At 40.3% G+C, this 144179-nt stretch overlaps 3 protein-coding genes across 6 annotated transcripts; all 3 read left to right on the top strand.

Moving 5' to 3' along the window:
* The first annotated feature begins 26426 nt into the window (after positions 1 to 26426).
* On the top strand, positions 26427 to 41637 carry LOC137277609 (putative amine oxidase [copper-containing]). The gene is made up of 3 exons (XM_067809419.1): positions 26427 to 26621; positions 30222 to 32331; positions 41263 to 41637. The coding sequence occupies exons 1-3, from the start codon at positions 26524 to 26526 to the stop codon at positions 41557 to 41559; spliced, it is 2505 nt and encodes an 834-aa protein (XP_067665520.1). The 5' UTR covers positions 26427 to 26523; the 3' UTR covers positions 41560 to 41637.
* Positions 41638 to 73597: 31960 nt separating this feature from the next.
* LOC137277608 (putative amine oxidase [copper-containing]) lies at positions 73598 to 90691 on the top strand. Its single transcript, XM_067809418.1, has 3 exons — positions 73598 to 73785; positions 85586 to 87769; positions 90258 to 90691. Exons 1-3 carry the CDS (start codon positions 73684 to 73686, stop codon positions 90540 to 90542), a joined length of 2571 nt encoding a protein of 856 aa, XP_067665519.1. The 5' UTR covers positions 73598 to 73683; the 3' UTR covers positions 90543 to 90691.
* A 26449-nt stretch (positions 90692 to 117140) lies between these two features.
* LOC137277615 (3-hydroxy-3-methylglutaryl-coenzyme A reductase-like) lies at positions 117141 to 143353 on the top strand. 4 transcript variants are annotated; one of them, XM_067809428.1, is made up of 21 exons: positions 117141 to 117145; positions 118231 to 118431; positions 118945 to 119092; positions 122581 to 122668; positions 124790 to 124980; positions 125466 to 125572; positions 126348 to 126470; positions 126639 to 126796; positions 127974 to 128155; positions 129665 to 129879; positions 130424 to 130539; positions 131010 to 131088; positions 131443 to 131601; positions 132232 to 132317; positions 132435 to 132506; positions 133076 to 133181; positions 133304 to 133410; positions 137533 to 137737; positions 137992 to 138150; positions 139189 to 139340; positions 140158 to 143353. In XM_067809428.1, exons 2-21 carry the CDS (start codon positions 118270 to 118272, stop codon positions 140252 to 140254), a joined length of 2712 nt encoding a protein of 903 aa, XP_067665529.1. In that variant the 5' UTR covers positions 117141 to 117145; positions 118231 to 118269; the 3' UTR covers positions 140255 to 143353. The 4 variants fall into 4 exon arrangements, with proteins under 4 accessions (XP_067665529.1, XP_067665528.1, XP_067665531.1 ...); XM_067809427.1 differs by lacking the exon at positions 117141 to 117145 and adding an exon at positions 117233 to 117295; XM_067809430.1 differs by lacking the exon at positions 117141 to 117145 and adding an exon at positions 117520 to 117720 and having other exon boundaries at positions 118945 to 119056.
* The last annotated feature ends 826 nt before the right edge of the window (positions 143354 to 144179 follow it).

The raw sequence follows: 144179 nt of genomic DNA, 5'->3' as shown, positions 1-144179 counted from the left end.
AACGTCGGAGCTGAGCTTTGTCCCCCTGAGCGGGTGAGGTACCGTTCTGTTAAGCGTCACTTACTGGTCTGGAGACAGACTGTGCTAATCCCACAGGAGCGGTTTCAGTGGGGTTTTTTTAATTGGGGGAAGGGGTACACGCCTCCTCTCACGCTCACCACCACCCCCCCACCCCCCGAACTTCCAATCACCACAAACCTCGCCCCACCGACTACACAGACGCACACTTACACACCCCACCCTCTCTGAGTACGCCTATGGTGTTGGTGTACCAACCACGTATGACTGTAGTGTTGATTGTGAGCACACATGGCAAATGTTTCCATATCCAGAGAGCTATAAATTGCGATTCGATGGACTCGATGGAAATGTATGAAACTTCATTTTGCGGCATTCCAGCGAATTCAAGCCGTATAATGCTGAGCAACATACATGAAAATACATGTGTGAATATCATCGGATAACCTTCACAGTCGAGGAGTTGATGATGCATAAATAGACAAAATATCTAAACATTATTTTATCCGAACAATATACTGAGTATGATTACAAAACCAAAGACACAATGTTTTTGATATTTGTGCAGATATGTCACCTCAGCATTTACCTGGCTTCAATTATATTCTTTTCATCCACGGATGTACACAATGGCATTGAGACCGTAAACTATGATGGAAGGTAAGGTTATATCAGCAGCCTCTGTGGGGTCATCAAGGAACGGTGCATTCTGTGGGGTCCATGCATAGTTTCGTGAGGACGTACAGCTAGAACTGTTCTCTGGTGGTCCTAATTATAACTGAGCGTGAAATCTCACTCGCTCACTCACTCTCACTAACTCGCTCAATGACTATAAAAAAGAAATACATGTATGACAAAGAATATCTGAAACAAAGTTAGGCATGTTCTGTGAAAATAGTTACCCAATTATCATACACACAATGAACTGGTTGCTCGACAAGACGGGTCATTTGCGATGAGGATGTTAATACGTTAAAGATTAGGTAATTACTACATTTTCAGCGCTTACAGACAAAGGCTCGGAAAACGTACCCAGTGACTTTACCCTTGAAATCGTGTGATCAACTCCAGAGCAGGTTTCAGACTTAGAAAATGTTCGCAGTGAGTAAGCCTTTGATGTTGAGAGATCAACTCTCGTGCAGGTTTCAGACTTAGAAAATGTTCGCCGTGAGTAAGCCTTTGAGGTTGGGAGATCAACTCCAGAGCAGGTTTCAGACTTAGAAAATGTTCGCCGTGAGTAAGCCTTTGAGGTTGGGAGATCAACTCCAGAGCAGGTTTCAGACTTAGAAAATGTTCGCAGTGAGTAAGCCTTTGAGGTTGGGAGATCAACTCCCGTGCAGGTTTCAGACTTAGAAAATGTTCGCCGTGAGTAAGCCTTTGAGGTTGGGAGATCAACTCTCGTGCAGGTTTCAGCCTTAGAAAATGTTCACAGTGAGTAAGCCTTTGATGTTGGGAGATCAACTCTCGTGCAGGTTTTAGGTTCAGTCACGGTTCCACGTGACTATAAACCTTTGAGATCATGTGATCAACCCCCGCGCAGGATTCAGCCATAGGAAAGGTCCCCAGTGATTACACCTTTGAGGGTGGGAGATCAACTCCCGTTCCCATGGACTAAACCCTGAGGTTAGGAGATCAACTCTCTTACAGACTCAGAAAGGGTCATAACCAAACCTTTGAGATTTGATGCAGGAAGTCTCATGTAGGTTTCAGACTCAGAAAAGGACCCCAGTGACTAAACCTTTGAGACAGAGGTATCAACTCTCCTGTAGACTTAGAAAAGATTGTGAGTCACTAAATCTCTGAGGTTTGGTGATCACATTTTTGAGTTGATACCATGTGTGCCATTATGTCGCAGGATAGATCATTACAGACACCCGCTATATTACCGAGTGAATGAGTGAGTGAGTGAGTTTAGTTTTACTCCGCGTATTGCCATATTCCATCAATATCACGCGGGGGACACAACAAATGTTCTTCACGCATGGTCGCCATGTGAGGAATCAAACTGAATCTTCAGTGTGACGAGCGGCGAATGCCATAACCACGAAGCTTCCCCACAGCTAAGTTATATCGGGTGTGGCGTAGAACAACGTACGAAAAACAACACGTCAGATTTATACAACCTGACGGATTCTGAAAAGAAATATAATTAAGATGATAGACAATGAAATGTCAAAAGTGTTAATTACATAAACTCCCCTGCGAAATATACTTGGAAGTGTTAACGGAAAATAATCACTGATGCGTTGTAAATATTTTGGAAAATAATATTTATTAGAAAATAAGAAATGTCATAAGAGCAACAAAGATTATGTACACAAGTGTATACTTGTTTACAAGTCCAATTCCAGACCGGAGGAATGTTCTTATCCAAACGCAGCAGGACATCTCGTAAACGTGCCAATGTTTATCTAAACTTTCACAGCGTTTCCAGCTTTGAAAGTCCAGCATGAACATCTCATCTAACGGTTGTTATTTACTTCCGTTATCGGAGAACGTAAATAGTCCTCTAATGTAGTAGAATACTGTTTCATTGACAACCTGAGAGATGGAAAGGAAAGCATTGGTTTAAAATAGACCAAACACAGCGCACGTTGCTATTTTATCATTACATGTCACGTCTACAGCGGATTTTTCGACAGTGTAATCATAACGATAAGCAGGAAAGGTTACCTGATTTCTACTTAGATGAATGCGATTTAGATGGGTTCATCAGTTTAAAGGGAGTCATCGAGCCTTCTGTCTGTATGCTGGATTCACAAAAGAGGGTGGTTTGCACTCAACAGTATTTGAACTGACGACAGTCTATAAGTAATCAAGTCTGGACCAGACAATCCAGTGATCAACAACATGAGCATCGATTTACACATTTGGGAACCGGTGACATGTGTCAACCAAATAAACGAGCCTGATCTCCTCATCCCGTTAGTCGCCACCTACGCCAAGCAAGGGTTGCTGAAGAGCAATTCTAACACAGATCTTCATGGGATGCCAAAGGAAACGTTATGATACAATGTAATATTTATTATCAACCCCATCGCTCTTTAACAGCAATACACTGCAAACTGATTTCAACACATAAACAGGAAAAAGATTCGCATTGATCTGAACATTTTATGAATGTTTTACACACTAGATGCAAAACACAACTGGGGTGATCTGTGTAACACGTGGAGGATTTAAATACATCGTTCGACTTCCATCACAATCTATGCTAATATCGCTAAAATACTGTTCAATGTGGCGTGAAATCCAACTCACTTACTCTTTGGTAAATTTGATCAAAGTGTTAACCTTTGTAATGTCAACACTGTTCCGTAGAACAGATGCGAACGACTCAACACTGCTTTGTTTATATAATGATTCATTTAGATTTGTCATCTGTGAAATCTGAGACAATGCCGTACTCAGGCTGATCTGTAGCCAAGGAAACACCTTAATTACAAACGTCAATAGGCACCGTGTGATATAGTATACCCAATAAGAGAGAATGTTGTTCTGGGGGATGAGGGCGCAAAGCCCTTGTGCGCATCATTCACTATCCACGCAGCACCATAGTGACATACAGAGTAACATTATAGTAGAGGTAATACGAGAAATACACATTTGATGATGTGAGGTGTAATTGGGTTTAATGTTACGTTCAGATTACTGTACTTATATAGATGGTGCGTATGTGTAGGTGGAGGTGTAGGTGCCATGTACTTTGATGTACCTTTCGTCATGTTTGTTTTATTGCGCTTGTCCATAGTATACTATCTCCAAAAAGAAACGCATAGGCAATTAGTATTTATAAAAATCTATTAAACATCTACAGTGTTCAAACAATCGTAAACATATGTAACAAAAGAATTGATAACATAATTTTAACAATTGCACAAGTGAAAATCGATTTTACGTGAAAATGTTGATTTTGATGAGATTGGATGAGTAAGGCATCGTCACAACGCAACATAAATCACCTTCCAGTTGAAATTGTGCAGCAAAGATAGTTTTCAGAAACTGGCATTCGTTTTGCAGGAGTTTCAAGTTCAAATCACTACGTCACGTCTTGACTCTGTGACACGGAACATCGCCATTGAAAGAATGCATGATGGAGATTACGAATCTTCTGTTGCCAGGCGTCTGAACGTTAGTCTGAGCAAAATACCATGGCTTGCAGCTCGTTGCAACCAAACAGGTATAACAAATGACCGTCTTTCTCGTGCTATTTGTACGAACGTGTCTGGTACGTGACACTTGAAACTCTCTGTGAGGCTCTTCAGTGACTGTGTCGAAGTCCACATTGTTAATAGTAATTCTTTAAAGTTCAGGTGGGAGAAAGGATTTCACCAATATTCCAACAGGACATCCATGATCGCGCTTCACCACTCTACCAAAATGAGGAATCGGACACGCATCTTCCGCGTGACGAACCAACGATTTAACCACCAGACTAGCGTACCCGTCAGCGCAAAGCAATCGATGATCAGAAACATTTACGATGATGGAGTTCCATGAAACCTATTGCTGATGAAAATTTTCATGCTCTGATAATAATTATTCAGTAATAATTATAATAGTGTAATCAATAAAATATATTGCTTCTAACTAGACATCCTTACGTATATTTCCAGACCACTGGCATATTACCATGAATGTAATCTCTATCTGAAGACTCAGATAGCTTGTTCCTAAAGTGGAAATGACGCACATAGGGCATTGGCCTTGAGTGTGAGAAAACAGTAACTTGTTTGTAAACACTGCTAAGTCTGACGCTACGATGAAAACACATGTAAGTTGCCGTGAAACACTCAAAGTCAAATATCCAGCACTGAAGCTCCTCTAACTCGAGTTTTCATTCACCCGGTTATCTTGAGCGCCACGGGTATAAACAGCCACTCTTGACACGAGTTGATGGGACAGTCTGATACACGCGTCCATTCGGCAGTTGGACACAATGTTCGGTACCCCGTATAGGTTCAATGCGAGAAATGCAAAAAGAGAATTCTCTAAGGTTAGATTGCTGGAAGAATACCAAAAGGGCAGACTACCATCGCTCCCGAAATAGACCTGCAACGTGACTGTAATGTTGACTCTAGTGGATGGGGTATCTGCCCTTGTTGGAACACCATGGCCGCGTCATACCAAAAGAATTTAAAGATGGTACTTAGGAGATAAACATACTGTGTTGGAAAATCAGAGGGATATAACGAAACTATAATAGCTCTAAATTTGATTTAAAACCGAACGCCTAGAGCTATTATTATTTCGTTATATACGTCTGATTTTCCAACACATTACGTTTATCTCCATTCTACCACAACCGCGTTATTCAGATATTAAACAAATACATAATGTGTTGGAAAATCAGAGGTATATAATGTGATTAAATACCTCTGAATGACTTTGATTAACCAATCACAATCCAGCATTTACTGAAGTCATGGTAGAATTGCTGATATCTTGCCTTGCGCTCCACAGTAACAGGACAGAAGGGCTGTCACCATAGGGTCACTATCATGTAAATATTTGGGCTGCGCAATATAACCGGTTTACCGGTATGTATCGCTAATCGAAAACTGATCTGTATTTTAACATGCATTCCGAATACTTCTTAACTCTCAGAAATCTTCGGGTATTTCCGCTTTGCACACCGGAAGGCATGCGTTTGTTGTAAAATGGCAACCACACTAATGAACAATTTAATGTGATGCTAGTCGATTCTATGGCAAAGGATTTAGTATGGCAGAATTGTGAGTTGAAAACCTCTACGTTTGTGGGGTTTTTTTTATTTTGTCATGATTATGAGGTATTTTTTATTAAAGCTTAACGATTTTGCTTAAGTTTAATCAAGCATTATGGTTTTGTTGCATTTTAGTTTTATAAGTAAAGCACTAATATAATTATGAGTATTTTTTGTTAATATATTTCAATACATATCGCTTTCGCCTCACAATATATCGCCATCTGATAATTCTCTGCAATACCCACCTCATGCAATACCACAAACATGTAGGATATCCGTATCAACCTAATGCGACAGCTGTCTAAAGTTCCATGCGTGCATACATGCGGCAGTAGTCTGTAAATTCAAATTGGACAGGCCACGAAAGACTACTCACATGGAGCGGTGGGGTAGCCTAGTGGTTAAAGCGTTCACGTCGAAAATCTGGGTTCGATTCCCCACATGGCTACAAGGTGTGAGGCCTATTTCTGCTAACGTTGACGTAAAACTCACTCACTATTACCACATCCGTGAAGGTGTAATATTGTTTAAAAACGGTCTTTTGTCTTCCAGAGACGTTTAGAAGCAGATGTAACAAACTGGTTTGGTCCAGGACTCTTGTATATTTTAGACGAAACGCGTATTACATACTACGGTTAAAACCTCGAGGTCCCTGTGACTTCGATATAACCGAAGTTGACTGTCGATGATGTTGACTTGGATATCAATTTCTGTTTTAGTTTTTGGTGATTAAATAGTTATGTCTACAGTGTCATTACAACATTTGTGCAGTGTTGGTTATTGACGTGATGGTGGGACTGACGGGAGGAAGTTGTCATGGTGGTATTCAGAACCATCACCAAATACATCCTGGAATCCTGGAACACTCGGAGATTCAGACTTTGTTCCAAACGCATCCTGACGGCAGTCATCGTAGATGTTCAGACACGTATCCTAAATAAATACATAAATAAATAACAACTCTATTCGTCTCACACAGTGGAGACTGACCTAAAGTTCATATAACACAAATATATGAGGATATCATCATGGAAACGCGTATCAACCTATATATCATTGAAACGCGATGAAAAGCAGAACTTATATCCATTGGGCACTCAACTTCGCCCACTACAAAAAACAGGAATAGACTCTACAACGATCTGTGCTGAAAGGCTATGGTGAGGACGGTTAGTATGTAAGGGTAAATTACTGGAACATTATGTTGTTTTCAGTCAGTAGAACACAATTACAGATTACTGACATAAGTCATTATGTGATAGAACACGTGTTTGGTTATTACTGTTACCAGCTTGTTATTTACAATGCTGTGACAGACCACACACCGAGACGTTTTAATTCATCGGACCGTTGGTTCAGATTCCGCCTATGGGCCGACCACGTGAAACAAACTACCTTGGTCTCTGTTGATGTACGACTTGCACCTTCATCTGTGAATGGCTTCTGTTAAGATCGTGACGGTGCTGTAGTATCAATCATAATGCCTTATTGTAACCTTAAGCTTGTTATGACACGTATCATCGATTGGCTTCATTGCTCGTCGTGATTAGTTACCGATTTGTTGATTTTGTACTGGTAATCAATTTTCTAAACATCCTGTCCAAGTGCTTGTCACGAATGTGTCCTAGACGTAAGCTTAATCTTTAAATATGTAATTTTAATAGAAACCCCGGAAGTACATTAGAGTGGAAATGAGGCTCCCAATCTGCCTCCCATCCCGTTGATATAAAGGGTCCACCTCAAGTGTAGGATGATAGGCAAGTCTCGATAGCCCCCATTTCAAAAAGTAAAATTAGCTTCATTCAGATTTTATTGTGTTGTAGATATATTTTTTATTCATTTAGCTTAATTTTATTTCATGCACTAGTGGAGCCTCTGTGAAATGGGAGGTTCACAACGCCTGTGAAAAATCAGACTTTATATAAGGATATAGCATGACAAGGTCTCCGGGAGGGAAAGTAATCGGTCAGGGACTGTAAACAGACCATTTACCTATCATGATGATATTAGACGTAAACTCTTAATGTCTACGTGAACACTTAGTTTGGTGTCCGTTCAGATGAATGAATGAATGAATGAGCATGGTTTTATACCGCATTTGGCAAAATTTCAGCAATGTCTGAGGAAAAAATACTTCACACATTGAATCAATGTGGGTGATCAAACCCGGGCTTTTGGTGTGACGGGTGAACGCCAGGTGCCCACTGCTAGGCTACCCTACAAATATTATATGATGGAGCTTGGTCGGTTCCGAGTTATGGAAGTAAGGAAATCACCATCGAATGATCATTTCTTGTTCGTTTCTACCATCAAACATGAAGCATCCTTATAATGCCACGTCGCTACCTACTCATGGGAGATGACACTCTCTAAGTGACACACCTTTTGACGCAAAGCTGTCTAATCTGGCGCTACATTGTGACGCACAGTGCATGACGTCACATTCGGATATAGATCTCAAACGCCCTGTTGTCCCTAAATCTTGAAATGCACCCTGCTGAAAAAAACGCCATATCGACTTGCCCTGAGAGGGTAACCGTACACTGCATCGTGTAAAAACGTAAGGGAACCCATTGTGAATGAGCACTCTATGAGTGAACACTCAAAGGCTGAAAACGTTTTCTGGAGACCCGCTGGAGACCGGGGGGTCGTATATATTTTCTAATATCTGTAATTAAAATTGATTGAAAGATATAATAACATCTCTGAAAAGAAGTTAACCCTCATAACGCTGGGATAATGAACACTGTCAACTTTGGTGGGAAAATGTGTTAAGCATTATCACCTGCCTCGAAGCAGATGGAATACAATCATATACAAGTCCTTCTCAAGGACAAACAGAAATGAAATCTAATTGCATGTCAGAATCTGACCTCTCGACTTGAAAGTAGCCCATAGACCGTTCCCTATCGTGTGATAGGCGACATGTGGTTCGAATATCTACTAATGACGTCACGTCATTAAGAAATTGCAGCCATACCGTATTCACTAACAACACGGTAAGTACGTTCAAACAGACAGTGACGTCAACTCAACAGCAAGAAGGCCAGAGCGTATATACAGACTGCTACAGCTGGAGGGCGAGCTTGTTACCCTAAACGTGGAGCAGTTTGAAGCAAAACATGCTGTATTTCGTTCTTTCAGCATTGTGCCTGATTAGACGTTTAAGGTGGTAATGGTTGGTCATTTGAGCGTTCACATGTACAAGTCGCTAGTACTGGATTAGATTATATGAGATTCGCAGTGCTGGAAAGGTGTGGGAGTGCATTTGTAGAGTCAGGGGTAATTGGGTGTGTATGTGTATGTGTATGTGTGTTTGTAAACAGAATGGGATGTGTGATCAGACAGGAACCTACACGTGTAGCACACATACACGACGGCTGTGAATATCTCCTTGGCATAGGGGATCAACTCTGTAGAGAGGTGAGATCTTTGGGGCGTTGTGGTAAAGGATTGGATTGTTATGTTAGAGATACTATTTTGTTTCTCAGGACATACTTTGTCTTAAAAACACACCCATGTTTCAGGACAGTCCAAAATCCGGATTCACAATTCTATTTATTTTATTAATTTTATGTTTATTTTTATTTCATTTATCTTTTTTGTATTAGAAAAATTGAAAATACTAAATACATATACGCTAAATAAATCAATAAATATTTTCATTGAACATAAACATACATGCATAAGCACTTACATCACTTATCTATCGATTTACCTCAAACCTCTTAATATCCTGTTCAAGTAACCTGTAGGCGGTTTTAATGGTAAATAAACACTACAACCACATCCAGTAATTTCGAGGCGGTTAGAACGTCAATGACCGTTGGGTGGTGGTTACCAGTGCAGTTTCCGTGGGGAAGTAGGAATCACATGCAGGTTCTAGGATGCCTATTTGTCTCCGGCACGCGTGGTTCATTTACCTATCACGCCCGCCCCATACCGCTCTCTTCAGTGACCTACTTCACAAGGAGGGCATCGTGGGATTCTTTCTTCCCCATCAGTAGAAAGTAATGCTGCATGACATGAGTGCCTAAAGGTAGCATTATCTGCTGACATGTCATTTCCTTAGACAGTATGCAGACAAAGGTCGAACAATGCAACATGTGCTGGTCAACTGTTTATCATGCTTTACCAAGTCCGCAAGTAAGTACAGTGATGATAAAGCATGCGGTTCCGGACTTTTTACAGTCATTACTATACTACACGTAAGAAAATACTCTGCTGTCACATAAAGAATACTGGATAGTTAGTGAGTGAATCCAGTTTTACGCCGCACTCATAAATATTCTCACCCAGGACTATGCGAATGATACAGAAAGAGGATGGGGAACAGAGCTGGTTGACACAAATGATCAAACAGAGAGGGCAGACGGGAATGTTACATGATAAAGTTGTATGCTTCTCTCGAGGATAACACTGTCTAGTACGCCTCTTTATAGCATCGGTAGGTCTGCCTCTCGATAGCCCCCATTTCAAAAAGTAAAATTAGCTTCATTCAGATTTTATTGTGTTGTAGATATATTTTTTATTCATTTAGCTTAATTTTATTTCATGCACTAGTGGAGCCTCTGTGAAATGGGAGGTTCACAACGCCTGTGAAAAATCAGACTTTATATAAGGATATAGCATGACAAGGTCTCCGGGAGGGAAAGTAATCGGTCAGGGACTGTAAACAGACCATTTACCTATCATGATGATATTAGACGTAAACTCTTAATGTCTACGTGAACACTTAGTTTGGTGTCCGTTCAGATGAATGAATGAATGAATGAGCATGGTTTTATACCGCATTTGGCAAAATTTCAGCAATGTCTGAGGAAAAAATACTTCACACATTGAATCAATGTGGGTGATCAAACCCGGGCTTTTGGTGTGACGGGTGAACGCCAGGTGCCCACTGCTAGGCTACCCTACAAATATTATATGATGGAGCTTGGTCGGTTCCGAGTTATGGAAGTAAGGAAATCACCATCGAATGATCATTTCTTGTTCGTTTCTACCATCAGACATGAAGCATCCTTATAATGCCACGTCGCTACCTACTCATGGGAGATGACACTCTCTAAGTGACACACCTTTTGACGCAAAGCTGTCTAATCTGGCGCTACATTGTGACGCACAGTGCATGACGTCACATTCGGATATAGATCTCAAACGCCCTGTTGTCCCTAAATCTTGAAATGCACCCTGCTGAAAAAAACGCCATATCGACTTGCCCTGAGAGGGTAACCGTACACTGCATCGTGTAAAAACGTAAGGGAACCCATTGTGAATGAGCACTCTATGAGTGAACACTCAAAGGCTGAAAACGTTTTCTGGAGACCCGCTGGAGACCGGGGGGTCGTATATATTTTCTAATATCTGTAATTAAAATTGATTGAAAGATATAATAACATCTCTGAAAAGAAGTTAACCCTCATAACGCTGGGATAATGAACACTGTCAACTTTGGTGGGAAAATGTGTTAAGCATTATCACCTGCCTCGAAGCAGATGGAATACAATCATATACAAGTCCTTCTCAAGGACAAACAGAAATGAAATCTAATTGCATGTCAGAATCTGACCTCTCGACTTGAAAGTAGCCCATAGACCGTTCCCTATCGTGTGATAGGCGACATGTGGTTCGAATATCTACTAATGACGTCACGTCATTAAGAAATTGCAGCCATACCGTATTCACTAACAACACGGTAAGTACGTTCAAACAGACAGTGACGTCAACTCAACAGCAAGAAGGCCAGAGCGTATATACAGACTGCTACAGCTGGAGGGCGAGCTTGTTACCCTAAACGTGGAGCAGTTTGAAGCAAAACATGCTGTATTTCGTTCTTTCAGCATTGTGCCTGATTAGACGTTTAAGGTGGTAATGGTTGGTCATTTGAGCGTTCACATGTACAAGTCGCTAGTACTGGATTAGATTATATGAGATTCGCAGTGCTGGAAAGGTGTGGGAGTGCATTTGTAGAGTCAGGGGTAATTGGGTGTGTATGTGTATGTGTATGTGTGTTTGTAAACAGAATGGGATGTGTGATCAGACAGGAACCTACACGTGTAGCACACATACACGACGGCTGTGAATATCTCCTTGGCATAGGGGATCAACTCTGTAGAGAGGTGAGATCTTTGGGGCGTTGTGGTAAAGGATTGGATTGTTATGTTAGAGATACTATTTTGTTTCTCAGGACATACTTTGTCTTAAAAACACACCCATGTTTCAGGACAGTCCAAAATCCGGATTCACAATTCTATTTATTTTATTAATTTTATGTTTATTTTTATTTCATTTATCTTTTTTGTATTAGAAAAATTGAAAATACTAAATACATATACGCTAAATAAATCAATAAATATTTTCATTGAACATAAACATACATGCATAAGCACTTACATCACTTATCTATCGATTTACCTCAAACCTCTTAATATCCTGTTCAAGTAACCTGTAGGCGGTTTTAATGGTAAATAAACACTACAACCACATCCAGTAATTTCGAGGCGGTTAGAACGTCAATGACCGTTGGGTGGTGGTTACCAGTGCAGTTTCCGTGGGGAAGTAGGAATCACATGCAGGTTCTAGGATGCCTATTTGTCTCCGGCACGCGTGGTTCATTTACCTATCACGCCCGCCCCATACCGCTCTCTTCAGTGACCTACTTCACAAGGAGGGCATCGTGGGATTCTTTCTTCCCCATCAGTAGAAAGTAATGCTGCATGACATGAGTGCCTAAAGGTAGCATTATCTGCTGACATGTCATTTCCTTAGACAGTATGCAGACAAAGGTCGAACAATGCAACATGTGCTGGTCAACTGTTTATCATGCTTTACCAAGTCCGCAAGTAAGTACAGTGATGATAAAGCATGCGGTTCCGGACTTTTTACAGTCATTACTATACTACACGTAAGAAAATACTCTGCTGTCACATAAAGAATACTGGATAGTTAGTGAGTGAATCCAGTTTTACGCCGCACTCATAAATATTCTCACCCAGGACTATGCGAATGATACAGAAAGAGGATGGGGAACAGAGCTGGTTGACACAAATGATCAAACAGAGAGGGCAGACGGGAATGTTACATGATAAAGTTGTATGCTTCTCTCGAGGATAACACTGTCTAGTACGCCTCTTTATAGCATCGGTAGGTCTGCCTCTCGATTGGATCTTTTAAATCACTGAAACATTCTAACAAGCTTACAACTGCAATAAAAATGGTTAATTATGTTTAAATTGAGTGTGCAGGCGACTCAGTGTATAAAATAGTTTAAATAAAGCAGTAAAAGTTGGTAAAATAAATCTGTACAAAGTGAACTCGAAAAAAGCTGATGAAACGGCTTTCGAACTTCGTGAACTGCATGTGTCATATTAAGACGTCATACGATTGTCAAAGATATAGCTTCTCGGAGGGGAGTTTGGCGGCTACCGTGGCAGCGCGTGATATTTCTTGCACTTTCCTGTTTAAGTGTCATTGACCAGTAAAATTCCCATGAAGGTAAGATAAAAGGGTGACTACACTGGAACTGTTTGAGTAGTGAACGGATCAGAAAGGGTAGAACGGTGTAGAGGGGAATGAGAGAAGTAGGAGATAGATGGTATGACAGAGTGAGTGAGTTTAGTTTTACGCCGCACACAGCAATATTAGGGGATGAGAAAAGAGGGGAAACGGGGATGGGAAGAAAGGAGAGTAGACGAAAATGAGAAAGAGAAGGGGGAAGCCTGGAATGAGAAAGAGACAATCGTAAAGGCCCAGTTCAACAGTACAAATACAAATGGAGAGATGGGAAGGGCGTCTGTGTCAAATTTGAATCTTTAGCAGTGCATAAGTCAAGAACAGTGTGACAAAGCATTAATAGGAACTGCTAGAGATTCTTTCATCTGTAGCCAGAAGCGCACATTGACCCTTGTACGTCAAATTAAGGAAGTCATGCTAAGAATCACGCATTGGCCATGCCTGTTTGTTCATCGCCTTACTTCAAAATCATCGAAAATATGACCCGAGGTGGTTTTAAGCCCATTTGGACATTGGTACATCGCATTTAGGCGGCTTAGAATAAGGATGTGGGCAAATGCCTATTTTGGACCAGGCAAGAAACGTATGAAGTCGAGGCAGGATACACTTTTGTCCAAGGTCATAATGAGAATGTCTCGTTGCGAAATGTGATGTCTCTGTGAATCTTTATCTAAATCGAATGTGATACCTCCAGTTTTGTGTTGGCGTTAAAAGTATTTACGACATAGTTTTACGATGCGAATTGAAACCATAAGTAAATATTTAATCACTGACCATTTGCAGATTATTATTAAATATTTTTTCATTGGAAGCCAAATATACTGAACAGCAAAAGAACCGCAATTGTTTTGTTGTCAGATTTGAATATAGAAGACAAAAGCATGAACGCTTACTTTTAAGAGATTTCATGATTTCGAATCTTGCGTTTCTTTTGCTGTTCAGCATACTTAAATATCTCTTTAGCATTGTGCCATAAAATAGTGTTATGCCGCACTAATCAATACAACATCTACACCGTTTGCCCATAAGACGGTGGCGGCATCTAAAGCGACGGGGCAGTCCAGTGATCAATATCATGAGCAATTCAGTTGGTCTTGTTACAGCGCTACACTGTACCATGTCACAAACTTTGACTGTCGGATTCACTGACTGACTGAGTTTAGTTTTACAATGGTTCAGAACTGTCAGCGGGGCTCATCAGAAATGGTGTTGGCATGACGAGCGAACACTTTAACCACGGGGCTACCCCACCCTCCCTACACTGCGTAAAGTGGTGTGCAAAGATGTGCATTGTATGTGACAGCATCGTGCATCCTGTTGACAGGCAACGAGTAGATCAGTGGTCGATAGCTTGAAGAACGTGTTACGATGACAATGACAAGATAGTCATGCAAGGTAACACGCATTTTGATGTTCTTGAAATACCTAGACACCGCATATACGCTTTGACACTGTCTCCTGTGTGGATGATATATCCAGGCGATATTACCGCTTGTATAGGAGTACAGGACCCGTAAGTCTCATGAGGCGCTACTTCCGATACCCGACTTCCTGTAACAAGCGTATATTCAAAAACAGTTCTGGTTCCTTTACTCGCCGGACCAAGCGTACGACCATACTCGACTGTCACTGTTGTTGACAGACGTAATTAGCTAACTGGGGTATAATTAGACCAGAACTTTGTTACTCCTGCAAGGATCATCGATTTGTTACCGTAAACTGACAACCATTCGAAAAGGTGTGAAACGTTGTTTGTCTTCGGAGGTCCTAAGCAACGCAAAGAGTGCCATGATCTGCTTGCGGGCGCTATATATTACTTCGCACAGCCGTAAACCGTTTAGTTTATTCTGACTTCAGATTCAAGATTGGAGGCTAACGTGCTGACACAAACAACTTCAGTGAATAAGGATCATAACTTGGTCAAATCGGAGACACGAACCCGGGTGTTTTTTACATGACTCTACTGCGACAGTGATCTAATCGGGCAGGTCTGACTGGTACAATTTATGAGGCATGAGATCTTGTGTTTCCCCGTCTTGAGTCAGAAATTATAGGGGCATGTGAGTAGGTTAACTGCCCACCGCAACAAACAGAAAGTTTGAAAGACTGTCAATCATTACCACTGTCAGACTTTTGCCAGGCAGTCCAGTTTGATAGCAGTTATCTCAAGATTAATGCAACACGCCGAAAAGTGGATAATGCCAGATGGTGTTTCTGTCGTTAGTCAAGAATATAATCATAGATCACATCTTCATTATAAGTGGTATTATTATTATTATATAGTAATTATTATTATTAGACCACATTAAGACGTATTCGTATCTGACCTTTGATGAATCTTACCAGCCCGGAACATTCATTCGAGCTGACAACTCTCTTCTTCAAAATCATATTTAATAATGCAAAACATTATTGACATTGGTAGATTGTATTTGAGCGAAGAAAAATATATATAATAGTTTTTATTGCCATAAGGCTTTTTTAAAACTCATGTTCGAGCTTGACTGTCCCATTGGAGCATGGCGACTGTCTCGTCAGCTAAATGTGGTTCCACTCAAGACATAGAGTACAACCACGTCCCCAGAGGCACTAGACTAATAAATATATTAATTTATGTAAATGTGCCCAGGGGAAGGTCTTGTCACAATTAATCCCAGGTATGACTTCAACAAGTAGATCATGACATATTTTATCCTCAAGAGGGTCAGTAATACAAGGTTAGCAACACCCAGTGTCCATGAACTAGTGCACCCCAAAACTGCACCCCCAACTGATGCCTGTATATGATGTGAGTGAGTAAGTCTAGATTTAAGCTGCACTCATCAATATTCCAGGTATAAGGCGATGGTCAGTAAATAATCGAGTCTGGACCAGACAATCCAGTGAGCAAAAGCATGGGCATCGATCTGCTCAACTTGGAACCAATTGTGTCAACCAAGTCAGCGAGCCTAAACACCCGAACCCTTTAGTCGCCTCTTACAAGCATGAGTTACTGAAGATCAATTTTAATCTGTATCTTCAATGTGTCTGAATATCCGACTCGACCTGATTTAGTTCCTATAATATAGCTAGAGGACTTCAGTGAAATAGTGGAAATCGGAAACCTGTACTAGTTAGGGTTTTCCTTTCAACTGATACACAAATAATACTCTATTCAAATCGACTTTAATGTATACTGTGAATATATGTCATTGTTATAAATCCCAAAGCTTTTATCAAAATCAATGACGTATGGGTTCAGTGCGTGCGCGATCTGAGCGTGCGTATGCGTATGCATGTGCGTATGTGGTATACTTTATCATACCCATCTGAATGAATCACCTAGTGCCTATACATTGTAGTCAGACGAAACACACCGTGATGCGACGTTGACATAAACGATGTCGACAGCATATTTGTGTAATGTGTATATATAACCTCACATCTTTTGGGATGAATAAGGCGTTAGCGGCTTTTGTCTAATAATACAAAATGAAATGAAACCTATCTAGTTTATGTAAAGGTCAGATTGTCAGCTTCTACCGCCAAGACATTGCTGACGAGAGTCACATTGACGTTGATTGTTGTTTCTTAACACAAACAGTATTCCGTGGAAGTAGGGCTTCAACAGATAGATGTTCCAAATAATTTTGTCGACGTCATTGCTATAGTCCCACGTCTTCCGGTACATAACCGTCACAGGACAAGTATCATCCCTAACGCTCAGTAGCGTATCATGTGGGATACGTTGAGAAACCAAAATGATGGCATGATAAAACGAATATCTCCCGCCTCTGATGTAGAGGTTAGCCACCGGCGAAAGTATCCATGTGTTGTGTGAGATGAACCGAACTCGTGTGGATTGGTTGGCTGGGGAAGCAACTTACATCTGCTATGTTTTTGTTGTTGTAGACCACAGTCTGCGATCACCTTGAGTTCGCAACGTTCTGTTCACAGTTAAGTGTAATTCCTCTAAACGAGTGTATGACAGCATTACCACCGTCATACACCATCGGTATGCGATGACACACCAGGCAGCCTGAATATCATAACAACTTCATATGAAGTAGTGATATTTTGAGTTCCTGGGACTTGTTTGGACCATGTATGATCACTTGTTAGAGGGTTCTCAAAAGTACCTGATCTAAATTACCAGTTGTTAGATTTTCACTATTTGTTGAGTGCCTCACTCAGAATGTGAGTTGGAATCCCAGATGGAACTCAGAAGAAAAGAATAACTGAAATGTGTTTTTTCCAGAGACAATATGAAGATTTTTATCAGATGGTCTAAGACTTGATAAAGTGTAATGCCAAATATAAAAAAATGCTGCACTGTGTTTTCTTCGCCTTTGTCATTATGATGGTTTTTAAGATTACTTATATGATAACCAAATCAAGGCTTCAAGTAAAATGATAGTAAAGTGGTACCCGATCAAGTATCCAAATTTTCATGTATTTGACCGTCCAAACAATCAGAATCCACACATTATGTGTATTCATCGCAAAGGTGCAGAGACACCAAACCAGTCTAGGATTTTGATAAAAGCTTTGGGATTTATAAGTTAAACAATGACATATATTCGCAGTATACATTATATCAGTAACAGTATGTTCAACTGCGACAATGAAATTTCAATCGTGTTATGTTTATTAATAGTTTCCATTGTAGATTTAAAGAAGTGTACTTCCTGTTGATCATATTTTGCAGTCTGTGAAACTATTCATATTTCTAAGCAGATTTAGAAGACAATCAACGAATGACTTACACAATTATAAAATTATTTCGGAGTGCGTTCGTACGTGGGTGAGAGTTTAAAGAAGATTTTTGTCTGTGTATCAGTGGTATTAGCTTCTAATTGAAATGAAAACCCTAAGTAGTACAGGTTTCCGATTTCCACTATTTCACTGAAGTCCTCTAGCTAAATTAAAGGAACTAAATCAGGTCGAGTCGGATATTCAGACACACTGAACATCCAGATTAGAACTGACAAAATTGTTTCCAAGTTGAGCAGATCGATGCCCATGCTTTTGCTCACTGGATTGTCTGGTCCAGACTCGATTATTTACAGATCGCAGCCATATAGCTATAATATTGCTAAACTCATTCACTCACATACATACATACATACATACATACATACATACATACATACATACATACATACATACATACATACATACATACATACATACATACATACATACATACATACATACATACATACATCACCACCAGAACGACCATCAATTGCACACCATTCCATCAAAACACCGCACGCCCTCCCCACACACCGAACGCGCGCACACACATTCGCGCACGTACACACACACGCACACAGACTCACCAGACTCACACTACCACCTCCAAAATCATCAATAGCACACATCACACACACGCGCGCGCACACACCACCACCACCATGATCACAATCATCAATAGTCCACCATTCCCCCAATACACCACACGCCCTCCCCACACACCTACCACACACACAGCTGACGCCAACTGGCGGTACATGGAGTATAGTGATATGTAACTAATGAGGACTTGCGGATAGAATGGTCGGACCAGGAAACTCAAGGCCAGTCCCCCCTGGGGGGACAAAGGTTAATATAGATATTTACGTAGGGGCATAATTGGCATCTGGGTGGGAGTGTTTGCATGTAAGTCGAGAGACTCCGGTTGTATTATGTTCCGACATTAATGTTTTGGATAAACCCAGAGCACTCAAATCGATGTAGGAGAATGGGCCTTTCAGAAACGATCCCCAATGATAAACGTTTCGTCCTTATAAAGTCGACAGGGTGTTATTTAGCATTTAATTTCGGTATAACTGACTTGAAAGAAGCTGTGTGGTTATTGTTACGGTGCATTATCATTTTCAAACTTCTTAAGATGCCCTGACGGCGATGTCGGAAGAATGATATCCCTTTCTTTGTTCGGTATTCAAAGTATATGTCAGTGATGTCTAATGATATACAAACACGCAGAATGAAACGCACCCTTACTGTTACACGCTGTCTTTAGTACTGCCTGAGGAAACCAGCCACCCCAACTCCCCCCGAAAACGCTACTCCTCCCTCTACCTGTCCAACACTATCCTTTCATCTTCCTTAACAATCACATTAGGGTCAGTAGGGATGGAGCATCTCCCGGTCAGTTGCTGGGCCAGAGCCGAGAGGTCGGCTAGAGGTCATTCTTAAGAAGCGAGGATAAAGCCAATATTGTATTTAGCTGACGATACCGAGCTAGACACCACCTCCCAGTCCTTATTTGTAGTTTATAAGATTCTGGGTAATGTTACTTTTGTACCCCGAGGCTATCTCACAATGAGAGTAAAGTGTTTCCCGTTTGACCTCAACAGTCCAACATGCACGTGCCCTACATGCCTTCAGTGCGGTATTAGTGGTTTAGGGAAATATGTGTCTTCTCTGTAATCAGGCATACCTATTCAGGTGCCTTCGTCTTTAATGCACTGTTGTTACAAACGTGAACAGGTTGATGTGAAGAATATCACTGTGAACATTGTCTAGTTAAAGAAAACTATGCAGTAATTGTTTTATGATGGCTAATTGTGAAACTCCATTTGTGAAATCTGGACTTTTGAATGTACTTTCAATAAATGTCCTTGGATGTGTTCGTGGTGAAAGAAAGTGTCATTTTTCAAAAAAATTCAAAACATTGCATAAACTGATACAGGATGTATTTTCTGTTCTCAAACGCGTGTATTATAATAGCTGTATTCACTCTAAGACTTAGAGCAACAGTAGCTAAGGAAATATTCAGCTGTTCGACAAAAACAGTTGTTCCGTCTCATTACATATGCATAGAGTACCAAAAGTGTCAAAATCTTACAAAATTGTTCCCATATTTTTTTAGAAATGAAGTTAATTCACGTCGGACGCGACTGTCACGTGATACCTGAATATATTTAAATAGTTTTATTGGACTCTAGGTCGTGAGGTCACTTATACCGAATGCATTCTGTTTTGTTTTGTTTTGAAATATTCATCTGTTATTCAAACCAACATTCAAACATTAAAATATCTAGGTTTAACACTATCAATAGATGTACACTGAGACTGTCACCTAAGTTGGTATTAGCAAAAGTTACAAAGAAACACTCGATAAACTTATGCTTATATACGTGTGACTTAATGAAATCATTTAATAAGACGAACCCCGACCCTTGGTGGGAAACTTTCAGGTTACAGGGATACAATATGGACTGAGGCACTGGAGAGGAGACACCCACCAAACGTTTAGAGTCACTTAGTGCTCTCACTATATATTATGTATACATGAGGTACAATGAATGTCTCCACTATCTTGGGGGAACCAACTGCAACCTTGTGCAGATGAATTACTCGAGGATTATGTATCAAATTGTTGAAAAGCATGTGCAAATATTATGCATGTGAACAGCTGCGTTTGGGTGTAAAGTTTTGCTTAGAATTCGAGGAGTTTCATTGAGTTTCATCATTTACTGAACTCATGACAATAATCTTTTGAACGCTATGAAATTGTTTACAATACATCAACTCAGACGTAAACACATAACTGAGGTGAACGGTTACATTTACCTTAGTGAGTTCGAGTCAAAACTTTTGATGGACAGTAAAAGTGTCAATAGAACCCGTGTTTTCCTTGTGGCAAGAACTTCAACATTGATTACAAAATTGTTCTGCTGACGTGGCTGTTCAGGTCTGGTTGAACAGGTAAATGAAATCGGAACACACCGGAAGAGGATGTCACTTCCCTTGAGTCAGGTGCAGACTGAGTAATAGTGTTTCCTAATGGCCATATTTCTTATACCAATTATTTACATCCCCCATGAATTCAGATATTTTTATCGTCAGTCGGAGACAACACTTATTGTGCATGCCTTTGTCATTGCCTGTGAACGGGTAACTTAAAACCCCCATCTTATCAATCATGTTGCTCGCACCCGACATAAACGTTTAAAAATGCACTTGAAACGCGAGATAGGAAACATCCTTCAAAAGACTATTACAAACCGGTAGCAGGTTTAAGTAATGTTCTGTCACGTACGCTGGAAACATGATCTGAACAACACCTAGCTCACGCTGGGCATTGGTGATCTGCGTACGCGGGGCGTGACGGCCCCCATGAGACGGTGCACGTCCGGCAAATCTACAGTAAGACTAAGTGCATGAAACGTCATGGTTTTTTTTCATCTCTGTGGGTAGAGAGAGAGGAGTGTTTGGTCATATCCTTGACATTTGTGGGGGTGACGTGTATGTTTCTCAATTTACGAGACAACATCAAACTGTGGGTATCGGGTAGCGAGCCTCGCCTTGCAATATGGTCATTCTGGGTTCAAACCCAGACTGACTCATTGGCTAAAGTCATTCACTGACTGTACACAAATGTCAAGTGCACTTGAAGAACCCCGAGTTTTTAGCTTTTAATAACAACGACGTGTTTATTATGAAGTTAAAACGTAGAACATTTAATCGCATTTTTTTCTCCAGTCGTGTTTAAGTCATCACTCTTTAGACTAAAAAAAAGATTTTCCATTCACAAAATTACGCCATGAAAACAGAATGTGTAACGTTATTGTAAGGAAAATATTTCTGAAATGTAATCAGATACTTAAACGAGAATTCTTCTCAGAACATAAACGTAAAAGTTCACTCGGGTGTTTGAGGCGTTTTCCGCTCTGAAAACCCGGGAGCATTACTCAAAGCCATGCCCGCAAACTTCAGCTGTGAGAGTAACAGTGCTCTCTATAATACACACTGAGCATAATTTATACCTATTGCCCTCGTTCAACACCTTCTAATATAAATAAAAAACAATGATTGTATCAAATTTAAACAGGGCTTATTATGCAGTGCAAGATGTAGATTAAAGGCCATGCAAAAGAAAGTGTACCTCTGTTAGATAGTGGCTAAGGAAGACCAACAGGAAAACGTTATTCCATGCTGATGTATATAATACAGGTTTTATTGGCGTTCTTACATGCATCATATCAACAAGTGTCGTGCAACACGTGACGTATGACGTCGCAAGGAAAATGGACGTCGCATTTTCACACAGTCATGAGAAACAGGTATTTGGAAGTGTATTCTTCTGTTTCTTATCATAATTGTATCATTACATAGGTATGTTAGGTGACGTCAAGTGAAATCGTGTTTTATTGAGTCTATGTCACTGGCACGAGCATGTATATGACATTGAGCCGATTGATGTTTTATATGTTAATATGTATATTCATACACAACTTTAAAAATCTGAATAGTTTTAAAATGTTTTTTTGTATGATATATGGGAACACCATTCCACATTATGCCTATTAACCTGCATGCGAGTGTCCATGATTAGTGAGTCATTGTCCTATCAGAGATTCTCACCTTCCCAAGGCCAGGAAGTATCTCATTGTACACTTGGTAAGCATCCCACCCTGCAGTCTGTGTAATAATATGTTTCGCTAAATACAGGAAGTAACATTTTACTCTGTCGAGATCCACACTTTGATAAATCAACGGATATTGAATAATCCACATTATATTGAGTAAATGATGCTTTCTGACAGACGTTCAGCTATATCACGGCGGGATGTAAAAAATCAATTCTTCATCAAATAAAGCAACGGTTAATATTATGAGCGCTACGGGTGACACCAATCCATTTTTTCCCCTTTCAAGCATGAGGCACTGATCAGTTCTAACCTGTATAATGCCAAGTAGGTGTTCAAGGGAGTGAAAGTTTCTGTAGTGTCCCTCGTTTCTTGATTCTGTGTAGCAGCATGCCCATCAAAGCATAACATGGTACCAAAGACCAGGAATAATTATCAAGTTAATTATTTATTGGACATATTATTGGAAACAGTATTTTCTCCCCTTCATTTGTCACTCATGCCATGCTATGATTTATATTTCCATGTTTTTATTTGTATTTACGAGGCATATGCAATTATTTTAAATATTGCATCATTCATACACATAGGTACTAGTAAGCTATGATGTATTTTTCAAACGGTGACGTCACATCAAGATCATATCCACTTTAATGAACATCACTTTCGTCAAACATCGCAATATCAGGTTCCAAAAGCCCATGGAACAATCTAGAACGTAGAATAATTTAGATTTAAGCAAAGATATTTTGGCGTGAAAGACGGAACTTCTCGAATTTCAAAAACGTGCTTGAGATAACAAAACCAATCCAGCGCTTCAACCAGTGCTAATGTGCACGACTAAGGTATCTCCTCAGAAAAACGTCGAACATTCTTTGACGTCAGTATTAAGATTTGAATGCAGTGGGGTTGTCGAGGACAGTTGGAACAGGCGTTTGAACGGGTACAATGGACCTGTCACTGCACATAGAGATATCCACTGGTCGTCTACACACATGTATTTCATCCACAACTACACCAGTGGGCTTGGAATCTACACTGGTCGATGTTACGCTACAATGTGTACATTTATACATCCTGTATAACGAATTAAATGTATACGTCGTATTTGAGTACATTAGGTTGCCGTTGTGCATGTTACTTTAGACTCGACAGGTTACGTAAATCCGGTTACGATCACCTTACCGCTAAGACTGTCGTAAGTCTCGGTAATATATTGCAGTTACGATCACAAATAGAGCTACGACTGCGGTAAGTGTAATATGTTAAAGTGTGGAAGTTAAGATCACTGCCGTACGTCTAAGTATTGGATTTACGATCAGCTTAGCGGTACGACTGTCGTAAGTCCGTGTTAACGTTTGGATGTTACGATCACCTTAACTCTAAGATCGCTTTATGAAACAACACCCAGACACTCGTTCAAAAGCAAAATGTTTCAGTATTTCTATAACCGTTCGCTACCTTGATGTTTTGGGTAATGTTTGGGAGATTGGGGGGTATATTTCCACATGACTACTTCAAAATGTGACTCCTCACACAGTGTATGACGACTGCTATTTTTTAATCTCAGTGGAAAAAAACACATTTGTGGATGTCAAAACATGGGGTAAGAGGCTTCACGTCGAAATCAGAAATATTCCCCTGGATAAATAACAACTTCCTATAATGCGGCAAATAACTCCATACATGATGCCTCAAATTTCATTCACTACGAGAATACTTATGACTATACATCATCATAAACCTATTAGATTTTCATTCTCAACTCCCTGAGGTTGTTTAACGGCTTATTGTGAAAAATTAAAACTTGACCACAGTAGCCGGTGGTTGAAAACATGACGACATCCATGCAGGGGCGTGATGGCACACAAGTAACACTATCGCTCCCTGTTCCCAACCTCATTCGTGGGGTGCCACAACATACAGCTGCACGGGGAGCCGGGTCTCCAAAGTTGTAAGAATAAACTATGGACCAGGATCCGCTGACATGACTGTAGTGCCCCTAGAGATCAAGCACGACAAGCGGGAAGCCGGTGGGTGTAGCCGAGTGGTTTAATAGAACTCGCGATCCTAATCCCCACTTGGGTACAATTTGTAAAGCTCATTTCTGGTGCACCCTGTACTTATATTACTGGAGTAGGGCTAAAGCGGCGTAAAACTAGACTCACTCACTGACTCGCTCAGATAGCTCAAAGGACATCTATTTCTACTGCGTTCCCTAAGGTCATCACAGTCTGTTCAAATATAATTCGACAGATAGAACTTACCGATTGGACTGTAGTGACAAATATAACATATGGACGCAAACGGTGTATACAACTTAACGCACAGTTGTCACGCTAATGCGACTGATCCAGATACATTATATGAAGATCTCTAATGGTACCTTGGTTGATTTCTTGTATAGGCCTATAGTGACCCGGGTTCGAATCTCCAAATGAGCTCGGTATATATACTTCCATTTGCCGTTTGCAAAGTTTCCACTTAACAATATTGTTTAATTTAACATTTAGCATTTTGGAAAGAGACGTCGTGTCCCAGTGTAATATCAGATTCAGGCATTTTTGTCGGAAAGATTGGAATTATGCAGTACATTCTGTTTATATTCCTGAAAATACTCAATGTGGATATGGTACATTTGAATGTAATCTCCACACGCTAGCGTCATTAAAACATCAATTTAGGTGCGGGCATTTGTCATTCAGCTTCCCGTACCCTGCTGCTTATCTCGTCCCAAACCTTCCTGACATATGTAACGTGCAACGAGGGGTTCAGCCTTTTTTTCTGGTAAGCATAACCGTTACGAACCGTTCTCGTGTTGGAGAGTACACATGCGCATCTCACAGTGTCGATATTATGTGCTCTTTTGGCCCAACGCCAGTATTGCTGACCTGACTTCGATGGGGATGGAGGCGAGAGAGAGAGAAATCGAGATTAGCGTTGGCGTTTTGCCCACTCCCCCTCAACAATGAGAATACAGGGAGACGAGCGTGTGACGGGCGGGGGGAAGGCCTTTGCCTGGCGGGGCCAGGGCGTTGAGGCCGAGGTGATGAAACAGTCTATATGTCTTACTCACGTAGGTTTCTGCGTAATATTCATATATTCTGTGGGAAGGTTGGTTATTGATTTAGTGATAATACACAGCATTAGTCAATCTCCCGCTATGTGATACTAATGTCTGTTACTTTAAACGTATGTCTCTTCTCTCTTTATTACTTTAAATGCATACTGTTTTTTTTCTGCGTTGCTACATTATAATGCATGAATTATAGTGCTTTTAAGTATCATGTGAGTTCAGAATTTGATAGTTTTGATACAAGTATCACTTAATCTGAGTCGTCCAGTTCAGCTTTCAAAAGTATTTTACTGTCCGGTTATTCGAGTTCATTTCAGCCAATGGATGGTCTTGAAGAAAGTAATGCCCACCCGAGAGGGAATGCGTGTCACTGTCACTGGACACTGTCCAGCAAACTAGCCATTCGGGTGAATCGAACCCCAGCGTCCACATACATAACACCTCACAACCTCCTTCAGAATATAAACAGCAACTTGTGGGCAGTGTCTGAGGTGAGCTGCTGATTGGCTGAGAAGGTGGCAGTTCTTGTTCTGATTGGCTGAGAGGAGCCGTACCCCCACAGATTCTGAATGGACCAACGTTTCCTTCGAAGTGCACTAGGGCAGTGAATTCCTATAACAACAAATGAGAACCCTTCGTTTTGACTTGACAAAAACACATGTCATCTATTGGGAATCACATGACCCAGATATAGCAATCATATCCGAGTGTTGGTACAGAAACAGTTAAAGCCAGCAACACGCGCGTAGGAGCAGCAAGGAACTCCGAGTCCTCTGTAGAGTACATTTGTTTACATTTATATAAAAGACGATTGTGCCTCAATTCCTATGTCATTCCCGACGAAGACGCTTGAGTACCTTCATTGTGGACAAAATATGCCCCTTGATAGCGACTCAAACTGCAGCGCAACGACTGCCATGTTAAGGTGAGCTATTCAGTATTAATACTTGCACACTTGTTATATAATACATTTATGATGATCGGTATTGTTTATTTTAATGTATACTATTGTTGACCTACCATATAGTAAGTTTGTTTTAAAACCGATGTATATGAATGTCTGTTCCTGAATCTGATATGCGTCAGTCATCAAGGCAATGAAATATACTGGTATTTCTTTGTCTTCTTTCTATCTACTTGACCATCCGACCGGTTATATGTATCACGTGACCGTATCAATTCCTCACCATTTACACCATCTAACAGTACAACTTCATGTTGTCATCAATAAACATTCACTTCAACTCCCAGTCAAACAAGTCACTCATATAGAATGTGTATCGGCACGTATTGATGTGATACTGTTTGTTTTAAATATGGATGCTGCTTTTAACTGGTGTTTCAGTATCTGTTACCAGCACACACTGCAGACATGCCCAAACAATGCCATTCCACACCCCCACCACACACACACACCACCACCACACACACAACACCACACACACCTTCCCCCCACCCCATCCCACCCCGCTGATGGTAACGCTGTCTCTCGAATCCACCCGACCAGTGTATCCCGAAACATTCTCGTACGTATCTCTTTGTTCGGACAAACAGCTGCCACTCGGAAACACAAGCCTTCCGTAAACCTCAATATACTTTTTACTCCGCTGATCCGTGAGCCGGCTGTTCATCAAATCCACTATCACCATCTCCCATGTACCTCGTCCTTCACAATGAAGTATACTGCATCTTTAACTGATACACGAATCTATCTCAAATCGTGGATGTCTTAAGCGATCTTTCCATTGTCCCACATTGTCAACATTTGCACAGCTACCTTCCGCGTTCATGTTTAAGACTGTTGGAATGCATTTTCAGAAATCCTAACTATATTCCCTGGAAATCACAACGCGTGTAACGTTTCAATATAACACATTCTTTGGTTATAGTTTTCAACGAAGAATGAGTCATTTGACGTGGCTTCGAGAAATGAATGAATCACTTTCGATTTTTTAGTGTTTAGATTCACAACATTCCACATACCAGGTGGACAATCACACGCCTGTCCATAATGTGTGCCGCATTACACGTCTTCATTCTTTAATATGCAGAAACAGGATATACGTCCCTAAGGGACTTTTGGTTAAGACTTAGTAAAAAGTCCTAGACTTTCCTTACGTCTGTACACTTGACGCTACTTTCGTTGTAATTGAGATACCCATGGTGTTTATAGGCAGGAAACGGAGAGCACCAGTGACGTATGAAACATTCATCCGGTCTTGACTTGGAAATTATCATTGTGTCGCAGCCTAGGGAGAGATCCTATTGATACAGGCTACGTAGAAGTACGCTACAATGAAGCAGCTTCTGGAAGCTTTAATCAAACATCCGCCATTGTATGATTTACCCCATTATGGCAATATGTATCATATATTTACAACCATTCACAAAAGCTCACACTCATGTTCTCTCATACGTGAAGTTATTTAAGACAGTGAAACAGGGACTAGATTTTAGAAGCTCTCATAGCACTAATATAGCCGTAGTTAATGCTAATGTATGACACTTGCGACTATCCTATAAAATTTCACTGAGAGCCTCGAACATCTAGGCCCAGAGTTTGCATTATTTGTGATGTTCTCCGGTGTCATGAACGTCATCACATCCGGAGTCTTATCACAACAACACCCACGGCGGATACCGACCGGAGAGGTATCGGGCCTTATTAACAGGTATTGTATACTCTGACACTCCTGATTGAAAAGTTTCGCGTGAAATGTTTTGTCCAATTACTGCCATATAATCAATAATCGTATCCGGACCAAAGTATAGGTTTCACTCGGATCTCTTGTTGTTGATGACAGATACACAACACAATAATGTAATGAGCCTAAATCACATTTCAATTTACGTAAGACATATCTTTGCACGTTTTACGTCAATGGTTGTGACGCCACAATGCTCCGAAGTGCCCGCCCAGTGTGTCTGTTCCGAAGTCTCATCTACTACTGGTGGCATAAAAAGACGATCGTCTTTCTTTCTAGCGGTCGCACCCTACAGCACCAGCGTAAGTCCCTCACACATAGCCAAGAAACGCGCCCATTCATATACCACATGACTTGTACAAATGGACGCTCCATTGATGTGTTCGTCGCTGACGCCCGTGCCAATTTGTTTGGTGTAGCATGGCTACTGCTTCTGAAACCCCTAAACCTGTCTCTCTCCATCAATACACTGATGTTGTTAAGCAGAAGCAAGTGTGGGCGATAATCAGCACAATTTTCCGCTAGCCTGTCGGCATACAAAGATCAATGACCAATGTTAATGGCAACATGGCTATGCTAGAGAAGAATACGGATCATATTCAAAGTGCCGTCCATGTCTAGTAAGGTTCAGCTAAAATGTTTTATTTAACTACTTAATAATAATATAAGGAGGTTTTTGCAGAAACAAACCCCTTTCAACTCTGACAAGAAATATCAAACATAATAACGATTTCAAACATGTGATGTATGAATCGCTAAGAAATGGTGATAACATCAAATAGAGCATAGATTTCTATGTACGCTTAATTCCGCTTAAATGATGAATGTTTTAGTAAACTAATGCAGGATAAAAACTTTTGACATATCTATACCTACAGAAGATGTCCAATAAAAATGCATGAGGTAATCATACACCAACACGATATGTACCCAACCTGAATCGTTACCTGTGATTCACATTTGGCCTTGTCCTCAACAGAAGAGGTCAACAGGTCACACATCACCAATCACAGCTTGTGTTATGGCAATGTTTACCACTTAACAACTCAAGTGTAACGGATAAATGTCGCTTTTACGCCTATTTTATCCCCGGTGCTCGGGACCTTTCTTACGGCGATTCAACTACTTAACAAATATGTGATTTGACTGCAAAATAGTGGAGTGTTTATTGCACGTTATGCTGTGTTAACGCCTGCATGGAAAATCTACAGTACACCAACATATACCAATAGCTGCCCCTACAGATCTCGCGTAAAAATATGCTCTTGTGTACGAACAATAACATTACAGAGAGAACGTTTATGTTATAAGGCAAAATTGGACAATACAGTTAAATACCGTTAGGTGGATCTTCAACGCGTCGAACTTAGATCTGCACATTCCATATTAAGTCACCATAATTCCACTGTGGTGAAGATATGATAGTTCGAAATATTTTCATAGATACCATCAACTTCGAGACAATAGTACATCACTGTATTTGGTATATATAGCGCGGCCCGTCCAGAGAACCTCAAGTCGAAAAGAAACTACAATATCAGGTAAACAGAAGAAGCAAAGCGTGGAGCTAATAAACCAACATAGCTGCGGCGTATCTGGGATTTGAACACATGACAGGGGATGCTCGTTCTGAAACACAGTCATAGCATATTTAACAGGCCAGACCATGGTTCATATTGTGCTGTTGGACACTTTCGAAAGTTTCTTAATTCTTTCTCTTAGAACATGACTACGTAACGGTTCTAGCTGAGGTGTTTCCCGACACTCAGTTGCATGTTTTAGCAACTACGAGGATGCTAATTATATACTTTTGGTTTCAGAATGAGCAAAGATGTGACGATTATCAAACACAAGGTTAAACGACGGGACATCCTTGAATTCATTCTCATTGCTATCATCCTGATGCTCTTGTCAGCCTTAGTGGCAACCTTGGTGGTTCTTGGCCACACCTCTCGAACCATTGAAGACCATGATACCATGCCGTGCCAACTAGAACAACGTAGCTTTGCAAAGGACGAATATATCCGAAGTCCAATCCACGCCTTCACAGAACTGAAAGTGGAGGAAGTGAAAGCAGTCATCGACTACCTCATGAAACAGACATCTCTTGGGCTTTCCACTTTGGAAACAGCCGAAATCAATTCCAACTTCATCCACAGCGTTGAGTTGAAGCTAGCCCCCAAGCAGGACGTGCTTGAGAATCTCGACAACGGAGGACCTCTTCCGGTTCGTCAGGCTAAAGTCTACATCTTCATGGGTAATGCGACTCCACCTATGGTGCAAGAATACATTGTTGGTAATCTGCCGAACATTTCCTTCCACCAGTTGGCTGAAAACCGCGCTAGAAAGACTCAGGTTCCCTACACCATGAGACCATTTTCTCTCTATGAGTTTAAAGGTATCTATAGATATGTTCTTCCTCCAATTGCTCGCAAAGCGAATAAACTGTTAAATGATAGTTATGGTGCAACGCTACTGGACTGCACGGATAAATGTCTACGATTTTCCATGACACCCGTTTCAAGTGCGTTCATTGGGGAAGGCGAGAGGAAGGCATGGTTCTGGGTGGCATACGACAAAGAGTTCTTCACTCTGCTGCCACTGGACTTCCAGTTCCTAGTTGACATGACGGACGCTCATCCAAACAACTGGACAATTCAACAAGTTTGGTACGCTAACACATTATTTCCATCCCTTGAAGATTTGTTGCATAAATACGAACACAACCAAATAAACATTACTAAGGTGCCGTATCCCAGTAGTGATGAAAAAGACTTATACAGTTCGCTATATCTACGGGGGCCAACCTTTCCACGTGAAGACCTGCACATGCCCCGTCACTTCCAACCGAATGGGCCTAGGTATAAGGTCAAGGGCAATCAGCTGGACTACATGATGTGGCGGATGAATTTCAGAATGTCACCGACCGTTGGAATACAGCTATTTGACATACGATACCAAGGCGAGAGAATCCTATACGAACTTAGCATGCAAGAAATTGCTGTGTTATATTCTGGACATAGTCCAGCTTCTAGCATGCTCTATTTTGCAGACAGTGCTGGTTTGTACGGAACAAGATCTCGTGGTTTACTTCCTGGAATTGACTGTCCCGATTACGCTACGTTTCAAGACATTGAGTTGTTCACTTCCAACGAAGGTGGTATGCGGAAATTCGAAAACGCTTTGTGCATTTTTGAACAGAACACACAGCTACCTCTGAGACGTCACCGCGCCTACAGCCGATCAGGCGCCTTCTACAACGGTCTTTTAGACACGGTACTTGTCATTCGCATCGTCATCTCCGTCATTAACTACGACTACGTCTACGACTTTACGTTCCACAACAACGGCGCTGTCCATGTAAGAGTCGTCTCCACTGGCTACCTCACCACTAGTTTCTTTACCCCGGAAGAAGCGCGATATGGAACACGTGTCAACGACAACGTCGTTGCCGGCATGCACCATCATCTATTTAACTTCAAAGCTGACGTGGACGTGAAAGGTGTGAGAAACAGGCATCAAACTTTCAACATCGAGATGGAAAACAAGACGAATGAATGGTCAGACGGTGGCAACAGCAAACACACACAACTATTTTTCAGCAAACAAATAAAACGGACAGAAAAAGACGCTACATTTATATATGACTTTGAAAAGCCCCAGTACCTTCTGTTTACCAATGCCGATAAACCAGATCAGTACGGAAACCTGAACAGTTACCGGATGATGTTGCATGGGATGACGAAACAAAACCTTCCATCGTGGGATGGGTTCGAGAGTTCAGTTACATGGTCACGCTACCAGATGGCGGTTACGAAGCACCACGATGAAGAAGAAACGAGTAGCTCTATTTTTGCCATGTGGGATGCAAGAGATCCTGTCGTCAACTTTCAGAACTACATCGACGACGATGAGAACATCGTGGATGAGGTAAGAATAATACACTTTTGTAACTTATAAAAAATGGTTTAACACGAGATTGAATGTCCACAATGGACATTTTGTCACGTCAAGTTTCGAAACTAAAAGGTCGTTTCTTTCAAGGGGCCATCTGTTGAGTTTGAGGTTTATCAAGTGTCATGAATGTGAAGGTCAAAATATGAGAACGTTCGCCTTTCTGTGCCAGATTATATTTAGTGAACATTTATTTTGAGAACTGATAACGATGCATGCTAGTGGTAGACATCGAAGTTCACCAAAGTGTCCTCGGCTGTCTTCAGTTAAAAATATGCGTCTCAAACTGACAACGCCTTAGTGTGCGTCGTATCACCTGAGCAGTGGTGATCAAAAGTATTGATGCGCGTATTCTTCGAAGGGAGACCTGGAGGGGAGCGGGGCATCAGGCGTGGTTATAACTGGAACAGAATAACAGGAACATCGAAGCATCCAGAGCAGCGCATGCGCAAAACCGTATTGCATCATCCCTCCATGATGTCGAGTCGAAAGACTGATTCACCTAAATTTAGTTCTCACTGACACAGACAACCCTTTCCGTGACAGGTCAAAGGCATCTGTCCAGGAATAAATATTCTAATTATATCTGTCTTATCTAAATAGATTATATATTGGACAGAAGCAGGATAGTCGTCAAGATTACCACTATCTCAGTAAAGCTACCGCAATGTATGGTAGGATTCTTAAACGTCCACGCGATAAACCTAAGCCATGCATGATATCAAATTTTGCCACTGCGATACAGCTCATTTAATATTCGGACAAATATGTCACAGACATTTACAAACTTCCATTAGTCGAGCTCAATCCATAACTTTATCTGCAAATGATTGCATGTAAAGATTCTTCGGCTAAAATGCTTTTCCCCGACTGATATATATCTTGGGGTGTATTGAAAGTATGCCAACACGACCTTACTACGACCGCAAATAACAAGAGACGAAGGCGTCTTCAAAAACATGACGTTTCACGTAAATAGAACGATACAATCATTCAACACTCACCGTATAGGGTGTATAGCATATCCTGTCTCAAACCATGCAGACTTAAAAACAATTAAGGCACACTTGAAACATGGCGGAGCGGGTTATGTATTCCTTTGGACTTTCTTAGCCCAGTGACCTATATTATGGGCAAAGATACGCAGCAGAACATTTGGCTTCCAGCCCAGTAGGGTAAGCTTAAATTCCGGAGGTTTAAATGTCAAAAATACTGTCGAAACTGAGGAAAAACATACATTTCTCACATTCCCATTTCAGCATGTTTTGTTTATATGTACGTTATTCAGATTATATCATAGAATTATCTTACGGGGTTGAATGTAAACATATGTGTATATAATACATGCAATTACCGATGTTTTGCGAATGCAAATCGATGGAAGGGAGGTAACTCTAAATTTCCTTTTCTTGTCTACACAATCACTTGATGGCTACAAAAAAGCATTGTAATTTTGTGCAGTTCGTGTTCAGAATATATAACTTTGTCATTAAAAGTCGCCACTTTACGCTTTTACGATTTACACTTTACATTTACGATTTCGAGCATGTCGGAAGCATTTTTATATTAATTGCTATCAATCAAGCGCAAAATCGCAAGGGGAAGTCAAGATGTGAAAGGTCCTATTTCTGTCTGCTATGAATTTTGTTTAAATCTTCACCAAGGTCTGGAATGGTGAATGTTTTGCTATTTCAAACAATCTTTGTCCAATATTCGTACGACGCTCATCGAAATCGCCGAGGAACGATTTTGTACCAATGGCTGCTGGATGACTGACATAAGAGATACTATGTTGAAATTTAAGATAACGATTTTATATTTCATCATAGCGTAGATGCGAAGCAATTAACTTGATTTCTGAAGTTTAAGATAAGATCTTGAAATTTAAGAATACTAAATGGGCGCAAATAAGCCTCTTTTGGCGTACGTCGCCCGAAAACTATAAAACCAACCAAACAGAATACTAACTTCCAATTTCAGCTTATAATGTTAAAATATCATTGTCACTTATGTCTTGAAGATAAGTAACATTTTGTCATGGTTCATTCCATTGGCTGGAAATTCCAACACAAAGGCCCCTACAGGTTTTCATACATTCCTCCTGTGAGTCAGTTGTATGAGGAGTATGGGGACACATCATACTGAATGGATCTAAATATGGAAGGCAGACGTTTCATTGCGCTGTACAATTACCACTACAAACAATACGAAAACGTTAAAATGGTGTATAGCATGCACCAGCTGCTACACGTAGATTCCTGCCGATGCATCCAGTAGAGTCAGTAGGCAGACATAATCTCACCTTCTGTCAAGTCTAGATTTTGTGCTGTGGAAGGCTTACGAAGGACGAATGGTGTTTATAACGAGGTTTTATCTCTCCCGTAATGGATGCTGTCATCAGCTCTAGCTGAAAGTAATACTTTCGTCTGTGTTGCTAAATAGTCAATGTCTGCTTTGTGTGATGGACTACCAGAAAGGCATGAGTTTGGGCGAAGACTGTCGTAAGTGTTTCTCTAAGAATGACAGTTACGACCGCCTAAATACTACGACTGTCGTAAGTGTATGTTAAATTATGACAGTTGCGACCGTCTTAACGCCACGACTGTCATAAGTTTATGTTAAAATGTTGAAGTTTGTCTTAACCTGGATACTGTCATAGATCATTCGTATGGACGTATGTGTCCTTACATACCACAGCTGGGTGAAAGAATTTCAGCGTGCGGGTGAAAGAAGGTTTAGAAGATGACCCCCGCCCTGGTCAACCCACCATAAGCACAACAAAAGAATATTTTGATGCCGACCACAACCTGGTACTGAACAAACAAGCTCATTACACTCAGTGGGTAAGCGGAGACCACAAGCCTCTCGTATAGGTCACTAGAAACTATCCTACATCAAATCTACATTTATCAAAAGTGTGTGCCCGAAGGGTTTCTTAAATGATGTAGGGTGAAATGATGGCAGCACTGAACACAACCTAAAATGCCCTGCTAACCAGATATAATCAAAAGCCAGAATATTTTCTTTGTACGCTAGTGACAGGTGACGATGCCTGTTGCATACCTATGACCACGATAGCAAAACATGAATGTATGATACGGAAACCCTTCAAGTATCCCTACCCACGAGGTCTACCCAGGCAGACCCAATAACAATTTTTTGCACTTGTCACTGGGACACCAAAGGCATGCTAGACATCGGATATTGACGAGGAAACATTTTGAAGGGACAAAATGTTCATTTATTGAAAAGATTATGTGACATCTGTAGTGGCTAGCTTCAACGGTGTGCTCAGTGCCGTCAATGCTGTAGTCAAGAATGTTAGTACAGATTGGAATGTGGATGATAGCTTTTCTTGCGCTGACCTGATTTGCCCTGCAGCTGCACTTGGACTTCAAATTTTATGAAAACTAATACATTGTCCCAGAGAATGCTAGGATATAGCAAGTATGCTTCAGTCTATAAAAAATTATATAAATTGCTCTCCACAACAGAATGAATCTTTGTAATGTGTTTGTCTTTTCTCAGGAACAAAGTTCATTTGCCCCATCTGTTCAGCGGTAATCGCGGTGTCATATCTGTTAGTGTTCCTTACTGCTTAACATCAGTTATGTAAAAATGGCACACATATCTTACTAACAATCGATGCTAAGCCTAATATATTTAGTCGCTCGAAAACTGGTGATGGCTTACCCACTGTAGGATCGAATCTGAGTGAATGAGTTTAGTTTAATTTTACACAGCTTCCCGAGATACCCCAGTAATATCATGGCGGGAGTAAACAAAAAGCACTTCACAGATTGTATCCATAAGGGAAATTGAACCCGGGTCTTCGACGCTAACCACTAGGCCACCCCACCGCCCCGGACAGAATTTGATGCTTCAGTGCTTTACTCATGAGGCAATCACACCGGGAAGTGTGAAGGAATGAAAGTGTCCGCGAGAAAGGGCGATAAGTCCTATACCACCTGAATACAACTGCAAAATAATGATCCCTTCATTATTCTGTGGGGACACAAAATAACACTGTCGTTTACCCTGGTTTGTCCCTCACTACCCCAAGGAACAACATGGTTATTAAGAATCAAATTATATTTTCGACTAAAGTGAACATACAACCATTGAAATCACCGTGTGTATGTACAAAAATGCATGTTTGGTATTGTATCAAATCATTTCAAAGATCCTTTTGTTATGTAGCCAACAGGATTCAACAATCACGTCATTAACTATCACAGCACTTTGTCTTGGTTATCTTGCCCCGGAGTCTTGTAAGGGATAAATTACAATCCCATTCAGAGACCAATTATTTGCACAAATGCAGCGCCGCACCACGTGGTAATAATTCAAAGCCGACGGAGGACGGAGCTTTACTACACATTACCATTAATATCAACCAGTTGCTGCGTTGTACGTACGTCACAGAGAAGAGTCTTTCAAAACGAATGTCTTATTACGTCACCTGAAACAATGAAGGACAACAGTGGGGGTCATCTCCAAAGCTAATGTTCATCGGTAAGATGGGATCGTCTAAAACATTGTTTGTGGGCTGATATATACTGTTTATTGAGACGATATATTTTATTACGGCTATCTGCATCGGGTAAGAAAGGTCCCACATTAAATAATAATCCTCTATACTTTCTTCATAAGCTTTTAGACGAGAATGTATTTTTGTCAGTGACTCTGAATCTGTCACATTAAGTCGAATCCAGCCCGTGCTTGACTTGACATAACACCTGCATGATTAGTGTTGTTTTACGCCGCTAACGTCAATGCTCAGAGTCTCGTTCAAGGAGCTCCTTTCACAAAGCAACCTTTACTAAGTTTAACCTTTTTAACATTGCACTAAGGTTACCTTAGAGACTGACGATCACCTTAGTGCTTTGTGAAAGTAGGCTCATACAAACTAGTGATAGATAAATTTTATGAACATTTAGAAACTACCTGTCGTGCTACGAATACAGCCAAACCTCCCCACCATTCCAGCTTACCGCCTCAATCATAGGTTGCTGGGGGGCACCTCTAACACGGAACATATAATACAGTGGTCACTGACCTATGCATGCAAACACAGGTAACTGTATACATGTGTCAAGGTCCACCACAGCAAGTCAAGGTCGGTGACCACAACCCTAGGCGGGGTACTTACTTCAAGCCTGACTGACCAGAGGAGGACAATGCGATCCTCCTACCCAAGGCCTCTGTCCTTAACCCTATATTTACTGAGGCCGTTACCAATGAGGCACAACAACGTTATCCCAGTGATAAGCATATCTCACTGATATGAACGTTCTCCAAACGCTCAGTGCGCCGCACTGCGTGAACGTCGGTGATGAATCAACGATCGCGTAGACGTTTACATGCATCATGAAGTTACTGCAAGAGACGACTGATTGACGGGAGACGTTTCCTTGCTGTGAATGCACTCGGGGATTTAACGCGTTTGAACCTGGTATACATCATTTGTACATTCGTAGGAAACATGTACACTCTGGGAGTGACATGAGATTACAACACGCTCTCTTCGCCAGATGAGATCGTCTCTTAGTCACTCAAATTATCATTTTGAGGCAGCGTGCTCTGAGGTGTGGTGAGAATGTCAAGGCCACAGATGAACTTGAGGTCAAGGTCTTACATATTTCCGTGCACTGAATGGTACATGTGTTTGTACTGGAGTTATACTGCAGCACGTGCAGATCATTAATCACGTGAAATGACAAAACGCCATGCGCTGCACGCGTCAGGTTATGTTCAATATCACTAGTCATTGAAACATTTTATCTTGACATGTTTCGATTATACGCAGTCAGTCAAAATATTGTATTGTCTCCATGACTTAACAAGCCCGGATGATGAAGTGGAACGTGAATCACGCCACTTGTAGCGTTAATGTTGCGCACGTGGAATACATGCTTCTCGCCTTGAACTTAAGTCTGGCCTCTTGACTTCTCCACACAGGGTTCTATTAGGGTGCAGCAGGGATATCCGGAGCTCATCACACGCTGCCACGGCGGTCACGTGACCTGAAATGCTTATGGCCCATGATGCGCAAATGTACGTTTTGTGCTACCAAGTACCCATGGTACTTTGGTAACTGGTCCACGGCCAGTTGTCAACGTAGGAGTATACTGTAGTAGTGAGAGTTCCTTGGTTCAGTTTTATCTATTTCAAACTATTCCTTGAGCCGTCCCATAGTTTCACTGTACAATTTTACATCTATCGGCAACGTAAATACGTGTTCTGAACCCGGAACAGAACATGGTCAATTCATGATGACTTGCAATGATACAGGCTACCATACACGTATTCTCTATATTGCGATTTCTAAATCTGACCCACGGATATCCTCGTGGCACTCACAGATACAATACAATGTCGAACCGGATGTCCCGAATGTATCGTGACCTACCACACTCTCTATGTACATCTATGTATGGTTTTTTCAAATATTCCTGAACAGTTATCCGTCTCTACGTGTTCGTCAATCGTCTGTTTCATGCGGCAACTATTTTATGCGTTAATCAAAAGATTGTTCCTTTTTTCAAATGCATAACCTTTCATCAGCAGTCAGGAACTGTGTCCCCCAAAATGTTATGATAAATCAGTGGCTGCATTTTGTTTTAAACGTACCTTAAGTAGTTAATTTATCAATAAAATTGAACATATCGTTCTAATTTACAAACATGTCCGTTGCCTGTCCGTATTGATCAACAGCCTTATTAAAATCAACTGTTTTATGCTTGAGTTTAGCGTTGCCGGATTAGTAAACTATATATTAGTCATGAACTTTATTTGATAAATTCAAGAATGAAATAAATGCAAAATCAAGCGACCTTTTATTCCTTGCATCAGTCAAGAGACAGTGTGTTTCACTGTTATATTAGTTTTGTTGACAATGGGAAAGGTGACCTACACAGATTTTAGAGAGAGTGAATGTGATTTTACGCCACCTGTAGCAAAATTCCATCAATATCATGGTCGGGACACAAGACAAATCGTATCCAAACATTACCCCGTTACATTTGGTGAATTGAACCCCGGTGACGAGCAAACTCTGTACCTCCTCGGATATGCATCCTCCAAAGCTGAATCATTGTATCAGGATGACCTCAGCAGAAATAGATTTGACGCGTCACAAACTGTTCATTGTTGACTTTCTCCCACCGTTAAGTGTTATGTTTAGCCCACTCAACGAGGCAAACTGACAAGTATCATCGGATATTTCATAGCTTTTTTTCTGAAGATACAGATAGCTTATGAAATAGTTGTTTTATCTATGTTGCTGTTGAAACGACAATGGTGTAAAGTAATGTAATGTGCCCATTGTATGGCCAGAAACACAAACGTGGCGCAATCTTCATTTGGCCATGATTTGTAAATTTTCGGAAAACAAATTATCAAAATTACCAACTTAGCTTTCTTATCAAGTATACCTTGTTACCATTAGCAACATTTAGATGAATGTAAGAAACGACACCGGTGCCCGAAACCGGAAGTGTTGCGGGCAAAATGACCACGTTCTGTGTGATTAGTCTAATTGTATAAACTGTATGCACAACTGTCATCTACAATATTCATGACACTACAGTATCCTTGTTTCCGAGTTTAACGGCAAATTAAACTCATCCATGGGTCGCCCACGTGTATTGACATCAGCCCTTCTCCCACGACGTCACATCTGTCGTCAGTTTTCAATAATGATCAGTGGAAAGATATGAGATATCTGTTTGAATACACTGGTATCGAGTCGTATCTACATCCTTTGGGTGCGTTAAGAATGATGTTTCCCATTTAATTGGCTGGGGAATGGTAAGGCAGCGTATTTAAGGCCCTGTCCTTCTGGGTATTACTCTAAAATGGTACTTTCCCCTTGGCGATAGAAAATAAAACTCGCTGCGTGGTCACATCGTGGTCACATCATGGTCGGTATATGGTCCTGTTATCTAACATTAGATCAAACATTCAGTGTATATTGTGATCGGACTGAATGTTGGATAATCCCAGCGGGGGCGTGTGTACATTTTCCAAATGTGTCTCACCCACATGCATTGATAGTGCTTGCTAAACGGTAACGGTAACTTTTACATGTTCTGTGGATGAAAGGATTTGACATGCGCCTACCATCTGAGTTTTCTGTCTTTAGTTCCTGCTTGTGACAACAGCTCGTTGACAACGGAGATGGTTTTTAACGTGTTTTCTTCTGCCACTAGTCTTACAGGAATTACCTATCCTTCCTGTGTAGGCATTTAGAGGAATATTCAAACGATACAAGCACAGAGACCTTGTCATAATTGACCGCCGAGATGATTATGTATGCTACTCATGAGGTCTCAAGGACTACGTTTGTGTCCGTTGACATTTTAGATCATGTCAGACACACAATATTCAAAGAAAAACATTTGATCATAGCGTATGATGTTGCGTTTCATATTTTTACGTTATTGTCGTAGCGGATTTGGTTTAGACTTCAGTTATGATAATTTTATTCATCTTTCGTTCGAGAATATCTGTTCTAGATTTAGGACCACTATGTAGCGGCGGTGTTGCGGAGTGCGGCTTTAAATATCAAACAAACAGCAAGACAAGCAGAAAATGCAAACAAACATTTCGTTCTATTTTGTAGTAGAATTGTGGCTAAAGGTCGCTCGCACGACCAGGTCCCAGGTCACCTATGGGTTCATTGGGTCAATTCCTTGTGATATTTCCCATTTCCAAAACATCTACTCTATTCAATTTGTCAAAGCCCTCTCCATTTCTCATTATACTACTCAAAGGAAGTTAAAGACACCAAAATCTTTCATGTAACTGTAATAAATCTGTCACCGCATGCGAGCTGTAATCCTCACCTTTAACACGTTTTGTTAATATTTTGGTTGTTTAATTTTCGTTTCTGCTTTTTTTCAGGATCTTGTTGCCTGGGTAACCCTCGGAACGTATCATATACCACAGACAGAGAATGTCCCAAACACTGCAACAACGGGAGGCCATCTGTCTTTCCTGCTTGCACCCTTCAACTATTTTAAAGAGGACCCCTCCATGGGATCACGTGATGCCGTTCGGGTTACACCATTGGACAAAAAAAATCCATATTCAGGAGCAATGGTAGAACGGTACGGATTGAAAGGAACTTCAAAATGTTCACCGCCGGAACTTCTACCTGATGAACTTTTGCTGAAAAATAGTTCTTCCCTGTTTGCTTGAATCGCCTAATCAGAAAAAAAAATATTTCCACATTTCAATGCAAACCTAAGAAACACCACACCCTTATACGTAGGTACAAGGACGACATTGCCTTTGTAAACATAACCACTCCAAGCACTTCGAATAGCATTCATGACTTCTCCTTTGATTAACTGTAATTACCCGATCCTCTTTCCGCCCACGTCGTTCATTCGGTTGCATTCGATTGGCTTCAGAAGTTGAGAGTTACAGTGCATTCCTAGAAGCTAAATTCTGCCTCAGCAAACTAAATGCTTCAAGCCATTGCGTCTCGATTTTCATTTTTGGGCGGTGGGTAACCTAGCGATTAGAGCTCATTACGCCGGGGCCCGGGTTCGATTCTGCACGTGGGTGCAATGTGTGAAGCCCATTGCTGGAATATTGCTTGAAGCACGTAGAACTAAACTCACGCACTCTTGTTTCAGTAGCTGTCGGTGTTACCAAGTCCCCTTTCACGAATATCAGTCTGTTTCGTCTTCCTATAACAAAATAACTTGTGTCGAGTGAATGTACGCTTTCAAAATCCCTATCAAACAACAGATGCTTGTACGTGCAACATTAGAACATCTTTTGTGTAACCGGTCTTGTCAATGAAACGTTGCCTGTATTTTATCCGATACAAAATTGTGAATCAACGGCCAATCGAATACTCTGATAATGAGCTCTTCAGAAAAAATCCGTCCAACCTAAGAACCTGAACATGTTGGATAGTGCTTCCTCAGTTATCCAGTGCATTATAGCTGAACAGTACACTGGGTAAATGATCCTTCATTCCAGTTATGTGAGGCCGTAATGCCCTGGAGTGACGGGGATGGTAAAATGTGTTCTGTAATCAAAGGCAAGCATTATGTGGTGATCTATAATTGATGACCAACTGTATTTTACGATATCTTACCATCATTTACTTACTAGGTACATTTATTTATTGAATATGTGTTCACAAACACAGCTCCAATGTGCTGCTCACATGATTTTCAGACTCTCCATTTCCATAAATATTAACATTCTTCGTGTAGATGTTTCGTAACATAACATGTCTTAATTACATTTTGTTTCGTCAGAGTATCCAATCAATCCACCAAAACCTGTTTAGAAATAGTTATCGTAAAAGAGTCGCCGTTCATCCTTCCTACAGCCTCCCAATCATAAATATGTTTGCCAAGTATTTATCAGTCTTTACCGGCTCAAAAGTGAAAATACTTTCACTGAAACCATCTTCAGCTAGCCGGTCTTCACGGTAAAATGTTTACGTAAAACACAGCCGAAGAATGCAGCACTATTCACTTACATATATATTTTGTTAGAGGTTTACTAATAAGTCTTTATCGTACAAACATCCACGATGTATTCCTGGCTGTGATGATGCAACGCTTGTGTCTACGTCAATGAAGCATCCATGTCGCCGGAGACGCTCTATCTACAGAACCGGTTCACCTTTGGGTTCTGGCAAGGAGGTTCTACCTTAAATTCCACAACGATACTTTCAAAAGGATATGTTTTTGTTAAAAAACCTAATCTCTGCTCTTCGTGGCGTCGGTGAAGATTTATCGGTTTCCAAACACTTTCTAGCGTTCGCTCCCTCTGTCTGTCGACGACGTCGGAATGCCGCACAGTAATGGCGAGAACAGACCCCTGGCTGCCTGTTCTGGTGGGAACATTGTCACTATTTATGACATTTGCTAATCATTCGTTCCTGTTATCGCTTTTAGACCAAACAAATTTTATTGGTGGAATAGCTAATGTGAATGTTACTGATAGCCGTTTGGCAAAAACAAAGTAGTCATTGATAGCTGAGTGTATAAACTAGTTTGAACTTTACTTAACGATTGCGTAAGGAATGTTAATTCATACGTTGGTAGGAATATAACGATTAAACTCAAATGAACTCACTTTACATATATTAGGATATATCATACTTGGAAGCTTTTCAAAACACAAATATAATTCCAAATGTTTTGATAATATTTGTCCCTTGTACCAAAGAAAAGTGCCGATGACGTTCTGTAGAGTGTTTGTCTATGCGATTGCACCGTTGTGAGAGTCTGTGAGATGAAGACTTATTTGTTCATTGTAGATGCTCAGACATGTATATTACCATGTATTTATTATCATCGTGTATGACAGATGTTATCATTTCCTGTTGGCGTGATAAGGTAGCAGGGATTTTTATTACGTTTTTTTTTTAAATTTGTTTTAATTAAACAGAAAGATAACACTAATGTTATTTTTAAAGTTTTTTTTATAAATAATAAAAGGCATGGCATTATTGTGTGGGGTATGTTGTGAATGTTGGCAGTTGTTCTGAGTATGGCTTGTATTTGAACTGTCGTTACATCCTATTGCCGTGGCCGTCTATTTTACGGGCGCTTCGGTCTATGAGTAATGATTAAAGCGTTTACATTGTTTGGGCGATAGCGTTGCTCGGTAGCTATCGATTCTTTCAGTGGACGATCACATGAACCATTCATTGTCAATGGGGTGAGGTGAAGGGGTAAGTGGGAAGGGGATACATTAATTTGATATTTGATTCTTAAATGCGAATGAGCTGTATTATCATCTAACATTTACAATATTCATATTTGATTTACATGTTTTCCTTATTATCTAAAACATTTTTTATTTCATGAAATATTACGAACTACGTAATAGTGAATTTTACAGAACAAATCGTCAGAAATCTCATGCATATTTTAAACGCAGGTGAAAAAATACACCATAGTTTCCATTGTAAATACCTCATTTAGCTTCTGTTAAGAGATACTATTTGTTTTTCACAACAGGTGTGAAAATTTATACCCGAGATATCTTAAATCACAACAGTATGTTCCGACTGCCTAACGCTTGGCAACGGGCCTCCTTCATCTCATAACCAAGGGTGGCCAGCAAACACTACATCATATGCATGGACGATGTTCATGAATCAAACGTTGTGCAAATACTTGTGCAATATTTAATACCTCTTCTGTTATTGCGTATCTTGTTACAAGATACATTCATCACATATCGGTAAATTCCGATATCTCACCATATGGCATTCTTTCAGTTACATATGTACCATTTGCCGTGAAAGAGACGACACCAGTGTGAGATAGTAGCCCACAAGTTTTATTAAAATACTGAAAACTTTTGCAGCCAATGCTCTTTATGTTAGGGGACTGGTCAATACATTACGGGCGGGGCGATGAGACTTGTCTCAGGACAATACATTATCATATTTTGCCGATCCCCACCCTACTTCCCACCATTTCATGTAACATACTCTCTAACACCCCCACCTGTGTAAGAAATGATTAGTCCCTAACACTAAGTGAAAAGTTCCATGGCACATATCCCTAGGGATAGAGACATGACCCATCAAACTGAATGCCATTGCTGTCAGAAAAAATAAACAAATAAACTGTACCTGAAGTCTTTATCTGTGCAATAAACTGTCTCACTATCTTGTATGTTTTGTTCTTTTTGCGAATCTTCTCAACGGGAGGTGGTTGCATCTGCCTCCTTTGGAAGACGAGTGGACTGTGTTTGTCGCCTGACCGCGCACACGGCCGAATACTCTAGGTATATGACGATATGTAAATAAGCAAGTCTGAGCCAGACAAACCAATGACTAAGATCCTGAGCTTTGAGTTACATTTGAGACGTGACAACCAAGTCAGCGGGTCGGGTTTACGGTTTTACGACAAGTGAGAGAGGATGGTTTTACGTAGTTTTAAGAAACACCCCAGTAACATCACGACGAGGGACACTCGAAATGGGTTTCACTCATTGTACTTATGATTGGGACCCGTGAAGGTCCCGGGGTAGAATAGGTCTTCAGCAACCCATGCATGCCATAAATGGCGACTGTGCTGGTCGTAAGAGGCGACTATCGGGATCGGGTGGTCAGGCTCGCTGACTTGGTTGACACATGTCATTGGTTCCCAACTGCGCAGATTGATGCTTATGTTGTTGGTCACTGGATTGTCTGGTCCAGACTCGATTATTTACAGACCGCCGCCATATAGCTGGAATATTGCTGAGTGCGGCGTAAAACTAAACTCACTCACTCACTTATGACTGGAATCGGACTCGACTTAATTAAAACACTAGAAAACTCTTTGTACACAAGGCTGCCCCACCGCATTGATGGCCATGCTAAAGCCGAGTTATTCTAGAGGACAGGCAATCACCCTACTGGACGACTGACCATCACATCAGTTAAATCATGCCTTTCGTACAACATACGTTTCTCGGGACAAGGTCTCACCCAGAATTCCCTGCAGTCCTATTTGTGCGTGAGTGCGTGAGTGCGCGTGAATGTGGCTTTACGCAGCTTTTAACAATATTGCAGCACTATCACTAGTCACCAGAAATGAGCTTCACACATTGTACCCATGTGGAGAATCGAACCCGGGTTTTCTTCGTGACGAACGAACGCTTTAACCTCTGGTAACTAATGGTATGGTTTTACAGCGATATGTACTCTGGTAACTAATGTTATGGTTTTACAGCGATATGTACTCTGGTAACTAATGGTATGGTTTTACGGCGATGTGTACTCTGGTAACTAATTTTATGGTTTTACAGTGTTATGTACTCTGGTAACTAATTTCATGTTTTTACGGCGATGTGTACTGTGGTAACTGATTTTATGGTTTTACAGCGATATGTACTCTGGTAACTAATGGTATGGTTTTAGAGCGATATGTACTCTAATAACTGAATTTATGGTTTTACAGCGATATGTACTCTGGTAACTAATTTTATGGTTTTACAGCGATATGTACTCTGGTAACTAATGGTATGGTTTTACAGCGATATGTACTCTGGTAACTAATGGTATGGTTTTACGGCGATGTGTACTCTGGTAACTAATTTTATGGTTTTACAGTGTTATGTACTCTGGTAACTAATTTCATGTTTTTACGGCGATGTGTACTCTGGTAACTGATTTTATGGCTTTACAGTGATATGTACTCTGGTAACTAATGGCATGGTTTTACAGTGATATGTACTCTGGTAAGTAATGGTATGGTTTTACAGCGATATGTACTCTAATAACTGATTTTATGGTTTTACAGCGATATGTACTCTGGTAACTGATTTTATGGTTTTACAGCGATATGTAGTCTGGTAACTAATGGTATGGTTTTACAGCGATATGTACTCTGGTAACTAATTTTATGGTTTTACAGCGATATGTACTCTGGTAACTAATTTCATGTTTTTACGGCGATGTGTACTCTGGTAACTAATTCTATGGTTTTACAGCGATATGTACTCTGGTAACTAATTTCATGTTTTTACGGCGATATGTACCCTGGTACCTGATTTTATGGTTTTACAGCGATATGTACTCTGGTAAGTAATTTGGGGCCATTATGAAAGAACATTCAGACAGTAGTAGCAAATAGGAAAATGCCATTAGTCTTCTGCATACATTTTTGCCTGACATCAAACCATGTACCTTAAAGACTTTGTTTTTCTGTATGTGAAGGTCTAGAAAATGTGGCAAGTCTAGATTGTCATAGCTTCTTAAAATGAAGAAAGTCTTAGGGCTCCATTTCATTATATTCTTTTTCACTATGAACGTCTTTTCAGTAAAATATGTGCATTTCATAGACAACAGTTAGTCTGTCTTTATTCGTTCTAAGCAACTATTAGCAATGTACAGGAAGTGACAACTTAGGCTCGACTTATGCCTTACTGCCTGTTTGTAGTTTCCGTGGATTTTCTGTGTACACAACATAGCTGAAGTCGAAACGTTTTGTCTTATCAAAACGTTTTGTCGGGACACCAGAAAAGCGCTTCACACAACGTAAACATGTGTGGAATCAAACATCAAACCCTGTTTTTTGTCGTGACAAACGAATTCTTACAGTTAATAGACTAGCACTCATGAACGTATAGTCGAGTACGAAAATTAAAATTCTTAGTACTTAAAATAAGCGAGTGGACGGGTGATACAGTCAAATATGACATGATGCCGAGTTCCTAAATTTAGCCCAATTCACATGGACACTTTTACTCGCGTGAGTAATTATACTCATATAAGTAAATTTATGGTGGCATGTGAAGGCATTTCCTCATATGAGTGAAAACACTCCAGGAGTAAGCTAGCATAAGTAAAAGTATAATTGCTACACCTCAGGGGGTCTAGTAAAAGTATATTTACTGATAAGTATAATTACTCCTAGAGTATTTCTGGTCATATGAACACATTCTACATTTGATTAGGTGAGTATTTCATCATATGATGCATGAGAATTTCCGGTGCAATTTCATCAGTGCTAAATTTAGTAAAGGCTATTGTATGAACGAAACTATATCAGATGAAAGTGGTGGCACCGATGCAGTGGAGGTTTATGTAAATGATGATGATTTGGATGACAAGGAGACAGAACCTCCAAATGACACTGCCAATGATGACAATGATGAAATTGATGACAGCCAAGATTATGCTAATAAAGAAGAAGCAAATGGGGTTGCGAATGTCCAGAAAAGAGAAGCATGTGGTAAAGAAGAGAAGACAGATGATGTCAACATGGAACTAAAGAACAAACCTATGAAGACGGATAAAATGATAAGGAAGACAAGATTGGAGACAACACTTGGGGCCATTATGAAAGAACATTCAGACAGTAGCAGCAAATATGAAAATGCCATGATATCATTGGAAGATTAAAAACTTGATGCGGACGTGAAGAGGATAGAGCTAGAGAAGCAGAAACTGGAGATGGAGGAGAGGCAAAAGTGTGAAGAAAGAGCACATCAGTTCCACATGATGCAAATTATCCTTGTTCGGATGAAACCTCATCAGCCCTCTAATCTCATAAATCAACCTCCGAAACTTATCAATCAAACACCACCAGTACCTGGAACTTCCTGGAATCAACCACTTCAGCAGTACCCTCCATATGGTGCGCCAGACCGACGATCATCTAATGACCAGTCAGATGTGTCATTTGATGATTCCGGAAGTTCATTTTGTTAACTTTAAATAACGTTGTGTTGTATGAAATTTGTTACAATCTTTCGTGTTTAAAGATGTTTTACCAGAGCCAATTTACGTTATTATAACTATTAATCATGTAATGACTCCCTTGTCAGAATAATGTTTAAAATGTTAAAATGTTTCGTAATTGTTTTCCAATTCTTGAAAACAATAATCAAACTGATTGTTTTGATTAATGCACATGCTCTTGAGACAATTATCAATTATGTATGTTCATTTACAAACGCTGTGTACCAAGAAACAGTTGCAAACAAAAATAAAGACTTAAATTAAAGGGATTTTTATTGTTTCTTTATGAATAATATAACAATAAAGTACACAACAAATCATTAGCTACAAAGTATGCATTAACTTCAAAGTATGTGTAATTCACTTCAAATCTGAGAAGAATGTTACTATTATGTAACTACTTATTGAAATTTCTGTCAGTTGAGAAGTACCGTGCAACATCGACTCGTAGTCTCTTTGCACACAAAACACCACCTCTATCATCTTCATTAACATCCTCATCTGCAATAGCTTCATCTGCCATGAAGTTTTCTTAACGCATTTCTCATATGTAATGCAAGTAGTCATAATGACACTAACATATTCAACATCCAGGCGTTTCATTAGACAAAAGTATTCTCAATGGTTATGTGGGCCCGACTCAGATGGTAATTTAATGCCTTTTGTTCTTTTGAGAGTCTGGCAATGTGCGTGTACGGCTTTAGAAGCCATGGCTTTAGTGGATAGGCTGCGTCGGCCACAATCACAATCGGGGTCGATATTTGTTTGTCTGGTAGACTCAACTGTTTGGTCCATTTTGGGAAAGGGTCGTTTCCCCTCTAAAGTGCAGGTCCGAGTTGCCAAAAACCCTGCCATCGTGGACTTTTCCTGGCCAGCCAACATTGATGTCAGTAATGATGTACCGATGGTCTCACACTGCTTGCAGAAGAACAGAGTACCAGCCTTTTCTGTTTAAGTAGTCTCCATGAGCCAGTGATGGTGCTATAATTGGGACGTGGGTGCCATCAATAGCACCGGCACTGTTTGGAAAGCCCCATGTCTCTTGGAATCCATTAATCACATGCCTCAGTTCATCATTTTCTGGAAACTTAATATATTTCGTCAATAATCTTTCTGCAATTGCATTGCAAACATCATGTACACATGTGTGTACTGTGGACACTCCAACCCCAAACAAATTAGCAATAGTTCGATACTCAGTATCGGATGTCAGCCAACAGATTGGTATGCCAATCTTATGGTCCAACTTCAGAGGATCTTTTACGTAAACATCCATGACAGGAAAACTTGGTTTCAGTTCTTGACAAAGCAAATTGAATGTTGCTCGGGTCATTCTAAAGTTTTCAATCCAAAACTTATCATCAAATGTTTCCTTTACAATATGGTTCCACCAATGTTGTGAACGATGCTTACTCCATGAATTTCTTTCTTGGCAGAGGCCAAGGACAAGTCCCAGACTTACAAAGACTTATGGGAAGTCCCTCTTCCGTCTCCACACGTGCAGCTTATCTAAAATGATTACAAATCAGCCTATTTTTTTGTTATGTTGTGAAATTTACTTACACCTCACTTAACATCATGTGAAGGCAATGTAAATGTACTTTTACTTATATGAGTATATATGCTTCTGGAGTAAATTTGCTTACATGAGTAAAAGTGTCCATGTGAACTGGGCATAAGTGATTTTATTTTTACGCCGCACTCCAAACTATGTTCCAGCAATATGGCTGCTGTCTGCAAATGATCGAGTTTGGACCAAACTTTCCAGTGATCAACAGCATGAACCTGATCTACGCAATTATCATACGATGACATTTGTCAACCAAGTTAGTGAGCCTGACCACCTAATCCCGTTAATCGCCTCTAACGACAAGTATGGGGGTACCAAAGATCAATTCTAAACCGGATTTTCACGGGCGACATGTTACTGTTCGGAAGTAGTCGTAGAAAACGTTAATCCGTAAATCTGAAGTCACAGAAACTTCAATAAATCAGTGGTTTACCAAAATTTTAGCTAGCACTGGAAACCTGGGTTTTTCCTACGCAGAAGGCAAATTTCAGTTGCAAAGTTACGCCCGTTTAGTTACATCTGGATCTTCTAACAGTCGACTTCACAAAAGGGGTGATAGTGAAACACACATTTAAATAATTGAGTACCAGTGTAAATAATTCTGAAATAAACCGTTTCTTGTCCAGCCATTTTCATGTAGGGGATAATTTCGTACAAAAAAGGGACTATGAGCACAAAAACTTCGCAGGGTCCCCAAGGTTAAAATATAGTGCGTCAGACTGATTTCTGCATGGTTTCACTTTGGATATGTCAGACGAAACCAAAATCGATTATTCTTTCCTGTATTTCGTCACAGCTGTCGTCTCCCCTTTCAAGTTTGGTAGTTAACACAAAATCAGCTTGGCCAAACGCGATGTCAGGGAGATAACTCCTGTGGTCTTCATTGTTGGATACTGCTCAAACATTTGCGGAGGAAAACTGTTGTCTGCAGGTGTAAAGCTGCTTCGATGCATGGGTGCTATTCAAACTCCATAACACGTCAAAACCTAGGTTCGATTCTGCACATGGGTACAATGTGTGAAGCCCACTTTCCGCATTCTCCTTCCTGTTTTTGCTGGAATATTCATAAAAAGCAGCGTAAATCTTGGCTGTATTCAGTACTAAATTACTGAATATGCGTATTTTGTCATAATGATGCTTGCGTAATAGCATTTATAGTATGAATGATACGGAAAATAGCAACGTGTACGTAGAACTACATTACGGCTTTACTGTAGACTTTCGCAGACTCAGTTTTGCAGAATCATGGAATGATAGTATGCATTGCGCACCATGACTGTATTTGATGATTGTAAACGGGAAGATAAAGTCAGTCATCGCACATCACCATTTAATATAAGTCTAAAAGATCCGTTTTATCGTAGTATGTGAGTAATACATGTAGATTATTAAAGGACTTTCTAATCACGTAGGTAAATACCTGCAGTCTGGTGGATAGAGTGTCTGCCCTTAGAGGTACGGTCAGTGCCTCGTTCCTAGAATGCATTAATGTATAGCCAACACGTACACAAGAAAGTACTTGTCTTTACGTTGCGTGTGCTCGACATTAGCCATTAAGGGGACAGAACAAGCAACTATCAGCGTATGGAGCCAGGTTATGGTGTTACGGTTTGACACCATTGTTTACACACCACAGTCAGATCCGGCTCTGCTCTCAGAACATTTCCGTCGAAAGTTATGGCGTTATGGTCGGACGCCGCTGTCAGAACTTTTCCGGCTATATAGCTGTAAATAATGGAGCGTCGACTGGATAATCCAGTGACTGACATTATGAACATTGATCTATGAAATTAGGACGTATGTCCAATCACATACATGAACCACATCAGCGAACAGCGGGGGGTGGGGGGTGGGGGGGTGTCGGTAGGGGCACTGGACGCCGAGGATGCCATATGTATTATTAATTTTAAGTTTTCATTTTTACAGTTTACAATTTGCAGGCTTTGTCTTATAAATCTTGTTGATTCGCTGATTCGTTTTCTAATAAACAGGTGCGGTAGGCATGGTGCCGACGGGACTAAACTCTAAATTTACTTTAAAATGGAGATACTTGGCTTCTGCTTTTACAATGGCAGCCCAAACCTTCCTGGCTGCTGTCTCCGCGGGAGGAAGTACAAAAGTTTCCAATGCCTTATCTGCCTGCTTTTCCTGCCTGCTGTCTCTGCCTGCTTTTCCTTGACTGCTGTCTCCGCGGGAGGAAGTACAAAAGTTTCCAATGCCTTATCAGCATGCTTTTCCTGCCTGCTGTCTCTGCCTGCTTTTCCTTGACTGCTGTCTCCGCGGGAGGAAGTACAAAAGTTTCCAATGCCTTATCAGCATGCTTTTCCTGCCTACTGTCTCCGCGGGAGGAAGTACACGCCAATGCTTTGCCCGTCTGCTTGTACACGGCGGAGGGCTGCTAACTGGACCCGTCGGCGCCATCCACACCGCGCTCATTGTCATCCACACATCTGTGTTGTGCAGTCTGTCATTGGGGATACATACAGCGCCTAGGGACATCAGCTTCGTTTTATCTTAAGATAAAGGTCTGCATAAAACAGTGTTAATACCTACACCGAAACATCGCACCCATTGCAATGAAGAAGTTGACTGTATATAGAACTTGCTTTTCCTTCACGCATGGCATTGTTTCGTCACATCAAATTTACAATTAAATATTTTTCAAAATATTCATCAAAGCGAATGTACGATGAATCGAATACAATCAAACATGCATCTTGAAATTATCTTGAACAATGCGCCACCTGAATTCCTGTTATCGCTCAGGGATTTATCCAACCAATGACGACACGCCTCTGATTCCATAAGATCTATCAACTAAATCCCTTTAAACAAAAACTGATGCACAAAATATATTTTGCTACAGCTTGTTCAGCTTGAATTGAGCTACTCTACATATGCATACCACGTGAGGTCAAGTTGCATAAATTGAAGATAAAGTTAACTTAAGTAACATTAAATAGGTTTGTTATTTATGTTTCGTTTGTGCGACAAATGCATACATGGATAGCCTACAGTCCAAGCTAGCCTACGACCGAACACAGTTAACCAGATCTCGTGAATATGTTCATCAGTATATCCACACGTAAGAGGGATTCGACCTCAAGTCTTCGCCGTGACGGGCAAACGTTTGACCTCAGACCTATCCCACCGTATGCCTGAAATATCAAAAACAGAATTTCATGTTTTTATGACATTTCTTTCACTTAACTTTTCATTTTCGTTGCTGATGCATAGTCTCAGGGTTTGCCCCAAGTGCAAAGTTCTTTATATTCGTTACATCCAGGGCCTAGATCTCAGAAGCTGTCTTCGTACTGCAATAGTCGTAAGTGCCATACATTAGCATTAACTTACGACTATCTTAGCGCTAAGATTGTCGTATGTGCCATACATTAACATTAACTTCGACTGTCTTAGCGCTAGGAGAGCTTCGAAAATCTAAGCCAAGGCCTGTTCTGGAGAGAGATCAACCTGCAGCCAGGTGGGAAATGGGAATTGATTAATGGATTTGCACTTTTTCTGAAAATGTAATTAATACAATGTGACATCTTACTATGTCCAGACAAGAGATCTCTTATGCATGTACCTTTGTAGTATTAATATTAGTTAACATTCACACCCGTTAATGCGTGGACTTTTTCATTAAACTGTGACAGAATATATATTATTATTATTATTATGTTTTAAAGATTAGGATTGAATTGAGGCAGAGAGGGTTTGGGTGATCCTGGCACAGTCAGGCTTGTAAAGTTCATCATCAGCTCAGGGCCCTCGCCCCCTCTACACGAACCCCAGACAGCGAAAGAGACTTCTCCCTTCCGGAGAATAAGAAGGCTCCCCAACACTGCAACTTTCAGCATTACCCCGATTGTCAGAAGGGCTGTGCTCCCAGTGTACTCGGGATGCAAGCGAGATATTTCAAGGGCGAGTATTGTTATTATTATTGGATATTTATATAGCGCACATATCCATGCAACTATTGCTTGCTCAAGGCACTGGTATTTTTTTCCCGCGATCATTGCATGTCCGTCTCAGCGTCACATCCTATTATCAATCTCAACTCCCTGGGCACTATACAACTCTTGCAGTCACTAGACGCACCGAGTTTATTGTGGCTTTCTCATCCTAACGAGATACCCATTTCGCAAATGGTGGACTGGGACACATAGTCACAGTACTCTGTCCAAATTTACTGCACGTTGTTGTACCTAGGTGTATACACGTATTCATGTGGCCAACGGATACGTGGGTTCTTTTAAGTGCACAGGGTTGTGTACTGCACACGAGGGGTTGTGACAACACTGAAAGAGTCTGCACACAAAGTTGATTCCCAGGTTTTTACACCCGGTCACAGGTGGGCTCGAACCTGACAGCTCAACCTCGCTGGATACAGAAGTTCTGCGTGATGTGTTGTGAAGTGGGACAGAATGCTTATAAATAGAGACTGATATCTGAAAAAGGGGTACAACTGTATATTTCAATTAGAACTTTTATTTCAATTAGAACTATTATTTCAATCACAATGTTCCATCACTATGGTAAGGCTCCGCTGACCCGCGTGGTCATCCTGGTCTGATGAAGTTTGTCGTTGCCTCACCAAACTTTCAAATTTAACGTCGAACCGGCGTGATGTTAGGGACACGAACACTAACACTTATGTTTGGGTCAGACTCGACGGGGTATATGGCTTGAAAATGTTGATAATTATTGCAGCAACATCCACACAATTTACAGTTTACAATGTCTTTATTCGGTATAAAGGTCACCGGCTCGTGTACAACGTAATGCAAAATTATGTTATAACGACAGATAGAAATAGGGAAATGGAGCTTCCTTAATAAGCTTTGCAACGCGTAACAAAATGCTTATCTTATTGCATGTTTTAGATGAGTTTTAAGCTTAAACATCGTGGGTGAAGTACAATAATATCTTGGTATATGGTTTGGCCTAAGACAGCCGTACAACGGAGATTTTAGAGGGCAGTAATATTCATCTTCTAAAGAAACTTACACACAAAATGTACACATTCTATTACAACGGAGAATGTAGCAGAGTCTACCAATATTAACTTATAAAGGCATCTCATATATATGTAATATTACTCGTTTCTGGGATTGAACACAAATAGTATTCATATTAATATTCTTTATTATATTATTACAAATTTACTTGAATCACAAATTTTAGAGAAACAATTTTGTTGATTACTTAAAGTCTATGTACAAAGGTATTGAGAAACGTTTTCATCGCCCACATCTACACACGTGAATTATGGGTTATCAAAACTAATCATCATTCCAGCCAATGGTAACCAGTAGATAGTGGAACAGCCTGACGCTAATATGTTCACTCGTCACCTTGGAAACCCGAGTTCGATTCCTGCGATGGCTACAATAATTATGTAAAACCAAGTCTGTCCGGCTTTGTTTCTTGGCATTGCTGATTATTGCTTGGCAATACTCACTCACTCACTCACTCACTCACTCACTCACTCTCCCACTCTTCAACCCACACAGTAATCAAAGGATACGATTCATGTAAATTAATCCATGCTTGTCATAAGAGGCGACTAAGGGGATCAGGGGGTCAGGCTCACTGACTTGGTTAACAGTCATGGTATCCAAATCGCGTAGGTCGATACTCAGGCGGTAGATCACTGGAATGTCTGGCCCAGACTCGATAATTTACAGATCGTCGTCAAGTAGCTGCAATATTGCTGAGGGCGGAATAAAACAACAATCAACCAACCAATCAATCAATCAACAAGTCATCATTAGGGGTTCGTTCAAACCTAGAACTTCTGATGATCACTTGGACACAACTGCGCCATTACTGTACGTTACCGCCATTTCCGTCCTTATGCGCTTCAGCCAAAGTACGATGATTTATATAATAATGACTCAGACCGATATGTGTCTCTACAACTGACAGAGTATGATAGAGTGATCCTTAGTCCTCCTCCAGAAATCGCTCAGGGAAACCTTGATGACGCGATCACAGGGTAGAATAATCCTCATGTTCAACTCTTTGGAAATGATGTGCCCGCGGGGTGCTGCAGGCGGATCATAACGCCCAATATTGTTTTCATAATGGTATGAGGGCAGGATTTCTATCCCAATAGATTATTTAAATTTAATAGGCGCTGGGTTTGATTGCGAGCTTAAGAAATTAGACAGGGTGTCAATCAACGACTTGATAGAAGCCTGCCGTAGTACAGTAGATGAATAAGACATGGCTTAAAAACATACTTGCTTTATGATATTTAAAAATCCTGCTATTTCCTCTTCTACATATAATTATATTATTTTTCTTATTTGTGTTGTCCTTTTCTTCGAACTTAAAATATTAATATTTTTCATAGAGCCTAAGAAACTTATGATTACACGATGCCATTTAGAAAGTGGTCAAATGCAACATGTCATATTTGGGATTTCACTTTCTTAGTAAAGTACAAATTCTACTACCTTTTTCGGTTGAGTCCCATCCGGAATTCGAACGCGCACCCTCAGTGTCAGGCACTTAATCGCCAGCACACTCTAGACTACCAGTTGTCTGACTTTCATTTTTGTGGAAGTCGCGGTGGCTGTGCGGGCTAGGCGGTTGACTTTTGGTTGAGTCCCATCCGGGATTCGAACGCGCACCCTCAGAGTCAGGTACCTAATCGCCAGCACACTCTACACTACCAGTTCTCTGACATTTATTTTTGTGGAAGTCGCGGTGGCTGAGTGGGATAGGCGGCTGACTTTGTGCGCTGGCGATTAGGTGCCTAGAATTTGTGTGCTTAGTACTTGAATACGTACTTTACTACGAAAGTAAAATCCCAAATATGACATGTGTTGCCTAAGAAACTTGTTGATAAATGTAAAGATGCATTAAGATATCTATCAAGATCTAAGCTTATGGCAAACGCCAAGATTAAAAGAGAATCTAAAGGTTTGCTTTTGTTGTTGTCTAGTTACTCTATGAGGAATGTCCAAACTAACGATTGACAGGAAGGCTAGTGATTGATATTGCGAAGAACGTCTCAAAATGTCCAAAGCTATCGTGACTTAATGAAATGTCACCATACGAGGCTGAATCTGATTAGCCATAGTTAGGTCGCCTCCTACAACCAGCGTTTGTTTCTGTGCCTCGTCTTCACAGGAAGTGCTTATGTAACGTAATAGTTCGGTCAGATATGAGAGAGAAACACTCGTTCAAACTTGTGTGTGTGTGTGTGTGTGTGGGGGGGGGGGGGGGGGGGGGGGGGTGGTGGTGGTTCGATTTAACCTCATTATCATATTTCTACTCAGGTAACCTGGACAATGGAATTTACACGATTATAGATTTACGAAAATGTGTGAGCTTTGTAAGTAGTACATGTATTAATATACAATCTAAAGCAAGATCAAGGCGCCCATGAATGGATCAGTCTGCCAGTGGTTTTCCATTCTCAACTCCCTTGCAGGTGTCTACATTGTATGAACGTAGTCGTTCTAATCAGCACCTGGAGGAAAGGCTATCCTTTCTCACAGGGAAACCTGGTCTTACTTTATACGTGCAAAACTATTTAGTTTAGTTTAGTTTTACGCCGCACTCAGCAATATTCCAGCTATATGGCGGCGGTCTGTAGATAATCGAGTCTGGACCAGACAATCCAGTGATGAACAGTATGAGCATCGATTGGGGACCGAAGACATGTCTCAATGAACTCAGGTAGCCTGACCACGTTCAACGGATTCTTTCCCCATGAGGGGACGCAACTCACAACAGCTACTGGCATAAGATACTCAAACACGTGTAGTGATGAACAGCGAGGCCTTGCCCATGTGGGGAAATACCGCAAAGGACGAAGGAAATGAAGTCAGTGTCGGAAGGCTTGGAACCAATAAGTGTCATTTTACGGTGGCTGGATAGAAAGTTGTGGCACATTGTGAACAGTGGCATTCAGGGCAACGTTCTGTGGGTAATATAAGGCGATCTCTTTTTTTGTGAGTTTCCTGAGGTATAAAATTCATCTGAGTAGGAGTCACCCTGTATAAGCGTTGGGGTGAGTGAATGAGTGAGTTTAGTTTTACGCCGCACTCAGCAATATTCCAGCTATATGGCGGTGGTCTGTAAATAATCGAGCCAGACAATCTAGTGATCAACAACATGAGCATCGATCTGCGCAATTGGGAACCGATGACATGCGTCAACCAAGTCAGCGAGCCTGACCATACGATCCCGTTAGTCGCCTCTTACGACCAGCATAGTCGTCTTTTATGGCAAGCATGGGTTGCTGAAGGCCTATTCTACCCCGGACCTTCAGGGGTTGTTGAGCGTTGGAATACACATCATCCGTAAAGTCTACTTCTTAGATTTCTTCAGTTTGTGTAAAAATAATGTTGAAATCCATGCTTCAGCAGGATTTTTTTTTAAAAATAAACAAAAAACAAAAAACTAACCGAATGTTCTGAAATAAATCTCTCATTAATAATTTGTTTATAATTGAACTCCATGTTTTGGTTTTGGTATCAACATATCTGAGTGAGTGAGTGAAGTTAGTTTTACTCTGCTTTTAGCAATATTGCAGCAGTATCACGGCGGGGGACACCAGAAATAGGCTTCACATATTGTATCCATAGGTGGATCACTCTGAGGGTGAGGGTTAGAATTCCGGATAGAACAAACCAAAAGTACTAGAATCTGTACTTTACTAAGAAAGTGTAACCCCACATGTAACACATGAGGTATTTTGCATTGTTTAAAGGGTCTTAAGAGTTTGATCTAAACTCACATGGTCCAAGGACTGTGAGACGGTTGTTCACCTACAATGTATTGAACCCACCATGGTACGCCAATTCGAGTTTTAGTCAGTCGTAAGAACCATGCGCGGTGAGCTTCTCCTAAGGTGTTGCATGATCCTCGTGTGGAGAACTGGCAAACCTTTGATGCTTGATAGCACGTTATGAGTACGATGACACGTCAGAACAGCCAGGCAAGAAGTTGACCAGGTGAATATTTCTGCTGAATAAATGTTCCTGAAACCGACCTCTATCTGTACAACGTTGTATTAGACGTCACATGTTGTACAATCAATAAATCAGATCCCAACTTAACAACTTAACCCGACTAAAGATAATATGATTTGTCGGGATCCCCAGGGGCGCATATCCGACAGGGCATTATCCACGCCCTTCATCCAGACCCGAGCCTTTGATCACCCTACCCTCGGGACTAGGACTTGACGGGACGTGTCCTTGCCGTGAAACCCCACTGACTTCTGTCTGGTCGAGTGCATGGCGATGGTGCTGATCAGAATATAACAACAGTAATCAGGCACAGCAGCCAGTGAATCAATGTACGTCACTACTAATACATATACATGTACAAAGGCAGGGAACATTCACTATTGAAGTTTCGGCTAGCTTTTGTTATTTATAGATCTGAGGGTGTTTTCAGTAAGTCTTTTAAAGTTTATGCCCCCTTCAGAAATATTCGAATATCAAGGATTTATGAAGGAGTACATTCAACGGCCAGATAGTCGGCGGGATATGCAAGCACTTTATCTAGTAGGATAGCTGCGATGTTTTGCAGTGTTTTGAAACATATTCCATTGGATCTCCTCCTCCACACCATGGGTGCCGCGTGACCATACCCTGCAGAGTGTGAGTCTACCAACAGACCATTATTAGGTTACTATTTGTAGCCAGACATGTACCCGATAACCAATGTCAATCAAGTGCTGATTCTCTCCGTCTTGCATCTTACCACGGCCATATGGTGGCCTTGAGCGCTGCCTCCAGTCATCTTACGACGATCATATGGTGGCATTGAGCTTCTTCTCCCGTTATCGTACTGAAGCTATTTAGTGGCCTTGTTCGCTGCTATTGGATGACATTCTCTGCCGCAAAACAACAGGCTATTTCGCGTCTATGGATTGGGACGAGGTTGACAAAAACGGTAAAGACTTAAGTGTTAACCTTGTAGTATGAGGGACACATATCACGTCGGTTGACATGAGAATATTTAGCTCTTCACCTCCTTGTGGTGCAGTTAACCCAGTCTAACATTTCCTTTGCCTTTCCATTGAACCTGGGCCCCAAAACCGGCGGTGATGGAGGACAAGCAGCCAGGAACCAGTTTACCGTTCTAGTTTGTCCAAGGGGCGCTACTCTGCTTTACAGCACGAAGTTCAAGGTCGGACCGACACTTGTCTGGTGTCATGGTGTGATGAACAGTTGGCCAACTATTTTGATTATTATAGAAATGCTCTGAACTTTAATCATTACGCTACAATAAGTACACAGTGTGAATCTCATTGCTTCAAACGTATCTCGCAAGTCCGGCGAGAGGCAACTGCAATAACTCTGGGAGATATTCCATCAGAAAATGTCGTTCATGCAGTTTTGCGATTCAAGCTTAGCATTACATGACATCCGTTGTGTTCTGTGAAAAACGTAAATGGAAGTAGATTGCCGCCGTTGCAAAGTACAGTGGCACAATGCTGTCGACGTGCCTGCTTACATGTCCAACTGATGCCAAATATAGCCCCATCTGCAAATGATGTTGTTAGAGACTGGGCTCCAGAGGCTGTTTTGATGATGTTATCGTCTCCCCACGGGTAAGTACTAAGTATACTGCCGATGTAAGCTTACATCATAACTCATCCACTCCACGTGCTTGTGTTATTATCATCGAACATCCCTGGGCCTAGATTTTCGAAGCTCTCATAGCGCTAAGAGAGTCGTACTTTAATGTTGAAGTGTGACACTTACGATAGTCTTGGCGCTAAGAGAGCTTCGAAAATCTAGGTCCTGGCTCTTAAACTTACGGATGTAAACCGTAACTACACGCCACCATTTTCTCAGTGCTCGACAAACATGATCCCCGTTATTCCGGACACCATGGCTGCCATGTTAAGCAAGATCTCAGTTCCGCTGTATTATGGCGTACTAAAGAGTTCGTCTTCGCGGAATGGACACGTATACCAATTAAGAAACCCGTTCTGACATATCTAGTCTACAGAATGTCTCAAGATGACATTCTGGCACCCAGAAACCCATCTGAACAGGGCTTTGGAATTTTATTTCCACAAAGGAGTCTGAGATTATGTTCTTTTTGTCACCAAGTGCATGCTGCTAAACGAACGTTGCTCACAAACTGTCGTGGTCCAACGACGGGCATCACGTTACAAACGTCGTCCTTGATTGATCGGGTCTCGGTGAACTCCACGGGTCAATATCGAGATTGTTGCATAACGCTATGGTACTTCATCAACGTGGGATTACCAGACAAATCAGTGTAATTAGTCGCCGGGAAATCAGCACTGCTTACATAGTGACAGCAAATCGTTATGGTTGTCCTTCAAGTGTGATCTCATACCTCATTGTGGAGAGTTGCATTCCTTATCTTAACCAGGTGTTTTCATACTTGATTCTTGGGCGTAGGTTGTACATTCGATTAAAGAGCCGAAGTCCATCAGTTCGGCTTGCAAACAACCTATATCCTGTATGAATCGCTATTCACACTTATCATATGGTTCCAGTAATACCGGCACATACCCATATGAATCCGAGAATGTACGGGTTAGAATTTGTATTCATCAACCCATACTAAGAAATGACCTGGATCGGGCTCGCTGGCATGGCTGATGTTTTTTATCAGTGGATTGTCTGGTCCCGGTTTAGTTGTTAAAAGACCACCTTCATATAGGTGGAATATTGCTGTGTATAAAACAAACATACTCGTGTGTATTCGCTGTGCCGGTCGTGAACGTCTGAGCATTGTATCACTTCGGTCTGTCAGACTCTTACCCCTGCTCATTGTCATCACCACGACACCTTCTTCCGCCTCTTACAGCTGACGTACCACCAGGTGGTTGTTGCATGTCTCATTAAGTCTTGCTCCGGAATCCAGTATAACACGGGCTTGTTACTACAGTCAACGGCTGAGCAGAATGCTCCTACAGAAGTGTGGTCAGATACAAAGAAGACCTCGATAACAACACATTGCTACTCTACAAAAGTTAGATCCACGAATGAACCTAAGAAGGTTCTGTAGTAGATTCTAGTAGGTTCTGTACAAAGGTCACAGAATGGTTTGTGTGGATGGTCGCGTAAAATCGGTTTGAAAGCTGGGTATGTAGCAGTGAAGATGCGGTAGGATGTCATAAAGCCATTATCAACCTTCTATCAGCACACAATCACCTGTGGTTGCATACTCCCCAAGGAGTCGAGATGGTAAAAGCTGTGCACTGATCCACTCACCGGGTTTATATGCTATAAGCAGTATGGGGAGCTTATATTGGCTAAGGACACCTCAACTACAGGATGAAAGGATTACCAATGAACGTCGATGTGCCTGTATTATATCTAATAAAGTACTGAGGTCCGTGTTGAAAACATACCGCAGCAGTAGCAATTAGACTCTCGACTAGAGTAAGACTATTTATTTCTAATCCACTTGCCCATTTAAGATGAGGCCAAATGGTCTTTTACGAAATATTACACTCTGATAGTGACATGGATACACATGCGTTTGTTTTTACCGTCGCACTCACCTTCCCAGGTGTTACAGGAATAAGTTCTAGGTTAGACCATCCATTGACTGATACTGACAGCACCGAAATCTGAGGATCGTGGGTTCGAATCTGGAATCACCTTGTCAGCAGGGAAATGTGGAATCACCCTGTCAGCAGCGAAATGCCAGAGGAACAGTCACTTCCAAGTTTTCTTCCACATTCAGCTGACACACTATGCTATACCTAAAGTATTGTTCACAGAGACGTTGAACACCTTTTCACTGCAGTGAGAATCCTCGTTTTTTTCCTGGTTTTTTGGGGTTTTTTTGTTTTGTTTTTTTGTTTGTTTGTTTTTTTTGTTTTGGTGTGTGTGTGTGTGTGTGTGTGTGTGTGTGTGTGTGTGTGTGTGTGTGTGTATGTGTGTGTGTGTGTGTGTATGTGTGTGTGTAGTGACACATGTCCTTGCCTCAACGTCAACGTCATGATCACTGACAAATATGAATAACATTTCCGCCAAATGCACAAAAATATAACACTTGGCGATTGATTCCCTGTGGCTTGGTGTTTGAAGAAGAAACTTTCACTGATGATTGCATTTATGTGATGGCCTCGCTTTAATCACCACTCTGACCTTGTGCTAGACAAGTATAAAACAGATCGTGACATTATGCTTTTGTCTGCCCGAGTTAATTGAATTGTGAGGTGACAAATCCACAAATGTGTTTATTTAAAACAATATTAAATTGGGACTCGTGTTGAAGGGACATTAATTTACACTTTTCTAACGCAAAATATAGGCAACATTCTTCATTTTTCTGCGCCTGCAACATGAGCATGGAAAGATGCTTGCGGACCCTAGTGATAAACTGAGGATATTGCATGGCAAAAAAGAGAAAAATTAATAACGTTTCTGTCTTTGTATTGAAACAGAAAAACACGTTTTCATTAGTACATGCGACTTCAAGGAATGAGCGGACATATTGATATTTATGCCTTGTATGTCGAAGACAAAACCACAGGATAAGCCTTCGGAGTATATAAACCTATTGAGGGAAACGGGCTTGCTAGTCGATAAATACTCCGGTAAGGCTGAAATGGAAATCTAAAGCAGCAAGTCTCATTGTGAAGACAGGATAGCTCACGGTTGTTGGATATACAGGCCACACACTCGTCCCAAGGAACTGGTCTACTGAGGCCAGCTATTGCATAAGAGAAGCTGACAGTACCGAGGCCATTCTTTGCAGTGGTTTCAGTTGGGAGATGTGACGCATTAGTCAAGACTCGCTTGTTCGCTTTCTGTGATTTTATTAGAACATGGAAACATAACAGAATACTGCACATGCCTATGGGTAAGTTGTCTGAAATTGTTCAGCTTTGTCAGCCTTCATATGATTGTTGCTGTTTCTCAGCAGTGAACGAGTATCTATCTGGTTGTTTTATATTAAATTAGCGATTTGCCGATATAATTGATATTGTGTTGATTACACTGATATTATGATTACTTTTTTTCTAAAACATACGAAGGGGAAGACAGAAAACAAACTATAATTCAAATATGAGGTTACCCGTTTAAAATACTGAAACCTCACAAGGTGAACTGTTACAGATGATCTCTGTGATATGTCCCCATCGAACGATTCCTAATATTCAATTGCTATTGTTAATATACCACTTCACACTGTTTGAGTGCGTCTTGAATTGTAGGTCTTTATCAAAGTGGCGCCTAAGTTTAATCCATGGTATTTCTGAAACACAACCTATTTCCTTTCAGAATTGAAACATAGAGATTCCATTTTCCCTAAATTGTCGTTTTATGTATACTACACCTGTGAAGAGTAACAGTGAGGATATTCTCAGTCTTCCGTAAAACTGATGGACAAATAATGCAGGCACTCCTGACATGAAACTTTAGCTTTTTATACTGATTCATAAACACATGTTCATGAGTCGGGATCGTCCAAAGGACTTAATCTTTTATCATTACTTAGGAACACAGATATGCGTCTGTGGCGTCTATTGGACGTGTACAAGTGTGACGATATGCGCTTGTAATCAGTAATGCATATGATCTAGTCTCTGGTTCTGTTTACTTGTACAGTGGAAACTGTCAAAACCGGCATCTGTCCAATCCAGCCAGGTGTCAACACCAGCATACAATCTCAGTCCCATGTGTGGCTTGAACATTTATCATCAGCTCTACAATCCCTCACGTTGTCTAAACTTAATTATTTCTTCAGTCCCGGTGAGTGCCGGTTTAGACAGCTTCCACTGTATTGGTTTTGAATACGGGAATGTTCTCAGGATCTCTGTCTTTCGCCCAGAATGCGTTCACACTCCACCAAATGAGAACAAAAGGTACTACTACGTCTATTTAAATGTTGAGTTACTATGCTTCATGCTTGAAAATAAATGAGGCCCTTCTTGGTGTTATGTCTGTGTTCACGGTTTCCAACAGAGGAAGACCAAACATAATGTTTCCGTGTAGAAACATTTGCCCCAACGGCTTCCACAAGGCAAGGTTTGCGGGTCGTTGAACAGACTGGAGACAGGTGGCATTTATTTTGAGCAGAGCTGTAGTAAAATAAAAGCGCGAAATATCGGTTCCCTGCCACGATGGTGGAGACGTTGCTATAGAACGTTAGTTGACATAGCTCGCAGTACAAACGATTAACGTTTGTCACTGTAATCGTTTGTTTTTCGTTTCCTTTGTACAACAGTGCAGTGCCATTACTTCCGATCAATAAAACTTGATTTTCACTTTTTACCAAATGCATGCTATTACCGCATGAAGTGAAGCAAAATTAAAGTGTTTAAAGAAGTTCAATTTACTAACTGTGAAGAATGTGTTTAAAGAACATATGGATTCAGCTGATGTGAGGCTATGTGGGTTGTATCGCTGAAAACCTCTACTGGCGTCTCATATCAATTTTTTCGGCCCCAAATATTTTTTTTTATTTTCTGCTTGCGTGTTTGTCGCAAAATTAATGTAATGTGTGTATGCACACACGCCTCAGAAACAGAAGGTCACAGACGTAAAGTAATACAGCCCGACTTTAGAAAGAGTTAGAGTTAGTCATCAGCAACCCATGCTTGGAAGAGGCAACAACGATTTCCAGTGATCAGAATTGGTTGATGTATGTCACCGTAGGTTCAACTGCACAGACTGTTGCTTGCGGTGGCACTGACAGGAATGTCTTGTTTCGATAACGTACAGCAGTTGCCAGAACGTTGCTATACGGCTCGATATTCCTGAATGTGCCGTTCTACAGCAAAACAACACACAGAAGACAACAGAAACGTCTAAAACTATACACCTCGTGGTTAGAACACTTGTCTAAACTGTCCCGTTCTTTCATAAGGTCAGAGGAAAACCCCCCATCAAGATGAAGTTGTAATGGTCAGCCGGTGCGAAGAAGACGGTCAGGGACGTGCCGCAGTCTCCACTAATGACGACGTCGTGACACCAGACCGCGTCTTTTCTCCTTGGCCAAATCTGAAGTGGCAGTGAAACACCCTTAGACAGGCTGTGGCTTACTGGAACAATAGTAGCAACTCTGGAGTCTTCACGCTAAAGGCTAATTCATGACTCCTCAATATAAAGTGCCAAGGAAGCACCAATGACCGTCTGTCACGTGGTAAGGCTATATGGCTAGGCCAGCATGTTATTGGTGGGTATTGAAACATTAATATGACGAAACGAAAGAACTCGATGTAGTTTTTCACAGTTTTAACAGGCTCTTAAAATTGTCAATGTTTCCTCTCGATCATGTTTGTGTGTTGAAGGTGGGTTTGCACTCCAGTCAGTTCATAGCGTTTCTTCACAATGCAAGAGCATGTTTGGGAACTGTAGGTGCGTCAACGTGTTTCCTTTGTGAGGGAGTATTCTTTCAGTGTATGTTATAGTGTCGTCATTGGAACTATACATGAGATCGAAGGCATAAAAACTTTATTTGCGTGATAAAACTCATGTAGAACTAATTCATGACTTTTCTGTTGCGATTTTCACAGTGCCATTTTACATCATCTGGAATCTGAACTAAACATCTGAACGAGACCCGGTCCACGTCTTCCGCATTCGTTTCAACCAATATCCGAGTTCTCCTGCTGAAACCGTGATGCGATATTGCTGATGTCTGTATGAACCTGTACCAACCTGGGAAACCTGTGATACTTACCTGCACATACGGGAAGTCAGGAATGCCTGGATGAGGCCGATGAACAACTTCTGCCTTAAGGTATCCATATCTGAACTTCACGTGTAATCTAAACTTACAGATTGCTGATGTTTGCATATTGACTTAGATATGAACCATGGACAAAATCCCTTTGGATATCTGAACTGAAAGCAAAACACACGTCACAAGCGCACAACCGAAGCGTTTTTGAAATTGTCTGAGAAGGTTCCTACACTCAACAAGACGTCGTCGCAAGCTGACGGAAATGGCCATGTAGTGGTACTACTCTCTAAGGTAATTCGGTATCGTGTGTACATTTTGTTCATAATTACTCATTTTACCTTTATAAGAATATGCTTTTACTCGTTCTACTACCTAAGATACGTTAACGGCATACAGGGAGCCAGCCCGAACCTCAGTCTGGGAACAAGCGCTTTACCCACTAAGTACGTCACGTCCACAGAACATGTTAACATATTGTTATAAAATACTAGCTGATATGAATGGAAATATGTACAAATTAATCTTGTTCTTCTTAACTCGAAGCTTCGTTAAGTCCTTCACTCTGAACCCTATCAGATGACATTACTTATCAGGAGACAAGTTACATGTTCTGAACTCTGCTTAAACACGTCTCGCTCTTTCACTCACTCACTCTGAATCGAACCTGATATGTGATCATAAAACGTGTTGCATATTCTTAACTCTGCGTTAGACCCGTTTCACTCACTCACTCTGAACCCTAACTGCTGACGTATATGATCTGGAAAACATGTTGTTTTTCCTTTAGTTTGGACGTACTGATATTACAGCATGGAGTTAGAAATAGAGCAAGAGGTATAACTTAAAGTTATAACATAAGTATCTGAGAGACACCACGTGGCACTATCTGGATGTACTGAGGTCATACTGATGTATCGTAAATGACACTGTACACGAATGTCGTGAACATCAGAAAAGAATTATCGAATGTATCAACTGCTGCAAACATATTACATGCAAGAACCAAATCAGTCATAGAAAAACCAAGTAAAGATGATATTTTGCAGAACTGATTCCCCACGTCAAGAAACAATAATAAAAACGAATATGGCAGCCACAAAACCCCCTCCATACCCGTAAGATATCTCTGCCTAACGAGAATGGGTGTTATACCTCTTTCCCAGCAAAATCACAGCGCGGTATGGGATTCACACATTGTACCCATGTGCGATATCGAACCCGGGTCTTCGGCCTGACGAGCGAACGATTTAACCATTAGGCTACCCCATCGCTCCTCTGCTTAAAACGGAGCCAATAGTACAGTTCTGACTATATAGTGAGTATTTGTTGTTTGTTTATATAACAAACGTATTTTCATAGGGATATATATATGTGTGTGTGCGTCTCTCTCTCTCTCCCTCTCTCTCTCTCTCGGCGCGCGCGCACGCGTGTGTGTGCATTGAATCTAACAAAGTTCATTGTGGAACTCTGTAAGTAACGTTGGCAACCTCTACCTTAAAGGCCACATGCAACCAAAAGAATCAAACATAATTAAAACACTGTTAACACTTATTCATAATATGTAAAATGCATTGCGGATTAGAAAAAAACAAATCAACACAATTATAAAGCATATAATCCAAAAGTGCAATATTTTGTACTTGGGTTAACCTCCATCGAAACGAAGCAGCCGCGATACTGAACCCTGTCAGAGCCGGTTGGTGTGCACTCATGTGTAACGAAGCCTTTTCATTGACTGCTGCTTCATTTGCTGAAACGCTTAGCCGGCTCCTAGTGTATGGCTTATAAGCCCGATAGGTGTTAATTTCAAATTACATGTGGTCAATGATTGAAGGCGTGCATTGCATATTGTCATTAACAGACAGGCAGGCAGACATATAGTTGTCAAAAAATACAAACATTGAGTTTTCTTTGTGACAAAGTCTGCTTATCATAATCAACATGTTTTGGGTTTGGGTTTTTTTTGTGTTTATTTGTATCTATTTTTTTCATGTAACTAGTAGATTTACTTGTCGTTTATTTTAGTCAACCAAGATTAGACTACTGCTCACGACCTCCTACCCCGGACAGGCATACTGTTTCAAGCTTCGCGAACCTATTCACTGCGCATACGTTATTGAAGCTGTTGAAACCACTCTTTTCTCCCAGCGCCGGGGTTAAAATAGTGAATCGTTTGAACGCCGATATCGCGAGGTATTTTTCATCGCGTTTTATTTTTTTTATTTTTTTTTATTTTTTTTATTTTTTCAAATATTCTGACTTGGCATTATTTGTTTCGGTAAGTGCATACAGCAAGGTATCAGAATCTGCAAAGTTGTGTTTTACGTTGTATGTGACCTTTAAGAGATGACACTATGACTGGGATGGGACGTAAACGTTAACTCATCTTAAGAGACGTCCAATTGAGACTAGCCCAATACTCCCAGAAACCACTTACAAACAAGACATGCTGCATGGTTTAAATCTTTTGGGAGAACACGTAGATAATGAAAATCAGCATTGGAACTGCAACACTTCGGATGTGTTAGAGGTAAGGTTTTGCAAGCGTAACCATTCTATTTCAGGCAGTCACGGTATTTATTTATATTATCCCCTGCTAATTATGAGAATGTATAAAGGAATTTATGTTCTCTTGGTAAAGTTTCGGTATGATCTCACTTCATACATAGTGTTCGTAACTCGGTAACACAGTGCCATCTAGACGGAACTCAGTTAGATGCTATTATGTCACCATAAAGCATTTCATTCATACAGGCAGGGTGCGTGTGTGTGTCTGTATATATGTGTGTGTGTTGGGGGGGGGGGAGGGGAGCATGTCATTTAGACCAGTTTGCTATGCATTAATATACCAGCTGGCCACCAGAGCCTGCTGCTACCTGTAGGCTTTAAAATCTGCAGGCCCGGAATGAAATCTGCAGGCCCATTTGGTTTAAGTCAAACCAATAAGAACAAAGTAGACTACATTGTACAAACTGATTCTACAAAATCAAGCGAAGCCTATGGCACACAGGGGAGTCTTTTTTTATTTCTTTGACTGTTGTTGACATTCCTACGCTGAAATACCAGGAAGTAAAACTGTAAATCATCTTAAAATGATGGATTGTGGATGATCCGAACGTTACTAAGGAAGAAAAGGGGAAACATCCCAGTTGAAGAACAATTGACATATACTTTACTGAAGGTCATCTCTGAAACTGCACATATCTGAAACTGCCGGCCCGACACAATAACAATCGGCGCTGGGCCTCCAGGCTGGTGGTTATTTTAAACGCTGATTCAGACACAGGGAGTTGCTTCCTTTTGTGGTGCGTGTATTCGAATCCCAGTGACAATATTCCTACGTTTGTGAGCTCCGTATGCGAGTTAGGTGGTTCTAATAAAGTGTTAAACGCCTCCGATCTGCATCTTTCCTTGTCTTACCGAAGGTTTAATAGCTGCAGTACTCGAATATGTAGTGGGCGAATATGTAGTGGGCGCCATGGAAAATTATTTGGAATCGGCTCGTAGAGAGCCTCAGACGTACCTCCTCCTCCTGATGATGATGATGATGATGATGATGATGATGGTGGTGGTGGTGGTGGTGGTGGTGGTGGTGGTGGTAAAACTGTTTACGTATGTGACGATATGTAGCTTGTAAATTGAAGCGTGTAGGTCTGAAATATACAATGTATCAACGTGCCCAGTGTTTACACGATTCCGGTTCTCTGTAGACTACATGTTCACATTCCTACAGATTGTCTGCCATACTGATTTGGTCCCGGAAACATTACTGTCGCTGGTAAATGTGAGATAAATGATCATTCGCGGAATACGTACATTTCCTTGTCTGGCGATCACAGGACGCATACGGGTTGCCGTACACGTTACAAACAATCTTAGTTAAGACATACTGCACTGAGTACCACGAGTATGCTGAAAACCTTGACGATAGTCACAGTGAAGGATAGGTTCAGGTTCACACCGAAGCAGTGTTAGCAATACTTACACATACCAGCTGACCATTAGAGCCTGCTGCTGTCTGCAGGCTTTATAATCTACAGGCCCTGAATGAAATCTGCAGACTCTATAAAAACCAAATAGACTACATTGTACACAGTTCCCCACTGTTTCTACAAAATCAAACGAAGGCTATGGCACACAGTGCAGTTTTTATGTGTTAGACTGGTGTTGAAAATGCTACGCATAAGACCTGAAATACCAGGAAGTAAAACTGTATGTTATCGGAACATGAAGAATCGTGCAGGATTCCCTAACGTTAACAGAAGAAACAGGGGGAAACATTCCAGTTGAAAAATAGAGACCGTAATTTCCTGAAGGGCCTCCGCACATTGGAAACTGCCGGCCCGATAGACCGGTTGTCATTATTGTTATTATTTACAGATATACTGTTTGATGATTTGGTAACCTGAACATTAATATAATTTAAAGTAACAGGACTGTATTTCCTAAACCACATAGCACTTGTAGCACTACGGTACTCGAACATATGTCTCATATTTGTGATAACATATGCGACAGGTAACGTAACAAAGGCTTTGTGGATCAAGGACCAGGTATGGATCCGCATCGATATGGTACAATGTCAAATCATACATTAATACAACCAGATCCATGGGTGTGAGGCAACACAGGACTATGTGTTAGGAATCTGAATGCTTACATACTTCAAATGATTGGAAGTTAAATCCTAAACCAGGCGCTTATTAGTTCTTAATTAGCACCAATCCGCGCCCACATGTACAATTGTCAAAACACACATTGCTGTTACCACATTGTCTGCAAAAAAAGGATAGTGATTATTTCCTGTAAAAAGAGACAGGCGAAAAGGACTGGCATTTCTGTAAAGCATCATTATATATATCACCTTGACGTAATGGAATAAACTCAAAATTGCCTGTGAAATAAACAGGTTTAACATAATAAAACTGAAACTGCTGATTACTAGATGAGCGATTATTATTATTATTGACTATGGTTTTACGCCGCTTTTAGCAATATCCCAGCAATAGCACGGCGGGGAACACCAGGAATGGTCTTCACATATTATACCCATGCTGGAATCGAACCCGAGTCTTCAACGTGACGAGCGAACGCCTTAACCAATAGGATACCCCGCCGCCCGCTAAACATGACTAACTTGTATATGTTGTGTCAGGTACATTTGCTGTGGGACATTACCTCAGGACATTTCGCCTCTGAATCCACACAAACTGTTACATCTATGATATTCCCATATGTTTTTCATATAAAGCGAATGGCATGAATAACGCCATGTTTTTACTTTAAATAACTGTGATATTAAAGAGTACTTTATCAATAAGAGTTTATCAAAATGACATCAAACGCATATTATTATGAGGAATTAAGGAAATGTTGCTATTATACTTCAGTAACATTTGCGTTTGTGTGGTTGACTGGTCTACAGTTGCTGTTGATGTCTACAGCATGTTGTTCGGATCCATTGTCAGCTGATCCTTATCTCAACGCCTCATCGTTATGATAATGAAGTCGTGCAATCAGCTCGTGTGGGTTTTGAATATAACAACACTATCTGTTCCATCCAAAGGCCATTTCTATGGAGATTGTGGTTCTTTTCCTATCAAGGCATTACGAAAATGTGAGGATTGATCTCGGGTGATTTGGAACAAGTCGATTTATATATGAAGGGTAAGCTAATGCAAACTGCTTCTGTCGATACCATGTTTGTTGAGGTTGATTTCTTTGAGTGGTATTTTAGAAGTTGGGAAGTACAACATTGTACAGGTTTTATGGATAACAACTATTTCATGATTTTTGTCCCACTGTTAAACAAGAATGTGACAACGGTACAAGAATTTGTATGGACACGTCGCACCCATGACATAAAGAAGTTGTTATGCACAAAGTTAGTTCAGTTGTGGTGTGTTTTGTTTGTTTGGGTTCTTAAGTGATCAGCCCTTGGATTTTCACATTACCACATTGTATATTGTATGTTGTACACATCCTTTGTGTCATTTGAGGGATTTCAGCACGGTATTCATGGGGTTCATTCGTTTGGGAGACATCATATATGGCACTTGAGGGTTTTAATCACAGTACTCGTGGACTTCATACATGTGACAAACTCCATATACATGCATCATATTGAGGGTTTCAGCACGGTATAAATGAGATTCATCGGTGTGGTACGCAATTATACGCCATTTATCGTGGTTTCCTAGCCATTTTCGAGGGTTTCGTGGGTGTGATAAACATCTCAGTGCGTCATTTTGTAGTTGTTTCTTCACAGCATTCGTGGGTTCCATATGTACGGTACACCTCTTATACGTCATAAGGGTTTCTGTGTCTTTGTCGTCATTAACCTCACTTGAGATATGTATACCCATCGGGTGCATGCGTCACTAACGAATAAAGGACGAACCGATCATTGCACCACGAGTAGTTTTACACCAACCTGTCTACGCTAATAATGTGTACTTTCATGAACACAACCGATTAGCTGTACAGCTAAAGGTACATAAAGAATTGAATTGTACACATGGATTCAATAGTAGTAACTTATTCGCCAAGCCTGGGTAAACATTGTCACGGGTGGGTGCGTCTGTAGAAGTGGACGGAATAACTACATACATCAATAGATGAAATAAAGTTGCGTAAATGTGTTTATTTAATTATACCTGTGAACAAGATAGGGTCAACAATGTGCATGAAATCATGTCGAAACAAGACAGACCAGCTATGCATGACTGATGTCAGTAAGTTGTATGGTAGACAACTACCTACCAATCAGGTCGCTGCGAACTGCAGACGAGACTTGCTCCGGTTGGCTGAGTACAGGGTGGTGGCAGAACAGCTGTGGAGGTCTGCTGGAGAATCAGAGCAGACGACAAGTATGTCAGAGGAATACGCCCTGCTTCCAACAGGGGAAGATGGTGAAATACCAGAAATATACGAGGGCATCACTAAAAACAGACGACACGGAGATGCGTTGCAGGTAATACCTTTAAGTATAGACTGGACGGGGCTCGAACAATATGCAAGGCAGGTACAGATGCGGGTGGTTACTTATAGCCAAGGATGGATTAAGTAGGTTAGTACGTGGTTATCGATTTGCAAACATTGATTCCAAGATCGATACACGAAATGAACATGTCAATGGACGAAATATTTACTTGTTTTTATGAACAAAACGTGATCGGAAATCATGCCGAAAGATGAAGATGTGTTTAAAGATTAATGGAAATGTGCTTGTTTTGGTACGATTATCGACTGACACGGGATATAGCACCTCTTCCTCGGTGCATGTAAACATGTCTCGGGTCACACATTGCTACACCTGAGGCAGAGTAGTCAGTTTCAGGGGCACTGAAGCGCCCCTTAGAATGAAGGCGTAAATAGCTCAGTTGCGTTTCAGTGGGTATGAATTGAAGCCCTTGTATTGTAGGACACATATTATCCAATTTTAAAATATACTTTTTACTATACTAGCCAACAGTGTTTCTAACGTGTTGTGAATGTTCGGAATTAGGGCGTGAATTTGTGATATTTGAGGTACAAGATCTCTCAGGTAAAACATTCTCCCGCGTGGATAAGTGAGTGAGTTTAGTTTTACACCAGCTATATGTCGGCGGTCTGTAAACAATCGAGTCTGGACCGGACAATCCAGTGATCAACAGCATGAGTACCGATCTACGCAATTGGGATACGATGACCATGTCAACCAACTCAGCGAGCCTGATCCCCTGACCCCGTTAGTCGCCTCTTAATACAAACATGGGTTACTGAAGATCAATTCTAACATGAATGTTCCGTTCACCTGCGAGTGTAGAGCCTTGGGCTTTTTTATGATTTTTGTTATAACGCCGGTGTTTGGGTTCCAGGCTGGCGTTCGAGCCCAAGGAGTAGACTCTACGGGTAGTTGATGTGACTCTGGTATCTCCAAAGGGGAATACTGAGCATTCAAGTCATGTTCGAGATAACTATATCCGTATCATCAATTCAAGATACGTTTTATAATTATGGTGATGCGGTTAGGATCCTAGAATGAGTGAGTGAATTCGGTTTTATGCCGCTTTGGACAACATTCATGCCAAGGAATCGAACCGGGGTCTTCTTCTAGTCGAGCTAACACTTTTACCGCTAGGCTACTCCACCGTCCCACGGCATCGCAAAATAGGTTCGAGACGTCGGTACAATCGAGCTGTCGGGGTCTAACTGTGCTATATAGAAACACAAACCCTGTCGACGTTTGGTGTGATCGTTGGAATGTCTTATTTACAGTAGTGATGACGCGATGAGTGCGACATTTGTTCTGGATACCCTGGGGCACCGTGACCCTGAATGCGGCTGAAGCCCGTGTACTGAGAGGCATTTGTATCCCTCAGCGTGGCTATCATGGATAAAACGAGTTTAACGTGTAGAAGGCGCGATAAGTGAGCTCATGGTAGGCGAATGGGTGACAGTCCACTGATATCTCATCTTGCTGAACCTGTAACAAATGTTGTATTTGGGGATTACTGATTCTAAATATACTACATATCACAGTTCAGTTGGTTCTTGAAATCAAGCATTAAGACGACTTTTTTCAACACGAAAGCATATTCGAAGTTCCATTTGTCACATGCAATACATATGCATGTAGATACAAAAGCACTTTGGAAACTTCCAGCCGCTCACTTATTTATAGAAATACCTACGAGTCATTCAAAACTATATTAAGTTAATGGTATATATTGTCGTGATTACGATGGTTTCGTCAGTAAACGGAATTTTTTGTGGCGTGACTGTTCTTATGCCATTGTTGTTTACCTAAGGCGCAACACATATATACCTTAAGTTCTTTCTTCGCCACGTGTACCTGGCAATTTCCTAATCATATTACTCAAATCTATCAACTTCATTTTGGGAGAATATGGAGAAATCAGAAAACTTACAAGTAAAAACCTGAAGCAAGACTTTCTTCTACATGTTGGTAAAACGTGAGTTCAGACACGGTGCGTGGTCCAGTATGTCACGATTATAATAATAGCAATTATTTGACGTTGCTACCTTGAACCCGCAAGTTTCATTGTCCCCCAGCTCATGCTGAAGCTTGTTCGTCAGTACGACAAGTCTGTTGAATGAATGCCCACTTCTTTTCCACTCTTCCCCCAGTGGGAATTCGACTTTCTATTGTGAGTTTTACGGACAATAGTCCTGACCAACCACTTGTGAGACACGTATGAATGTTCACCAACTGAACCGTACAAGGCTACTGCTAAAAGTGTTCCATTGAGGCGTAACCAAATATCTCGACGCTGATGTATACATGTACTATGGAATATAGTGGGCTGTATATAGATGGTGATGATTAGTAGTAACGTAGTAGACGAAGTTGTGGTCGTCGTTGTACGTGCAGCCGAAGTTAGGGTAAGCGTCGTTTAAATAAAAGGACAATACCCTTTGTAAAGTCACCCCCAAAGTCTCTGTTGTAACTAGGGTCGATCGTATGATTCCGATTTTATTACGAGCAATATTATTACATATATTGGTAATATCACGTACTTGTTGTTAGCGCGAAAAGGGAGAGTATCCTGCTCGCGATGGCACCCGTCAAAACCACATGCAACCGCATGTCAACATCCAACCTGGGGAAATATGGCACGTTATAGCATATGGGGTATATCCATGATTCTGATGGGTATTGTCCTTAACATGTTTCATAGTGATTGGTCAAATATAAGACTCCACTGAGGTATTACTGGCCCGTGCAAGTTATCTTCGGACAATCCACATAGTTTCCATAGACTTACGTGTAAACTTAGTGTTGCATAAATACGTTTCATGTGATTTTCATAAAATCGAAGTCAAATTTCCCACATTTGTGAGGAATCATCTTACCGACAATGACAGAATTTATGTTCAGCTTTTCGCTGTTTTATTTAACGAATGGCAACAAGTTGATCGACATATGCTTGCCGAGAACTCCTTCAACATGTCGGTCAATGGGTTTGCGCATTGTGGAACCATACGTATGTTGATAAATGTGATGTCATGAGCTAAACAGAGTTGATTTGACATTTGCCTGCCATATTTTACAAAGATCCATCCTAAACTCTTACTTCATGAAAATTATTTATGCTACACTACATTAACACGTAAGTCTATGGACATTACGTCAAGTGTCCGAATATAAGTGGCACGGGTGTGCACGTTCAAAGCGACGTGATAGACTGTAGTTCCATATATGGCAGAAAGAACGAAATACATGTTTGAATTCTCCTCGGAATACATCATTTGTCTCATAAAATCAACTTTATGTACACTTTGGAGACTGACGCGTGCTGCAAAGGAAGTATACCTATACTAGTTTCCACATGACTAGTAAAAATACCACATTTAGCCTCGAGCACCTTCAGGTGACATGCCGCTGGTTGAAGAGAGTCAAACGTGATCATGTATTCCCGAAATAATATACAAGTTGTATTGCCACTGTCTCTCTCCTGTGTAGCGGGCCCCCTTTGAAGGAGTCAGAGGGACGGGCATCACCTGGTCCCTCTCCTCTTTGCCCAGAATGCCTCTCACTGAAGTATGGACACCTAATTAAAACGGCCACTTCGCGCACTTATCTGGGCTGCTTCCGCGCTTCGTCCGCGAGAGAATAGTCCCCATTGATCCTAAACATATTTATGTCTTGAGATGTGTTATTGTGCTGTTTCTCATAGATAGGAGTTATGAAACATATACCGGAATGTTTCCTCAGGGAATGATCAAATGGTCGGCCACTCTGAACAATATTTCTCATGTTTTGGTTAATGATTCTCGCCGACGGTGTGTTTTATATTTAGGAAAATATCGTAAGCACTATTCATTTTAGTAAACCCTAGTCGGTGCAAAAATAAATTTGGAAAGGAATTGTAACACTTTCCAAAGGAAAGCTGCAAGTATACATGAACAAAACCTAGACGTTATAGTCATCGGAGGTATCATAAAAACAAGACGTGCTGTTCTGGGGCGAAGCTGTCATTATAAGAAAGCTCGGGTAGTAGTAGTAGTAGTAGTAGTAGTAGTAGTAGTAGTAGTAGCAGCAGCAGCAGCAGCAGCAGCAGCAGCAGCAGCAGCAGTAGTCATTATACTTTTGGACCAATCTGCCTCTTCTCGACAAAATGCATTGTCTGGTTTCTTTCATTTTGTAACTATTTTGTTATTTGCTTGCAAGCCCGAGATAAGATTCAACCCTTGGTGCTTTTAAAAACCTATTAACTTCTTGTAGACACTTTGGTGCCTGAAAACACACACAAACGTAATTGTCTTGTCAAAAGTAATTGTCGGTTGTCATCATGGAACTGACACTGTTTTCATGCTTCCACCTCCGGCATCCATTTCTGACACGGAATCCCCGCCAGTACTTCTGCTCATGTGAGACTTGTGACATCACTAAGCAACAAAAAGCATGCACTGCCATGGTTTAGAAAAAAACTCCAAGTCTTTGCGATGCATAGTCAGAAAACAATATGCTGCCATGTTTTAATTAGAAAACCTGCACACGTGAGCCCAATTCAGTGTCTACTTAGATATGACCTTCATACGACTGCAAACATCATAGTTGAACTCCGACAACAATAAGTCAGTGAAACAAGGATTGCCTGGAGTTGTCTCCACTGAGTCCACTGTAGATGGTTTCAGCATGGAAGAAACGGACTACCTTACATGTCCATTAATACTTACATATGTGCATATATATTATATATAGGTATAAATTAAAGGCAGTTCATACTGTATGACATAGACATATAAAGAAACAGCAAACTATTTCACAGGTGTTGGCCGTCGCTTTAGAGTATGCAGATTTATAGCAGATGCAAGATCCACATTTGTCTCATAACAGCATGTTAAAAACAAACGTCCGACTAAGATGCACTGGCCATGTCAGTAACAACTGAGACTGATGCACGGTTACCACATGGCTTACACGTCCTGTTCCGGTAATGCACACTCTTGTCATAAACTACAGTCCGTTTTAGTCAGTAACGGACCGATGAATTGCAAGTTTTATCATTGTACAAAATTGCCACGGAAATAAAAATAGTACACAATGTCATGTTTATCACTTACTAATACCCAACAGCCTCGTTATGTTTGAACTTTTTCCGGACTCTACCCAAAAAAGTTGCTTAAGAAACTATCATCATTAAAAACGCAAAAGTTGTCATCTGTCGCGACGGGGTGAAACGGCAGAAACGGAACAGCCACTGTGCATGGGATACACATGCCTGATGAAAAGTGAACTTGAATGCTGACGTGAAACAGTTGATGATTAAACTGTACCATGTTTTTTCCCATGCTGAAGCCGAACGGCGCAAACCATTTTAGGCCATTAATAAATTCCATAAGCGGGCATCACAAGCTTTAGGAGCATCATCAAGGGTCCTGACAAATGTTTTGGAACTCAAACATTGTGAGAGTGATGAGAAGCAAGTAGGGGTCGTGACAAAATCACACAAATTAAAACACCTGGACAACTTTCCTAAATACCTCTTAAGGACGTCTATCAACAAGCTCTATTCTGAAAACAAATACATGTGGCTGAAAATTTTTAAAAAGCATTTGAATCAAGAGCACATCATCAGAGTGTCAAAGTACACACTCTGGCAACCCTTACACTCTTTCGCGTATCGTTATAAGAAAATTTCGGGGGAATTGGTATTCAGGGCAGAGCCCACAGATAACAGAGACTACATTCCCATATGAATGGAGAGGTTTTCCTCGATTGGGTTAAGAACAAGTTGGTACCACCTCTGCCGGAGAACTCTGTTATCGTAATGGACACTGCCCCATACCACAGCGTGCACAAACCCGACAGTGAATCCCCTACATCGAACAGTCGAAAAGGTGATATGATATAGCTGGGCAAATTTTAGATTGCTCGGCCTTCAAAGGCAGCAAAGCCTCGGCTATATGAGGTCATAAAATCCCACTAAGGTGAACCTTTCCACAAAGTTGACAGTTACATAAAAAGTAGGGGTCACGATATTCTCCGACCGACTTCCACCCTATCACTGTGAGATGTTGCCAGATCAAACACAACGTTTAGATTACGTGACGTAGAGGTTTTGGCTAAGGAATCCCTTAACAAAATCACGACTGAAGCTTGGTAAAACTGTGTCAAGAAGGTAGCTAACGTCTTTGAATAAGGTTACTGGTCTCGGTCTGGCTTACAACAGACAACTATGGCACCACCTGTCATCCCTTGAAGTCGTGACTATGACACTACGACAGACGAGGAACCGACAGGTCTCCCGGAATAGATTTTGACATGTCCCCGGCCATGACTGGCTGTTCCATGTCAGCGATTTCACCCCGCCGCGACGGATAACAACTTTTGCTTTTTCAATGATGATAGTTTCTTAAACAACGTTTTTAGCGGAGTCCGGAAAATGTTCAGATATGAGAAAGCTGTTGGATACTAGTAAATGATAAACATGTGTACTGTTTATATTTATGCGGCAATTTTGCACAATGATAAAATTTGCAATTCATCGGTGCGTTTCTGGCCCAAACGGACTGTATGTAATGATCTAACTAAACCACCAAACGTCGATAAATTTAAAATGTCCTCATAGATGATTTTATGACTTAAAGATAACATGCAGTTGCGAAAAACAGGTCTCCCGTTTTTGATAATCATGATAGATAACTCCTGTGTTCAAAACCATTTTTAAAAAGCCAACGTTCACTGAAAGATGACATGCTAATGCGAAGTAAAACTCATTCCGTTTTCTAATGATGATACATAACAATATGTTTGAAATTTTTTTATAAAAACGTATGTCGTAAAGATACCCTGATATTGCGAAATAAAACTATTTCGTTCTTGTCAATTATCTTAAATCTGTGTTTGAATACATCTATAAGTGGTTAAAATTACAATTATATCCGTTTCTATGGAAAAAGCTGCAATGACTTCATTACAAATGTTGCGAGTGACATTTCCATGTTTACTGTTATGGTGGTTATATATATATATATCAATATCTAAATAACATCTTGTTATATATACTGGATCATCATGGGGTCAGTGAGTGATAGCGGTAGGAATAATGTACGTTCACGTCACAGTGACTGTTTTCAGACGGTCCCGAATGAAAGGGGTTGGATTAATAGGTCAGTGGAAGCGTGCATGACTATTATTCTAGTATATACATGAGGGAGATATCCATGACAAACATGAGGGAGATATGCATGACAACATGGGGGAGATATATATGATATACGTGATGGAGCAGATGTACATGACCCACATGAGATATGCATGATATACATGAAGAGATTTGTATCACATATACGAGGGACATGTGCATGATATACATAAGGGAGATACGTGTATTTATGATATACATGGTGGAGGAGATATGCATGACGCACATGAGATATGCATGATATACAAGGGGAGATTTGCATGACATATACGAGGGACATATGCATGATATTCTTGAGGGAAATAGGCTTGATGCACACGACGGACGTATGCATGGTGTACATGGGGAGGTAGATGGAGGAGATGTGCATGATGTACATGAGGTATACATGATGGATGAATACATGACATAGATATGGGGAAGTGGGACGGGGGTATACACCAGTTTACACGAGAAGATTGTAGCAGCTGAGCAACTGTCTCGAGACCTTTGATATTTGAACACGTGTCCTGTTACTCTGCTTTCCAATTAAACACTGTTCGTTTCTTTCCGATGAAAGGTTGCGTAGAAAAAAAGTTTTCCCCTTGGAGATCAAATAGTCTCGTAAAACGTTCGATCACTTGGATACATGTCTTACATCTGCATCCATATCAGATAGTCTAAAGTGTTTGAAATAACAACGCCTGTCTTCAGTCAAAAAGGCTATCCTGCTAATAATACCCCTTCCTCAAGGGGCAAGGTCAAGCTGGAAGGTGTATAGATGTATAAATAAATTACAGAGATAAATATATCTCATAAATATCGACGTTAGCATTTGTCAACAATGCTTCTTGGATGTGTGTTTAAAGGAATATATTATTAATATGGTAGATATGTTTTGGATTTATCTTCTTGTAGTTGATATAACGTTATGTTATATGCTCTTCATGTTGTCATGCGGTTATGTATAATATGTATAACATGTACAGCATGTACAACATGTACAACAAATATACTGAAAGTTCCATTACATTCAAAATTACCTTCGTTAGGATGACTGCGTACGAGGTTAATGAGTAAGCAAATGGAGAGTCACGCCAGATAATTCTGCATTAATATATTGAATATAATTCTGATATTAATTAGTCACAAATCTTTGAGATACCGGTTAAACTTGACCTCTTTATCTTGATCATTCCTACCCAATTTGAAGCCTTAGTATAGACAATTTTGACTCGCTCAGACAGTCACTCACTCACTTGCTCACTCTCCTGCCCCCGTATAACAAAGACTTATGAAGGATAATACATTTTCAACACTAAATGAGAGAACATACTTTTTTCACACATAATTATTTGTATCCATATACGGAATATGAACCCTTGTCTAATCGTCCTAACGTGCCTCAGACAGATTGATTACTGATGTAAAAATACATAGCACACGCCGTACAAATTGTGATCTATCTTTCTGTCTCTTTCTACCCTCCTGCCCGACACCACTCCTCCCCCACAACCAACACCAGACCTTGAAGTACAAGGTGTTATTGTTATGTATGTCTACCTAGCTGCTGAACGCTGAGCCGTGACACTCTTGTGTGTTACATGTTACTCTGAGATTTTATAATTAATACATTCTTTAAATTTTCACCATACATTTCATCATACAAATGCAATATCTGCATACTAAATTGGATTTCCCGATATATTTTTCTATTAATCAGTGATCGACTATGTAAAAGATGACCATTGGATTAAAGTAATACACCCCCAGCCTCTCCATTGAGTGATAAGAGGGGAATATAGCTTCGCTTCTACTCGATCTTCAACCGCCTTAAGGGGACTTTATAGCCAGATCGTCTTATTGAGATGATAGTTCCGTCATGACGGGACACCATGTCAATATATCATTGTTCCACGTGTGTCACTTGTTAAAACAACGGCTGGCTTCTCCTGTTTCATTACGCTATGGAAGTGTCACCTGCGACGACGAACGGGGACGTGTACGGTATCGGCGAGGTATGCTATCACCTTCCTACTGACGGTTCTGTCACTCCATTATTCTTAGAAACAAATAACGCTTAGATCATTAAGTGAGTTAAATTAATTTGAAATTGTGTTCGACTGGTAAGAAGATTTTTGAAAGATCACGGTTGGGGTTTAGTTTAGTGGTGATTTTTAGGTATGTGATTGAGTTAACTTTTGATTATGGTTTCGTATGATGATATCTTAATTGTAAGGGAAGTTTCTGAAGGCGATGTTGATGAAACGAAAGATGTATTGCAACGGTCGCCAGGTGAATTATCTGTTTTCATCAAACGTTCTTCACTGGGTGAGATTGTCACACTAAATCAACCTGGCCATATTGAATACTTTCAAGTCCCAAGAACATGAATTGGTAGGAATTGGTCTTCGGCAACCTTGCTTGTCGTAAGAGTCGACTGACGGATCAGTTTCGCTGACGTGGTTGACACAAGTCATCGTACTCCAATTCCGTGGATTGATGCCATGGTGTCAAGCACTGGACTTGTTAAATCCAAACGCCATTATACTACTGGAATAATTCTAAGTGTGGCAGTCATGTGTTCATGTTGGCACCTGTTTAGGTATTATTAAAATCTATTTTTGTTTCAACATCAAGACAAACGGATAATGCCAGTTTCAGACACGTGTTTCTGGGACTCCAATCAACGTGATATTAGGTTAACGATAGTCTACTCTGACTAGAGTCCATTCAGTATGGGTTCCTGTCGCACCAGGCTTGTCGCCTCGTTAATCTTTCTCATGTTATCTGGCAGAGGTGTGCTTTATTTAGACAACGATTTTAACACAGCAGTAATATGGCAGGAATAGTGCGGCATAGAACAAGATGCTCACATCACGGAGCTGGTATTTTCCTTCATATAGTGTCACCTGGACTTTAACAGGCTCATCTCCGCTCAACACTGTTGTATGTACAGTCAGCACTTGGAAACATCATTGATGGAATCAGGATTTCCACATGCAGTTTTTCAAAGTTCGTGAAGATTCTGTCATGTTTGAATTTCCTTCAAATTATAGCTAATTCTTTGTGTGTGTGTGTGTGCCTAAAATGAAATAATTTTACCCATATGTCGCCATGCTCCTAGCACTCATAACAAACACAAGCCTTTGTCGCGAAACACTAAACGTCCCATTGCTAACAGTAAGCTTCAGACCTCATTAGCGATGTGGCCTATATGTTGGAAAACACATTAAGACGATCAACATAACTGACTAGTCTGTCATCATGAATCACCATATTATCATAGAACACATGAAAGACAAACTGTCACCAAGTCGCACTCGCGCCTATCAGCTATATCAGATCACAGTAAAATCTTCACAGCTCACACCTGAGGCTTTAAGCTAACCGTGTGTCATTCAGCCACCGTATAATGTGATACGGGCACTGTTCCGATTAAGGAGAGTTCTTTGTACGTTGCATTATTAAAATAGGGATTTCTTCTGTACATCATTCATATATATAATGTCGGGTGGAAAGGTGTGTTATATTTACAAGTCATGCCATGATGGTGTTTACGATAACGTCTACTATTTTAAGTACGAAGTAAAACTTAAACTGTTTATTGTAAACTGTTCATATTTGTAAACCTCCTGGCCATCAAAATATTCAATTCTGATTTTCATTGGGATTTGTTGGTATATTTTGAATGTATTGATGGGTGAAGACTCTGTCCATCAAGGGTATATTTTGTAAGTTAAGTACTTACTAATAAATTGGAGCTTTGGGTTTGGAGAGTTTTGTTTTGTTTTGTTTTTGTTTTGTTTTTTTTGGGGTTTTTTTGTTGTTTTTTTGGGGGAGGGGTATTTTTTTGGTGTTGTATTGTTTATTTGTTTTCGATGGGTTTTTGTTATTTATGTTGTTAGTTTGTTTTGTTTGTTTTGTTGTTTCTGTTGAGGATTGGGTGGTGTGTGTGTGTGTGTGTGTGTGTGTGTGTGTGTGTGTGTGTGTGTGTGTGTGTGTGTGTGTGTGTGTGTGTGTGTGTGTGTGTGTGTGTGTGTGTGTGTGTGTGTGTGTGTGTGTGTGTGTAATGGGATTCCATCTACCAAGAATGAATATACTAGTGCCATTATGGTAGATGTCCCCTGAGATGTCTTGGCACATATGTGGCCAGCTCCAAGACCAGGAAGGGGTTCTTTGTATCAAGGGTCCACAAGAGGCTGTAGCGGTTCGATGAATGGATTATATGTCAGATAAATTAAATACCACAGTTATCAATAGCTATGCTGTTATCACGCCATAATGGAGCATACTGGTCTGCACAATGCCAGAAATGTAGGCATGCAACTCCGTAGATGTTGGCTTCTAATCGATTCGCCGATACTTGTAAGCCAGTAGTTACACACCGACCAATATGTGAGTGTGAGTTTAAGACCACAGTGAAAAGTGATGTAAAAACGTGAAGTATCCAAAGTGTGTATATCTATGCCACTCCATAAAAATCTGGAAAAAAATCACCCTTCTTATAAATCCCTATCGGTAACATACTTTTATGACAAAAGAAACAGTTGCAAATTGAATGTGATAAAAACTCAGAAGGTTAGTACACGCTGATATCTTGTTTGTTTATTGGAATATCTGATTCTCTGTTTTCAGGTACCCTACAAAGGCCTAGTCAGGATGAACAAATCCTCTGTGTTGAAGGTATTCCTATCACTATCTGTGCTTCTCAACTTGGCGTTGATTGGATTCTTGCTCTGGACTCGATTCATGCCATTTGACTATTGGTCAAAGAATGACGAACAAGTGTCACAAACAAAGCCTGTGATTGGTTTGAACGGACATTCTTCCACCACACCGCCATCAGTTGACCCAAATCACCACACCCCTACAGTGCCTACACAGTGTGGGGATAACTCCAGCTTCAGGTTAACAGCTCCCCCATATAGAAACATATTCCATGACCTGAAGTCAGAAGAGATCATATCTGTGAAGAAATACTTATTTAAAGTCAAAGATTTTGAATTAGTTGAAGCTTTTCAAGCAGAGCTGACTAGTAATTTTATCTTCAGTATTGAATTACAAACGCCAAATAAATCGTCCGCATTGCACTTTTTGGACAACAAGGGGAGACCACCCGCACGCGAAGCACTTGCTGTGCTGTTCCTCCCTGCCTTCAATCCGCCAGTCGTAGAGGAATATGTGGTTGGACCGCTACCAACTCCAACGTATCACTATCGAAACCCCAGAAGAGATAAGTCAATAGACTTCAGAGTCCGCCAGTTTAACAACGTTGAGATGGGTCATGCTATCAGAACAGTCCAGAACGCATTGGGAACAAAGATTGAGGGATTTCTTCAAAAACATTATGGAGCCCATTTCTTTGGTTGTGTTGGGCAGTGTTTGACTTTCACCAGCTCTGCAGTAAGTTCGGTCTTCTCGAAGGAGAGACGGCTTTGGATTAACGCCATGTATATGGTGGAATTCTCCACGTTACATGCCCTAGGCTTCCAGTTTCTTCTCACAATGGTTGGTCTTGATTCTACTAAGTGGTACATAGAGAAAGTATGGTACGCAGACAAACTATATGACTCTTTTGATGATCTGATGGTAAAATATGAACGAGGTGAGACCCCTCGTATTAGTCTCAAGTTTCCCAAGGTCAAATCTGGGGAGGACACCCTCCGCGGATCACTCAACATCAAGGGCAAACAGTTCCCAAAGGTTCCCCAGGCCGGGCCCCGTCAGTATGAGCCCCAAGGTCACCGATACACAGTCCAGGATGAACACGTCGAGTATTTGCAGCAGTGGTCCTTTAATTATAGGATGTCTTACGCCAGTGCTATTCAGCTTTATGATGTGAAGTTTGGAGGACACAGAATTGCATATGAGATCAGTCTGCAAGAAATTGTAGTGTTATACGCAGGAGCTAATCCAGCCACCATGCACGCCCAGTTGGCTGACAGTGCCTTCGGTTTGAGTCGGAACGCTCATGGTCTAGTTCCCGGAGTGGACTGTCCTGACCATGCTACATTCTTGCCTGTGACCCTATTTGGAGCTGACCATCCGAATCCTCTTGACTACCCAAACAGCGTCTGTATCTTTGAACATAACAACAACGTCCCTGCACGACGTCACAAGGCACACAGCTACCGTAGCGGCTCCTACTACCAAGGCCTCGTGGACACTGTCCTCATACTTAGAACAGTGTACGTCATGTACAACTATGACTATATATTGGACTTTATCTTTCACCAAAGCGGTGCCCTAGAGATTAAGGTGTTGTCAACCGGTTACATCCTTAGCGCCTTCTATACAGAAGGGGAAAAGCCCTTTGGGTTCCGAGTGCTTGATGACACTGTAGGCTCCATCCATCATCATATGTTCAACTTCAAACTTGACATCGACATCCTAGGTACCAACAACCGATACGAGACCTTGAACTTTAAAGTGGACAACACGACCAGGAGCTGGTATGACAACGGACAACCGATTCCTCAGCTATCGTTTGAACGTGACCTCAAACGTACAGAGAAAGAAGCAGCTTACAAGTTCAATTTCGAGACCCCAAGATATCATGTGATTTACAACAATAACATGCAGAACGCGTTTTCGGAGAAACGAGGGTACAGGCTGCAAGCGCACGGCTTCTCGAAACAGATGATCCCTGAGGACACTGGCGCCCTGAACACCTACACGTGGTCTCGCTATCAGTTGGCCGTCACGAAACGGAAGGACGAAGAGCCGGTCAGCAGTTCCATGCACGCTATATTCGACAGTGCTGACCCTGTTGTTAGCTTACAGGCATTCATTGATGATGATGAAGACATTGTTGACCAGGTAACATTTTTTTTTGTAAGTTTATAACTGACACTCGTCCGTCTCGGAAACATCACCCACAATTTATCCAGGTCCCGCTTTTCAGTCGGCCGGTATTAAAGCCATTTCCATGGTTCTTGCGATCTCAAAATGCCCTCCCTGGATTTCCTATATCCATTTTGAAATGCCACCTTTTCAGTCTATCGGACTTGAAAACGCTTTTGTGAAATCAAAAACACAACGGGCAGTATAAATGGGCTTTGAAGAAAACCAAAATTGAAAAACTGACTGAAACGCAACAGATATCCTTTTAAATCTTTCTGAGAGAAACAAAGGCCTGTCCATCTCCCTGTTCTATTTACTGTTCCCTATTTAGACCTTTGATTAGATGTTTAAATATGGATTAAATTCAAACTAATTTGAGATCGCAAGAATCGCGGAACTGATACGTTTCTCGTGGAAATGGGTAAGGGATTGTGCGAAAAGTTGAGATGTTCAGGATGAGAAACAAACACTCTAGATAAATGATATCGAATTCTCTCTTTGAATAATGTTGAACAAGTGTTGTCATTTCAGTCCTTTAAGTGTTTATCAGATTCACTTGTTTTAGCGCTATATCATCACACACAAAGTGGCTTCCCTTAGCCCTGCTGTTACTCTTTGTATGTCACAAGACCCACGTAGACCATACGCAATGTATGCCATTAGGTGTCGTCAAGTATTGGAGACATATCACGCGAAGTGTAAACCAATATAGATACAATAGTGATATCTACAAAGGAAATAATTTGCCAGCACCACAAGAGCCAATGACATGAAAAGGGATAATCTTTTGTATGGATATAGTTCCACATATGTCATTGTAAAGATATCTGGATGTAAGGTGCATTCTCGTACACAAAGGAAACTCAGTAATAAAACCGGACTGTAGGCAGGTCATTTTTAAAAAACAAAGCAAACAAATAATCTGTATATCCAAAAGCAAGCTCATTTATGTATATAAGCTAAGTCGTAAATGTAAACAAGGAAAAATACTATTTTTGCATAGCAGCTTACAATACACGCACTAGTCTTTTATCAAATAACAACAGGTCTTACTGAAATACATAGCCCATATAGCATAGTGGTTGCATATAGACTGTATATTAAGTGTTCAGCTTGAACCTGTCTCAATTAACAGGTTGTACAGCTACAAAGGCAATATATGATAACGGATATTAAAAACGATCACTTGCAAGAATTAGTCATGTTACCCAGTTATCCCTACAGACAAAACGTTCATGATGACATCATGAATGTCTAAAATAGTTCTACGTGAAGGTTTGAACATTGACCGGGGGCTCAGATTGGCTAATCTTTAGCGCGGACGTCAGAGAAGACAACTACTGGGGGGCTTTACTAAGAGTTATCTCCTCATGGGCATCATTTACAGTTAATCATTTGTTTGTCTAAGGAAGACCCTCTGATACAGTATCCCTGTTGTAGAGTACAATTATTACCTCTGAGCAGTACATAGTAAAACTACAAATAGCTACCATTGTCGCCCTCAAGCGAAATTACTAGTAAATGTATTCCAGGCCTACAAATGAGAACCCACTTCTGTTCCAAGTGTCGCTAACAAAACCAGAGGCGTGATATATATGTCTGTCTGACACCTGAATTGTCGAATTTGTACACCACACAACATTCGAAAAGTAAAGTTCTGAAATACTTTTCTAACCGCCTCGATGAACGTGTTTTGATGATATTGATGGCAACAGACGTGCCTAATCTCATTAAGAATAGCCACAAGAAGTTTCCGATGTTTAATTAATCAAACGTGTAAGCAGTTATACATTTTGTGAGCCAGTTAAGCATTAATACAGTGATTTATCATGCTCTACTGATTATAATTTTGTTACTTTATGCAAACAAGAGCGCATTTGGCAAAAGTTTAAAAGATTGTTCAACAGTGATAAAAGTTATACCAAAGTATATTTCAATTTATCAACTTTGTAATACAAAGGGCGTGTTTGTGAAAACTCTGTTACGCATATGTCATTCGTTTTGGCATAATAAATATCTATAACGGGATTGTTTCCATCCTGTGGCATATCATAAATCATGCGTTTAAAATAACGAATTTTCAACAACGATGCCTCGGGAAACACTAAGTATATTTAGAGTCTTGGCAATTGTCCAAAGCTGAAACCGAAATGACGGCTACTGTTGGTGGCATCAGGGCCTTGGGAAGGGCAGAACAATTCACGTGAAAATATAGTCCGTATAAAGAAATACAGATTTTATTTCTTGCACTGTTACGAATTTGAGCTGTCATTTAATTATTAATTTGTGATGTGGAATCATTGTACACATATCGGCGAATACTTGACAGTTTCTAACACATTCGACTGTACAATGTCAATTGATAATGTGTTGGTGTCTGTCTGACTAATAATTGAAACAGTTTAGCAAAAGGACTTTCCTCTAAATGTCTATGAACCACATTTAGAAATATACTTTGTTTCAGGATCTGGTTGCCTGGGCAACGGTTGGTATGCTCCACCTTCCTCACACGGAGGATATCCCAAACACCCCAACAACTGGCACTGAAGCTGTCATCACACTGCTCCCCTACAACTATTTCCAGGAGTGCCCCTCTATGGGAGCACGTGACGCTGTCCGCATTAATGGAGAACCGAGATTTAGTGTAAACAATCACGGAATTCCACAAAATGTTAGTTGTGTTCCGAGTCACATGTCTAACGACGATATCTCTAAACAAAAGGACCTTATTTTTATGGCAGCAGGGTGAAAGTAACGAGTCATCTCCATAGCACCAAAAACAATCATCGTTCGTGTAAATATCAGCATCATTTTTTATACATTTGTCACGTCAAGATGGTATCGGTTCATTTATGTTCACTTTTATTACTGTTATTAAAGTGGTACTTGTCTTTTGAATCGGTTGTATTCATATACGTGCGCATTCGGTTGGTGCTGGTGTCGGGTTTGAGTTTATATTGGCCAATTTATATTAAACTAGTATTGAGGGAGGACCGTTTACGTGTCCATTCTACAGACCCGTGCCAGTAATATTCGGACACTTGACGTAATTTGAGTGTATCAGAAATAATTTTCATGAAGTGAGTTTAGGATCGATCTTTGTAAAATTTGACAGGGAAATGTGAAATCCTGTCTGCACTGCATACATAATTTAATTTCAGTTCAGTTTTATGACCACTATTTAACCAATGACATCACATTTATCAGCTTAAATTTAGTTTCACAATGCTCAATCCCATAGGCCGCCATGTTAAAGGAATTCTCGGCACTGTCCATATGTTGATTGGTGTGTTGTCATTTGAGAAATAAGCAACGGAAAAGTAAACAGAAATTATGTGATTGTTAGTAAGATGATCCCTCACAAAGGCGCGAAATGTGACCTCGATCTTACGAAATGCCTGTGGCTTTGACCCCGAGGTCCATCCATGGTACGATCCTGAACATGTCCAGGGCGTCCTGGAAAATGATGCTTTCAAACTTCTCTGGAATAGGCCAATATACAGCCTGAGACGAATTCCTGCCAACAAACCTGATCTTGTCCTTTTTTATGAAACCAATGAAATTATTTATATCATTGGATTTTCTGTCCCATTTGACAGCAATGTGATTGGCAAGATTCAGGATAAGCATGATAAATATGCGGACCTCGCCTTTGAAATGTCTCGTCTGCATCCCAAGTACACTGTCGTCAATCTCCCCATTGTTCTCGGTGCCCTTTGGTTTGGTGCCTCCTGATCTCCTGGCGCAGATAAGGAGTGTGCCAGGGGTTCTCCACTGGGAGCCCTTCTGACAATCGGGGTAATGCCGAAGGCTGCAGTGTTGGGGAGCCTTCATATTCTCCGGAAAGTTCTTGGTGGGTTCGACTAGGCAGTGTTTCCTGGGAGAAGTCCCATTCGCTGTCTGGGGTTCGTGTAGAGGGGGCGAGGGCCCTGAGCTGATGATGAGCTTTACCAGCCTGACTGTGCCAGGATCACCCGAACCCTCTCTGCTGCATTCTATCCTAATCTGTAAAACATAATAATAATAGTGAATTATAGTTCCATGTCTTAGAAATGATGAGACATCATAATTATGACAGCATATAAAATTCAAACACCAGGCCTCGAGGGGCCGAAATGACACCTTTTAAAAGAATATTACCAATATTTACAATGTGAATGAAAAAATTAAAAGCTTGTTCACATAAATACAAACTGAGATACATGCAAAGGGACATGCATATATACTATCATCGATATATACATTCATAGAGCCACCAGTGAACAACATATTTATCGTAGCGAGCACTTTAATGCTAATTCTGAATTATTTGCGAGTATAAATCTTTACGTAGCCATTGCTAGATTTTGCTGACAAGAAACACAGATTTAGAGTTATCTCCCTTGCATCGATTAGCATTCGCAAAACATCGGTAATTTCAAAGTTATTCGAGAAAAAAAGAATGACTACCACGAAGTACCGAATGAGTTGCCATGGGCAGCGGGGTACATTGAAATTTTACTCGCTTGTAAGCGGGGTACATCGAAAATTATCTTACCTCGCACATAAATGTTTTTTCGTTTGTTTTTATTTTATTGGCTGAGCGCTCTTCTGTTACAGCGACAAGTTCCTAAGACAAATAACGAATCTTAATAGTTTCATTATTGAAAATTGCTCAGGAATTTCATTCACATCAATATCATCATAATAATATCATGTTTTTAACAAAAATATCTGAAACTTCTTTTCATTAGGATATAGCAATACCTTAACAAAATATTGCTTTGTCGCCTTAAATGTGCCATGCAATTTGCTGTCGGGTGTCGGGTAAAGCTACATAAAACTTCACTTCATGTTATATGTTTTGGACGGAATATATGCATTCTTATCTTACCTCACACATGAATGTCGCTTTCCGATTGGCTACGCGCTATTCTATTATTTCCAATGTACCCCGCTTACAGGCGATGTATTATTTTCAATGTACACCGCTGGGAATTCCGAACTCGTCGGGTGCTTCATGGTAGTACTTCTTTGCCTCGCCTTGAATAACACTGACTCACGTATCAAGCGCGGGAATTACCTATGTTTTCTGATTTAAAATCGATGGAAGGGAGATCACTCTAAATCTGTTTACCTTGTGTCGTCTGCAAAATGGCGATTCGCCTCGCGTTGAACAGAAGTGCTTCAAACAGTTCAAAATTAAAATTCAGGTGGTCGGTAAGATAAATACGTTGTTCACTGGCCCCTCGGGGGCCATGGGCTCATGTACACCTCGAGGTTTGTTCATTGTTTATGTTAAACACATCTCGAGGGTACATGAGCCCATGGGCCCGTCGCGACCAGTGAACAAATTATAATGTATATCTTTACAGTTGTCACAGGAGTACTTTTGGCAAATTACATTTTGGATTCATGTCATATGTAATGGCAGTAGAGGTCAATATTTTCAAAATGTCTCAATGCTATAATATTTCTACGACTAGACAGTACATTCCAATCAAATAAATGACTTTTTCAAGGGAGATGAATTTATTTCACATAATTTGCATAAATAAACAGCCGATGCGGGGCATGTATTTGTCTGCTTTCCCGAAGTACGCATTCTTTCGTTCGTCAGTATAGACAAAATGGTAAAGTGTGAGTCAGCCATAGCAATTACATTCTGGACACAAATAGTGTACTGATATGGTTACTTGTGTGATTAATGATTGATTGAAGGAGTCTACATTTCTTGCTCTTAGAGAAATAACACGTGGCTTGATTCGGTGTCAGCCTCTCTGAGTGAGTGAGTGAGTTTAGTTTTACGCCACACTCAGCAATATTCCAGCTATATTCCGGCGGCCTGTAAATAATCGAGTCTAGACCAGACAGAGCAGTGATCATCACCATGAGGGTCGATCTGCGCAATCGGGAACCGATGACATGCGTCAACCAAGTCAGCGAACCTGACCACCCGATCCCGTTAGTCGCCTCTTACGACAAGCACAGTCACCTTTTATGGCAAGCATGGTTGCTGAAGGCCTTTTCAACCCCGGACCTTCACGGGTCGCCTCTCTGAAGATATCACGAGGATTCTATTACATAACAAGTATCTTTAAAACTTTAAAACTTTAAATCTTTATTCACTTTAAAACGAATATCACGAATATCACCTAATACGTTTTGGTATATACTGAGAAACAGTGTATACCTCTCAAATGACTCAACCATACGTTTGACTTCACACTGAAAATATCTAACCTAAAAGCTATTATATCCAAAGAAAATAACGGCATTATATATATATAACATTTTACAAATTAAAAGTAATCACATAATATACAACCGGTGATGTCTATTTGTGATCATTTTATTTTTGAAAATACATTAAACAAATTTTGCTTTTTTGGCCATACATTTACGTCTCAAACATGGGAGAGGCTTATCGGTGCACGTTCTTTCCCAGCTATAGTCTTCATTGAACTAGTTTAACTTTACAAAAAATTATCAACCAAAGATTACTTTTTACAATCTGCTACTACAATGAGTGATGGGTAAGTAGACGAGATCAAATTACCTGTTCTTTCATTTTCCAGTTAGATGAAAAAAAGCCACCTCGCCAATCTTTCGTTTGTGCCTCAGTTTATATGTTTGGTGTTTTCTGAATGAATCTACATAGCTGATAATTGCTTGATAATGTATTTTTTCATTTCTGTTTTGGCGTTATTATTATTCTATCATGCCACAATCGGATGCGATTCGTCGTTACTTCGATTAATCGTTACAGAGGAAGAACTAATTTGAATCATCCCGATAAGCCATGTATGATCACAGCGTAACGATCACAACTATTGATGGTCGGAAGAAGCGCCAAAAACTGCGAGTGAGCGAGTGAGCATGGTTATAAGCCACTTTTAACAATATGCCAGCAATACCACGGCAAGGGACACCAGACATGGGCTTCACACATTATACCCATGTTGGGAATCGAACTCGGGTCTCCGGCGTAACGAGCAAACGCTTCTACCCATAGGCTACTCCATCGCCTTCATAAACTGCAGGCCAAAAGAAAGCACAGGTCTATATTCACCGTGGCTAAAACTGAAGAAAAGGATGGTGTACTTTTAATCTGGTACCGTATCAGCAGCTGCAACAGCATCAAAATCGTCGTCGTCATTTTGAAAGCGTGTCATGCCATCATTTTCCAGTCGTATGGCATAGATGGAATATTGCCGAGTGCGGCGTAAAACTAAACTCACTCAATCATTCCAGCGGTATGGCATGGATGGAATATTGCCGAGTGCGGCGTAAAACTAAACTCACTCAATTATTCCAGCGGTATGGCTCACCGTTCATGCATTCATCATTGCCTGGTCCAGACTGTAGTTTTCACAAGCCTCTGTGGTATTGTTGTACAAGAAAACTTTCATTCACTCACTCACTCCTCTGTCAAAAGAAAAACTGCGTAAACTGATACCCAAATCTTTTTTTTTTTTGCGGATGCGTTCAAACATATATTCCCAGTAAATTAATGAGATCCACATTTAAACTGTTTCTCACAGAGTCTAGCATAGGTGCTAGTTTTTTAGAAGAAAAAGTCAAGACTAGATGGTGCTAGGTTGAACGTTTTTGCACGCCGGAGACGATCAATCATTTTATAAGAACAATGTTCCGTCGAGCAAGGAAAAAGTGGACTGCATTTTTAAAATATTCTAATCAATAGGTAACTGAACAGAGCAAACGTTAAATTTTGAAGATAATGACGTTTGAAGTATGAGTGAGTGAGTTAATATTTAACGTCACATCGGCAATATTTCAGCCATATCGTGACGGTTGAAGTATGATGGCAATGGCAGCATATCTACATATCTGAGATGATGCTTTATCTTAAGCAAATAATGCATGACCAGGAATCCCAGTAACTGAGTATATTTCAGGTTGAATGTGATTAAGGGCAATTCAGTCCTTGTTGAATGTAACTAAACACAATGTATTCCAAATTGAATGTAGTTAACCGCAATTCATTCCCTGTTGAATGTAATTAACCATAATGTATTCCATGTTAAATGTAACTAAACTCAATGTATTCCAAATCGAATTTTGTCAAACGCAATGTATTCCACGTCAAATTTAACCAAAAGCAAGTGTATTCCACGTTGAATGCTACTAGACGCAATATATTCCAAGTTGAATGTAACCAAACACAATGTATTCCAGGTTGAATGTTAATAAACGCAATTCATTCCTTGTTGAATGTAACTAAACGTGATGCATTCCAGTTAAATTGTAACTAAAGGCAATATATACCAGGTTGAATTTTGCCAAACGAAACGTATTCCACGTTGATTTAACCAACGCAATGTATTCAAGGTTTGAATGCTACTAAACGCCATGTTTCTACGTTGAATGTAACCAAACACAATGTACATCAGGTTGAATAATATTATAACTAAACACAATATATTCTAGGTCGAATGAGACTAAAGACACTTTGTTCCAGATGCTTGATTGGCATTTTAGAAGATGTTGCTTCATGAACATTGAGAACTTTCTGGATTTCATTTTGTGTTTTTATTCTTGAATGCGTTCTGGACACAACAAGCCCTGAAACTTTGTACTCAGGAATAAAAAGAAGTCCCAGAAAATTCAATATGTTCCAGAATGAATTTAACCAAATGTATGATGGATGAATGGATGAATACACTAATTGGCTGGATGACTGTATGCTGGATGAATGGATGGATACACTGATTGGTTAGTTGACCAATGATGGATGAATGGATGGATACACCGGTTGGTTAAATTAACCAATGATGGGTGAATGGATGGATACACTGATTGGCTGGCTGATTTTAACATGTTTTAGCAGTATTTCTGTATTGTAACAGCGTGTCAGCTTAAACGTATTTTCGTAAGATACAATATAGTGTTAATTACCACTGTATCTATGCAGAAACCTCTCAGTATAGCAGGGCGCTGAGAGACAAAGAATCTTCTGAAACAAGGAATCTTCTTGGACGCTAACCTAAGGACGCTGCACTGTTTGCAAAGCCATGGGCGACTGGGACACCCATGGCCCGAGGAGAGAGGAAAGATATCTCACATCCCGCGGTATATCCTGATTCAGGTCATACAATTTTCCACGGGTACAATAAAATTAAGTATCTTGTGTTGGTGCTGGTGTCGAGATCCTCCTGCGAAAACGAGAGGTATCAGATATCATCACACTTTAAACAGGAACTATATCACATTCCAACGCTCGAATACAATACGGACTAAATGACTTCATGTTGTTTTAGGCCATAATCACTAATATTTACCGTGGATCCCATCTAGTGAAATGTCAGCTGTGTCAGTGCTGGGTGAATATGAATGATTGAGAACGCACAGTTCAGACTTTTATTGATAACATGAACAACTGTCCGGATCATGTGTTTGTATGATCAACAGACAACCCAGTAACCGTTGTACCTATGTAACCTTTCAATCTTCATTAAAGGTCACATGCAACCAAAAAATCAAACATAATTAAAACACAACTATCACTTATTCATGACATATAATATACATTGCTGCTTTCAAAAAAATAAACAAAATTATAAGCGTACAATCGCGATTCAAAAGTGCAATATTTTGTACTTGGGCTTACTTCCCCCGAAACGAAGCCCTCGGGAGACCGAAACCAGTCATAGCGGGTGGATGTTCACTCAAATGTAACGACGGCTTCCGATTGGCTGGTTCATTTGCTGATATGCTGAGGGTTCATTGTGTGTACAGAAAGATGTTCTGTTTGATGGACATTTTAGAAGTATGGCGAGTCACAAGAAAGTAAGATTCTTTATGGATAACAACTTCTTTTCTGTGTACTTTATGCGTCGTTTCAGTATGGATTCATATATTGTTGTCAAACAAAATCATATACACTAAAAGAATTTGTTATCCATGAAGAATGTATATAGAGATGTTAGGTTTTGAAAAACATGTTCTCTGAATTTGCGTTCGATCCAATCAAAAATCATCTCAGTAGAGATGGTAAACTACTACGTGCCTGGAATCTGTCATTCGTCCAAGTACAAAGCAGGACTTGAAAGTGACAAGAGTTTGCACCAGTTTCCGTCAGATCCAATCATCCGAAAAAAATGAATGTAGTTTGTTTGCAACCCACAGACATAAAAACTTGTGTATCACACCTGTCTAAATACATAATGTGGCAGAGACGGGACTCGGGTGCACGAGTCATAAATCAATTTATTTTCTTTATGTCGTATAGTCTGATAGGTGTTAAGTAAAAAATTGCACGTGGTCAATGATTGAAGCTGTGTGCTGCATGTTGTCTTTAGCAGATAGGCAGGTAGACATATAGGTGTGAATAAACCAGACACTGAGCTTTCTCTGTGACAGAGACTGCTTACCACAATCAGCAAGTTTTTTTACATAACGAGTAGATTATTTACATGTTTTGTATACCCAACCAAGATTAGACTACTGCTCACGACCTCAGACTCTGGGCATGCATACTGTTTCAAGCTCCGGGAACCTATTCACTGCGCATGCGCAGCACAGCTGTTGAAACCTGTTTTCCCCCATCGCTGGGGGAAATTTAGTGAAACGTTTGAACTCCGATATGCTGCCATATACCCAGAATATTGCTAATTTGTTTTGGTTTAGTTGTTTAACGCTGCTATTAGCAATATTCTGGGTATATGGCAGCATATCGGAGTTCAAACGTTTCACTAAATTTCCCCCAGCGATGGGGGAAAACTGGTTTCAACCACTGTGCTGCGCATGCGCAGTGAATAGGTTCCCGGAGTACTAGGTCGTGAGCAGTAGTTTAATGTTGGCTGTGTACACAGACAAGGAAATAATCTACTCGTTACATTTAATAAGCTTGTTGATTGTGGTAAGCAGTCTCTGTCACAGAGAAAGCTCAGTGTCTGGTTTATTCACACCAATATGTCTGTCTGCCTGTCTGCTAAAGACAACATGCAATACACAGCTTCAATCATTGACCACATGCAATTTGAACTTAACACCTATCAGACTATACACCATAAACCAAATAAATTGATTTATGACTCGTGCACCCGAGTCCTGTCTGATCCAGGTGTGATACTTGTACACATGACATGTTTTTTCATGTCTGTGGGTTGCAAACTACATCTATTTTTTTTCGGATGATTGGATCTGACGGAAACTGGTGCAAACTCTTGTCAGTTTCAAGTTCTGCGTTGTACCTGGACGAATGACAGTTTCCACCCACGCTGTAGTTCCCCATATCTACTGAGATGATTTTTGATTGGATCGAACGCAGATTTCAGAGAACATGCATTTACAAAATCCAAATAACATCTCTATATACATTTTGTTATGGATAACAACTTCTTTAATTGTGTATATGAATATGTGTGGCAACGATATATAAATCCATACTGAAACAACGTATCAAGTACAGCAAAAAAAGTTGTTATCCATAAAGAATCGTATTTTCTTGTGACTCGCCATACTTCTAAAATGCCCATCTAACAGAACATCTTTCTGTACACACAATGAGCCCTCAGCATATCAGCAAATGAACCAAGCCAGTGACTGGTTTCGGTCTCCCGAGGGCCTCGTTTCGGGGGAAGTAAGTCCAAGTACAAAATATTGCACTTTTGAATCGCGATTGTACGCTTATAATTTCGTTTATTTGTTTTTTACAAGCAACAAATTATATTATATGTCATGAATAAGTGATAGTTGTGTTTTAATTATGTTGATGATTTGGTTACATGTGACCTTTAACATAACGTGAGCTAAGTGGCATAGAGATCAAACCAGCGTGAGGTAACTGCAACACCAAAATCCCTATTAGGGACCGTTCATAATTTATCACTAGGGAGGGCGATGAGGAGTTTTATGTTTTTTCCTGTACAAATCTGGTACCCCTCCGCCCCCCCCTCCCATCCACGCATTCTATGTACAAAACACATGAAACCCCCCCCCCTATTTAAAATAATAAATTAAAAGCAAAATAGCTGCCCCCCCCAAAAAAAAAAAATATCTGTGCAAAACAGCTGATCCCCTATATTCTGTGGACAAAATGAATGACACCCCCCCCCCCCCCCCCCGAAAATCCTCATTCCCTCCCCCCCCTTCCCCCGCCCCCTCACCCCACCCCACCCCACCCCACCCCACCGGTGATAAATTATGAACGGTCCCTTAATGGAAACCTAAAAACGACATTGTTGCTTTGCAGTATAGGTGCAAACAAATAAACCCAAGCAAAATCATTCAAAACGAAGAAAAACGCGACTTCATGAGCAGGCGACAATTTGATGTCCTGATTATTTCTCATACTCACACTTTATGCGACAATGAGAATATGTGGCAATTTAAAAGGTCTTTGTCGCTTTGCATAAAATTTGTAAACAGGAATTCATAATCTGCTGCAACACGACAATGTCCCATCAATAAGTATTTTTTGCTCTTTGTTCCGATATCGATTATATGAAATATCCATTGAGATGTTGTTCTTTTCATAAAATGTTCAAATTCCATGAGCAAAAGATCAAATCCACCAGTGGATAGACGATCCCGTTTCGAACTTATATGTGAGCCCACGACAATACGAGAATAGATGGATGTGACGCACATTGTTCAACGTCAACATCTGCTGACATAAGTAGATATATATATGATTTATTGTACGTTTTAGGGATTGTCAGTGTTAAGGTTATATAAAACATTTATTTCAATAGATGATACATTTTTCAATCTCATTGCACGAGTTTGCACATTGCCTAATGAAAGACAGCTTCAATGTTGCCCTCCGGTAACCAAGCTAACATCAAAAGCCTCCAACCCAATTTATTGTCCATGTCGCTTGATAGTATCTCAAAAACATTCGGTTCATTCTTTACGAATTGACATGTTGCAGCTTCAGTTTTAATCATTTCGATAATTAAGATCACCACAAATTAAAGCATGAAAGGACGATATTCCCAATGCCTTGGGGGGTGGGGGGTGGGGTGTTAGCATAGACCAACGTATAAAAATACTGGTCCTGATGGTGTGGCCTATGATTAGACATCTATGGGTTGGGTAAAATGGCTTCTGGTGAGGTAGATTGGCAATGGTTGGAACGTCTGTGAAAAGAGGCTTCACGCTGCGAATCAGAATATTGAACAAAGACATTGACGACGCAGCTAATACAGACCAGAAACGCTTCCGATCCTTCTTATGCCCAAAAAAAACGAAGCAACAACAAATCCCATGCCATGATATAGAAAGGGTATATGATCTACACTCTGTTTGCAGTGCAATGGCAGATCGTCTGAAGAGACCGTATGAAAGACCCAGGAGAGAAATAGTTTGATGACAAACTTAAGACATAGAAGCAGAAATAGAACAACTGAGAAACAAACAATATGTATAAATCATGACAAATTGTGTTGCAGCCAACAATCATAACAGGTTCCCATTATGCAGAGGCGTTAGACAAGGAAGTGTTCAATCCGCAAAACTATACCTGCTCTTCATAGATGGTCTACTAAAACATCTCTCTCAAAGTAAGAAAGGTGTAATGATTCTTGACCTTCATAATGACGCATCATCACAGGCGGATGACATTGCACTACTTTATTGAGCCCAGTGAACGCATTTGCAAGACATGATCAACATCTGTCACGAATACAGTTCAACATGGACATTCTCATCCACGTGGAGAAGCCAGATGTAGACATTATTGCATGCTTATCGTGTAACTCACCAATGCAGACCGATGCAGAAACCAGCAAACCAAAAGTATGCATCTATGGGTAGGGTAGAATAGCTACGGATAAGGTAGGCTGGCTACGGTTGGATGCAGTTGTTATGGATTGGAGAGAATAGCTGCGGGCTGGATAGCGTAGTCATGGATTGAAGAGAGTAAGTTGGGTTTTACGCCGCTTTTAGCAATATTCCAGCACGGCGGGGGCACCAGAAATGGGCGTCAGACATTGAATTCATGTTGGGAATCGAACCCGGGCCTTCAACGTGACGATCGAGAGATCGAAGAGAGTAGCTACGGGTTTTGTAGATTATCTATCTATTGAAGAGAATAGCTACGACTTGGATAGAGTAACTATAGATTGAAGAAATGGCTATGGTTTGAAACAAAGCTATGAATGGGATACAGTAGCCGTGGATCAGAGAGATCAGATATAGGTTGGAGGGAATGTCTACGGGTTCGATAGAGTAACTATGGATTGAAAACAATAGCTACGGAATAGAATTATGCAGAATACCCGTGGGTAGGCTAGAAAGGTTATGACAATGACAAATTTATGCATAGATCATTGATGATGAACAATGAGTTCGCACGTTTCGACACGTATTAATGTACCGCCTTTAAACAGGATACTTGGAAACTGTATCGAAACCTCGTGGGATGAAATGAGTTGTAGTTATTATATGAAATAATAGTTGTCATCCATGACTATACCTGTCATCATTAAACTTCTCAACTTCTAAAATGCCACTGATAGAAGGTAGAGTAGGTATGGACTGGGTAGCCCTGATAGCGAAGCGGTCGTATTGCACGCCAAGACTATTCGGAAGCTTTATAAATATTGTAGGTGTGCTTCCTTAGACTTTGCCCGATCCTCACAGTCGTATGTACAAACTGAACATGACACATTTCCTGACACAAGGGATCGATGCACAATAGATAAGCACAAATCAGTCAGATGATCACATTAAGCTGTGTGGCGCAGCGTTATATTTTCAACTTGAATAATGATTTTGGCTTCAACATCTACCATCTAGCATGCCTTGTTTAAGGAAGTATCTGTTTGAATCCTTTTGAGATGGCGATGTTCGAAAAGTGTAGATGGTTCAGAAATATACCCGGACTTTAAACAAACAGTTTACTGAGTTGAACAAAGTGAAATGAAACATGATATGTAGAATAATCTGCATCGAAGATTGGGGTTTTGACCCTGAAAACAAATAAGTATATTTTGTGTTTACTGAATTCACTGTGTCATTTGTAAAGCGGGAAGAGTTACCTCTTTTTTTGTATAATATCTGTCTGGTATGGTGTTACAAATACGCAGTTAATGTACAAATATAGAAAAATCTTCATTTATCCACCTGATTGGTGTCTGCGTTATTATTCTATAACTGGATTTGGAAACTTTTCCTAAATTTGAAAGGCGAATAATTTTGTGTGTCCTGTTTGTAATTTAGTTGTCACCCGACCAGTATTTATACATATATTGTAATTCTTTAGTGTTTTGAGTATTTTAAATGGTAGATTATACTACCATAGAATTTGAATTTTGGCATTTACTTAATTTGCCGCTTGCTGCATGAAACTTTTAGATTTTTGATTGGCTCTTGACTTTGTTTTTAGATAATGGCATGTTTAAGTTAACTTCTGGGAGTTTCAGTGCTGTTTTTTGGCTGACATGTTCGTTGTCAAGCACAACATGAGTAAGTATCCATAGGACCTCTACCTGTTTGCCTAAGTCGTGTAGATCCTGAATGTTTTAGTACATAGTTTCTAAGTTTAGGTTGGTTTGGGGTGTTTTTGTCTTTTATTGCTTGGAGTCCAATGAGTGGGTCTATGAAAGTGTCATTGTGTTGTTGAACGAGCGGGTCATTGAGTGCTGTTTACAGTACAGTGTATTTATTTAGATTTGCCGCCATATTCGTGAATTTTCTTATAAATGGCTACATTTGTACAAATACGAAAGTTGAACCTGAACAAAAATGTAAGAATTGAAGAATCTGTCAAATGTTTACAAATTGCTTTTGAAAAATTTTAAAATGGCCAACATGTATGCTACTAATATAACCATTCTTATCTCTTTATGTAATAATGTATATTTGTTTTCTCTTGCACCACCGTGGGTGGTTTCGTAGAAAGAAATTTTGATAGACTGATTGACTATGCAGATTCTGCAGTTCTGCCATGAAAACCTATTGGCTGTTTATGATGCAAGTTCATGTATTGTCACAAAAACGTTTCACGTGTATTCTTCTGAAAAACAGCTTGAACCAACTCATTTGTCAATGACCAGCCACATGTCGTTGCCTGCTGCTTTCCAAAGAAAGAACACCTGCACACGGAAGATAATCTCAACATATACTAGACTTCGTACTACCCGTGCAGTGTGTGTGTTCTAACTGGTTACTTCCAACACCTGATGCCACTTGTAGGTCACGCCACACCAGCGTCATACGATCACGTGACTGGAAAATCAAGACTATTTATAATCAGTCGCCTGTTTATTCAGTGCGGATCAGCTGCGAGGTCGCTTTACCTGAGCGACTTCTCACTGCTTTTAAACATTCGATAATAGAAAATAAGATTTAATAATGAAAGGTATTGTGGTGCTTACCCTTTGAATTACCAAATCACTCTATTGGTGCCTAAATATATACTCTTTCTTTATAGTTTCACGAACGACGTATCTCATATTAGTTATTCACTATTTTTTTATTTCCTACTTTTTCTTTTGAAGTGACATGATTAAAAGTTGCAAAATCAGATAAGGACAAACTTTAGGGATAAACATTTTATTCGGGTTATGCGACTTATACCTGCTTGACAACGATACAAATAAAGTTTGCTCTTAATTGTTTATTTCATGAATAATGTATATACGACTTGTATCGACGGTGTGTTGATTGTCATTTCAATAGTACATGACATGTAGTCCCTGAACCGCATTAGTTTCTCTTCTACCCTGCCCTTTCTTTAATACTAAAGCCGTTAATGAAGAAAGTCTAAATTTCCTCAGGATCCGGAACTCCCTTCTCGCTGGGACTTCATTTGAGTTTAAAAGGAGCAGTTACTGTTTGCGCTTATCCAAATTATATATATCAAGATATAAAGCGTTAGTCTACACGACAAGTTATATGACTGTAAATAAACAGAACCCGGTGTGAAAACATACCCAAACGTAAAGATATGGAAGTACATGTTAACCTTTCATCTGAAGTACACATCTAAATGGCCACGAAGGACCATCATGGACATTTAGCTTACTCACACGAGGCTGTCGAGATTAGTCCATGTCAACAACGTGTGTGGGTCGATGTTATCATCATGAGTACAAAAGATCTCGTGTCGGACGAACCTTTGAGCTGCAACAGGAAGACAGAACTGTCTGATTCAAAAGGGTATTGAATGATTTGATTTTTTTCTGTATTGTTTCGTAACTAACACAGTAAATACAAATGTACACAATTCGTTTGCATTTGTTCATATAATATTTTTATGGATTTTTTTACTCTGTGGATAAATATCCAAGGATAGAACCGGGACCGTCCAGGTGATCTGAGATTGTCAACCTAAAGAGCAGACCCCGAGTGACGCTTATGTATCCCCCACGTACGGATCTATGGTTAGAATGTCCAGTAAAGCATCCTATGCTTGCAGTAAAAGAATGTGGCGGTAGTATCACATGCTTGTCGTAAAAGAATGTGACCCTAACATCCAATGTATGTGACCCTAACATCCAATGCTTGTTGTAAACGAATCTGACACTAGCATCCTATGCTTGCAGTAAACGTATGTGACCCTAACATCCAATGCTTGTCGTAAAAGAATGTCACCCTAGCATCCCATGCTTGTCGTAAATGAATGTGACCCTTCCATCCTGTGCTTGCTGTAAATGAATGTGACCCTTCCATCCTGTGCTTGCTGTAAATGAATGTGACCCTTCCATCCTGTGCTTGCTGTAAATGAATGTGACCCTTCCATCCTGTGCTTGCTGTAAATGAATGTGACCCTTCCATCCTGTGCTTGCCGTAAATGAATGTGGCGCTAGTATCCTATGCTTGTCGTAAAACAATGTGACCATAGCATCCTATGTTTGCAGTAAACGAATGTGACCCTAACATCCAGTGCTTGCCATAAAAGAATGTGACACTAGCATCACATGCTTGCCGTAAATGACGAAATAAGGGAATCAGGGGTCCATTCAGGATCTGTGACTTTCATGCCCAAAAGACTTCCTTGTTGTTCCTCTGCTGTGGGGCAGTCTTGGTTAAAGCGTTTGCTCGTCACGCCGAAATCCCGGGTTCGATACCCCACATGGATACAACGTTTTAAACCCATTTCTAGTCTCACCCGCCGTATTGCTAACAGCGAATTAAAAACTCACTCCTTGTTGTTCAGAGGCTTATCACACCTTACATGTGTACAATGTGGGAAGCCATTTATGGTGTCCCTCGTTGTAATGTCGCTGCAATACTGCAAAGAGCTGCGTAAACCTAAACTCACTCACTCACACTCCTAGTTGCTTCATGTTTAGGACAGTTGGTGTGTTGGTGTAACCACGTTTAACGAAATGCCAAATGAATAAGCAACAATGTCTTTTTTGTGATCGTTAAAATATGCGTAAATATGAGTCCATTGCACGATTCAATCAATACCGAGAACAATCCTTTATAAATCACCATAAAATAGTGAACATATTATGTGTTCGCTAACAAATGAGAGTATCCTGCCCCGGCAGTATCTACGGTAACAACCACATACATAGGTAAGCCAAATGTTCTTCAGAAATACCACGAGAACTATACGGTACAGGTCAAAGAAGGGAATTACGTTGGACTTCACTTTTGTCACTGACGGATCACTTTGGAAACTGGGCCCTTATTCTCGAAACTTCGTAGCCCTAAGAATCCTTAACTTTGGTCGTAGCCAATGTGTTAAGAATGGGCTTAAGAGCTTCGTAAGGCTACGAACGTTTCGAGAATAGCTAGCCTGTCCTCCAAACACACAATGCATCTTCCAGAAAGTTTTAATAAACTTGCATGATATTCACTCCAGTTTCAAAATATACTATGAAAACAAAGTAACCAATAATAACTAATAAACTGCCCTACCACCGTGTGTAAAATGCCGACTTATTTGATAGGAGGTGTCAGCAATAAAAAGATCAGGGGTTATTCGTGACTACGTAGTCTCTTTCTTTTGAACCCATAGCAATGAATGACCAAGTCATTGGCTTGTTCATATTACGTATGTATCGGAATGAGAGATCTCATCTTATGTCGGATGAGCTTGTTCGGTGTCTTTTAAGTGGGACGGCTCACAAAGACTATGGGACGGTGGGAACCAACGGCCATATTCGTCTAAAAAGTGCCTCGTTTGTTTGAATGTACCTTGTCCAAGTTGATTTTAATTCGATCTGATATTTGATTGGTTTGTTATGTGATATACCCATGACGGTATCGATTCTCATTCCATAAATTATTCAACCTTTGAGATGACCCCCAAAGCACGGTGGTCACATATCTCGGCAGGTCAACGTCAACTAATGGCTCTAAATCTTTCCATTTTCGATCCGACCTACCAAGCAGCGACTAATGCTGACATGCCGATACCTGACACTTGTATGACATCTGAAGTTAGATGTGGTAAAAACGGGAATTAACGTAGCTTTCATGATTATGCACGTATTAACATGAAATGGGGTATGCCATGCTTACATAACTATTATGTATGATCCATGGTCTATCAGTGACCAAACACACCCTCAGGATGTCCACCAACCGGACCAAGGTGTCTAATGGAAAGTAATGATTTACTTCCCGCTAGGAACCAATGACCAGCAGTTCGAATCCCGGATTAGTCCTGAATATTAGTACATGTACTTGTTTCAGCATGAGCAAAGGTTTGATTTCAAGTACTACTCTGACAAAAGACATTTCAAGGCGATCCTTTGAAAAACGACTTGATTGCTATTGACTCAAGACTGTGTGGCGGTGGGGTAGCCCATTGGTAAAAGCGTTTGCTTGTCACGCCGGAGATCCGAGTTCGATTCCCTACATGGATACAATGTGTGAAACCGATTTCCGGTGTCCCCCATCTTGATATTGCTGGAATATTGCTAAAGGTGGCCTAACACTAAACTAACTCACTCTCTCTCTAAGCTTCATACCCGCGCTCCGGGTTTTAAATAAGTAGAAACTGGTTTCAACCTGCACCCTTTCAGTCTACTACCGAATCAGCCTAGTAGGTGTGATATAACTCAAATACTGCACACTATGGAATGAAACCGAACTCACTCACTCATTCATCGTTGGTCCGGTATTACGCATTCAATACGTGGATCCGTACGGCGAGTCTTTCATGTCCCGTTGCTTGGAAAGAGGTTTGGAATTTACACAGCCTTATTATTTTTAACTAATACCCTATACCCGATACCCGATACCCGATACCCGATACCCGATACCCGGTAGACCACCATGACCTGACTGGGATCACCCGGTACTGAATTCAACACGCTGTGTCAAGGACTGTGTGATTTATCTTTCTATAAAGCATTTCCCCGGGTGTATAACTGACATGAGGATATACCTGCACTACAGTTCAGTATGTGTATCTACGGGGCACAGGAGACTGGGTCATGTTACAAAGATAACCTTATACTAGACTTGCTTAATCTTTGTTAGTATATCCTAGAGACCTTAAAACAAAACTATCCGATAAGTTAAATTTATAGCCAACAACACCTTGTCTAGATCGTCCTTGAAACTAATGAGAATATCTGTGCCCCTTAAATTGATTCATTTAAAGACCGTCTAAACAAATAAACCTTTATATAAATATTTCATTTCAGAAGCGTTCTGTCAATCGTGATTTGCATGAAGGTTTATTGGACGGTCAGGGATTGTGTGGATGCAATGTTAGACGTGTGCAATCAATATTTTACAAGTTTTGAAGCAGCCTGCAATCAAAACAAATTATCACGTCTGACTTTCCATTGTCGGATTTGACTCAGCTGATCACAGACCTTCGAACAGTGATCTTCAGTCTACTTTACTGTATGTACACGGCTACGGCATCCTTTCTGTGTACAGCTTTTGGGGAGCATGTGACGTATGCAAGAGGTCATTGCTGTCTTCTTGTCAACTATCTCAGTACTCAGAGAAGAGTTCGTGTGGAGTTGCGAGAATCGTTATGTGTTAGGAGCTTTCAGTGTATTACTCGCTGCAATACACTTCAGTCCACATATCGGGGGCATTTTCAGCATGACTGTAATGACGCTTCCATATAGTCTTTCAGTACTTGTGAACACTCAGTATACTTTCTCTAGCTCATTTATGAGATGAGGATATGGACAAGGAAGTCACTGATATCAGAATGGATCAACAGCAGTGATGGTATCACGAGGATAATACAGACACTACCGGACGAAAAGACCACTGCTCTAAAACAACACACTTATGAAGGTCCAGGTTAGAACTGATCTTCGGCAGTCGACTACCGTATGAGACGGCTAACGGGATCGTGTTGTCAGCTTGCTTACTCGGTTGATACATGTCATCGTGTCCCGGTAGATCGGGGGGTATGATGTCAATCACTGGAATGTCTTGTCCAGACACGATTATTCACACACTTCTGACATATAGCTGCAATATTACTGATTACGGCAATAAACAACACAGAAACTAAAACGACAAAAAGGTTTATTGACATCGCACGCCCAGGAACACCAAGATGAGAGGGTGCTGGAGCCTCGAAACTCGCCCTATCCCGAAACACCCCCGTACTTGTATGATGCAGAAAATGCCCCTTGTACTTGATGTATGCATCTACCTACTGACAGAATATGGAACATCGTTATTCTCTGGGATTGGCTCTGGGTAGCGTATGTGGATGTTCGATGTCATCACATATTTCAAAAGGTGTATTCCAACGTGCCATGTGTCCAAATGTCAGCATATAATATATGATTTATGAATATTCACCAGTCCTACTTTCAAGTGTCACGGGTCATTATTTTTTACACTGAAACACACAACTCCCGTGACGTAAACGTGGCTCGCTTGGCCTAAGCTCTGCCTAAAATATCACTATGTCAGTTTGTATCAAAAGCTTACACTGCTCACACAAAGGGGGAAAATCAACCTCAGTTGATACCAAGGTCAGCAAGCAGTAAACGGGGAAGGTCACAGTTAACTATGCATTGATTAATCTGGCATTTCGAGGGAATTTTAATCTGTTCAGGAAATCTATCTCTGTTAAAAAGCCCTGGTATATTTTGCCTCGATGTGTCAGATACCGTATATGTTTCCGGATTCAGCAACGATGGATACAATTAACAAATATTGTACATTAATGATCTGTATTATTTATCCATTTATTCATATGGGTTAGGATGCTATAAGAGCATATTTTCACATATTAAATGTGTTTAGAATAAGTACGAAAAATAACAGATTCGGACAGCCTATGGCATATTATCTACGGTTGTCAATGTCATTAGCTTTATCAAACGAAATCATTTACAAACTCGATATGATAAGTTTGCATATAAAACATTCTACCGGACAGACGACATGGACCAGTCTACGTAAGGAGCAGAGACCAGACTTATATATGTAGATGTTTAACACAGACAAAAAAAAAGAGAAGAGAGTCTACATGGAAAAAAACGACCAAGATTATGAGTATAAATATTTAATACGGACGGGAAACTGAGACCAATCTACACAGAGCAACGATTAAGCATATATGTATAAAGATTTAACTCGGGTGTGAAACTGGGTCCAGTCCACACAGAGCAACAACAAGTATATAAGTATAAACATATAACACGGACGGTACACTGGGTCCAGTCCACATGGAATGACGACCAGGTATATTTATATAAAGAGTTAACGCTGACGGTAAACTGGTCCAGAAAGGAATGACGACTAAGCGTGTATGTATAAAGACTAAATACGGGTAGTAAACTGGGTCCAGTCTACACGGAGCAGCGACAAATATATAAAAATGTATAAAGATTTAATGCGGACGGTAAACTGGTCCAGTCTACATGGAATGACGATTAGGTATATACGTATGGATATTTGATACGGACGGGAATGTGAGACTAGTCTACATGAACCAAAGACCAAGTCTATATATTTAAGATTTAACACGGAGTGGGATCAGTCTACATAGAGCAACGACAAGTCTGTATGAATATTTAATACGAGAGGTAAACTGGGATCAGTCTACATAGAGCAACGACAGGTCTATATATATGAATATTCATTACGAGAGGGAAACTGGAATCAGTGTACATGTAGCAACGACAGGTCTATAAATGAATGAATATTTAGTACGAGAGGGAAACTGGAATCAGTCTACATAGAGCAACAACAGGTCTGTATATATGAATATTTCATACGAGAGGGAAACTGGGATCAGTCTACATAGAGCAACGACAGGTCTATATATATATATATGAATATTTAGTACGAGAGGGAAACTGGGATCAGTCTACATAAAGCAACGACAAGTCTGTATATATGAATATTACATATTTACCACTGACGGGAATCTGTGTCGAAGAAGGGTAAAGACAATTAAGCATAACCATAATAAATATTCATGAAGGATGAGACGAAATATATAGGTGTATGCGTTTTTCGAGGAAGGAAATATATGCTTGTCACGATAAAGTGTCGGGGATAACAACAGATTGCACATTTAGCAAAGTAAGGAAACTGATATAAGTCTAGGCTCGCCTGATCAAGTATACAAATACAGCGAACGCATGAGAGGTGCTCTAACACACGGCAGATCGCACACCTGTTAGCAGCGTCACCTAGCGGGGACAGGATATAGCATCTCTCAGCATGAATCGGCATGAGGTAGGGAAAAACATTACAAAATATACTTGTTCAGTTGTCAATGAAAAAGTGAGACCACCGTATTACAAATGCATCTATATCCTATTATATATTGGGTGTCGATTGAAATTGTAGAATTTGAAACAGAATGGAAACATTTTGCTGTCACATACTTGATGTCCTTTATTAATCAATGCAGCGGATTTATTACTGCACTGTTGCTAACATACGTAATGTATTTATGTTACTTTAACTTAAAAAAATGTCGAAACGGTAAATTCATACTCCATGGGGAAATTCCATTGCAAGGTTCATGAGAACTGAAGTGTGGGCAGTGCGGGTCTTGAATGGTTTCGATTTGATACAGAAATTGCATTCATATACCAAATGTATATTTAATACTACGATTTATTGATTATCCCATTATCACGGTACTGTTTTGTTAGTTTTGTTTCCTTTTGTTTTTATTTTTTATTGTGTTTTTCATTATTATTATTTTTGTTGTTTTCTTTTTGTTTGTTTTTTTGTTTTTGTTTTTGGGGGGTTTTGTGTGTGTGTGTGTGTGTGTGTGTGTGTTCGTATGTTGTTGTTGTTGTTTTGTGTTCTTATTTACATGTTTTTCATATCGGACAGGTTGGTATTGAATCTTAACAAGAGTCATTAGTGGGTTATTTGACTTAAAATCGAACAAAGAGGAGGGTGAGTGAGTATGGTTTTACGCCGCTTTTAGCAATATTCCCGCAAACGCCTTAACCACATGGCTACCTCACCGTCCCGCAACCTTGTCTTTTGTCTGTATGGTACTTCAAATCAAACCCCCAACGGTTTCAATGCAACCTCCTTGTCATTTGGTTGAATACACCCACTCCAAATTACCGACTGGTGGCAGATTCGCTAAGCAGAGTTGCCTCCCTTAGATATGCCAGAAATCTATGACCTCTGGTTCGAATTCCGACTCGCCCTGATCCAGTTTCTATGTCTGCCTCGCCATTCTCATGGGCTTTTCCTCTGACGCCGAGCTGACATGTCGTAGTAATGGAAGGCCAGCAACGTGAAACCATATGACTCACTCCCCTTTGAAGACACAAAATTAAAACAAGTTTGTGTCGTCCATATGGCTGTAGCATAGCCATTTTCGATACAAAAAAGAAGATTTAAATGAGACACTTTGACTTCAAGAAAATTACGTTTTATCAATGGTGCCAATCTCGTTCATGCACAGTCTAGCAAGCGAGATATAGAATCAGTGAAGTCTTATGGTTTTGGGTACGCGTGGAAACATTGAGCCAGCACTCAATCAGGTTTGTAGCTAACACATTTCGAAACACATGTCTTTGAATAGTGAACTTCGATTATTCAGACTCCGTTCACCCGGACACCATATTTTCCGGACGACTGCTGATGTGAAAGCTTTGATAGATGCATACAAAAGTACAATAATCCAAAAGCATGGCGCATGAATATTATTGATAGGAACTGGGTGAGTTTTACTGTAGAGCAGTATCGTTTTGTAAGGATTGTGTAACCTGTTAAACAACTCGCGATATGACCTGTTTTTTACAGAAAACCATGCCCAGGTTTCAAACGTCACCGTCTAGGGGAAAACATTCGTGTTCCAGTAACTGTAAGGCGCCGGGTGTGCTGTGCTTACGTGCATCTCTTGGTTGAGCCAGGATCCACTGATCATAGCCTCGAATCCCTTTTCACCTTGATAATGTTTCAAGGTTTGGTGGCGTCAGACTTGTGCTCGTGGGATTCACCACATCAATAATTGTCTCGATACTTGCAGTTTAGCTGACAATTAACTTACCTAACAAAATAAATTAAAGTCATGACTCAGATTGCTCCTCTTTAAACTCACTCGTGAACTTCCTATACGTCCAAATCAGTCAAAATGTAACATACCCTGTTAACATTGTCATTGTTGTGGGTGGTGTTCTAGATCTGACCAAAGTGCAAAGTCCGTAGTGACTGATTCTGAAAGAGTCAATTCCTGACAAGTAAGCATGTTCGTGATACCAAATGCTGAACCCGGTCGACATAACACCAAACCTTTATTAGGGCGCTGCGTGGGGTGTAGCGCACCGCTGATTTCAAATTAAAACAAACCTTTATGAAAGTAATATATATTAATTTCAATGTAGACCTACATGGAGTATCATTTTATTATATATATATATATGATATTTATTTACGTTAAGGGGACCATAGACAGATGTATTACATTAAAGGCCGTGCAAAGCACGGCAGCTGATTATTTCAAAATGAATCACGGATCTGTATTGAAAACTGCGAACAAGAAGAGAAGAAGGCGATCGAAGGTAAAGTTTTCAAATACTTGTAATGCTTACGGTGTTAACACTGCATGCTGTTAGTAGCATTCACTGTATCAGTGTTGTTAGTAGCTGTCACTGCATCAGTGCTGTTAGTCACTGTCATTGTATCAGTGTTGTTCGGGAAAGACGTTCGTTGATTGAGACAGTTATCTTTGTTGGTGGGTATAGCCATATTGTTGTACTGAGTACTTTCGTCGTTATTAAGTACCTCTTGGGTTGGGGTAATTGTGTTCATACAAACTCTGCCTATGTCAGTGACTGTATTTCCATTGTTGGGTGGTTGGTGGGTTGTTTGGTTGGCTGGTTTTACACCGCACTCAGCTACAGTCAAGCTGCATGGAAGCAGCCTCTAAATAATCGAGTCGAGACGATACAATCCGGTGATCAACAACATGAGTGTAAGATTTCGTTTGTTAGGGATGTAGCTTTGTGGGTGGGTAGTTGCGCGGGGGGTGGGGGTTGTTCATGTGTGGGCGAGGTACTTTTCGTGTAGCCTTGTGTGGGGATTCAGCTCTGCTATTACAGAAGGGAAGCTGTATTTTCGCTGTGACTTCTTCCATTGTTCGGAAGGTAGGTCTGGCGTTAGGGAAAGTATGGAAGTTTGTTGTTTTGAGGGATAGTTCTGTTGTTGGGATGTTTTGCTGCTGAGAAACGTGCTCAGAATAATATTGCGGGCTGAGGAAGTTGTTTTGTTGTTAGGGAGGTACGGGGGTAGTTCTGTATAAAGTGAGTAAAGGAATTACCTTTGTTCTTAAGGTGTTAGTGAAGTAGCTCAATAGCAAGGCGGTAGCTCGGGTATTAGGGAAGGTAGTTATATCTGTTGCTGGATGTCGGTTCTATCACATAACCACATATCCATGACTATCATCTTCCAGTCCCACCTCTACTTTCTTTACGAAGGTACGCTCCCGAACCAGGAGGTCCCCCTACTAATGCAGTTCCCAGCCCAATGCATCGATCTCCATATGATGCTTTCCTCGATGTTTCCTGTGTGTCTCTGACTTACCTTAACCCGTAAAGGTGGCATAGGATTGCTTGACGGAAATGATGCTCAAGCCAGTTCATATCCATTCAGACATTCTCACAGTGACATAGCAACGGTTTGCTAGAGAGTTTTTAGAAAGATATAAATTACCATTTAAACATCTAAATCGTAGACGACATGAGAGAAGAAAATGCCAATTGCATGCCCATGTTTCGTGACGTGAACGTAGATCCAGGCCCATGCTGTTGTTCACTGTATCGCCTGGTCCAGACTCATCGCCTGGTCCATGTCATGTATTTACAGACCACTGTCGTATAGATGTAACATTGCTGAGTGCGACACTAAACAAAAGGCAAACAAATAAATCATGGTGTGCCTGGGTGCACCTGTATGTGGAAAGCGACTCTACAAAGAATCGTTTTGGCGGAAAGACTACTTAATCGGAAATGTAGGTTACTGTGAATGTTCATGCTTGTGATTGTGTTTAAATTTGTTTGTTGCTGGATGTCGTACTGACCATATGGTCAGTGATGGACATCATGCGCAGTGATCCACGCAGTTGGGATTCGATGACATTATTAGCCAAGTCAGCAAACCCGACCATCTGACCCCGTTTGTCGCCACTCAAGACTAAGAAGACTAACCCGGATGTTCGCTGGTTGGTGGGTGTGAAGTCACATAGGCTAGCATGACGAGTGACAGAAGGATAGGTTTTCGCTTAATAGATTGAAAATAAGCTGTGTATACATCTCAATATGCATGATGCATGGATATGGAAAGATACATATGATCATATATTTGTAGCATATAGAATTATCCAGTGATGTTATGAAACAGTTCAGCTGAAAATAGATATACATGTTTATGTGTAATGTCACTTGAAGCTCCAGAGATTGGGGAGTGTGGGGTGTTTCTGAATATTTTGTTTACTTTTTGTGTATGTTTCATTTTTCGAGAAAATGAAATACTTGCAAGTGTTTCTTTATTCAGCTTTGACTCACTTTTCAACATATTTTATCACTTTTTTAATCTAAATAAATATTGATCATAGTGTGTGAATCCATCGATTCCCGTTGAGATTTTAAAGAATCAACGGACCGATTCGTCTGGGACATTGTGCATTAATCTGTCTCTGTTGCGCCTTATTTTGTGGAATATGATGCTTTCAAATCCGCCTATTTCAAACTTAATCAGCTTTATCAATGAATCATGGACATTGTTTGTTCTGCAAGAAACACTGGTTCCCTTTCTGAGTATCTCCTCATGTGGGCTGGTGTATGACCTCTGACCGCCGGGAATCAGCCAATCAGCGTGTTGAAAATAGTCTGACGATAGATGAGACCACTCGCGTGGCTCTGCCATTCATAACAACCGATAATCAGTTATTACCCCAAGTGAGTGTTTTACATTTGAAAATATAAACATTTTACGTGCTGACAATCAAACAGCTGGCTCATTTAAAAGAATGTGCTTATAACTAAATGATACATCAAATGAAATCCGGAGAGAGTGGGACCGCTTTAAACGTGAGTATTGACAACCAGCTTCACTCAGTATAACGAGCCACCGTTCAGCTGATTTAAAGCTGTATGATATCTCAACATACTGACTGCTGTCACGCTGCTGCTGTTCAATTATAGGGGCTGTATATCACTGTCATTATTGTTGTTAAAGTTGTTTACACTGACATCGAGTGTCCCTATATACTTTTAATCGTAGTACTAATTAAGAGCATTGCAATTAAAATGCATCAATATTTCAGAATTATTTCAAATTCATTTATAAGCTTAACGTAACACTTCCCAAAGGATATACGAACAAATCGTAATCTTTGCATGCAATAACTGCATTATCACATCAGGGAGACTCTAATGTTGATTTATTATCCCTGATCATATGTATGTTGAAAGGCTTCAAGTGACATTCAGATTGTTCTGTGTTGATTGACGCTCGACTTAATGGCCGGGTTCGGTCACTACCATTGGTTGATTTTATGTCGTGTTCTGTAGATTCGTGCTCATGGTATCAGCCTCTGGGCTAACTGGTCCAAACGAGATTACATTGGAATACGTCACTGTAATACAGTTCCAACATTGCCGAGTATAGCATTGAACAACAAATTAACAAATGAATACTGTGTTTGTACTTTTCATTACTTCATTAGTATACTTGTAATTAGTATATTTTTAAACTATATAGTGTTCATATTATTTTAGGGTCTTAATTAGCTATGAAGCCGTGGGTAGAGGAAGTTGATATTTCTGTTTGGATTCACGTTCAGCATTCTTAATTATTTCATATTCGATATCATGAGTATGTTCGTTATGTCATATTTTGGTCCAAAATAAACAGACACGCATTCGCTCTCTCTATTTATAGCATGCGCGTTCATTGGACAAAGTGCACTCTATTTATAGATCTGTATCACGCATCACACGTAAATATGATCTCGTGTGAGGAGCCCAAGTGAGTAAAAGCGACTTGTATTTCTGGATAGCCTGAGTTTTTGATGATGTCACCTATCCCAAATTACTTCACGTCATAATCGAAATACAGTGTTTCGTCCATCTTGCCAACATACGACACGACATAATCATCCAAGGGAAACAACTGCACGTAAGAATTACTAGATACTGTTATCCCATCAACATATTTTATCTCTTTGAATTACATTTAGCATTGTTTTACATGAACGAATTGTCGTGCATTTGTGGTTCAATAGAATTCAAGGATACCAACAGTATATCTGTCTTGTGTTATTAATTCCATATTTTGTTAGATACTTTTTATCATAGTAAGGGACACCATTAATCTCATATGTTATGTGTAACTTAGAAAGTAGTTTATTGTACGTGCGTCCATCTTGGCATGAGGCAAGACCTTCAAAAATGGGATCAGTTTTTGACGATAGTATAACTAGCTATGATTACGTAAATTCATGACACTTGTACGATGTCATACAAGCGTCTCAAAGACAAGGAAAATATACCTTGACCACAGACACAAAACCACGTGTGAAGAAAAACATATACATTTAAACGGTACGTTATATAATTTGATAGTTCAGTTTTCGATCGGGTAAAACATTAAATTAGAACGAAAACAATTGTTATCGTGTTGTTTAGTTAGTGTACTCCTCATGTTTTTCAATTAAGTGAACTCTTACTTACTCATTTACATTATTTACATTATTTATGTTTAAGAGTTTTTCCCCATTCACCCATCCCAGTTAATATTTATTAATTGATATATACTAGATAGAATTCTTGTTGCCTCTGTTAATCTGAGAAAGCAAGAATATGGGGGAACAGAATGAACTCTTTCCCGGGTACAAGTGACTGTCAGAGAACAGTACGAAAGTTAGATCAAGGAAGAAAACCATTTTTCATACTATGTCCAGTGTCACTGAGTATGTTTGGAGAGCAATGACTCAAAAGAACAAAATTAAAATAAGATTGATTATTTCTTGTATGATTTATTCAGCATTCACATAGAACTTCGTTTAGCGTCATTTTATTGAAAATACTAAGGTTGATTTGTTTTCTTTGTAGCTTCTACCTTTTTCGCCAATTGTTCCCACAAGCTCTGTGATGCTGTCTCGTGTGTTCAGAGTGCACGGCCACTTCTGTGCCTCTCACCCATGGGAAGTGATCATTGGCACAGTGACCACAACATTATGCCTCATGTCCATGAGTGTTTTCACTGGCAGCAATAAGATATGTGGCTGGAACTACAACTGCCACAATGAGGAGGTAATGGTTACTAACAACATTTCTGTATTTGCCTTTTGGAGCTGCCTTTTCAGTAACAGTGATCATCCCCTTACCACAGCCAAATTTGAAACAGATTTTTTAACCTGAAATGTTTGCTTGATGCTCTGCTTCAGAAAACATTTTCATATCATAGTATATGTAACAAATCTTATTTTAGCATGTTTAGAGAAAACAGGGTGGGAACATTCTGCTGAGAATTGTGAAAACGTGTTGAATGTGCCATCCCTGGAGGCCTGTTATTGAGAAGAAACAAAATGAAGAATTTGCTTTTGTATTTGAATGAGCTCATTGAAAGGCTTATATGTTCTCATTATATGCAGTAAGTGGCAACGAGTGATTATCCTGATGATATGTTCAAATCATAGAAGATATTCATTAAGTTGTAAATTCTTGATAACCTTGATAGCATCACATCATGTCTTGTATTTTATGTGTCATTTGGTAAAATAATACACACAGTATTTCCACTAAACCAATTTTATCTGTTTTCAGGACTGGAAGAGCTCTGATATGATCATTCTCTCCATCACACGCTGCCTTGCTGTCATGTACATCTATCTACAGTTCCGTAACTTGCGACGTCTGGGCTCCAAGTACCTCCTTGGTGATTATAATCTTGTGCAGCAAAGCTTTGTGACAGGTTCATATCAATAGTTATGCGCCTTTCTCTGTCCTGTGGCCATGCATGGTGTTTTAAGATCTTACTCTGGTAAAACATTTATTATTTACCCTCCTTCATCATGTCTCTTTGCACTCAATAATTGCTTGGGGAATAGACATGATGGCTCAACCACATAGAACTTTTCTGTTTACATATCAAAGTTATTGCTTTTCTTGATTTATATATGATGAAAAATGGATTCTCCTTCTTGGGTGTGTAATATTTTTGGCAAAGTCTATCATATTTAATTGAATTTTGTTTGCTCATCACTAGATAAAAGGAAGGGATGTCAAGATACATAAGAGTCATGAATGGATATGTATCACGAAACCCATGTCATGACTCAATACGTATCACAATACCTATTTTCACGGCTTTATTGTCTAAATTTGAACAATTTGAACATTAATATTTCATATTCTCCAATATCTATCAACAGTTTTGTATTTCCAAAGATTGAAAAGTTCAAATTTCCCATCTTTGTGCATGAAAAATAATCATTTATAACACTCATAACATAAAAAAAACCATGATACAATTGCAAAATGCAAACAATACATAAACTTTGAATATGATACTTTAGAAACTAAATATCGATACAATTTTGAATGTATCAGTTATTGTGTCATCTTAGAAAAAGTATCGACACATTGTTGTATAGTGGCATCCCAAATAGAAGGTAGTTTTGACTAAAATGATTTTCAAAGTTATGGTAGTAGTTAAATATGTTCTAGCATTCAGTGTATACCAGCATGGCACTGCATCCTCCCACCTAAGTTTTAGTTCATGGTGGACTCTCTGATTTTGTGGGCTTCGAGATGTTAATACTTCCCACTTCCTGCTGCAATATGTTTACCAAAGTTTGGAGGATGAAGTAGTTTGGATTTTTTGTTGTTTGTTCCATGGTAGGAGTGAAGGTTAGAATTTGTCATCATTGTTACATTACTTAGCAAACCTTGGTTAATAATAGCATGTCGTGGCACCCTTACATCATTGAGTGTTTCTCACATTATCGGTTATAATATTTAGATGTACACAAACTTATTACTGAAATATTGCTGTCTCCTGCCTTTACAACAGTTTGTTATAACCATGATAACAGTCTTCAGCTGTTGGGTTTGCTGTGCCAGACAAGACTTACATCACTTGATTTTAGTTTCAATATTGCGACCTACAGCATTTTAGTAAGACGGGACTTGTGTATGCTCCGAGTATGTTAAAGGTCACATGCAATGTAAAACACAACTTTGCAGATTTTGGTACCTTTCAGTATGCAGTTACCAAAAAAAATCATCAAAAATGCCAATTCAACCTATAAAGTTGAAAAAGTATGCGATGAAAAAACGCCAGGGAAATCTGAGGTCCAACGATTCAGTAATTTTCCCCCAGCTCTGGGGAAAAAGTGGTTTCAACAGCTATGTTGCGCTGCACTCATAGTGCATGCAAATTGAGTAGGTTCATGGAGCTTAAAACAGTATGACTGCCCGGAGTATGAGGTCGTGAGCAGTAGTCTAATTTTGGTTGTGTACATAAACAAGTAAATCATCTACTCATTACATAAAAAAAACATGTTGATTGTGACAAGCAGACTGTCACAGAGAAAACTCAGTGTCTGGTTTATTGACACCTATATGTCTGCCTGCCTGTCCACTAATGGCAATATACAATGCAGAACTTCAATTACTGACCATTTGAAATTTGAAATTAACTCCCATCAGGCTTATAAGCCACAGACGAAGAGCTGGCTAAGCGTATCAGCAAATGAACCAGCGGCCAATGACAAGGCGTTGTTACACATGAGTGCACAGCTATTGGCCCTGACTGGGTTAGGTATCGCGACTGCTTCATTTCAAGGGAGGTTAGCCCAAGTACAAAATATTGCACTTTTGATTTAGGATTATACGCTTGCAATTGTTTTTATTTCTATTTTCCTCCAGGGATGGTATATTCAACACATTTTCACAATTTGCAAATGCAGAAAATGTAAATGTCTTGTATGATGTGCTGGGTTTATGAAACGGTGGGTCTAAACAGAGAGTCCACTGTGATCTGGTGCAGATCGTTGCTTCTTTTCTATGTCACCTCATGCAGATGTTGCCTTCATTGTTTTGTTGCGTGTCTTATACATTCTCTGTTTGGGGATTGATGAAATCCACATTAGGCTGAAATATTATCATTGTTCTCAGGCAGTGATGCTCCAGCAAAACATCCCAAGTACATGTACCTGCTGTTAACACATTTAATATAGCAAAGCAGAACTTCTTCTTTAAAAAGTAAAGATTAATCAGCCAGAGGTTTCAGATCAGTTCCTATAATTGAATCAGTTGTTATTTAATATCCTAATCATCAAGGAGGCTCGAATCAAAAGTGATGGATGGGCTTTTTTTCTGGAGCTCTACTCAAAAACTGTTTGATATCTTTCTATAAGACTTGATAGACATATTGATCAGGTCTTTGCCACCTATATTTTTCATGATTTCCTGGGAAACAATTTGGACTTAGTCTAAAATATTCAGGGTGGACTTTAAATAACTGTCAGATGATTTGTTGTATCAAATTTCCTGGGGCCAGGGGATTTTGTCATCTTCTGATGAATCTTGTTGCTAGCTTTTGGTGGTCTACAATGTACCTGAAAACTTGAAATAAATGAAATTAAGATCTTCCACTGTGAGTTTCAGTTAACTCCTTAATTCCTGCCTTCCAAATGAAAACACTTCATGTTTTTCTCTCTTTAAAAAAACAATGTTTGTGTCCAAAATACCAGTTGTTGCCCAAGAGGTCTGCACCAGTGCCTGAGTTTCGCACCCTTTGGCAGCAACAGTGAGGTGACTTAGATGCTGGATATCACTGCCTGAGAATATTTCATTTTGTTGTTTATCGATTCATTACACGGCCTCTTCTGTTCATTTTTTACTGCCAGTATGTTTGTTGCAAGTCTTTGAAAACAAGCACTTCCCCCATTTTCATAGAGCAGTTATACTTGTAACCACAAGTGTCATAAGTCTATTTTCAACTGTTGGAGTTAAAAAAAAAGTCTTATGATTGCCTTCTGAAACAAGATCCTGCTATGTCCATCTGCGTGTTGTGTTTGTGGTGTGTCTGCATGCCTTATCTGTTGTCTGTCACTCTACTCTCAATATTGGAAATATATATTTCAATGCTGGATTTTACTCTCACGTGATGATATATTTCGGAAATATCATACTTCATTAATACCATTCCAAGTAATTGTGGTAATCATAATAATATTAATGTTTAATAATTTTAATGTTTGTCCATAGTAGAATCATGATTGTGAAAGTATGAGAAATTGTAATGGATTATTAAAGCAAAGCACCATAGTAACAGATCTATGATTTCTAATGTACATGATGCCCTTTTGGTAGTTCATTGAGCTGATTGCTTTTTGTCATCTATGCATACATAAAAAATATGTAGGACAATGTAGAGTTATCTCCCTTTTCCAGGAATATCTGGAGTTTTCACCATCTTCTCAAGTTTTGTGTTCAGCCTTGCCATCATCAACCTCCTTGGCAACAATCTGAAAGGGCTTGAGTAAGTAGTTAGGTGATACTGAATGTGCTTACTCGTGATTTGAATATAAGGTGGTCAGAAATTATAATTTATCATCTAAAGAACAAATAAACTCACATTTTTTTAAAAATCTGTTTTAACCACTATGTATGAAAGACTTGTGGTTGGTCTTAAGTGGAACACCAATATTTTTCTTTAAAAACATGTGGTTAATTAATATTGTAAACCAAAAGTTACTGTGTTGTGTAATCTGATTGGTTGAAAAACATGATTAAATGGTATTAGATTCCCGGAAACTGAAAGACTATTCACCGCGTATTGACACGTAAACAATTGTTTTGTTGTGTCATCAACAGTGGTGACGTCATTCAAATCATATTGTGACATAAAGTTAGAATGACGTCACAAATGAGCAACTCCAGATGCTACCATGGGAACCAGCTGAAACGGCCATCTGATGACACTTCACTGCTGTGTCCGTATTTGATTTAATCGAGTGCAGACACTAAAACCCCTTTGGTTTACTTTTGTGTTTACAATGTCGATAAACATCATGTGTTGGCCAATTTCCGGGTGTTATTGAGTATTTGAAGCACGGGAATATTTCATTTGAAACCTCCGGCTGACGCCATCGGTTCCAAATGCATTCCTGTGCTTCAAATACTCAATAACACCCGGAAATTGGCCAACACATGATGTTTATCTCCTAACTGAGTGATTAAAAGTTGCCCAAAATTCACCTCCTTCACTCTCGCCTGCCAACGAAACCACAGAGAGGTTGCATAACTCTGTCACCTGAGCGCTGCAACGAACCGCAGTGACATCATGTGAGGAATGGTTTTCAGTTAGTTTTATATAAAATTTCTAAGAACATCACCAATTTGCTGAAAGACATGCGGAATTGTTAGGTTGGCGTCAAATGCTCCCAGGTATCGGTTGATGGTGTCACCATGCACATATTTCCACGAGACCCCTCAGTTCGTGCTAAATATGTTGCTTATGAGTACTAGGTGTTTGGACACCAATCTTGCTTCCAAGATCGAAGATGCAATTTAGATTTGTTTTAATTCATGAGGTTAATAAAAGTCAAAACTACCTGCTAGTAAATGATTGATACCCAAAAGAATTTTGCACGACTCACAAGGATTTCTTCCTCAGAAGCAATCAAGGATTTGGTTGAAGTGACAATAATATTGTAAGTAGTATTCACACCCATCTCACTTCCAAGAGTGAAATTTTTATGTTATAAGTAGTGTCATGCAAAATCCTATTGTCAGTCAACCAAATACATATTTTACTGACAGTAGAAAGTAAATTAGATTTTCTAACTCGGTGAAAACAATCCTAAATAGCATTTATTCTCAGACTGGCGGAAGTTTGTGACAGGGTGCCGCCATTTTTTTAAAATTGTGGCATCATGGTCTGAAATCGATTTGAGAATGAATTAGATAATGCTTTGTTTTTATCAAGTTAAAAGATCAAAACTACTTTCTACTCGTAGTTAAATGTGTTTTTGAATTATGACCAAAGAGATTTTGCATGAGACCACTTGTAACAGAACGATTTATAACCATTATGCTAACAAGCGATTTTGATAGAATCATCTATGAAAACATGTTGTATCTCGGTAAATAAGCAAAGCAGGGGACAAAATTAAATGTCAGTAGCTTGCAGGTTTAGACAAACAATAAACAAGATTCTACCCCTAGAAATGTACATGAATACTACAGCAAACCACATACGTATACCTCACATTATGTCATTGAGGTTGGCCCCTCTGATTGGTTGAAATTTTGTTTGCGGGAGAGAATTGTGAACTCTGGTCCAAAAAGTTGATTTAAGGTTTCTAAATGTCGAAAAGAGTAGATTTAGTGACGGGGTCTCATCATATACGAATGTCAATAAATGATTTATGTATTTGTAAACCACCCCACCCCTCCACCCACCCCTCCCAAAGTATATGTGATCTCTAAGGCTACTTTTCATAGAACATTTCGATATGTTCTTTCAGCATAAGCAGTCAGTGTATATGTTAGACATAACACTGATAACCCTAACACTGTGTCCACGAATCATTAGACATTTCACTTTTGAACAAGGTTTACTTGATTCTCTGAAAAGTGGTGTTTCTTTCATCTGCAGTGAGGCTCTGCCATTTTTCTTGCTGTTGATTGACCTGTCTAAAGCCAGTGCCCTGGCTCGGTTTGCTCTCAACTCCTCCACACAGGATGAAGTGAGAGAGAACATTGCTAAAGGTATGGCCCTCATTGGTCCATCAATCACCCTGGATGCCATTGTGGAAACCCTTGTTATTGGTGTCGGAACACTGTCAGGTGAGTTAGGTCAGGTAGTAGGTCGATCTCAAATTAAACATGTCAAGTTCAGAATTGACAACACTACATTATCATATTACCTCTGTGTATGGAGAAAGGTGTCTGTGTGGTCAAAGAATGTAAAGCGTCTAGAGTTATGTCCCTTGAGTATGACAGGATCCTCTTGTAAACTCTGATAGGGATCCATGGTCTGTCAGCACCTGAATCATGATCAGTTGTAGTTCCAAGTGGATAAATATTTGACACCTGCTTCACATTGGTCTCTATCTCCTTACTTTTTTTCTCTATTTGTATTCTTTCAATGTGCAATGGTTATATGTCACAGCTGTCATAACTGCAACAGACATAAAATACTAACAATAAACTTTTCTAACATAATATATGTTTTCCAAATACTTTTTCTAAGACTTGGCTTAGGTGGAAGAGAGTTGTCTTTTTCAGAAAGTATGTCTTTCCCCAGCACTTTGAGTAACTCGTTATTGCAGGTGTCCGTCAGCTGGAAACCATGTGCTGTTTTGGCTGTCTGTCTGTCATGGCTAACTACCTAGCCTTCATGACCTTCTACCCAGCCTGTCTGGCACTGGTCTTGGAGGTAAGACTTGGATTTCTAAGAGATGTAGAGCTACCTCCTTTATTTCAGGATGGAAGTATGACTGTCATAGATCTGACATGTATTTGTCCTTTTCAGTCAACTTGATAGTTCCAGAAAATCTGTATGTACAGTTCCTTTTAACATTTCTGTCATTTGTTTGGCTCAGTCAGCTTGTTTGTTTATTTATTTTCTTTATTTATATTGATTTTTGTTTGTCTTTGTTGAGCATAATAATTTGAGCTATCAGATTTAAAATCATTTTAGGAAGATTGATTCCTGATTAGTGTACAACATTGGTTCCTGGAGTTCTTCTGTGTTTTTAGAATCAAGGTGTAGCTAAACCTGCCTGGGACCTATTGAATGTTGAACATCATTAAGTTCATCTTATCAGATGATTTGTTACAAAAACATCGTTGAGATCATGATGATAACTGTTTGAATTGGTCTCAGCAACCAGCATCATCCAGGGATTAGGAAAGAGAACTTTGACAATGGGCCATTTTCAGGATTATTAGCCATTTTTCTGAATTTAGAATTGGCCACTGCCCTTGTATCAGTAGAAAACTTTCAAATTTTAATGGGCCATTTTTTTTATTCCAATGTGCAAAATGGCCCATGGCCCCTGCCTTTCCCAGTCCCTGATCATCCATCATTCTTCAGGAAAATTAGTCGTTGAAGCAATAAAAATTAATAAAGCCAGCAAACAAAAACACATTAAAGAATATTTTATTAGTGTGGGAAATATTGTGAGTGTGACTGTCACTTTGTGTTGTAGCTGACAAGGGTACGTAATCATGGCCGTCCCATGTGGCAGCTACGACAGCTGGCTCAGATCCTGCAGCAGGAGGAAGAGGAGACCAAGCCTAACCCTGTCACCCAGAGAGTCAAAATCATCATGGTGAGGAGGCTTGCACTCTAATATCTGTATGAATCCAGAAAAGTTGGCCTTCTGCTGTTTTGTTTGGAAATCATTTATTTGATTGAAGTTGGTTAAAGTAGTAATAATGGTACTGTTGAGACTTCATATTTCACAAGTTGAGACTATTTCTTTTTATATTTCATTAAGTCTGCTGGATTGGTACTCGTTCATGCCCACAGTCGATGGGTGGCTGGGGCAGACAACGCTGCTACTCAGATGACCTCTGTCATGACTCCAGCAGAGCAGGCTTTGATGGACCAGAGAATCAACCCTGATGTCCCCCTGTGGCAATTTTATGTTCACAGGTGAGTTGGTTGGTGTAGTGATGACATTGGGCTGTGGATGCGTGTGTTTCACGTCATCCTCTACAGCCACTGCTTCCTTCTTCACCCCTGGTCTCTGAATCCATCTCTCCTTATGTAGATTGACTATATGCAATCTCCCCTTCTCTCTTGGCTGTGTATGCACATTGAAAGTCATTGTCCAAAATCCCCAATGGTTATATAGTAGTGATATGCAGTTTGGAAAGTATGTGTATTTTTTCAGTTTTGTACACTGGATGTGTTTAAAGTGGGCTTGTACTTTTTTATCAGCTCATTCAGTTGAATTTAACCATCTTCTATACAAACTGCTGTCTTCATATGAATAATAACCATCATGTTGTCTCTAATTTCGTCTGAGGTAGAATCGGCCTTCAGCAACCCATGCCTGCCATAAAAGGCGACTATGCTTGTCACAAGAGGCGAAAACGGGATCAGATGGTCAGGCTCTCTGACTTGGTTGACACATTTAAGTGGTTCCCAGTAGAGGAGATTGACGCTCATGCCCTTGATCACTGGATTATTTACAGATTGCCTCCTTATAGCTTGACTGTTGCTGAGTGTGACTTAAGATTCACACTCACTCAATGTCTCTAATTTCATAACAGGTGGTCGGATAGCTTAGTGGTCAAAATGTTCTTCACACCAGGTTCAGTTCCCCACATGAACTCGATGTGTTAAGCCCATTCTTAGTATTCTCGGCTGTGATATTGCTGGAATATTGCTAAATCCTAATTACTCTAATTTCATAAATCTGCCACACACAACACACACACAGCTAAATAAGTGAAATAACTTTAAACTATTTAAGGAGAAAATTAAAGTGAATTTAATAATCTTACATGGAATGACAGGGATTTTTGGGACACAATATGAAAACGTCTGACTTCAGTTATAATATGGCCTTACGATTTCTATATTGTACATGATGCATACATTAGAGCAGTCAAATCACTTCAGCATTATATAATACGAATCATATATTATTTAAAGTTCTGTATGAATGTGGTAATATTTTATTATTCATTAGTTATTAACTTCATCATCCAAGTTCAGAATAGCAATCACTTTCTGGGATCCATTCCAGGTGAACAAGTCACTTGAGCATGACAGTTCTTAGTGACATCTTGCAGGATGTTGATAAACTTCATGTCTGTTTCAGAATGTTTCTGGGGAGAGCTGATTATGCAATGACCCTTGTTCTGGCAATTGTCCTCACATGCAAATACATATTTATGGACACTGAGGTTGACCGCGAGGTGGAAGATATGCTAAAGACAGCCTCATCTGACAAGATAGTTGCAGAAATTGGAACTAATACCACCAGTGACTCACAGGCAGAAGGTGAGTTGACTTCGGTTTACGAAAAAAGTGGTGTTCCTTATTTGCATTTAAATCAGTTGTTGGCTCAGACATGGCTCCAGGGGTCAAAATCTGAAGACATGTGATGCCTCAATTCAGTGTCCTCTTTTCTGAATCTCATGTTTAAAATATGGTTGGGGTCCTCTGATTACAAAATCACAGAGCAACAGATTTGGTATGTTTGTGCTTAGTAGAGGTTGACAAGATGAGGATGAAACTTACTTTGTACATTGATTTATAGGGGTCATTCACGTTGTACATCCAACTCCATGGAAATCATCATCACCCCCTTAGCAATAAATTATGAACGGTCCCTAATGAACGATGATTGATCATGCTCAAGCAGAAGAAATAGTTCGTGAGACAACTAACAAAGCCATCAATGCCTTTGAAATCTTAATATCAAAGGGAAGAGCATTTACAAACAAAACCAAACAAATGGTAATGTTCTTCTTATAAATGGCTTGATATATTTGAAAGGCAGTCATCATAATTTGTAGTCTGACAGAAATTATACAAACACAAAATGAAATAGAGGATGTTTCAGTTGTATTTGATGAAAATACTGACACTACCTGCCAGGTGTTCTGAAATTACAATATTTTAGTCAATTTCTAGTCGTGAATGCAAAGATGGTCTGAGCAAGCACAAGCAGTTCAAACCAGTTTTGCAATTAACATTGATAATGAGACTCTTGATACATAAAAGTTTCCCTTTCTTCATTATTAACAGAATAAATTACAAGGCTGTGTTCTTGCATTTTATTCAGGCAGTTTATTATGGCTGTAAATAGTAGCATCCCTACCTACCTACCCCAGTTCTAAATTGGAACCACAACTTTTATTTTTTATTTTGTTTTTGTTTTTTGGATTGTCAACTTCTTTATTGCAGGGGCGGTGGGGTAGCCTAGTGGTTAAAGCGTTCACTCGTCACGCCGAAGACCCGGGTTCGATTCCCTACATGGGTTTTATGTGTGAGGCCCATTTTCTGGTGTCCCCCGCTGTGATATCGCTGGAATATTGCTAAAAGCGGTGTAAAACCAAACTCACTCACTCACTTTATTGCAATGAGTTTCGGTGTAGCTGTATGTACTAACCTAGTTATCTGTTGATAGATTCCCTAAATGTAGCTGATTTTACAATTGTTATCATAGTTTTCCCCGTTTGTTATCCATCAATCAGTACATGCTGACATTTATTCAGACATGCTTAATGGATTGAGGCAAGTCATGTTCTGTAGGTGCAGTGGAAGCTGTCTAAACCGGCACTCATTCAGACTGAAGAAATAATCCGCCTTAAAAAATGTGCCAGATTGTAGAGCTGATTATAAATGTACAAGCCATGAACTGAATTAAGATGCTACACCGATGCTGACAACTTGACGGATAGGAGAGATGCTGGTTTTCACAGCTTTCACTGTATGTGTGCAAGATTTGAAAGATGCTGTAATGGAGTATGCCATGATAATCACGTTGGTTTTCGTTGGTTCCAGCTGTTGAAGTAAAGTCCGATGAACAAGTCAGTACTCCATTCAAATCAGGTGCATCCTTCATCATCGGTGAGTATGATGACAGCTCTGATGATGAGAAGGAAGACAAGTCAACTCAGACAGAGATGAATGATGAAGCATTCAAGCCGCTCCAGCTGCTGATGAAACCCAAGCAGCCTCGCTGTCTGGAAGACTGTGTAGCCATCATGAAGTCAGATGTAAGTATTTCTGACTCTCTAGTGGTTCCAAACAGAATTCGATAGAGCGTGCTTATAGTATAAATATATTTGTCTTCTTTAGGCAAGACTAGGGGCGGAGTGGTAGCCTTATGGTTAAAGCAGTCACTTGTCACGCTGAAGGCTCAGGTTCAATTCCTTACATGTGAACAATATGTGGAGCCCTCTTCTGGTGTCCACTACTTAGATATTGCTGAAATATTGCTAAAAGCAGCATAAAGTCCAGCTTACTCACTCACTCACCACAAACACAGAGCACTTTTCAAATTAGTTTCTTAATGAATCATAGTGAGCATGATTTTACGACACTTTTATCAATATATAGCAATATCAAAACAGGGACACCCACAACCAATGGACTTCACACATTGTACTTATGGTGGAGAAGTGAATGTCGGTTTTGGCTGTGACAAGTGAATGTTTTAACCACTTGGCTTAACCAACACCCCTAAATTTCAAAGTCTGTCTCAGGATGAGTAAAATGTCAGATGCCACAGGTACTAACATTAGTAACAATGTATTGCAGGATGGCCCTGGGGTACTGACTGATGCAGAAATCCAACTACTGGTTGAGAGGAAGCACATTCCAGCCTACAAGCTGGAGAGTATTTTGCAGGACTATGTCAGGGGTGTTGCCATCAGGTAAATAAACCAAACACTATGTACAGTATGATGAGTATCTATTAAATATATAGGTTCTCTGGTACTCAGACTCTCTGGCTAGGTTCTTTGCATCAAGCGTTCAGGTCTGGATTGATGCTCAGTATGTTGATCACAGGATTATATTATGATACAGACTGCAGTCAGATAGCAGGAATAGAGCTGAGTGCAGTGCCAGGCCACTAGTTAATATACTATACACTGTTCAAAGGCTTAAGATTTCTGCTGTACATACTAGTGATGTAGTGTTAGCTAGGATGTTGCAGTCCATGGTCTGTCACTGACTGATGGGATTTTGCATTGTAGTTATTAAGTAAGTCTGTGAGTCTAAAAGTCAAAGTTGATGTTAAAGCCTGTTTCTCTTTACTTTTGATAATGTTCATTCTTTATGTACTTTTACAATGGCAGTGTATTTTGTGGTTTATTTTATGTACCTTTCTCTGATATTCCAGACGACAGATGGTTTCTGAAAAACTTGCTGCCACTGATGCTTTGGAGAAGTTGCCATATGAACACTATGATTACAAATATGTAAGAATATGATTTGGTGGTTGACAAGATTTACAAATTCTTTCCTTAGCTCAGTGTGATAGAAAGTAGATATGTGTATGATTTAGAGTTCAGATTGTTTGCATCTGTTATGTTAACACATGCAAGTGGTCAACACCTGAGTCCTCCTTCCCTTCATGCTTCCCTCTCATATGAAGCTGATATGCCATGTTGTAACTGCACTACATTTTAATCCCTACATCTGCTCTTCACTTCTCTTTAATATTTGTTGTTAATTTGAAGCAATTATTGGCTTAGAGATTCCTGACGTTAAGTAAAGTCTTCACATTTCTTTAGTACCAAGGATTTTGACTGTATGTGTTAAATGTTCGCCAGGTTGACGGTGCCTGCTGTGAGAATGTGATTGGCTACATGCCTCTGCCAGTGGGAGTTGCAGGGCCTCTGCTCCTTGATGGTGTCAAGTACCATATCCCCATGGCAACAACGGAAGGATGTTTGGTTGCTAGCACCAACAGAGGCTGCCGAGCAATTGAAGTGAGTAACTCTTGTAAGAAAAGAGTTCTCCAGATAAGTCAAAGTAGTGTGGTGTCTGTATGTACAGTTAATCTTGCTATCAATACACAAAGAAATAGTTTATGAAGTCAGCAATTGACCAAACAAGATCAGTGAAAGATCAGTAGATTATTTTGATACATAGTTTAAATTTCACAATGAAAACAGTACAGTGTGACCAGTACAAGGCAGCAGCAATAAGTAGTAAGAGCTTGATTTCGTCTATAGACTGCCCGAGTTTTTTAATATGGAGTAATGTTGGAAGCTCAAATAACTGACGGAAGACAATGTTTTATGATGGCAGTGTGGTAGCCTGGTGGTTAAATCTTTAATGTGTCACACTGAACACTCAGGTGCGATTCCCCGATATGGGTACTATGTGTGAAGCCCACTCTTGGGTGTCCCCTACCATTGCTTTAATGTTGCTAAAAGTAAAGTAAAACCACACTCACTCACCCACTCACTCACTCACCCACTCAAACTCGACGTTTTATCAGTGCTTCAATCATTAACTTCAGCTGACAAAATCCAAACAAACTATAAGCCATCCCTGCACCTACAGAACAGTGTCCACAACCTGGACTTCAAGCCTTATCTGTTGATTGTTTACAGCAAAGTGGAGGAGCCCACAGCATGGTGATCAATGAAGGCATGACCCGGGCTCCAGTCATTCGGCTCCCTACAGCCAAGAGAGCAAGGTCAGTAGTAGGTCAGCTATAATCACATATGGGTGAAAATATTTCTCTTGTCTACTGCATGTTGCTGGTGGTATCTCATGGTTCTGCTTCTGTATTTACAAATATTTATGTCCACAGTGAGGTGAAACTTTGGATGGAGGACAAGGAGAATTTTGAGCTGATCAAGGAAGCTTTTGATCTCACAAGCAGGTAAGCAACTCTTCTTGTTGATAATGATATGTAGAATATACATCCATTACCCCCAAAATGTGTTGTGGTTAGGCCTGGAGTCAGCTGATTTCTTGTCATGTCAAGTTTTCAGTTACCTATTCACCTGGTTTAAGACTTAAACTGTCATTTCTCTCCTCATGGATAAATCCCAGCATACATAGATTGCAGTAGACCTTGGCAACTGCAGTTTGTTGTTATGAGTGACTTATTCAGTTACTGACTGGGTAGTTATTGCATTTCATTGTACTCAAACAGCTTGGAATGTTGCTGTTATCAATCACTTGTTTGTCTGGCCCACATTGGATTATGTTGAGGCTTTTAACATTGTTGACTTTTTCCTCTGTGATGGTTCTGGGACTGTTAACATGTTAACAAGAATGATCTTAAATACCATTTCACTTCTCTTTCAGTAGTGAAAATGTGAATTGCTATCCTACATCTGGAATACTGCCATCAGTTGCCATCATGCAACAAACATACACACAATGTAAATTTTCCCTTTATAATAGATATTTTATACATCACTAACTGTGAATGTCATGTTCTAGGTTTGCTCGCCTGCAGAAACTCCACATAGCCCAGGCTGGACGCCTGTTGTATGTGAGGTTTGTGGCCAAGACAGGAGACGCTATGGGCATGAATATGTTGTCTAAGGTAGGTTCAAGAGGTGCAGTGGGAACACATATTTTCTGGGCATTGCATTTTAACTGCCTGTTTGTTCCTTACTGTTATAGTGATCATACCAAGGGATGATTTGGTTTATTTGTGTTTCTCAGGGAGCAGAAAAGGCCTTGAACGTCATGAATGAAAACTTTAGTGATGTGGAAATTCTCAGTTTGAGTGGCAACTTCTGCACAGACAAGAAACCATCAGCTATCAATTGGTGAGTGAAATAGAAAGGTTGTACATTGTTGTCAAGTGAACTCCTAGTATTTTTTTACAAATTTGCTATTGATACTGTTTCTGGGTCAGTTTATACAAGCAATGTATCTACAAAAATAATCAGACAAGACTCAGTGTTTCATTGAAACTTTTTACCACCATCTTACCTTACATAGTTTGCTGAGAACACAAGCATGTCATGTTTATCAGGTGGTATGAAGTAATATGAAGAAAGCATAACTATCTCTCTCCACAGAAATTACCCACATGGCTACAATGTGTGAAGCCCATTTCTGGTGTCCTCTCCCATGATATTGCTGAATATTGCCTTAAAGCGGCATAAAACTCACTCACCCATAAGACATGACAAAATTAAGTCTTCTTTTTAATTTAAAGAATTCTTTCAAAACTGAAGAAGTTTTGCCTGACAAGACATTTCTATGTCATAATGGTAGATAATGTGCCATGGACTTTATGCTTGGGAAGATCCAGTGGGGGATGTTGCCATACCCTGTACCGAGTTGCACCTCGACAGTTGAACTAGCTGTTGAGGATGATGCCATACCCTGTACCGAGTTGCACCTCGACAGTTGAACTAGCTGTTGGGGATGATGACATACTCTCTAATGAGTTGCACCTCGACAGTTGAACTAGCTGTTGAGGATGATGCCATACCCTGTACCGAGTTGCACCTCGACAGTTGAACCAGCTGTTGAGGATGATGCCATACCCTGTACCGAGTTGCACCTCGACAGTTGAACCAGCTGTTGGGGATGATGACATACTCTCTAATGAGTTGCACCTTGACAGTTGAACCAGCTGTTGGGGATGATGACATACTCTCTAATGAGTTGCACCTCGACAGTTGAACCAGCTGTTGGGGATGATGACATACTCTCTAATGAGTTGCACCTCGACAGTTGAACCAGCTGTTGGGGATGTTGCCATACCCTGTACCGAGTTGCACCTTGACAGTTGAACTAGCTGTTGGGGATGATGCCATACCCTGTACCGAGTTGCACCTCGACAGTTGAACTAGCTGTTGGGGATGATGCCATACCCTGTACCGAGTTGCACCTCGACAGTTGAACTAGCTGTTAGGGATGATGACATACTCTCTAATGAGTTGCACCTCGACAGTTGAACCAGCTGTTGGGGATGATGCCATACCCTGTACCGAGTTGCACCTCGACAGTTGAACCAGCTGTTGGGGATGATGACATACTCTCTAATGAGTTGCACCTCGACAGTTGAACCAGCTGTTGGGGATGATGACATACTCTCTAATGAGTTGCACCTCGACAGTTGAACCAGCTGTTGGGGATGATGCCATACCCTGTACCGAGTTGCACCTCGACAGTTGAACTAGCTGTTGGGGATGATGACATACTCTCTAATGAGTTGCACCTTGACAGTTGAACCAGCTGTTGGGGATGATGACATACTCTCTAATGAGTTGCACCTCGACAGTTGAACCAGCTGTTGGGGATGATGACATACTCTCTAATGAGTTGCACCTCGACAGTTGAACCAGCTGTTGGGGATGATGACATACTCTCTAATGAGTTGCACCTCGACAGTTGAACCAGCTGTTGGGGATGATGACATACTCTCTAATGAGTTGCACCTCGACAGTTGAACCAGCTGTTGGGGATGATGACATACTCTCTAATGAGTTGCACCTCGACAGTTGAACTAGCTGTTGAGGATGATGACATACTCTCTAATGAGTTGCACCTCGACAGTTGAACCAGCTGTTGGGGATGATGACATACTCTCTAATGAGTTGCACCTCGACAGTTGAACCAGCTGTTGGGGATGATGACATACTCTCTAATGAGTTGCACCTCGACAGTTGAACCAGCTGTTGGGGATGATGACATACTCTCTAATGAGTTGCACCTCGACAGTTGAACCAGCTGTTGGGGATGATGACATACTCTCTAATGAGTTGCACCTCGACAGTTGAACCAGCTGTTGGGGATGTTGCCATACCCTGTACCGAGTTGCACCTTGACAGTTGAACCAGCTGTTGGGGATGATGCCATACCCTGTACCGAGTTGCACCTCGACAGTTGAACTAGCTGTTGGGGATGATGCCATACCCTGTACCGAGTTGCACCTCGACATTTGAACTAGCTGTTGGGGATGATGACATACTCTCTAATGAGTTGCACCTCGACAGTTGAACCAGCTGTTGGGGATGATGCCATACCCTGTACCGAGTTGCACCTCGACAGTTGAACCAGCTGTTGGGGATGATGACATACTCTCTAATGAGTTGCACCTCGACAGTTGAACCAGCTGTTGGGGATGATGACATACTCTCTAATGAGTTGCACCTCGACAGTTGAACCAGCTGTTGGGGATGATGCCATACCCTGTACCGAGTTGCACCTCGACAGTTGAACTAGCTGTTGGGGATGATGACATACTCTCTAATGAGTTGCACCTTGACAGTTGAACCAGCTGTTGGGGATGATGACATACTCTCTAATGAGTTGCACCTCGACAGTTGAACCAGCTGTTGGGGATGATGACATACTCTCTAATGAGTTGCACCTCGACAGTTGAACCAGCTGTTGGGGATGATGACATACTCTCTAATGAGTTGCACCTCGACAGTTGAACTAGCTGTTGAGGATGATGCCATACTCTGTACCGAGTTGCACCTCGACAGTTGAACCAGCTGTTGGGGATGATGACATACTCTCTAATGAGTTGCACCTCGACAGTTGAACTAGCTGTTGAGGATGATGCCATACCCTGTACCGAGTTGCACCTCGACAGTTGAACCAGCTGTTGGGGATGATGACATACTCTCTAATGAGTTGCACCTTGACAGTTGAACCAGCTGTTGGGGATGATGCCATACTCTCTAATGAGTTGCACCTCGACAGTTGAACTAGCTGTTGGGGATGATGCCATACTCTCTAATGAGTTGCACCTCGACAGTTGAACCAGCTGTTGGGGATGATGACATACTCTCTAATGAGTTGCACCTCGACAGTTGAACCAGCTGTTGGGGATGATGACATACTCTCTAATGAGTTGCACCTCGACAGTTGAACTAGCTGTTGAGGATGATGCCATACTCTGTACTGAGTTGCACCTCGACAGTTGAACCAGCTGTTGGGGATGATGACATACTCTCTAATGAGTTGCACCTCGACAGTTGAACTAGCTGTTGAGGATGATGCCATACCCTGTACCGAGTTGCACCTCGACAGTTGAACCAGCTGTTGGGGATGATGACATACTCTCTAATGAGTTGCACCTCGACAGTTGAACCAGCTGTTGGGGATGATGCCATACTCTCTAATGAGTTGCACCTCGACAGTTGAACTAGCTGTTGGGGATGATGCCATACTCTCTAATGAGTTGCACCTCGACAGTTGAACTAGCTGTTGGGGATGATGACATACTCTCTAATGAGTTGCACCTCGACAGTTGAACTAGCTGTTGGGGATGATGCCATACTCTCTAATGAGTTGCACCTCGACAGTTGAACTAGCTGTTGAGGATGATGCCATACTCTGTAATGAGTTGCACCTCGACAGTTGAACTAGCTGTTGGGGATGATGACATACTCTCTAATGAGTTGCACCTCGACAGTTGAACTAGCTGTTGAGGATGATGCCATACTCTGTACCGAGTTGCACCTCGACAGTTGAACCAGCTGTTGGGGATGATGACATACTCTCTAATGAGTTGCACCTCGACAGTTGAACTAGCTGTTGAGGATGATGCCATACTCTGTACCGAGTTGCACCTTGACAGTTGAACCAGCTGTTGAGGATGATGACATACTCTCTAATGAGTTGCACCTCGACAGTTGAACTAGCTGTTGGGGATGATGACATACTCTGTACCGAGTTGCACCTTGTCAGTGTTTGGGATTTTGCCAGACTTTGTACTGAGGTACACCTTGACAGTCCTATGGTTGTGGATTCATTTCCCAGATTTACCCACTTTATGAGAATTACTTGTCAACATAAGGCCCTTCCATGTAAATACCACAGGATCTGCTCATTTAATGATCTGTGCTGATATTACTGTAGTACTGCTCAAATCATCTTCTTTGAGTTAGTTCATATTCTACTCATCATTTTTGTGTTTGTAGGATTGAAGGGCGCGGAAAGTCAGTTGTATGCGAGGTGGTTGTCCCTGGCCAGGTTGTCAAAAGCCTACTCAAAACATCTGTGCCAGCCTTAGTTGACCTTAACATCACCAAGAATCTGATTGGGTCTGCTATGGCTGGAAGCATCGGGGGCTTCAACGCCCACTCTGCCAACATCGTCACCGCCATCTTCATTGCCACAGGACAGGTAATTAGTAATTGAGTTGTGGCATGGTTCATCAATTAATGTGAGGAGAATGTCGTTAATCCACTCAGACAGGCCTCATTCCATTCCTTCAATAATAGATATATCAGCCTCTGTGCTGCAATGAGAGGTGCCCATGGCATGATGCAGTGTAATCCACACTGGACCACACAACCCATCTTTTTGCCGTTATGGATTAGTTGTGGGGTGCCATCCTCAAAGAAAAACATAAATATGACCTTATTTTGTTTGTCCAGGATCCTGCCCAGAATGTGGCCAGCTCTAATTGCATGACATTGATTGAAGCAACAGGCCCACATAATGAGGACCTCTACATGAGCTGCACCATGCCTTCAATAGAAATCGGAACTGTTGGGGGTGGCACCGTTCTTCCTCCACAGTCAGCTTGTCTACAGGTGGGTTCATTCAAAACATGGGATGTTGTTACTATGAATCTGAAAGAACAGTAATGTATTGCTGATTGACACCGGGGTTTAACATATTTTGAAGCTCCATAAAATCATGCTGTAAGAGTCAAGAATTCCTTGATGACAGTTTGAGTAGTGAGGTAGTCAAATACTTGTATCATTGTCACAAAACAAAGGATATGCATCCACCGTATTGACCTTATGCAGGTAGTGTCAAAGCTTGCTAACTTCTGAAACTGACATATGTAGATATCACCTTTAGATTTTACCTACAAAGACTTTAAAACACTGCTGTTCATAATATCTATTGTTATGATTATCACTATATTATTCCCAGAATGTTCCCAGAAATGTCTAATCCAAATTTGTAGTTTCATGTTCTTAGCAATTTTGTTATAGTACTTAAAATATTCTCTGACCGGAAGAAGAGTGGTGGGATGACCTAGTGGTTCACTTGCCATGCTGAAGACGTGGGTTTGATTCCCACATGGGTGCAATATGTGAAGCCCATATCTGGTGTCCCCAGCTGTGATATTGGTGGCAGCATAAAACCATACTCACTTGCGCTGAACGTCATATAGTTCCATATTGTTTGTACTGACAGCTTGGCACACATGAACCTTCATATCATAGTTGATTTAAAATGTTTAGAATGACAGATAGACAGATTAATTCAATAAGGAAGCCTTCGACCCATGATACATACTTTCTTGCTGACATCGTAATGAGAACGTAGCTACTGAACAGGCACAGGTTTGAAAATTTGTAATAAATATTATATGGACAACAAAATGCATGTATAAATTAATGGTTTTAAATGATATGCCTTACTGTGTACCAGTGATAGCTGAAGAGCTAAGTGCTTTGGGTTATGAGTGTTGGGTCACATTTTCCATATTTTATATAACTACAGACATTTCCCATGCAGTGTTTCTTTATTGAATAAATCTGTCTATCTGTCTGCCATACCCTTTAAAATGTTTATTGCAGACATAATGTGGAATACATTGTGAGGTAACATTTCAGATGCTGGGGGTAAAGGGAGCATCTAGCAGCCCTGGTGAGAATGCTCGTACCCTAGCACGAGTTGTATGTGCCACCGTTCTAGCTGGAGAACTTTCCCTACTCTCTGCACTGGCCGCAGGTCATCTAGTAAAGAGCCATCTCACTCACAACAGGTAGGGAACACAACACTGCTGTTAGAGATGAACAAGCATGAACAATCTCTGACCATCTTTGTTTGATGATTATAACATACCGGTCATTCCATCCAATACAGGTGACCTATGAGCAGCATTAAGTCCCAAATATTCAGCAATAAGCAGATTGTTTTTGAGATGTTGAAGCTGTGTCATTGATGCAAAGCTGCCTGGGTTACAGATCTTAGAAGCAAATATTGTGCACAGATATTCTAAAAGAACAAGGAAGAGCTATATGCTATAGTCGCATGTTGTGTGGTAAATAAATGTTTTGAAATAATAACTAGCCAATTAACTTTGTTAATCCATATCCTGAAGCCCTGGGTAATCATTGATGTTGCAATCATTGGATTGTCCTGCCTTACCTCACCTAATGTACATTACAGCATCATACAGATGGATTATATTAAACAGATAAACAAGAAGGCAGAGGATCTTCAGTTTACCTAAATATAGTGGTACAAATACATTTGAATGGCTGTATATCCTGGCAAATGTTAAGTGCTAGTGGGAAGCGGCGATTGTTTTATTTTGATTGCTTGTTACCATTTAACACAGCACTGAATTCTTGCATATATGGGGCAGTGAGAGGCCTAGTGGTTAAAGGCTTATGTCAGAGACCTGGGTTCGATTCTCCACATGGGCACAATGTGTGAAGCCTGTTTCTCGTGTCCCCTGCCTTGATATTGCTGGAATATTGCTAGAAGCAGCGTGAAACTAAACCCTCTAACTCTTGCATTATGCTTTATGAATGTGATAGTGACGTTTGCAGTAAACTTGATGTCATTCGTTCCAGGTCTAGCATGAACATGGCCACCATGGCCACTCCAGCTCTGACTCAACAACGGAAGACAGAGCCTGTCCTCAACTCCTGCCTCCACAAAGCATCATGATGACAGTCCCTATAGGTCTCTCAATTCTACTCAACACTAGTCAAAACCTGATATCAAAGCCCAAATTTGAACCATCCTCAGAATGTAACCACATCAACTACTTCCAGCAGATACAGCAGTGACCCTCTTCGAGATGGTAGATGTATGGTATTATCTTATTGCTCTTGAGTATCTTTAAAGGGTAAATGTTCCAGCTTTGTTAACACAATGCTTGCAAGTGCAATGTGAAGATGGTGTCCACAACATTGTTTCAAGGCTGGCACTTGAAGTATCCATGTGTCTCGCGGTCAAGCCTCTGAAAGCCAAATCCTATATGATCTTTACTAGTGTTGTCCGAAATTCATAATTTGTTTGTGAAGTGACTTTTAGAATTGACTTTCTAGGAGGAATACTGGTAGTTATTTTATAGAACTATATGCTAAACACTTTTGAGGTGATAGGCCTCCTAGTGGCTTTAGTAGACTTTCTATGTTTCTGCTCAGCTTCCATTCTCGGTGCTAAGAAATCTGGTCGTCCAACCATCTACCAGCATTTTCTGTCTTGCTGATTATAGGTGCTGATGTAAATGAAACTGTTGTATTGTTCTGTACGTCCATTTTCAGGCTCTCTGTCCTTTTGTGTATTTTGTACAACATTAAGGCTGGATACTCTAGCATGAAGCCCCAATCTACTGTAGGTATTCAGCATCCAGGTTAGAGACTCTAGCATGAAGCTCCAATCCGAAAGTCAGCTAATAATGGCCCAGCTGTAAAAGGTTTTGTATCAGATCTCTATTAAATGTTTTATTCCTTGTTCATGTTTTGCATGTTGTTTGATTGGATTGTCATACCCTATGACGTGCTCCAGTGTATGATCATTTACTGCTGCGCTGAAGACCTCTAATCCAACTTATCATCCATCACTGACATATAGAATCACAATCCATATCATGAATTAAGGGTTGAGATGCAATATCAATATGAGAGTGATATTCATAAATTATATGGTCAAGTTTAATTAATGTGTTCAGCCATGATGTGTAGTTTCTATGGGCTAATCAAGATATATGAGGTTTGTTGCACCCTTTGAAATTGTGTATCATGTACAAGGTTGAGGGTAGTTTGTTGACTTGTTGATCACACCATGGTTGTCCAATTAATATGAACTAGTCCTCTTGGTATTAGTCAGACTATCTAGGGACACAATTACAACTGAAGTGTATCTGTTTGTACTGAACAGACAGAAGAGTTTAAATTCAATAGCCAGTTTGCATTTTGTTAATTTGAAATTGATGCATTTTGACAACTAGGACAAGGGCAATAAGCAAATGATAGCAGTGTTATGACAACATTCTGCACTGAATACTGAATATCGTAATTTTTTGCAAACCAGTCCATATTTTCAAAAATGTATCTTTGTTGAAAACAGCTAATGACAACTTGAAGATCCTAGATGAGACATTAAACTTGCTCTCTCTCTGGAGACACTGCCTGGTTACATTGTACACAAGCCTCCTGTATGTCAGAAGTTGATACACAAAGATTTGTGCACTAGAACACCATACATTTACACCGTGGAGTATTATGGCACTTGTGAGGGCATGTTATTACACATTTAACTACACATTACTGATCAGCCATGGTATCCTTGACTGATCATGTATTTTATGCCAGTGCATCGTGATAAAAATACCATGTTTCATGGCTTGAGACAACTCAGAGCTCTCACGTGCATAAATCTGATGTCATTCTGCTCTTGGTTGTGTCAGATTTATTTATATTTGTTGGTTTTGATTGGTTTTATAAAATGTTATATTGTTTCACAAAGAGCTACTACATATGTATCCATGTCACAGTAGCAGGAAATATCCTTGAAAATAATTTATTGCAGAAAAAAAATGAGCAATCTGTTCACTTTCATCCTTTTTTATGATTTCATCTTTGTTTTGTCATGAAAAAAGGGGTACTGAAGGGGTGTTTAACATCTTTATGTGCATTTTGTGTGTCATAGGTGTCTTCACACACTACAAGTTTTCAACCCTTTCCCAAGCTCCTTCCAATGCATGTCTATAGAAATATCATCCCTGTATTAGAGTTAGGTGATTGAGGTTTAGCTAGGAAATGAAATGCTGTTTTCAGAAAGGATGAAATTCAGAAGGTCAGTTTTGTTGAATGACTGAAGGGTTTAACAGAGGAGGCAATGTTTTTGTTTTGTTTGTATGTTTTAGGTGTTTGTGTAAGCACATTACTTGTTCAAGTGCGTAACTATCAAGGTACAGCTGTGATATTAGATGTATGCATGTCCATCACTGAAATATGAATCCACACAACTCCAGTAACGTGGCTAAAAGAAGATTGTGAGTGCAGTTACCTCCCTTGTGACGTTGATTTAGGAGCGAACTTGATAGAAATGGGCCTTGGTGGTGAAAGGCTGACTAAATGAGAGATATTGTGATAATGTGTGTTTGATAGATGAAAAATAAATTTGTTTTGTCATTTAATCATTCCATTCCAGCACCAGCTGTCAGTGTCACAGCTGTCTCACATTTTTGTTTTGCAAGTAGACATGTCAATAATTTATGTTTTGGAACTAATCATATTCAAATATTGATATTGTAATTGGTATTGTTATAATATTGAAATCGGTAAAAAAAATTATCATTCTTTATTTTCAAGGCCAAATTTACCTGTTATGCTCCACACTTCAGTTTTGCTCTCTGATTAAGCTGACATCTGTGAAATATTGTTCTAGTTGTTAGCAAAATACTATTCCAGGATGGTATGATTCCTGGTCTTTGGTATATTTGTGTGAATACACGTACTGATTCATTTGGTATATTAATTATTCTATTAATGTAGAAGCCTCTTTATTACAAGAGATTTTAAGTCATCAGTCGCAGGGTGTAGATGGTGTGAGGTTACGTGTCAGTGTGTATGTATGCTATGTACATTTTGAGAAAGAGAAAATATATTTTATCCATGTACATTTTGTAATTATGTAAAGAAATAACGAGTGTATTTATTATGTATTTCTATTGCATCAGCACTGTGCTTACCTATTTATTTATGAAAATAATAACTAATCTTTTGAATGAAAATAAATATATTGATGTTTCAAAAATAATTGTATTTTCTTTGAACGGAGGTTACTAAATATACTGTATACACCTCAAGGTACTGAAAATTAAGCCAACAACTCACTAGACAGTGGACACGAAAGGCAACAGTAACTGAGGGGAATATCATGTTAAGAACGGTGATAATTTTACCTGGCTGACCCAACCTTGCCAGCCTAACCCTTCTTATCCGCCACAGCTGGTATCAGTGACAATTGGACACCACTGGACCGCACCCAGAAGACAACTACAAAGTGGTTAGATGTACCAAGTGATACCATCACAATAACGCACAAATTAATCATAAATCAAGATTTCTCAGAAGATCAAACATACAGGCATTGTTATAGTACTCTTTGATGCTGAGTGTAAAATGTTTTTCATCTACGATATACTTTCTATTTACCCCATCTGATGACTAATAATGTCATCTTAGAAAATACCTGTGTAACCAGCACGGATATATGCTCAGGTAACGTAATGACATGTAGGCTGGTGATAGGAAGGTTTTACCTAGAAAAAGGCATGGGCGTAAATCACTGCATATTGGTGTGCCGCAGTTATTTAGTTCTAATGTCGATAATATAACATGTTTCAAATGTATTCCTCAAAAAGGTAAACCCATGTTGTGTTACAAATAGGACAGCAAGATGACAAAGCATTATTTGATTTTAATAATACATGTAATGTGTTTTAAGATTCGAGATGAGTCCTTAAACTCGATTTTTATGAGGTTAGGCAGTTTACTGCAGTATTTGAATGATGATTTATGTCCGTATTTAAAGTATGGCAATTTTAGAACAATGAAATTGTCTCCAGTTACTTCTGAAT

Source organism: Haliotis asinina, chromosome 3, assembly GCF_037392515.1.
Source record: "Haliotis asinina isolate JCU_RB_2024 chromosome 3, JCU_Hal_asi_v2, whole genome shotgun sequence".
Classification (NCBI taxonomy): domain Eukaryota; kingdom Metazoa; phylum Mollusca; class Gastropoda; order Lepetellida; family Haliotidae; genus Haliotis; species Haliotis asinina.
Note: the sequence above shows the minus strand (reverse complement) of the source record. Positions and strands in the feature narration are given on the sequence as shown.

Bases quoted from the DNA above. Each gene is read 5' to 3' on its own strand.
- LOC137277609 (XM_067809419.1), top strand. From the start codon at position 26,524: ATGTCATTCCCGACGAAGACGCTTGAGTACCTTCATTGTGGACAAAAT. The intron at 26,622-30,221 runs GTGAGCTATTCA...TTTTGGTTTCAG, and splicing joins GCAACGACTGCCATGTTAAG to AATGAGCAAAGATGTGACGA. The intron at 32,332-41,262 runs GTAAGAATAATA...GCTTTTTTTCAG, and splicing joins ATGAGAACATCGTGGATGAG to GATCTTGTTGCCTGGGTAAC.
- LOC137277608 (XM_067809418.1), top strand. From the start codon at position 73,684: ATGTCAGAGGAATACGCCCTGCTTCCAACAGGGGAAGATGGTGAAATA. The intron at 73,786-85,585 runs GTAATACCTTTA...CTCTGTTTTCAG, and splicing joins GACACGGAGATGCGTTGCAG to GTACCCTACAAAGGCCTAGT. The intron at 87,770-90,257 runs GTAACATTTTTT...ACTTTGTTTCAG, and splicing joins ATGAAGACATTGTTGACCAG to GATCTGGTTGCCTGGGCAAC.
- LOC137277615 (XM_067809428.1), top strand. From the start codon at position 118,270: ATGCTGTCTCGTGTGTTCAGAGTGCACGGCCACTTCTGTGCCTCTCAC. The intron at 125,573-126,347 runs GTAAGACTTGGA...TTTGTGTTGTAG, and splicing joins GTCTGGCACTGGTCTTGGAG to CTGACAAGGGTACGTAATCA. The intron at 133,411-137,532 runs GTGAGTGAAATA...TTGTGTTTGTAG, and splicing joins AAACCATCAGCTATCAATTG to GATTGAAGGGCGCGGAAAGT.